Source organism: Dunckerocampus dactyliophorus, chromosome 16 (assembly GCF_027744805.1).
Source record: "Dunckerocampus dactyliophorus isolate RoL2022-P2 chromosome 16, RoL_Ddac_1.1, whole genome shotgun sequence".
Classification (NCBI taxonomy): domain Eukaryota; kingdom Metazoa; phylum Chordata; class Actinopteri; order Syngnathiformes; family Syngnathidae; genus Dunckerocampus; species Dunckerocampus dactyliophorus.
This window is the reverse complement of record NC_072834.1, coordinates 21,831,935-21,976,113: the sequence shown is the minus strand read 5'-3', so window position 1 is coordinate 21,976,113 and position 144,179 is coordinate 21,831,935. Positions and strand designations below refer to the sequence as shown.

At 41.1% G+C, this 144,179-nt stretch overlaps 6 protein-coding genes across 8 annotated transcripts in view; 3 read left to right on the top strand and 3 right to left on the bottom strand.

Moving 5' to 3' along the window:
• Window positions 1-46,083, bottom strand: part of slc8a4a (solute carrier family 8 member 4a) — a 51,964-nt gene extending 5,881 nt beyond the window's left edge. The window contains exons 1-8 of the mRNA XM_054754843.1: window positions 45,576-46,083; window positions 45,357-45,407; window positions 33,332-34,729; window positions 32,730-33,247; window positions 11,759-11,865; window positions 11,558-11,676; window positions 3,308-3,407; window positions 679-951 (exon numbers count right to left, since the gene is read on the bottom strand). Of these exons, the coding sequence (XP_054610818.1) occupies window positions 679-951; window positions 3,308-3,407; window positions 11,558-11,676; window positions 11,759-11,865; window positions 32,730-33,247; window positions 33,332-34,663 (2,449 nt within the window). The 5' untranslated portion in view covers window positions 34,664-34,729; window positions 45,357-45,407; window positions 45,576-46,083. The remainder of the gene's footprint in view (window positions 1-678; window positions 952-3,307; window positions 3,408-11,557; window positions 11,677-11,758; window positions 11,866-32,729; window positions 33,248-33,331; window positions 34,730-45,356; window positions 45,408-45,575) is intronic.
• An 8,041-nt stretch (window positions 46,084-54,124) lies between these two features.
• Window positions 54,125-82,438, top strand: cnih2 (cornichon family AMPA receptor auxiliary protein 2). Its single transcript, XM_054754179.1, has 6 exons — window positions 54,125-54,868; window positions 60,881-60,949; window positions 70,157-70,204; window positions 74,039-74,151; window positions 74,226-74,369; window positions 77,398-82,438. Exons 1-6 carry the CDS (start codon window positions 54,788-54,790, stop codon window positions 77,423-77,425), a joined length of 483 nt encoding a protein of 160 aa, XP_054610154.1. The 5' UTR covers window positions 54,125-54,787; the 3' UTR covers window positions 77,426-82,438.
• Window positions 82,439-82,442: 4 nt separating this feature from the next.
• Window positions 82,443-105,364, bottom strand: tm7sf2 (transmembrane 7 superfamily member 2). Its single transcript, XM_054754178.1, has 11 exons — window positions 105,279-105,364; window positions 103,655-103,738; window positions 103,135-103,331; window positions 101,010-101,064; window positions 100,561-100,755; window positions 99,203-99,306; window positions 92,675-92,794; window positions 92,417-92,585; window positions 92,250-92,330; window positions 92,031-92,153; window positions 82,443-90,187 (listed from the first exon to the last, which is right to left on the bottom strand). The coding sequence occupies exons 2-11, from the start codon at window positions 103,725-103,727 to the stop codon at window positions 90,027-90,029; spliced, it is 1,278 nt and encodes a 425-aa protein (XP_054610153.1). The 5' UTR covers window positions 103,728-103,738; window positions 105,279-105,364; the 3' UTR covers window positions 82,443-90,026.
• A 707-nt stretch (window positions 105,365-106,071) lies between these two features.
• Window positions 106,072-117,058, bottom strand: vps51 (VPS51 subunit of GARP complex). The gene is made up of 11 exons (XM_054755024.1): window positions 116,044-117,058; window positions 115,495-115,624; window positions 115,277-115,423; window positions 114,975-115,194; window positions 112,045-112,954; window positions 110,696-110,911; window positions 110,526-110,609; window positions 109,041-109,175; window positions 108,838-108,959; window positions 106,986-107,073; window positions 106,072-106,917 (listed from the first exon to the last, which is right to left on the bottom strand). The coding sequence occupies exons 1-11, from the start codon at window positions 116,230-116,232 to the stop codon at window positions 106,657-106,659; spliced, it is 2,502 nt and encodes an 833-aa protein (XP_054610999.1). The 5' UTR covers window positions 116,233-117,058; the 3' UTR covers window positions 106,072-106,656.
• Window positions 117,059-118,734: 1,676 nt separating this feature from the next.
• LOC129169417 (phosphatidylinositol-glycan biosynthesis class W protein-like) lies at window positions 118,735-120,677 on the top strand. Its single transcript, XM_054755812.1, has 2 exons — window positions 118,735-118,771; window positions 119,137-120,677. The coding sequence occupies exon 2, from the start codon at window positions 119,140-119,142 to the stop codon at window positions 120,592-120,594; it is 1,455 nt and encodes a 484-aa protein (XP_054611787.1). The 5' UTR covers window positions 118,735-118,771; window positions 119,137-119,139; the 3' UTR covers window positions 120,595-120,677.
• Window positions 120,678-123,939: 3,262 nt separating this feature from the next.
• On the top strand, window positions 123,940-142,234 carry ggnbp2 (gametogenetin binding protein 2). 3 transcript variants are annotated; one of them, XM_054755811.1, is made up of 14 exons: window positions 123,940-124,033; window positions 124,752-124,876; window positions 128,754-128,834; window positions 129,911-130,164; window positions 130,328-130,426; window positions 136,950-137,063; window positions 137,143-137,352; window positions 137,485-137,653; window positions 138,385-138,570; window positions 138,657-138,777; window positions 140,094-140,219; window positions 140,299-140,444; window positions 140,531-140,743; window positions 141,568-142,234. In XM_054755811.1, the coding sequence occupies exons 2-14, from the start codon at window positions 124,784-124,786 to the stop codon at window positions 141,766-141,768; spliced, it is 2,013 nt and encodes a 670-aa protein (XP_054611786.1). In that variant the 5' UTR covers window positions 123,940-124,033; window positions 124,752-124,783; the 3' UTR covers window positions 141,769-142,234. The 3 variants fall into 3 exon arrangements, with proteins under 3 accessions (XP_054611786.1, XP_054611785.1, XP_054611784.1); XM_054755810.1 differs by having other exon boundaries at window positions 123,982-124,053; XM_054755809.1 differs by lacking the exon at window positions 123,940-124,033 and adding an exon at window positions 124,051-124,154.
• Window positions 142,235-144,179: the final 1,945 nt, after the last annotated feature.

Below are 144,179 nucleotides of genomic sequence, written 5' to 3'. Positions count from 1 at the left end.
TTGTTTTCTTTTCCAAAAGAGGAAGGTTTAAGACAACAACAGACAAAGCAAGTGCAGAGAACGAGAGACAGATGGGCGCCCACGTCGAGTTCTGTCCTTTGCAGTGATCGTTACACTGATGACTGTTTCGAAGGAACACCTTAACAAGAAGCAAATGCATTTTGAAAAAGGATGCTATTCCGCCGGTACACAGGAAAAAAATCAAGACAACGAAAAACGACCACTACGTCAAAGTTGGCACAAGAGAGTAGCTCTTTGGTTTGCATGTTGTTTTCACCTCTAAATGAAAAATATGTTGACTGAAAAAATATGTGTTTTTTCAGTCCTGGCTAGTTAATGACTGATTACATCAGTGTTTGTGGCGCCCTCTAGTGGCAAGCAGCCGCTTAGGTGGCATATACGACTTACCCATGACTCAAGGGCCGCAGGTTTAATTCCATCTATCCGCGTGAAAATAAACATCCCACCCAAATCATCACCTAAATGGCTTGAGGGACAATGTGTAATGTGTCTAAGACAGAAAAACTTTGATAATATTTAAGACACTGCAGCTGAGCCAGCACTGTCAGCTGTACAACTTGTCAGGAAAGACAGCGAGGCGAAGGTCACACGGTTCTTCTCAAGCAGCTGCTCCTGCGGTGCCGACAAACATCACACATAACAGCAGCAGACACCCACCTGGGACGGACGTGCCCAGGGCCACGAACACCACGGCGGTGACCGAGTCCTTCAGCCCAACGGTGCACCCGAAATGAGAGGCCAGGTCCCCGGTCACCGCTGTCAGGATGCCAATTAAGGAGATGGAGACGAAGAAGCAGGCCCAGCCGTTCCAGTACTCAGTGGGTGGGACGAAAGCAAATAGCACTTTCCAGAAAACGGTCAGGAAGTGCATGATGTAGTCAAAGCAGGAGGGCAAACGCTCCTCGCCGCTCTCTTCCTCGTCGTCGTCACCTGAAAACACACATCAGATATCACGCATCCGTTAATTCTTCACCATTCTTCATGCCTCTCTTTCTTTTTTCTTTTTTTAAACTATTCTACTGCCTGTCATCAGATTGCTGGTGTAGAACTGTAAATGCTGTATGATTCATTGAGAGGGCCTTGTATAATGGCAGGAAGCGTGCTTTCTATTTATACACAACGTATGTGAACTGGAAAGAGAAAAACAATGAAAAGAGCGTGTTGAAAAGATGACGCATCCGATGTGTGCGTCATCTTTTAGCCCTGATGTTACGTGTACTAGTGCAGGTCTAAAAGGTTCAAAAGTCAAATGAATGGCATAAAAATGAAAAAAAAAGCGCAAACATGGCCATAAATAGTTGATAGCCATTAATTGTGCAGGCGGGGGAGGTCTGGCCGGTTCAGTTTTTAATGATAGAGCACATGCATCTTTAATCAACTGTCTGGCTTGGGGGGGAGAGGGGTGGGGGAATGCAAGAAATAAGCACAAAGCTGCAGAAGTGTTTGCTTGGTGTTTGTCTGCCCACACTGAGCCAAGTGACAGTTTCTGCAGTCTGCTGCACGCGCTCCGACAAGAACGAGGCGACGGTTTCTGCAATCGGCAGCACGTGCTCTGACAAGAACGAGGCGACGGTTTCTGCAATCTGCTGCACGCGCTCCGACAAGAACGAGGCTGTCAATGGCAACAAATGGCCTTTGAAGACACACTCAACCTCACTTAGTGCAGTGTTTCCCATGTATTTGTTTATTTGTGGTGGCCCGCCATAAATACATTTGGCGCTACCTGTTTGGTTTTGCTCATTGACACATTATAATGGCAGCGTCTGTGAATGTAGCTTGTCGTTCCAACTCCGTACAGTAGATGGCGTCGTAACTCTTCTGAACACACCTCATGCACACCTGAGAAGAAGACGACGTAGCAGGAGGGATCGGTTTTGCCAACTTAGTGATATTTACAAATATCTGTTGCTGTTTTTTGGTTGAATACGGACTATTATTAGTAAAAATATACATATTTAGGCAAATTTTACTTATTTTTTGCCTAAATTAAGCATTTTCAAGCATAGAAATGGCTAAATGAAGTAAAATACAAAGGCATTCAGAAAACGCATTCAAAGACGCTATGCGATGATATGTAATATTCTACACTGGTCACTAGGTGTCAGTAATGTTAAATTGATGAGACAATAACCACCGCAGGAAGTACTGTGCAGAACAGGAAGTAAAACAAGACAACAAGGAGCTCTCCCAATGCTAATGTGTGAGTCTATATTATGTGTCTTATTTTCTTTTATGTCTACTATTTTGGGTAATAGGAGTGTAAAGACGACTATCGGGGTGCTGTTTTGTGTCTGGGGGGCTCTAATAATGTTAAAAAAAGGTTAAGAAGGTTGTGAACAGGTTTCTATGCTCTAAGTAGGAAAATATTCCTTTTATAAATGAAGAATCCCACTTTCTTACTTTTCTAAGCTCATTTGTTTTGCTTTTCATGTTTTTTTGTTCCCACTTTTTGTCTCCCACAGCGTCTGTAGAAATGGCATGCACACGCGTCATGGGCAGTTGATGCAAATGAAATGGCAAATTAAGAGAAAATAAAAACAAAATAATAACAACAAAAATTGGTGTGCTGTATTTTTGTTTGTCTGTGTATTAGTTAGCCTCCTATTTAATATTTCATGTTCTTTATGTAGTTAGATAACATAAGATAAGATATGCCTTTAGTAGTCCCACAAGGGGAAAATCCTGTTATTTTATATATTCAATATGAATTATTTCACATTGAATTAAATAGAAGATTGAATATTAATTGTATTTAATATTTTATGTATTTACATTTTTACATTTATATTTCATTTATTAATACAATTATACCATAAATACAACATTAATTAATACAATAATCAATACAATTATTATTATTCATTAATACAATAATGCATAAAATAATTATTACAATATTATTAATTGATTTATTTATGACTTTATTTATTCCATTTAATATTAATTACAAAACAGTATTAATTTAATAGTAAATATTAATTAATATTGTTAAATATAATAATAATAATAATAATAATAGCATGTAATTAGTATTATTTATTATCATTGATAATAATGCCAATAATATAATTTGTTTACTAAATATTGTTAGTAATAATATTAATAAATTGTGAAAAGAGAACATAAATTCCTCTAAATTGCAATGAATGTTTGGGGATTGCTCCCACCCCCAAAAAGGTGGGACTAGTGAGAAGCAGCTGGCAAAGTAGATCAAGCTCGCAGGCGTGACCTTCCACAGGTCACAGCGGAGTGAAGTGATGAGACATTTTAGGATGCGTCAACTCACCTGCACTGACAGTGACGGCACTAACAAACTGTTCTCTCCAGCTGCTGCTCCCCACCACCAGAGCCAGGTTGGTCTTTTTAATCAGCTTGTCAACCGTGCTCTGTGGAGCAACACAAAAACAAAAACATTAAAAAAACAAATTTTTAAAATGGATGTAACCCCCCCCCAAAAAGGTGTTACTAACTCCACCTTCTCCTCACAGTTTGGAGCACAGTGAGTCACCAAAACAGATGCAAGGGAGTACAGAACCAAGTGTCCCTCAGGGGAAAAGCCTCTTTGCCGGCATTATGTCGTCTTTCCACCAGTGCAGAAAATAGAGCTCTTAGTATCTGCACATGAAGTGTTAGTCCAATATGACACACAGAAAGAGGAGAAAATGGCTTCTGTGGCTGGAAAAAGGGGGGGAAATGAACGAAGAATTTGAGATGATTGAGCCTGGAGATTATGCAGCTCTAAAAGAAGGCACAAAAGCAGGGGCTTTTAAAGACACACGTAATAACATTTAATGGCCGTACATTAGAAATAGTGGAGTGAACCTGCATTATTCCCTTTCTTAAAAGCTAATAGTGTGCACCAGATAGTCCATAAACGTGTCTGCTCCATGTTAACCCGTGACAGTTAAAGATACTCTAGTCTGCTTGGCTTGGTTTGGTTCTCACTGCGGGCAACTCGGACAAACAAACTCTTAAATGGAACACTTGTCAGGTGAGGGAAATGATTAGCACGAACCTACATCAGCACACCCTTTCACCTTTCTCTCCCAGTGCCGTGTGTGTGTGTCTTTGTCTCTTGTTTTTCACACAGTTCAGTAATTGATGACATGTTCAATCCGCGCTCCTCTTCTGTGGATTACAGCTGCAACACGCACATTGAAGTCTGCGATGACATTGCCACACATCTCAAGAAGTTCTCCGAATTTCCTGACTGATGTTGTTCTTCAGGGCCTCAGTGGTCTGTGGGTTGTTGCAGTACACTCTCTCCTTCAGGTGTTTCGCACAGAATGTGTGGCAATGTCATCACAAACTTCAATGTGCATGTTGCAGCTGTAATTCACATAACTATAGCCGAAACAACATAATATACTAGTTTAACTAGTTTACTTGCAGCTTGCAATCTGCAGAATAGGGTTTTCTTTTTGGGGGCATTTGTGTTCCGTCTTTCTCAGTTGTCGTTACAAGTCGATGTTTACATTGTACATTTTCAGCGGTACACAAGCGATAAGAGTAGCAGATATAAGCCTAGAGTGTCCTCTCATAGCTGTCAGTGTGAAAAAAAACCATACATACTCCGGAGTATAAGTTGCAGGACCAGCCAAACCATGAAAAAAAGTGAGAGTTATCGTCCGGAAAATACGGTACTTCACCTTCATGTTCTTCTCTGAAATGTATTACATACTCACATTCCTAATACCAGGGGTGTCCAAGTGTGGACTGTTTTTTTTAATTGGCCCGAGGAACATTACTAAAAATATCATTTAACAAGAAAAGTCTAAATATAAAGGGATAACAGTTGCAATCAAATGAGAAAAAGTCAATATTTTACGAGAATAACATCGGAATAGTATGAGATACAAAAAATACTTATTGTTTTAAAGTTGTAACATTATGAGAAACAAACAAAACAACAACAAAAAAGTGGAAAATTTGTTTGCAGAAAAAGTTCTAATCTTAAGAGACTAAAGTCAAAATACCGTATTATCGGAATAAAGTCATAATTACTTACAAGAAGGAAGTTGAAATTGTTGGAAAGTAAAAACAAAAAAATCAAAAGCAGAAATGGAAAAAAAACAGCTGTAATTTCACAAGAATAAAGTCAAAATATGAAGAGAAAAAAGTTTGTGTTCCAACGAGCAAAAAAAAGGTTGCAATTTTACGAGAATAAACTTGTAATATTATGAGGAAAAGTAATGTTGCTTTAGCAGCATAGAGGTGAAATATTCAAGAAAAAATGCACTGTTTTTTAAAGGATGTAAAATCAGAAACAAACAAAACATAATAAACGGGAAAAAGTTATCATAAAACATCACGAAAATAAAATTTCCAAGTATTATTTGGCTCAAGAAAAATGTTCAAGAAATGAACGTGCATCTCTTCAATCGCTTCATCTGAAGCTGCAACAATTAATCAATGAATTGATGACTCATCGATTATCCAATTTTTTGAAAGCTATTTTGGTATTCGATTCGTCATTTTTTTCATTTAAAAATGTAAATATCCTCTGATTTCAGACTCTGAAATGTGAATATTTTTAAATGTCCTTAGTCATCCATGAAAGCAGAGCTATTCTCTTTGACTCTGGTGAACACCGATGAACATTTTAGCCTCTTTTCTGATATGTTTTGCAGACCAAACCACTAACTGTTTGTGTTTGCTTCATATTGATTTGGCCCGTCTAGGGACTCGATGAGTCGAAACGACAGGCTTCAGATTAATCGTTAGTTGCAGCCCTAGTCTGATCCTTAATGGGTGCTGAAATCTCCCCCTGTCCAGTCCCATTGTCAAAGGCCTTTGGACGGAGTCATTCTACTATGTGTTTTTTATTTTAGTTTAATTTATTGATTTATGGCCCCCCAAAAAATTATTTTTTCTCCAAAAATTTGTCGTTTTTTTCTGCAGAAAACACCTTTTATTCACCCAAAGTCGGTAGTAATTGACAAATACGTGATAAAACAGGTACATTGTACAGTATACATGGAGCACTGTTGGAAAAGCCCCCAGTTTCTACGTGATTATGTTTTTATGCTTCACTCATTATGTTTTTTCGTCAAGCGTTGAGATTTTGCACTTTGTTCCACAGCCCTTGAAGGCACCATACTCGCTATGAGATGCAAAAGTGAAACTTATACACAGTGGAACGCTGGTTAGCGCCATTAATCCCCTCCAGACGGTCCGACTCGAACTGAAATGTTCTCTAACTGAGGCCATTTTTCCCATAAGAAATAATGCAAATCCAATTAATCTGTTCCAGAAAGCCAAAAATGTTAACACAAAACACATTTTCATGCGTGCAGAAAACAAGGCTACATACATATAGATCCATACACATGATGAAAGGGATAAATGAACATTTAAGGTTACTTTTACATTCACTGATTGTGGACAAAGACACCATTTGGCAGGGAGATCAACACGAACACCACCTTCCTGTTTTGCCATGAGTATGTTTCTCGAATTCAGTAGTGCTTCTCACATCAAGTCTCTGCTTTTCTTTTGATCACTGCTGCCAAATAACCCAAAATGCAGCCAAAGAACGCTGCAGCGGCCAGCATTTTGGTAAAGATGGTGAGATACGCTATTGCATTCAAGAAATAACTCATAGCAAAACAGGAAAGTGGTGTCTGTGTTGATGTCGATGCCACATCGTGTCTTTGTCAACAATCGCGTCTTCAATGAATGTGAAAGTAACCTTAAATGTTAATTTATCCCTTTCATTGTGTATATGTATCTATTTGTATCTAGCATTGTTTTCTGCCTGCACAAAAACATGTTTTGTGTTAACATTTTTGGCTTTTGGAACAGATTAATTGGAATTACATTATTTCTTACGGGAAAAATGGGCTCAGTTTGAGTACATTTAGAGTCGGACCTTCTGGAAGGTCTTCAACAAAGGTAAAAGTAACCTTAAATGTTCATTTCATTCCTTATTTAAATGCATTTATGATTGTTTTATGCATCTATAATGTGTTTTGAGTTAACATTTTCGAGACTTGTGGTGCAACTGTGTTAGTTAGCAAAGAACGACACTTAGACTTAGACGGATTTTATTGATCCACAAGGGAAATTGCTTGGTTACAGTAGCTCAATTGCAAAAGAAAAAGACACTCTTAAATAAAATGCAATGCTATATGAATAAAATAAAATATAATAAAACAAAAAGAATATAAGATAAACAAGATTTGCGTATTTACAAATAGTGTGTAAAGTAAATACAAAGTAAATACAAGTAAATGTACACTTTATACAAGGGAGGCCAGACAGTACAGCGCAATAATGTTGTGAATGATCTTTTACAGACAGGTAAGGTATTGTTGAGCGGGATGGCGTGTGGAATGAATGAAGTCCTGTAGCGTTCACCGTGGGAACGGAACTGGAGGAGTCTGTTGGAGAATGAGCTCCGCTGCCCCCCTATTGTCCGATGCAGTGGGTGTGTGGGGTTGTCCACGATGGAGACCAGTTTGTCCAGTGTCTTCCTATCTCTCACTGTTACAAACGCCTCCACCTCAGTGCCGATAACTTGTTGGGCTTTCCGGATCAGTTTGTCCATCCGTTTTTTTGCTGGTGCTGCTCCCCCAACAAACCACAGCAAAGTACAGGGCCACAGACTGGTAGAAGATCTCCATCACATTGAAGGACCTCAGGAAGTAGAGTCTGCTCATGCCCTTCTTGTAGACAGCATTGCTGCTGTCCTTCCAGTCTACAGAGTCAACTGGTGATGACATCACCGATGGGCGACGGAGCTGACTTGCGGTTCCTGTTTGCCTGCATTAGCAAGCTAATAGGCTGCTAACAAGGACGTTTTGTGATTTAAAAAAACCTCCATTAAGAACACAGTTGGACTCATGCTAACCGGGAAATGTACGCAAACCAAGGCAAAATTTGAGCTTCTACACCATGACTCCGATTCCATCTGTTCATCGATCACCTTACATTATTAATGTTTGGCCTTTTTACTCATTCCACACCAGACGTATTTATACGTTTTTACAAACCCGAACACCCGATCCCAACAACGTACAGTATTTATACGTCTTTTACATTTTTTTTGCGCGAGAGGCAAAAAGAGGTGATGATGCAACACTCCACTAATGCATTAACACTTCAGGGCACTTATAAGCCATAAAAATGGCCACAAGGTGGCAGAGGTGCATTTGATAAGCGTTTGGCAGGGATCATGTTAGCTGACAAATCACACATGACAGGAAGGAGGAAGTGAGAGAGGTTACAAATTATAGGGAAACTTTAACGCACACGCTCGCAGACGTGTGCACACACACATGCACACACATAGTTCAGTTCCAAATGTGAAAATTGTAAATAGTTCACGGTGTTATGTTTGTAAATAAATTATTTTGATGTTTTGTGTTGTTTCTGTTGGTATACTGTAGTTGTTTAGATATTTGAACTCACAAAAGCAAAAAATATTTGTGTCAAAGTGGAAGTTATGCTTGGAATTTGTCTTTTCACAAAAAGCTGGTTTTCTCCCTGTTTTAGTTGGGAACTGATATTTTCCTGAAACTTACCTATGTTCTGCTGCTGATTACTAAAGAACGGAAAAAGGTAGAAAAAAACTTTTTTCTTCTGATGGAAGATGGGAGTCTAATCTTTCTTTTGGTAGGTTCCATGTTTATATAGCCATACAACACAATATTCTGTGTGCCTTGATAGATTAGTCAAAATCATCCAAAATGGCCGCAACGGAAGGGGTTGTCTTTTGAAAAATGGCTGGGATTGAATGAGTTAATAAGTGTGTGAGGCATACTGACTCTAATCTAATCTTAATCCGAAATCGTAGGGGAACATCAATGTCAAGCTAGCCAGAGAGTCTCAATTATTCTCCGGTGGTCCTGGATCACAAAAGCGGGGATCTGCTGTGTTCGACGTGCGTTTCACATTCAGTCCATGCACGTCCATGGCCTGATTTCCATCATGTGTGTCCTACCAAACGTATTCAAAGCCAGCAGTGCACTCAACTTAATGGAGGCCGGAGACATTGACCCACCCCCCCAATGTTTGTAGCTTTTGTGCCATTTCATTCATTGTCCATGCGGCGCATACCGTGTATTCTACACTGATCTACTCGGTGCATTCAACTCCATAGAACGAGTCACAACAAAAGGCCGAAACGTGCAGCGTTTTCAGCTTGCAACCTGATTAATCACAGATTAATCGATATGAGGATGTGTCAGGCTGTGTAAGGTGAATGGCGGTTAGAGTCGTTATTGACATGCTCTCTGCCCCCCCACCCAACTAAATGCCACATGGGAAGCTTTTTTTCAATACCTCTAGGCCCCCCCCCGGCAATTGTGCAATAATCATCTTCAAGCCTTTTTGTTTGAATACAGCAAATAATTGCACTTAAGTACATTGGTGGAAAACTGGAAGGCTCCGTTCCCCCCCATGTGGTCCTGCACAGAGAAGGCAGCATAGATGAGCTGCGTTGATATTTTTATTAAGTAACCACCACCACCACCCTGTGGTCATTTGAAATCCTGTGAGTTTATTTTTTTTTGCACTCACTAAGTTCTTGTTCAAGTCATGTATCAATCAACTACATCAGGGGTGTCCACGCTTTTCCCAGCGGGGGCCACATACTGAAAAATGAAAGGATGCCACGTTGATATTTTTGTAGATATGCTCAGAAGAAGATATGCTCATTGATTTCAGGAAAAAAAGCTTTGTCATTTAACCTTTTATTAGTATCAACATTCTTTTCGTCCCCCCATTTTTGCTGGTTTTTTTTTAATGTTCCAAATACTTTCATCTCAAATAATGCAATTTTTATATATCTAAATAATAATAATAATATTTTCTTTTTGGGATATTTTTACTTTAAATCCCATAATATTGTAGCTTTTCCCGTTATTTTGGTTTGTGTGTTTGATATTAGAATTTTTAAAAATGCTCTTGGGTTGTTTTTTTTTGTTTTTTTTTTGCATTTTCCAAATATATCAACTTTCTTCTAGTCAATTTTCTTTTCATAATTCTGACTTTATTCCCATAATATTATAAACTTCTTGACCAACCTAATTTTCCAAAAATTACAACATTATTCTGTTTTGTTTCTCATAAATGATGACTTTAAAAAAATGTCTTTAATATTTAAACTTTATGCTACTAAAATGACATTATTTCTCCTCATAATATTACAAATTTATTCTAGTAAAATTTCTTTTTTTTTGTTAGAATATGGCTTTTTTCTCTTAATATTTTGACTTTATTCTCGTAAACTTACAGCTGTTTTTTTTTCATTTCAGCTTTTTTTCCCCAATTTCGGGTCAATTTTCTTCTCATAATTATGGCTTTAAATAAATAATAAATAAATTATAAAATAATCCTTTTATTAGTATCAACTTCGCTCTTTGCTCTTTTGTTTTTGTTTTTTAATATTCCCAATATTTCAACTTTCTTCTTAAATAGTCTTGGTAAAATGTTCTTTATATAACAGATAACTTTATGACTTTATTTCAATAATATTTTGACTTTATTCCCATAATATTAGAACTTTTTCCCCTTTATTTATAAAAAAAATATTTGACCTATATGCTACTAAAATGACATTATTTTTCCTCATAATAAAAGTTTATTCTAGTAAAGCTTTTTTTTTTTTTCTCGTAAGAATATGACTTATTCTCTTGACATTTTGACTGAATTCTCATACAATTACATCTGTTTTTATAATTTTCCATATTCTTGTGAATTTTCTTCTCATAATTACAACTTTATTCCCATAATATTTTGACTTTTTTTCTTAACACTATAACTTTTTCCGCAACCAAATTTGGAAAATTAAAAATATATTTAAAAATATAAATTAAATTAATAAAATATAATTAATACATAATAATTCATCAAATATAATTATTATTAATTTGTTGTTGTGTTTGTTTCTCATAATATTATGACTTTAAATAAATAATAAAACGCCTATTAGTATCAACTTCTTGTTGTTTTGTAATATTCCAATTATTTCAGCTTTCTTCTTAAATAATCTTTGTAAATGTAAATCTTTGTAAATCTTTGTAATGTTCTTTATGTAATATATAATATTATGACTTTATGTCAATAATATTTGGACATTATTCCCATAATATTATAACATTTTCCCCTTAAATAGTGAAATACATAATGAATAAATCGTAAAAAGCCTATTATTAGTATCAACTTCGCTCTTTCCCCCCCATTTTTGTTGTTTTTTTTCAACATTCCAAATATTTCAAGTTTCTTCTTAAATAATCTTCGTAACATTTTCTTCACACAATATACAATTTTATGACTTTTATTATTTTTGTAAATAATATTTTGACTTTATTCCCATACCATTATAACTTTTCCCCTTTATTTTGTTTTGTGTGTTTCCAATATTAGACTTTTAAAAATGTATATTTAAATGAATGCATTTAATGGCACATTAAATATGCGTGAGTATTATTTAATCTAAAACAATACCAATAATACAAATGATAAGATAAGTATGACTATAATGACAATGATGATAAGATGGTAAAAGACTATCAGTGATGTGAGGAACTACCTTAAACTCATAAGACTCCTCAATGACCACCTCCAGGCTGGTATGCTCTCCCAGACACGGGCAGCCCATCTTCGCCACATCCTCGGGCCCAATCGGCGCCTTGTTGTCGTTGGTGTCTCCTGCACGAGAGGACATGGACGGGAGCCGTCGACACGTGTCTACAAAAGTCACAGGAGGTGAACGTCGCGAAGAAGGACTCACCGTGTCTCTGTCCCACTTCCAGCAGAACGGGCTCCTCCAAAATAATGGTGAAGGTCTTGTTCTTCTCGTACTCCTCATCGTCGATGATCTTCACGTTCAGCAGCTTCCTGGAATGGGAAGGTCAAAAGGAGCAAGGGGAGGATGGGAGCACGGAGACGCGGATCGATGAGTGAATAGAATTATTTGGGAAACGGCAAGAAGAAGACAAATGCATCTGTTGGCTCTGTGCCGACAGCGAGCGACTTCTAATGCCAACTTTAAAATCCAAACACAAGCAGAGTAGCCGAAAGGTAGGCGACCCACGCAGTGAATCATGAAGAGCTCTGCTGCACACAATGTGAGGATAGAAGCTCCGCAGTCCAACAGCATGAGACTTGCCAAGGCTGGAAAACAGCATCTATGAACCCCAGAAGATGGGTCACAACCTCAAGGCCGCTAATCTCATTTGCTGAGAATCAATACGTCTCTTGCATGAAAACAAAGCCATTGTCGGAAGCGGCTCAACGTGCGGGTTTGTTCATTGTTTGAGAAGCTGAACGCTTTGAAATGACGGCAAAGTATAAAGTTTCATGGCAAATGGCACAGAAACACGGAAACTCTTTAAACGGGGATGGCGACGGGAAAGAAGGACAAAAATACGCTCGTTTCCCAAGGGCTGACATGTACGGGTAATACTCTTTGTTGAAATGCTGTGTGTTGGTACAGTTACCACACCAAAAGTCTTTTTTTGTGCCATTTTAGAAAGGTGAAGAACGCTTTTAGAAGATTAATGAGCCCAAAGCAGGATGACTGAAGTACTGTGTTTACCAGAGTAAAAGAGGACTGATTTTGGAAAAACATTATGTAAAATAATATAACATACATATAAATCAATCAAAAATAATGAAAATAATACATTCAAATAACGAAAAATTATGAATCAAATTATGAAAAATATATGGAATAAACATTATATCAAAATAATGAAAATATAAATTATATTATAAAAAGAATGAAATAATAAAACTGTATGGACTAAATAATATATAAAATAATGACAATATAATAAATTGTATAAATAAACAAATGAATGAAAAAATACAACTGTATGGAATAAATAATATATTAAAAATATATTAAAATAATGAAAACACATAACAATTTTGAAAAATTATGATTAAAATAATGAAAAATATATGGAATAAATAACAATGAATAACAATACAAAATAATGAAAATATTAACATAAAATAATGAAAACTATATGGAATAAATACATGAAAAAATAATTTTAAAAAATCCCCAAAATTATGAAAATAACATAAAAATTGTGAAAAATTTAGAATAAAATAACTAAATTATAAATAACAATAATACAAAATATAAATAATAAATAACAATAATAATTAAATTGTGAAAATAAATATAATGAGAAATTATGAATATAATAATGAAAAATATATGGAAGAAATAATATAAAAATGAAATAATAAAATAATAAAATAAAACAATAAAAATAATGAAAATAACTAAGAAATTGTGAAAAATTTTGAATAAAATAACAAAATTATAAATAAAATAATAAAAAAATGTATGGAATAAATAACAACAATAATGAAAATAACAAAGAAATATATAATAGTGAAAATAAAAACAATGAGAAATTCTGAATAAAATAATGAAAAATACATGGAATAAATAATATATACAAATATTGAAAAAATAATAATAAAAATGACATGTAAAAATAGGGAAATTCTGAATAAAATAAAAAATATATGGAATAAATAACATAGAATATTAATGAAAAAGAATGAAAGTATAAACATATATATATATAAATAATGAACATAAATAAATGTAATGAAAACTGATGAATACAATAATGAAAGATATATGTATATGGAATATATAATATACAAATATAATGTAAATACATTAAATTATATAAATAATGAAAATGATACATCAAAAAAATGACAAATTACAACTAAAATAATAAAAACTATATGGAATAAATAACATAACAAACATGAAAAATAATGAAATTATAAACAAATATATAAAAATAATGACACGTAAAAATAGTGGAAAATTCTGAATGAAATATGCAAAAGCATATGGAATAAATAACATTGAATAATAATGAAACATAATGAAAATATAAACACTAAAATAATGAACATAAAAATAATGAACATAAACAGCTATAATGAATACAATAACGGGAGATACATGTATATAGAATAAATCACATATAAACATTAAATATCTTAAATTATATGAATAATGAAAAAAAATCACCAAAATAATGATATGAAATATATAATAATAATAATAAATATGGACTAAAAAACAGTAGATGCAGTCAAATAATCACCACTTGCACAATGAAATGAGACGAGTGGTATTAACATAAGAATATGTTTATTATGGTGGTTGTAGTTTGTGCCATGTGGAGGGCTATTGCGTCACAGTGGGAGGAAAAATACTGAAAACTATTCTCAACACGAGGCACTGGTGGAGTCACTAAGACCACAATAATAAACATTTAGTTCTGATATTGTCACTTGAACAGCGTCATTATCTCCTAGCGTTTTATGCTGGAGATCTGCAGTGTTGGATCTCATTCGTCGCATCTAATGAAGTGTCAAGGGAGTGTATATTTCCTTAGCATTCAAGTGGAAACAAATAAAATAGCCCACCCAAAATTCATAATCATTATATTTCTCTGTGGAAATTAAGAAGTGCTTCTCAAGGAAACGACGCAGAAACAAATCCTCCCCAATCCGCAGCTGTCGAAACCCTCCCGCTTCAAACGCGAAGCCGTGCAGTCAAAGTGTGACCGACATATTTCTCTCAAGCCGCCTTCTTCTCCCGCTCTGTCACACCGACTCCTTCTCCCGCTCTCTCCCCGTCTCCCTAATGATATGTGGGCGGCTGTCTATTTCTGTCTGCACATATACGCCCAGGATGCTGCAACGTGCAGGAAGTGCCTTTTTGCTCACAGAAGAAAAGCAGCTTCACTTGAAACAAGGCCGCTGCGTCATCGGGGGAAAGTCATGCCAGTGGGAGCAAAGAGCCCGGAGGCAGCAAAAAACAAGGTCTCAGGTGCATTATGGTCAGGAAGAAGGTGAATTTACTCAGAGGCTCCATGCGAAGACGCTAGAAGGCGATGGACAGTCTCTGAGGGCAGCATCTTTGAGATGCGACACGAACGCCATGTATCTGTTGACTATCATTTCCGTTTCAAAGAATCTCACATACAAGAGATGAATGCCTGACGAAAATGACAGAAATGGGACTTTGAAAGGCTGGAAATGAGTTTAATGGCGATGAGAGGAGGGATGATTTCGCCAAAAAAAAGTCTTAAAAACTTGAATGAGTAGTAAACGTAGCCGGAAAGTGCCATGAGTACCGTAAAAAGAGTACAGTCGTCCCTCCTTTATCACGGTTAATTGGTTCCAGACGCTAAATGCATTTCCGCGAAGTAAGAGTCAATATTAACAAACGGAATATTTTCGTAGTTAGAGCTTAGAAAACCTGTTTACGCGTTTTAACATGATTAGAGCCCTGTAGACATGCAATAACACCCCTATAGTCACCTTTACACTCCATTATTCTTTCTTTACATCACTTTGCGCAGACTACGGGATCACTGCAGGGACATAAGAGACGGCCGCCGCTCACAAACGGAGTGGGGAAGAAAAACAATGCAAGAAGCCAGAAACATACTCCAGTCGTCCCTCGCTGAAGCGACTGACTGGTTCCAGGGGCGACCACGATAAGTGAATTTCCGCGGAGTATGATTCAATATTAATAAACGGAATATTTGAATAGTTAGAGCATAGAAAACCTGTTTATGACTGTCTAAATAAAGGTTTTAACATGATTAGAGCCCTGTACCACCTAAAAACATTGCCAAGATCAAGGGAATAATGTCTCAGCCAGATTTAGAGAAACTAACCCAGGCCTTTGTCTCCAGCAGGCTAGACTACTCTCACCGGGCTCACTAAACGAGCTGTAAAGCAGCTGCAGTACATCCAGAATGCTGCTGCTCAAGTCCTGACTAGAACCTGGAAATAGGACCATATTATTCCAGTGCACAGGTCTCTACACTGGCTTCCTGTCACTCACAGAATAGACTTGAAAACAGTACATCTCTGGCATGTTAGCGCCACATGAACCATCTCCCGCTCTGAGAAGCTCAGGGGGGGGTCTCCTGCGGGTGCCCAGAGTTACAACTAAAGACGGTGAGGCTGTGTTTCAGTTTTATGCTGCCAAAATCTGGAACAGTCTTCCAGAAGATGTGCGACAATCCTCAACTTTGGCAATGTTCAAATCCAAGCTGAAAACTCTTCTATTCAACTGTGCTTTTCACAAATGAAAGTAGTTTATCGGCACTCTTCATTTTTATTTTTTTTGGTTTTATGGAATGATTCATGGAATTTTATAGAATGATTTTAGAATGGCTTTATGTTTTTATGGAATGATTTTGACCCTTCTTTTCTGTAGAGCACTTAATCAGGTGGGACCTTTTATGTATTTTATTTTGTTTTTGTGCTTTTTGGTTGCATTCTGTTCCATTGTGAGTACATAAATAAATCCACATAAATAATAAACATTTTATATTAGAAATTAATTTTACACATATTTTCATAAGAAATCAAATTACGCAACAAAAAAATCTGAGCAGTTGGCTAGCCGAAATGCCAGCTCTTTTTACGGAGTCGGTTCTCTAAAAGAGCCATGCCCTGTACTGCATCATTCTGCGAAATTGCGTGCCCAAAGAAAGCACCCTACGTGTTGCTGACTCATTGTCTGTGCATTTTTTTACTGACTGCGACTGCTAATAACTCACCATGGGGCCAAAAAAGGTTGCGAGTGCCAGCAATCTGATAAAGAAGGTGAGAAACACCATTGAATTCCATCTCACCGGGATTTACGGGAAGTCTGCTTCAACAGTAAGTCCCATTCATTCATCATTTATCATTGTTTCGCATTGTTTTCTGCTTTTTGGGTGTCGTTTTGAACCGATTCATTGGATTTGCATTACTTCCGATGGGAAAAAGTTGTTTTTTGTACGTTTGGGTTCTCTACACATTAGCAAATCCGTCAGGCATTAACAAGAGGTTTGTCGTGGCGGGTTAAAGACCAAATCGAATGAAATTGGTCATAAAACCTCCATTGGTAGATAAAATATGCATACTGTAAATGGTCGCTATGCTTCACAACTGATAAATAATAAACTTCAAATGGTTGCTGCACTTTAGCACTTCTATTTAGGCACCAATGCAATCATCGTTGACCCGTGTGCAGACCATTCAGCTTGCAGCGCCAAGCCTCGGCCTCTAAAAAGGGCACACACATGCACGTTATTGCTTTGACAGACCACCTACATTAGAATGTTATTTTATTGTAAATACATAAAGCCATGGGAGAAAATGAGGGTTGTAACCGCTGCACTCAAAAGGGGTCAGATTTGGCAAAAATGTGCTAAAGGTACTATTTTTGTCACAAATACACACCTTTGCCAGTACGTATCTGTACAATTTGAGCAAGCTTGGTTGAAAAACACGGCTGCTTTTAAGTAAAACGTCTTTTCCAAGGCAAAGGAGGGACTTAGTAACTCATTGGCCGAAAAGGTAATTCATTTAAGACGCCAGTGTTTGCCACATGTTCATTTTTTTGTGGCGCTACAAATAAATCTGGATCTCCACTAACAGACCTGGAGCAGGGGTGTCCAAAGCGCGGGCCGGAGGCCATTTGCGACCCGCGGCTGTTTTTTTATTGGCCTGCGGCACGTTCTAAAAATATAATTTACAGAGAAAGCTAAAAACAACAGCAAAAATGGAAAAAATGAAGTCAAAATAATAACAGCAACAAGGAAAAGTTGTCATTTTAAAACATCAGAAATATTGCGAGGAAAAATAACATCATTTTAGTCGCATAAAGTTGAAATATTAAAGAAAGAAGATGAGAAAGAAACAAAACAACGAATTAAGCTGAAATTTTGGGAAAATCTGGTTGCAGCAAAAGAGTTAGTCACTGTAGTTAGTGAGCGATGAGAATATCCACTTACTGTTTTTCTTTGTCTTTCTGTTTATTCACACCACACATACACACATAATAGAGACGTTATTGAGATTTTCGGAGCACCCCTGAATGCATCTCACAGTCGCACTGCTGTTGACGTGTTCGGGTTATTACAGAGCGGCAGACTCTGTCTGACTGCTGGGAAGCTATTGTGGCAGAGAGATGTGGCTTGACATGATGCGCACTCATTAATGACGATAAAAATGTTAACGTAATTTGTTAAATACATTTGTGGGCTATTTTTCACTGCCCTAATTTCTAAACATATTTGTTTTGCTGTTCATGTTTGTTTTTTGCTCACTCATCCATAAAATGCACATGTGTCACATAGCCACAAATAGATTGCAGCCCTGCGGGAACCACTGCCAGTGAGGTCATGCCAATCAGATCATATATTAGTTATATAACATATATAACAATCTGCAAATGTGAATGTAAACAAATATGTATTATTATTAATATAAGGAGTTAATAATATATAAAAATAATGGGAAAAAAAGGAAAATAACATGAAAATAGTGAAAAATTCTGAATGAAATAACAAAAAATATATGGAATAAACAACACTGAATAATAATGAAAATATAAACACATATATAAAAATAATGAACATAAATAAATATCATGAAACATTATGAATACAATAATGAAAGATACATGTATATGGAATAAATAATATATAAAATCATGAAAAGATATTAACTTATTTAAATAATGAAAATAATACATCAAAATAATGAAAAATTATTAATAAAAAAATACAAAACTATATGGAATAAATAAGAAAAATAATATAAACAAATATAAACAAATATATAAAAATAATTTAAAAATGATGAATAAAATAATGACATATATTTGGATTAAATAATATATGAAAATAATAAACAAATATAAAAATAATGAAAATAACATAAAAAACAGTGAAAAATTCTAAATAAAACAGCAAAAAATATGGAATAAATAACATTCAGTGATAATGAAAAATAATGAAAATATAAACACTAATATAAAAAATAATGAATATAATGACAAATTATGAATACAATAATGAAAGATACCAGTTTATAGAATAAATAATATATAAACATTCGGAAAATATATATTATATTATATAAATAATGAAAATAATACAGCAAAATAATGAATAAAATCATAAAATTATGTGGAATAAATAACATAAAAATAACGAAAATATAAACAAATATATAATAACAATGAAAATAAAAATTATGAAAAATTATGAATAAAATAATGAAAGATACCTGTCTTTAGAATAAATAATATATAATATATAAACAGTCTAAAAATATATTAAATGCTCTAAATAATGAAAATAATACAGCAAAAATAATGACAAATTATGAATAAAATCATGAAATTATGTGGAATAGATAACATAAAAACAATGAAAAAATAAACAAATATTTAATTATAATGACAATAAAAATAATGAAAAATTATGAATAAAACAATAGTGAAAAAATATAAAAATGATGAAAATAACACACCACCACAAATAGATTGCAGCCCAGCAGGAACCACTGCTTTTGAGCTCATGCTAATCATGTCATATAGTCGTTATATAACATTTCAGAAACTACAACACAACGGCGAGTGTATACAATCAACGCTTCTGTGATAATGTCTGCGGTAGTGGATCTGTGTAGGTGTTCCTATTGTGGTGGCCAGTGAGTCCATGCACACATGCATACACAGTGGGTGGCTGATAGGGGAAGTAAAATGCTGGAGCAATTCCTTGAATACTAAAATTGGCGATAAATTCAAGCGGCGTCCGGGGTGTCACTGAGATTTGACACGAGCTTTATGGATGACACCACTCAATTCTACTTCCTGTGTCTCTGCAGGTCACAGTGAACTGTTATTGCTGAGAGTCTAGTCAGGTCCCATCAGCTGGGTGTTACTTTGAACTGGTGCTACTTTGCGGATTTGGCTGCTGGCACTTCTTACTTGTCCAGGAAATAGCACTCGGCTTGCATAGCATCGAACTCTGATGGGCTTTCCCTCCTTTAAATCAAGCAATAAGCTCAACAGTACACGATGATGCTAAAATTAGCACGACTTAATGATTGTCCTGTCCTGAGAAGCCCACCAAAAGGAAGCAGGTAGCGGAAACACAAATGTCCAACATACTTGAAGTGGCCATGAGTGAAGAGGACGCTTCCAATGACTGAAGATGAGCAACACAGTGAATATCTCGGAGGGCTCAGGAGAGTGCGTCAGAGCTGAAAATGAACACTCAAGCGGCACAGAGGCGCCGTGAAGAAATAGGCTTCTCATATCCACCGGCAATATTAGGATCTTGATACATTTGGGATTTAGCCTAGAAATCAATCATCTGCCGAGCTCCCTCCCCAAAAGACTGTGCTCCCCCAACACAAAATCGAAGTAAACCAAATTATTTAACAGTTAACTTTATTGTGGTGTTTACCTGAGTAAAACAGCTTTAAAGTTTTACGCTCATACCCTTCCTTGTATTTAATTCTTTGTTTTAGATGAGTGCTGAGGGAGCTCATTAACGTGTTATTTGTGACTTTCTTTTTATAACTAGACCACGCAAGTCCTTGAACACACCACGGCTGTGGACTGTGTACTTTGTCTCTCGTGCATGCACTCAAGTAAAAAAGCATCAGCAATGCTGTATCGTTTTTTTTTTTGACGATGCGCATCCCCGAGCCGTGGCACATTGACAGCTTAATGTTAATGTAAATGTAGAACTTAACGGTCCGCCCTACAGTAAAACATATTTGCATTCAATTTGAGCGGGCATCACAATGCATGCTGGCAAACTGCCAAACACAAGTCATATTGGAGCAAATCTGCAGAGACGTGAGTGCATATGCACGCTGTATGCATACACATTAGCAGCGTTTCCCACTGGACTGCAGTATATTTGTGGCCACGGGTTTGGGGTGGGGGGGTGACTGTTAAAAAGTGATATTAGAATTAGAATAAAAACACAGTAGTTGCAAAACTCTGCATCGGTCTCAACACCTGGGAGCGTTGGTTCTATAGTGCAGTGGTCCCCAACCTTTTTTGACCCGCGGACAGCCTTTTGTGGGAACAAAAGGGGGGGGGGGGGGGTTCGTACATTATAGCGATCTAATTTATCTTATTTATGATGTATTGTGTAAAAGTAAGACATGAATAACATCAAATTAAAAGCACAAAATGAATGCCGACCCAACATCCACCGGTTCAAGTTCCAGCCAAGTTTTTCCAGAAAGATTATTACATCGCTAGCATGAATTAACTTGAGACAAATGTGCACATTAGCACTCAATAAGCCATCAAAACTTACCTTTATGCATTCCCACATAGTATCAGCATTTGAGACCAAATATGAGGTGAAAGAAAAATGCTAAAAATACACTAGTAGTCTATCTGTGCGGCATGAGAGAAAGTTAGCACACGCACAATGGACATGCGTCAAGTGAGACAGATGTAACAGAGAGAATCACTTTTCAAAATAAAACAAAAAAATTAAATAATGGAAATTATTTTTTTTCTGTGCTTCCCGGTACCAAATGATCCACGGCCCGGTACTGGGCCGCGGCCCAGGGGTTGGGGACCACTGCTATAGTGGAATGAACGGAGTGAGTGAACCCTCCTGTCAGTCATTCAGCCTCTTTGTACCAGTGGGGAGAGGCGGGGCTGCTAGCGAGTGCACCTCATTGTGTACCAAACACATTTTGCAGCATCCAAAACATGTACTTTGACCAAACTCCGACAAAACATGCCACCTCATTAAACGTAAACAGCGTATTACACATATAACGTTGCCAGAAGTGAATCAAGGACGTGTATATGCAAATGAGCTGATGTCATTGACACACAATGTGAACTGATTCAAAACAGATTTATTTTTTCTAATCAATACGCTTTGGGGACCTATTGTTTTACATCATGTTTCCGCGCGCGCTTAATTCATTCAAAAGCTCTCGGCATTCCAATGAAAATGTTAAATAAATTAAGGTTTATTGCTTTGGATATGGTGTACTCACATGATTATGCCACATATTACCATTACATTCATGAAAAGAATGGTCTCAAAATATTGTCGACAATAATATCGTTTATCTACAATAATTTGTAGGACAATTATTGTACAGAAAAATATGTTATGGTGACAGTTTTAACTGACACTGCCAGAGGGGTACAGTGTATGTTTCTTATCCTTGCTGCAGTTTGCAGTGGTGGTCAACTGCACTGCATCATAACATGTTGCCATTGTTATGTTGCTAAATAAGATACATGCAATACTAGAAACGCCGCTTATGTAAGTGAGTTTTTCTTTTCACGTAGCTCCTTTATTGTACTGGATGTAATTAGATTGGAGTTGGTCTGTCAGCGGTCAGTGAGACATTTGGCCTTGAGAGATTGTCACAAATGCTTTTTCTACTTGTGCTTCCTGTGGATGTTATTATTGCTGCACTAGGACAGCCGTGTGCATATGGGAGCCTGCTTTTCATAGACCGTATATGTAATGGACGATGACACTTGGATTCCTCCATTGGGGCATTAGTCTGTAAAGTCCTTGTTCAAGTCCTGCTGCAGACAAAATAATCAGGAAATACAGTAAAGTACAAAAGGAGTGGTTAGCATGCTGGCCACACAGTCAGGAGATCGCGAAGATCTGGGTTTGAATCTCCGTTGGGCATCGCTGTGTGGAGTTTGCGTGTTCTCCCCGTGCGTGTTAGGTGAATTGGCGACTCTAAATTGTCCATAGGTATGAATGTGAGAGTGAATGGTTGTCTATGTGTGCCCTGCGATTAGCTGGCGACCGGTCCAGGGTGTACCCCGCCTCTCGCCCGAAGTCAGCTGGGATAGGCTCCAGCATACCCGCGACCCTAGTGAGGATAAGCGGCATAGAAAATGATTGGATGGATGGTTCAGTTTAGAGATGCACAATATCTTTTTTTTTTCAAACAAATACCGATAACTTTCTGCTTTTCAAGACCGATATGTTACCGATAACTTTTTGTAACTACCTTTTTAAAATTTAGATTTAACTGTAGTTTGTGCACACCTGGAGATAAGAAGGATTCTGACAAATTAGGATTTGACCAACTGTACCTGTTGGTTTGTCCTAATCAAATAGCATGACATTACTACGACCACATCACTACTAGCAGGAGAACCAGAGTATAGAGCGGAAGGAGCCACCTGCTGTGGCCCAGCAAAGTGCACTATATTCGGGCACATGCTCCGAGCAGCCAGTGTGAAGCTATGGAGGTCAGGAGAGCCGGGGTATAGCGTGGCCCGGCAACACAGACACTTTTGCGACACTTTTGTCGCAAAGGACTCCTGACACTTTTCTCAGCCAGTCCACCCTGCCCGCAGGTTGACCCAAAGTACTTAGACTCATCCACCTTCCTCACCTCCACTCCTTGCATCCCCGCACTTCCACCTGATACCCTTTCATTGACACTCATGTAATTCTGTCTTGCTACGCCTGACCTTCATCCCGCCACCTCTCCAGGTTTTCTTCTACCTGCTCTCTGCTCTCACTGCAGGTCACTATGTCATCTGCAAACATCATTGTCCATGGAACCTCCTGTCTGACCTCATCTGTCAATCCGTCCATCACCTTAGCAAACAAGAAGGGGCCCAGGGACGATTTTTGATGCAGTCCAACCTCCACCTGTGACACCTGCAGCACGCCCCAGTGCTGTCCAGCTGCCCCCATACATGTCCTGTAGTTCTCTGCCACCTCAGATTTCTTCATGCTGTACCACCGCTCCTGTCTCAGCACTCGATCTATCGTATGCTTCTTCTAAACTCTAACTCCTTCTATCCATCTCCATCAGTTTGCTTGTTCTTAAAGGGATAGTTCGTTTTTGGTTTTTTTTACATGAAGTTGTATGACGGGCTGCACGGTGGCCTAGTGGTTAGCATGTTGGCCAGTCAGGAGATCGGGAAGATCTGGGTTCGAATCTTTGTTGGGCATCTCCGTGTGGAGTTTTCACGTGCGTGCGTGGGTTTTCTCCGGGTACTCTGGTTTCCTCACAAATTCCAATTGGTTAATTGGCGACTCTAAATTGTCCATAGGTATGAATGTGAGTGTGAATGGTTGTTTGTCTATATGTGCCCTGCGATTGGCTGGCCACCAGTCCAAGGTGTACCCCGCCTCTTGCCCAAAGTCAGCTGGGATAGGCTCCAGCATACCCGCGACCCTAGTGAGGATATGCGGCGTAGAAGATGGATGGATGGAAGTTGTATGACATCCCCATCAGCGGTGACTTACCACCCCCACTTTGTCTGGTTGGATTTCGGTGATGAGGAACGTAGTACTTCCTTTAAAAAGTCAGACCTCACAATCGCTCGCCGTTACTTCCTCTCCCGTCGTACTACTGCGCTCTGTCGCCTGTCGGTTGTTGTGTACGTGTTCCGCAGCCGATGAAGACTTTGTCCGCTCATGTAAACGCTGTGAACCACGGTGTTGTGCTGAACCATCCAAGTTTATTTTGCTGAAAGAGCCACGAGGGTTGAGAAAGTGCGGTCTTTTTCAGGAAATGAGCCAAAGCAATTAAGAAGGATCTCTCCCAAAACTGTTCACTCATGCTTCAAGGCTAATTTCTTTCCCATATAAAGTCAGAGCCACCAAAATGCAAAGATCCTCCTCAATTGCTTTGGCTAATTTTCCTGAAACATTTCCCGGACTTTCGCTTGGTTCTTTTAGCAAAATAAACTTGGGCAGTTCAGCACAACACCTGCAATAGCTCATATCGCTTCCCAAACACTCAAAACTGAATTCTTTTCGTATATAAACTGTCCCTGAATTGTCCCTTATTTTTCATCACAACCCTAAAGATTTGAATCTGTCCAAACGTGTTAGCATTAGCCAACCATGAGCGTGGCGCTCTTGCTTTCATCCACATGCGTCAGGAAGTTCACAATGCTATTGATTGGAAACAAGAAGTTAGGAACGCTGGCTATTGATTTACCTTTCCAGAAGTGTTCCCCTTCCACTCACAGCGGTTTCATCTTGGCTTATGTAACCGCCCCTGTTATCCACTTTAGCCTCAACTGGTGTTGCGGCACACATACTGAGGCGCCAACAAAAACAGATACAAAGGGCGGCTGTGCGCAAGCATCACAGGGTCTGCGCAGGGCTTCAACTAATCCATAAACACAGAATGGAGAACGCTTCTCTGTCAGCTTGTTTATTTTAGCTCAAAGGCTTATGTCTGTGCATCACCATCTATTTGCTGCACTGCAGAATTTAGATGTTGATTTCTTTTTAAATTGAAATGGTTCCTCCCGGCTGCGGGACAAAAGCTTCAAAGTATGTCGTCGTCTTTATGATCCGACACCAATGGGAACAGCGCGGCAGATTTGTAGACAGACACACAGAACCAGTCACACACACAACAGCCGGGAGACCCCTGAAACACTTGGATGGGTGGGAACATCCAGTTGTGCTTGAAGGATGAACATGAGTGGAGCAAGCACGAAAAGGAGGATGTACACTCAACTGGAAGTGTACAAGACAATAGCAGGAGGCTTCAAGATTTGTCACATGCAAGACTATTGAGTGAACGGCTGCCATCCGCGACCGTAATTGCTTTAAGGTCAGGTTTCATCCAGATTGTATTCATTCTGTTCCACGCTAGGAAAATGTAATACTAGCCTACATAATTACAATCTCATCTGGTAAGATAGGAGATATACGCACGTAAACGAATGGTGAATGGAATTTGTCCTGTTACATTTCAATTGCAGCCAAATGGTGAGACTTGCTCTGACATTATAGCTTCTGTGCACACACTCGTTATGTAGCGACTTTTCCACACTTGGACTTTTTATATACAGTAATAGGACTGTCACGCTAACAAATTTTGCCGCTCGATAATTGTGCTACAAATTATCGTCGATAATCGATTTTATCGACAACATTTTTTTTAGACCGTTTTTTTTGTCATGAGAGGTGTAATTCACATTTGAACCACTAGATGGTACTCAAGTATAGTGTACGATGTACCAGTGCGAGACACTAGCTTGACACAGAAGTTGCCTGTATGTATGTTTTTGCAATGTAGGCAGGGACACCGTCTGTGAGCGTGCACCATTTTGCATTGTTTTGTTTATATTTGCAGACCAAACTCGTCAGTAAGCGTTGGCTGTCGGGACGAAGGCTCTGCTGTCCGAGGCACCTACATCGGTATTTTTTTTCTCAGTTGAGAAAACTGTCCGTGTCGGTCGTCTGTGTTGATGCACTCACCGTGTTCGTTCTGTTTAAAACCAAAATGTTCCCACACTGGGGCTGTCGGCTGTGGCATTCGCCCCATAAACCACTGCTTCTACGCCTTCTTCATGTTAGCGTATGCTGCCTCACGAAGCTAACTGCTAAACCCTCTGTACTCCACACACAAGTGGCCCCGCCTCCACAAAGAGGCTGAATGACATGAGGGCCCACATTCTTTGTTCATTCCACGATAGAACCAACGCACACAGACGGATGCAGAGGGAACCCTCTTGTCATCCAGCCTGTGAGGCACAGAGAGACGAGCGGATGAAACACACGCACACATGCCCATGTCAATTTATCGAGGGCGCCATAATTATCGACCTGTTTTTATCTTAGCGTTTGATTAATCAATTTATCGATTATCGTGACAAGCCTATACAGTAAAACTTCACCCGCTTTGCGCTTCGGATTTCACAGCTTCAGTTGATCTCGGTTTATCGAAAATATATTTTGTGGTTGAATGCGGCCTATTTTCAACTTTAAAAAATGCATTTTTATGCAAGTTTTACGTGTTTTTTGTCTAAATTTAAAATGTCCAAGCATAAAAATAGCTACATGAACTAAAATACGAATATAAGGCATTCAGAAGACACACTCAAAGGCATTGTGATGATATGTAGTATTCCACACTGGCCACTAGGTGTCAGTACATTGATGAGACAATAGCCACTGCAGGAACTCTCCCTAACAGTCCTCTATTGAGGTGACTGAGCATCACCTCAATAGGGGACTGGTAGAATGGAATATTTTCCCTCTGCTTTGCGCAATGCATTGTGGGCCGTGGGCATCCAAATTAAGTAAAAGGGATGTTAAATGTTCCGTTGTCCCTTCATTTGTCATTTCTAATTATTTTTGCATCATTTTGTGCATGTAAAACTATAATTATTGTCTATAAAATGTGTTTCGTGTTAAAATTTTTGTGTGTCTGCAACGGATGAGTTTGATTTACATTATATTCTATGGGAAAATTTGCTTTGGTTTGAGTTCGCCCTTCGTTAACCAAGGCACCACTGCATATGCTTTGTCTCACTGTGTCATACTGTGTCTTATAAAACTGTAAATTGACTGATTACCATGTTTTGAGCATTAGCATTTTAGTAACAGCAACATTTTGATGAACGTTTCGTGTTGAATCTCATTACATTTTGTTCCTAATGTTGCGCCTTAAGCACACGAATGCAAGCTGACCCGCTCAGAGACGAAACAGGTCACTCACATAGACAGCAGCCGAAAACTTTCAGTGAAGACACACTATTCCATCTGCATGTTTCAAGAGGACAGACTGCTTGAATAGCTTTGAATTAAAAAAAGATATGATAAAAAATTCAGTCTGGCTCGAGCTTTCGCGTAGCTTGCAGCAGGAACACAATTTGATCTTGTAAAAGATTTAGGCCTCAGTGCAGAACTTTAGCATGCGCTTTGGTAAATACATTTATTTCACCCACGTGTTCTTACAAAGGGTCTAGCAGAGAAAGCTGATGCAAGCTGAGATAAATGTCATATGTTTCTCATTAGAAATGCACAATATCTTTTTTTTCAAACCGATACCGATCACTTTCTGCTTCTCAAGACCGATATGATACCAATAACCAATCAATTTTTTACATTTAGATTTAAGTGTAGTTTGTGCACACCTGGAGGTAAGATGGACTGGAAGAAATTAGGATTTGACCAACTGTACCCGTTGATTCATCCTAATCAAATGTCATGACATTCCTACTACCACATCACTGCTATCAGGAGAACTATCAGGAGTCCAGAGTGGAGGGAGCCACCTGCTGTGGCTCAGCAAAGTGTACTGTATTCAGACACACGCTCCAACCAACCTGTGTGACGCCACGGAGGTCTCTGACAAACCTTTTGCACTTTTCAAATGCTGCGGCACAGCGAGCCCCAAGTGTCGTAGCGATGTGGTTTTTCAGGTGGCTGATAAAGTTTTTTGTGTGCTCAACGTTTTTCTTCTTCCCCTCATCGTAGAGCGTTTGGTACAGCTAGCACGCAAAATGTCTCTGAAAGTGAATGTTTACAAGTGAGCTAAGGGGAAGTTACGACAGGCCATTAACCTCACACACAGGAGAAAAAATGAGTGCTTGTTTTGCTCACCTGCACAGTACTTTTTTTATTATCGGTTATCAGAGATATTTTTAATGTTATTGGATTTATTGGTATGATGCCATGATTCCCTCATATCGGCCCGATAATTATTGTGCACCCATAGTTCAATTCAGAATGGCCTTTACTTGCCACTTTTACAGAGGTACAAGCGTGCAACCACCCTTCCGTACATATACAACACACCGTACGATTTGACAGGACAGGATGACTGGGCGATGAAAGGGGGAGAAGAAAGGGAAGAACAAGAGGAGAGGGGAGGAGAAAAAAAAGCAACTCCAAACTACGCTCCTATGGGGGAGTGCAGTGTGGGACTGGCAACATAGGCACAAATAAGCACACTTTACAACATAAGAACTCAAAGACTTGCACCAGGGGAGGGGCAAACGGGGTGGAGGTGTTCATTACTAAAGTTATATTTTCCTCTGCTGTGCCTCGCCCGAAGTCTTCTGGTGCCTCCCAGGCAAGGACCGCCTCGCCTTTTGAAAACTTTGGCCTACCGTATCTGCCCCAGCCGCTGGAGCTCTCCTGTCCCAAGCTTGGATTAATGGCAGGGAAGGACATCTAAAAAATCGGCCACAACAAGTGACTCACACTGACAGATCAATGCAGAGACTGCAAGCCTACAAGATACAAAACGAGTGAGCAGTGGCCCCTGTTTCGCTAGCCTTGAAATGTGGCATGAAAACCCGTATTAATATTCTAACATTTGTAGGCTGTATCTAGGAGAAAAAAATGTGGATTTACTTACTGCCACTGTGGTACGCTTTGCCACAGTCGCACGTCCTCTGAGTCGTAGAAAGATAGTCGGGACAGCTGATGGTACAGCGCTGCTAATCCACATGCACTCCCAAACGTTCTTTCGCGACACAGTGCCAAAGCGGAATACCAAACAATCTGACGTGTCTTTTGGAAATGTGAACAGGCTTACTCCGTCTGCGTTTGGGCAAACGCCTGCCACATGACGAGTGGGCGTAATATCCAAAACGCATATGATATTATGTATTATATTATAACCAAAAAAATGCACCACAACAATATAGGAACAATGTACTCCACGGGTAGTTCCGGGTGGGAGGGTTTTTGAGGAAACATCACTTCCTCCTTCTTCTCCAGAGACTGGTTTCAATGACGAGGCGGTGTCACCACATGGTACGCAAGATTGGGACTACGAGAATGAGACGAGGTGAGAGTTTAACATTAGTTTTAAGAAAAGTACAATGAAAAATATAAAAAAAATGTATGACAATGTATTGTTACACTCTTAAACGTTACACTCTTCTGCACTGTGTGTGTATGCTAGCGGCCCCGCCCTCCACCCACAGAGACAAAGAGACTGTTTGACTGACAAAAGGGCTCACTCTGTTCATGCTGTTGTTGTACAGAACAAACGCGCCAAGGCGCTGGAACCAGTGCACAGAGCGCCTGTTTGGAGGCGGGAGACGAGGAAAACAGACTCGCATGCACGTGGCAATATATTGCGGCCGGCAAAATGATCCGGTTCATTTTCATTTATTGTGTGATTCATTTATTTATTATCACTCCAGGCCTAGTGCACACAAGACATCTTGTCTTCTTGTCACGTTTTAATCTTGTGAGATCTTGTGACACACCTAGTAAATATGCCAAAGTTGGAGCACACAATTAACATATACTGTATGCCTTTCAATAACAAAATCAATGTGTTTTGGGGACACGAGCACTTTAACATCTTGCTTGTGTTGCTTGTATTTTTTTAGCCTCTCCCTTGAAAGCACAGCACACCAAAGACGACGTACCGTATGGCCATTAATGAGCCACAATCTGACAAACAGTAAGTACCGACTCTCCTTCCCAATGTAGATACAAGCTGCCTGCGACCCTCCAATTTCACTTAGTTGTACACTATTGGCTCATTAACCGCAGTGTGTGTAGCTGTCTGCATTCTGTGGAGATCATTAGGGACTCCGGGAACCTCTCTCAACTTCCTGTAATTGTGCTGGATGCTGGGGAAAACCTTTTTAGTAGCGCTATGGCGTGACATTTTGTTCGAGGCCGGTTTTATACACAGTCACACGTCAAAGGAAAACTGCACTTGTTTTAGGAATTTGGCCCATCATCCACAATCTTTATGTGAGACAACAACACACGTCTTTCCCTTTTCTGTGCATTTTCGATAGCCGCCTTGTGCAGGCAGTTTTTTACTAACAATGCAGGTAATAAGGAAACATCCAAAAACCTCCAGCAACGTTTTAAATACATGCTGTAAGCATGTCGTAACAGGCACAGTCATGACGAGAGTGCACAGCAACTAACGCTACTTCCGTGTGTTACTATCAGTAAACACGGCAGACGTCGTGAGAGCCGCCGCCGACTACTTTGAGACAAATGAGGATCCAGAACCTTATCTTTTAGAACCTGAATATACGGAGTGTGAACTGCAGGTTTTAGAAACTGAGCAGGCAAGAAGAGAGTGAAACATCAGAGCAGAGAAAGTCAGGTCCGGCATACCTCGGTGGGGTAAATGTGGAGCTTTCCGAGCCCTGCCGACAGAAATCGAGTGTTTCTGCCGCACTGAATGGCGCACAGTGTTACCATTAATGGAAAGGCTTTGTGTATCTGGCGAGGCGGACACTGCTCCAAGAGACTGCATCACAACAAAGAACTGTTAACACTAACAAACCCTGCAGCGGTAGAAACTTTTTTCCCACCTACCCAACTGGAATGAACTGGAAAAGACGCCCCAGGTCAGCTGGACCAGACGGACCATTGAGTCACCTTGATATTGATTCTGTAACAATGGAGCATATGGTGCTTGATATTGCAGCTATATACAGTCCATCTATCCCTGTCACGATGCCAGAAAAGAAGTTCCTCTGTGTTAGCTCCTACAATAACAATGTCTGCCTGTTCCCGGTGAATGTTGGCCTCCGCCCTCCGGGTTGGAAGTGAGGTCTTGCCCCTGGAGGAGTTCAAGTATGTCGGGGTCTTGTTCATGAGTGAGGGACGATCGGAGCTTGAGGTCGACAGGCGGATTGGCGCGGCGTCTGCAATAATGTGGTTGCCGTACCGGACCGTTGTGGTGAAGAAAGAGCCGGAAGGCAAAGCTCTCAATTTACCAGTCGATTTGTGTTCTAACCTTCACCTGTGGTCATCAGCTTTGGGTCGTGATACAAAATGAGCTTCCTCCGTAGGGTGGCTGGACTCACCCTACGAGACAGGGTGAGGAGTTCGGTCATCCGGGAGGAGCTCAGAGTAGAGCCGCTGCTCCTTCACCTCGAAAGGAGCCAGTTGAGGCCATCTAGTTCGGATGCCTCCTGGACGCCTCCCTTGTGAGCTGTTCCAGGTATGCTCGGCCGGGGTAGGGCCCGAGGCTGACCTAGGACATGCTGGAGAAATTATGTCTCACAGGTGGCCTGGGAACGCCTTGGTGTCCTCCTGGTGGAAATGGAAGAGGTGGCCGGAGACCAGGAAGCCTGGGCTTCTCTACTGAGACTGCTGCCCTCCGCAGCAGAAAAAGGATGGATGGATAGAATAACAATGTCGATATAGCTTGGTTAATATGCAGGTACTGCGTTTGGCTGGCGACCAGTCCAGGGTGTACCCCGCCTCTCGCCCGAAATCAGCTGGGATAGGCTCCAGCATACCCCCGCGGCCCTAATGAGGATATGCGGCATAGAAGATGGATGGAAGGATGGACTAAGCAGGTAAATAGAGCGTTGTAGGCAGTTTGTGGGATGCTTTTTTAGAAGGCGTCAAGGCAAAATAGGTGAATTCTCATTATCTGCATTCTTAGTGAAAACCTGCCAGCAGGAGGCAGCTATCTAAAATGCACAGAAAAAGGAAAGAGTGTGGTCTTACCTCACATAGGGATTGAGGATGATGGCCAATTTTTTTTTTTTTTTTAAAGTACACTCGTCCTTTAATGAAATGTATGCAAACTGCACGCAAATCGACACAAACAATCACATTTCACCTGCAACGTGAGGCTTGGAGATGTGAATTCTCTCTCTGTGCATTCACCTGCCTTTTTCCCTCCCTCGGCGCGCTCAGCCGACCCACACAATACGCCCACACGCTCACCCTGCAATCCTCCACATTTATTTGACACGTTTTATTCTGTGCTTCTCCTCTTTGTCTAAATGCTACTCACGCTGTCGCTCGCTGCAAATCATTCAGCCGTCACAGAAGAAAGAGTTCTCATCTGTTTTTCTTTTCTTTTGATCAGCTGACATTGTCGTGAATGCGCTGAGTGAAATGATCACACGGACACGTTTTAGTAGCGTCTTTACATGCAGCCTTTTCTGCGTTTGCCCACCATTAGTTTTGTGGAGCCACATTACTGTGAACTCCTGTGTGACCTCAAAAGGGTAAAACCAGCGTTCATTCATAGACATCTTCCTCTTTACACCGGCTATTATCTGCCTCACAATGATATCCTCTCATCCTCCCACATCATCTGAGCTGCTAGAGCCAACATGTCAACATGTGGGCTCTAATATTTGATCAAGACAAATAATAACCAGCACTCACATGGTCTCGTCGTTCTGAAACTCCAGCTTGCCAGACACTTCCTCGTAGTCCTCCCCGGCCTTGGCGGTTCCCTCGACGGTGTGGTAAGGCACCGCGACCTTCCCCCTCGCTCCGGACGTCCGGTGAACCTTGAGCTGCATGTTGCCGATGCTCTCGCTGACCCTGGTGGACTTGCTCTCGAAGGTAAAGATGCCGGCGTGGTCGTCGTCATAGATGGTCACGGTGGCGGTGTGAGCGCTGCCGAGGGCGGCTTTGGGCGGGATGTGGGAGGAGATGCCTACCATGCTGTTGCTGGAGGAGATGGAGCGCGGCTCCAGGATGGACACCTCAGCTCGGTGCACTATTCGGGGGTTGCTGAGGCGCACGTAGAAGTGCTCGTCCTCTTCGAAAATGTCGTCGTCGATGACGCCGACGGTGAACTCTTTTGTGGTCTCGCCAGGCTTGAAGACCAAAGTGCCCTCAGCAAACTCGTAGTCCGAGCCAGCGTTGGCAGTCCCATCTTCTGTGCGGTAGTCCACCTGTTTGAGAGCAAACATAGGAGATGGTTGAACTTTTACTGGCTGGTGTAACAAAATACTAAGTTATTCATGCTTTCTTCTCACCTTCACTGTACAGCCACTCTCTCCTCCATGGCGGCTCACTGAGAGCTTTAAGGAGCCACAGTTTTCAAAGCACTGGTAATGGGAGGGGTCAAACTGCAGGTAGATGGTGTTCGGATCCTCTTCTTGTCCACTGGCCTCGTGGCAGCTCACCACCTTCCTGGCTTGGTCGGCAGCGTGCTTTTTCAGGATGTTTCCAGCTCCAATCATCATGCGTGTGGCCTGGATGCGGTAGAAGGCCCGGCTCTTCTGTTGCTGCACCAGAACTTGGTAGTTGGCCATCTCAATCAGCTGCTCCATGTCCTTCTCTGGATGCCTCTGCTTCAATTCTTTCAGGGTGCGAGCCATCTCCCTCCTGGCTTCCTCCTCCTGGTCTTGTTCCGCACTCGTCCCTCCGCCTTCCTCCACCCCCTCCAGCATACCATCCAGAGCCTCCTTGGGGTGCGTGTGGGAGTTGACCCCCTGGCCGTCCATCTCCAAGTCCATTTTGGTGAACATGGCGTCCCCCTCCGATTCGATGATAATGCCGCGATTCTTGTCGGTGCGGTAGCGTCTGTTGACGTACTTGTAGAAGAGCAGGCGGCGATCTGCGATCCAAGCTTGCAGCACACAGAGTGGGAAGAAGAGGAAGGTGAGGACTGCCTCCCAAACCTCCACCTCCCCAGGGGAGAAGACAGACAGAATGAGGTACAGCCAGATGTAGGCAAAGATGCTCCAGGCGGCAGTGACAAAAAACACCCTCAGGTGCTTTATCTTGCGAGTCTCATTTTCTGGCACCACATAGACACAGAGCGCTATGATGATGAACATGTTGAACGCGGCACTGCCCACGATGGTACTCGGTCCGAGTGCTCCAGATTCAAAATTATGACCGACCACCTCAATGACAGACAACAGGATTTCAGGGGCTGAGGAGCCTAAAGCCATTAAGGTCAGGTTGGACACGGTCTCGTTCCAAATACGCACCGTCGTGGTTGTTGTCTCTCCGTTGGGCTTCTTGATGGTGATCTCTTTTTCCTGGGATGTGATGACCTCAATGGAGGACATGAAGCGGTCCGCAATGATGGACATGCCCAGGAACATGTATATTAGCGCTGCAAAGTAAACAATGGCCCGTGCCACCTTGTCACCCACCACAGGGTTCTGGGGATTCCACATGGGAAGCACCACTCCGTCAGAGCAGTTATCTTCACTGGTGCAGTTCCTTGGTGGGCTGCCAGGACCTTCATGGCTGGAACTGCCTTGGGACACGTGGGTGACTCCCGGGAGCAGGAGCAGCAGGATTGAGATGAACATACAAGGAGTGAAAGATGGAGTCCTCTTGTGGAGTAACATGGCTCAGTGACAATGTTTGCTAGTCTGCTGAGTTCAATCCATGTGGAGGTTTATTGATAGCAACCTCTACAAGAAAATAAGGGAAAAAGGTCAGTTTTTGCACAATGAGATTCAGATACTCCATCAGAGTGTGAATGCTGAGAGAGCGCGCTGCGGAAATTGTATCTTATGATTGCTGAGAGACAGGTGTTCACACTACAGGTGGTCCTCGGGTCGCAAATGAGTTCCATTCCTATGAAAGTCAAAATTTTGTGTGAGTCAGAACTCAAACCTAAATTAACGCTAACTTTCAAGCGTGTTTATTCCGCCCTCTTCCTGCTCCGACCCTGCGAGCCACGGCCCTCGCAAAAACACACACGCACGTGCCTTAGTTGTGTTTGTTGCCAGCTAATAGTAGCGATTTGGTGAAGTTTAGCTTCTCGCGTTATCATAAACACACAGTGACTGCAAATTGTTGATTGTTTTTCTGAGCCTTTTGCTGCGTATGTGCACGTGCGATGGACATGCCCGCGTATACGTGAATGAAAGCCACGAACGTCAGCAATTGTTTTTACAAAGTTTAACTTCAAATCACACAATCTGTTCTTTGACATCCGCTAGCCGGTGGTGTTGTCTTATATAATAGGGTTGAAAAAAGTGGAGGAACAGCAGTGTTACCATTGATGGAAAGGCTTTGTGTATATGGCGCGGAGGACACTGCTCCAAAAGACTGCATCACAACAAACAACTCTCAGCGCTAACAAACTCTGCAGTGGTAGAAACTTTTTCCCACCTGGCCAAAATCAAGCTGGACTATCAAGTAAGTCACCATGATATTGATTCAGATACACACAGCACGTAGTGCTTGATATCCATCCAGCGTATCACTACTGCAGAAAAGTAGTTCCTCTGTGTTAGCTCCTACAATAACAATGTCGATAAACTTGGTTAACATGCTTGGTCACAGCATGTAAATGGATGTTTTTTTAGAGGGCTTTATAGGCGAAATAGGTGAATCATCATTACTTGTTAGTGATTGGCATTGCTGGTGAATAACTGAAGCCTTTAACATGCTTGAGGATACTGTAAGCGACCTGGCAGTAGAAGAGATTTGTGATTTCCGACCGTCTTTTAACGTGACACGAATCCCAGCCGTGTATATGGCTGTGTTGCTGACCGACCGACTTCTCGTCACCGTCCGGGTCGACGTTACAGTACGGCCTTTATCCTTAATGACGGTCGAAATGACAAAGACCACATGTATTGCTGTGAGACAAGCATTTACAATATGCTATATAAATATACTGAGTGTCCAAATTTGCCTTTTGCTTAAACTCTGAGACGTGTTGAAACATTATTGTTTGCTACAAAGAGAAATCAGTCCCACTACTTCTACTGTGCGTGAAAATGTGCAGTGTGTTAGTGCTGAGAGACAAGCATGTACAGTCATGCCATACAAACATTTTGCATCAATACTGTAAGCCAATCCAAGCAAAAGCATTGGAAGAGAATTGCAATTGTAGTTCCGAGTCAGAGTCCGAAAATAAATTTGTATAACAGAAGCACTCATGCTCTTTTATATGCAAATGACGTGGGATCCAATCGCTCGGCAGGTTTGGGCTTCGGAAAGCAGAAATATTGGTACCTACTAATCGTTGAGTCATTGCCGTTGAACCTCTCGGCCCTGTCCCCCTCCCACGCACGCTGTGTAATGCGGTCATTTTGTGTGAAGCGGTGGTGGAAATGTTACCCCTCTGAACTTGCGGCACGAAGAGAAAAAGTGACTCAGTCCGGAATGTAACGTCAAGTTAGATGGGATGCCAAACAGGGCTGCCCCTGACCAAACAGGAGCTCTAAGCAGAATTTTATCTGGAGGCTCCCACCCCCATTCTAAATAGACTGCATTATGTTTTTTGGGCCCCGACTGGGCGGCTGCGGCGGCTACATCTTTAGGACCTAACTGACACATGTCGAGTAACCTGGGAGGGTCACTAAATATTCTTATATTTTATTTTATTATTATATTATGATAGATCGTTTATGCACTTTGTTGTATGGCAGGAAGACTATTGTATTGCATTTTATGGTAGAATAGTAGTTACGAAGAGCTGTGAGTGACACTAAAAAGACACAGATGCTCACCTGAAAGTTTGCAGGTGACAATGAGGTTTTATGAAGGCTGGAAAAGGTTGTGGAAAGTTATGTAAGATGCAAAGTTCAAAAGAGGCCGTGCTCATATTGCATGATCTGATGCTCTCGGGGAGAAGAATAGAGAAAGCAGAAAAAGCAGTCTTAGAAGAGAGAGAAAAACATCTTATCTTCATCGGTCGCTTTATAGAGGAAACAGGAAATGTTAACTCATGTTTGATACATGGAAACATTTGCATTTAACCACTTAAGGGGTCTTTGCAAAATATATGGCAATAGCTCAGCATATTATTTTTACCCTTTTTTGTCCATCCATCCATTTTCTGTGGCGCTTATCCTCAGTAGGGTCGCGGGGGTATGCTGGAGCCTATCCCAGCTGACTTCGTGCGAGAGGCGGGGTACACCCTGGACTGGTCAGCCAATCGCAGGGCACAGATAGACAAGCAATCATTCCTGTGGACCATTTAGAGTCGCCAATTAACCTAACATGCATGTTTTTGGAAAGTGGGAGGAAACCGGAGTACCCGGAGAAAACCCACACACGCACGGGGAGAACATGCAAACTCCACACAGAGATGCCCAACGGAGATGGGAAACCAGGTCTTCCCGATCTCCTGTCTGTGTAGCCAGCATGCTAACCACTCGGCCACCGTGTGGCCTAGCCTTTTTTATGTTAAGAAGATAATTGTGTCATAATTGTATGATTTAACGGAAGTGAAATGAGAAAGTAACCATTGGGGGTGTAACGATTCATTCATACATCAATGCATCGATTTAAATTTGCATAATGTCCCTCACCTTTGGCTGCAAATCCTTTGCATTGCACTATTTAAAGTAAATAATTCATCACGGCAAGCTATACCACCCTCTGTTCATCCTTATTTTGTATTGCGTTTTTAACTCATTTTTTGTACTCGATAATTAATAATTTATACCGGATTCCTTAACAAAACACAACAGGAATCTAGAAAACTTCACCAGCACTGTCCAGTATCCACGTATTTATTTCACAGTTACACTGGTTGAATTTTTGCTAAAAAGTTACTGGATCGTTTCGGATCGTATCGCTCTAAATGAACCAGTATCATCCTTGAATCGAATTGGCAATCACGAATCGAATTATTATTAAAACGAATCGTTACACCCTTAGTAAGAATGTATTTGTATGCTGGACTATATCAAGAAGTCGTCTACATTGCGTGGAAGTTAGACAAATACTCTCCTCTAGACAAACTTGGATTCAAACTTTAACTTCAACGGTGCTGAACTGAGGAAGTGAGGAAGGTCTTAGAGGAAATGGGAGCCAGCCAGATCAGCAGTCCATCTGTCCTCACAAACCAAAAGCAACCCAGAGCCTGGGACTTTACTGGATTAGAGTCGACATTCACCAGAATTAGGATTATCCCCGAGTAGCGAATACTACTTTTTTAACTTTTTCGCCTTTGGTTCTCGATTTTATATCGGGAAAAAATTAAAGGGGACCTATTCTACTAATTTTCGGGCCTTTGTGTTGAGTTCTGGACTCCTATAGCAGCTACACACGATAACCCGCACAGAAAGCTTTTTAGATCTTCCAGACTCTGCACCTCTTCCTGCAGTGTTTCCTGCCTCCCAAACGGTCTATGTAATTTACTCCACCCCCGGCCCTCCTCCAGCTACGCCTCCCGCCGAGCCCACTCTGCTGTGATTGGACACACTCCCAAGCACTCCCGAGGACTTCCGGGCAACTGCCGAACCCCTTTTGTCCGATTACTTATGCAAAATAAACACTGATAAATTGTTACTTACAGCTTGCTCTTCTGACTCTTCAACACGACCAAGTAATGTTGGAAAGGCGTCGGACTTCAGCAACAGCTTTGTATGGGTCCACATTCCCGTGTGAAATGCCGCCGACCGACGAGCATATTTTTCTCTTGCTGGCCGGGAATCAGCAACTCCAACCACTGCCTGATGCTTGCCTCTTTAGGCACACCCAAACAAACATTTCCCGGGAGCCATACGTGCTAATGGTGAACAGAGAAGAGCAAAGCAGAGCGGTGGGAGGGCAGGCCTACAGCGTTTGCCTGGGCATGCCCATATAAGGAAGCCCGGGTTGCATTGACGTCAATGGAACTCGGTGTTAAAAAAAACTCAGCGTGCAGAGCCGTCCAAAACTGTTATCAGGTCTCACTTCCAAATGCGCAAACCTCATTATCTGACGCGTTGGCATCGTTTAACACGAGAATACAACATTGCAACAACATTTATAGGTCAGAAAAGAGGAAAAGCATAACAGGTCCCCTTTAAGGTTTTAGATAAAGACTTTTTAGTGTTTCTTTTCCAAGAACTTTGGACAGAGGACTTGTTCTAAGGTTTTATGTTTCTTTTTGTCCAGATATATGTGAATGGAGCTCAATTTGTATCTATTCGTATCAATCAAATCGTATTTAGATGAGTCAATTATCCCAGGTCAATTCCAAGTGCACTAAATCATAAGAAGAGCAGCGCCTCCCGTATGACATGTCTATGATGTCACACTTACATTAAGAACGTTACACAGGGCGTAGAAAGTCATGGTGTAGAATAAATGTTTCTGCAACATTACATAACTGGCCACATGCCGACTAACAGGAACTGACAGGTGCCATGAGTGCACTCAGACAGTGCGCACTAAGCCAAGAGGATAGGTTTCTGCCCGGTATTTAATCAGGAAATGTGCAAATTCTGTGATTCTTACTTAAGAAAATGATCAAAACGATTGGAAATACAATAAGAATACAGTTCAAATATTAATATTAATATAAATATAAATCATTAAAATACAAGACAAATATGAATATTTGTTTTATGTTATCGTTACGAGTGTCACGAGAGACTCAGTTCATGAGATGAGACGACACACGAGATTGGGTCTTTGAACTTTACTTTTAAAAAAAAGTTCAATGACAAAATATATGACAATATATGGCAAACTACAAATATAGTTTCTACTATGTTACACTCTTCTGCACTCTGTTTGCATGCTAGCGGCCCCGCCTCCACCCACAGAGACAAAGAGACATTATGACTGACAAAAGGGCTCCCTCAGTTCATGCTGTTGTTCTACGGAACAAACGTGCCAAGGTGCTGGAAGCAATGCACAGAGTGAGTCCTCTTCCTACCTGTTTGGAGGCGGCAGACGAGGAAAACAGACACACATGCACGTGGCAATATACTGAGGCCGGCAAAATGATCCGGTTCATTTTCATTTATTGTGTGATGAATTTATTTATTAGCATCCCAGGCCTAGTGCCCCCGAGACTTGTCGTGTTTTAATCTCGTGAGATCTTGTGACACCCCCGGGGGCAATGTCCACACGGAAACATTTTCAAGTCAAAACAGCAAAGTATTTTATCGTTTCAGCCTCTCAACCACACGAAAACGCCGTTCTGCGTGCCCTGGAATAATATATTTTGACAACGGCTTCCAGAGTGGGAAAATCTGAAAACGCCGGCTCGTCGTTGCGGTGTAGATGAGCAATCTGCTTCTTCTTTAAAACGGTGACTTCAGCGACCCATCGCCGTCACGTGACCAGAAGTGAGCTTTGACGACCAGCCACCATAATATCGGAATATTTCGAGTGTCATGACTCACCGCGATCGAAATTCTCCTGGTATCTTTTTGTCTTATCCTCCCAAAGTGACGCACGTATATTCCACTTCGTCATAAGTGTAGCCGAGCCTTGGAAAGCGAAGGACGACGGACGTATGCGCATGTGTTCGTTCTTCTTCTATGGCTTGGTGTGTCACGTGGTTCCGTCTGCGTGTCTGTTCACAGCGTCACACGGTGGCGTGCCTGCTGTATTAATCGTTTTCACTCAGGGATCCGTTCCCATCTACTCCTGCCACTATTTCGTCATCCAACACGGTGAGGACGCACATTTTTTTCATCACGCCAAACAAAAAAGAATACCTCAGGAGCGTTCCCGTATGGACGGGGCCCTGGTTATCACGATTAGGTTTTTTAACATTTTTCATTCTGACAGGTGAGGCTCTGCCTCTGTTGACCCTGTCCGCAGCTGGGATCCAACCCACGCCCTGTGCTTTAAAAGGCAGCAGCGGTACCATTACACCAGCAAGGACTGACAGGCGAGTGTGTGAATTCTGCCATTTTACTCTCTCTCTCGGGCAGACTTGGTGCTCCGTGCCTCACGGCAGCGATGTGCATCCTTTGCGCATTTGCAGAGAATGCACACCCTTGCACAAAACTGATAGCACAGGGAGTATGATGGGGTATGATGCCAAAGATAGAACTGACTGAAAATAAGAACAATGCAGTTGATTGCGAACATCCATTGGCCATTTTCCACAAGGATGAATCCAGCGGAGACTCTTCCTTTCCTTCTTGCTTTCCTTTACATTTATTTAATCGTAAAATGTGTCTATTTACAGACTGACGTTTTTGTCCCTAACCCTACTATTCCAGCTTTTTCATTCATCCCATTCCTTTGACCTAGATGGTTAAAATGTTATCCTTGTTTTCACGTCTCATTGTGCTGTGTGTGTGATTGGGTCGGACAGTAAACGCGAGTGCTGCAGTTTCCCTTGCACGCAGCCCACTTAATCCACTTTTGTCGTATAAAAACGCCACACTCACACACTTGAGGTTGACACAAGAACGCAAGAAAAAAAAGTACCATATTACGTCGTTTAAGCTACATCAGAGGCAAACTTATTCCCGCTGGATTTCTTGGCAGCAAAATGACTGTTTCAACGGCTTGAGTGAATAATTCAGAGTGGAGCGCCAGTGCAACCCAGAGGCTTCACATCGGCGTCAGTCTGAACGGGGAGAGGAACAGCACACCGGGGAAGGTGTAATCTGATGCGCCTGATCAAAATTTTAAGACCGTCTCAAAAATAGGTTGCCTGCCTACAGCTGAGGGGATGTGACAAGGCTTCAGCCACGCCGTGCGCGCTCATTGGCATGCAGCGGGGGAAGCGCTGCAAACGCCACACGCTGACCCGCGAGCGCACGTTTTGGCAGCACCGCCGCGTTTCAAGGTGAAGCGGCGCGGTCGTGCAAATCAAAGACACATGCCTTCTTGTGTGGCGCACGAAGTCGCTATTGTGCCTCAGCTGGTGTGACAAATCAGCACTTGACCTCTCCGAGCTCTACTTTTAGACCATTTAATGCTTCAAAGGCGTTGTGGTGAAGTGTCATGTGGATCTGATATGATTGCAATCATGCACAAATGTTGAGTGGGCGATGTTTCGATGGTAAAGGCAAGCGCACCAACTGCTGGGACTACGCCTGGCATTTGCTCAGTGGCACACATTTCATTTATAGCAACAAGGTAGAGTAAGCGGCTGTTTAATATAATCGGAATAACCACAGGATTTTCAGCCTTTATTGAATGCAACCAAAGAATAATTCACTACCTGGAACTACCTGGAATGCCACAGGGCAACCTCGGTTAGTGTACGCTATGTGTTTTTCGGTTAACGTCCAGAATTTTGCCTCGATTCGTTTTGAGGTTAGCACTTCTTGTCATGTTGTTAAAACACCGTGTGAGTCCAACTGTGTTCTTAACTCTTAACTCATCAATACCAAAGATGTATTTATACTTTTTTATAATCCCGAACGCCCGATCCCAACCACATACTTATACGTCTTTTACATTTTTTGCGCCAGAGGCACAAAGAGGTGATGATGCAACTCTCCACTAATGCATTTCACTTCAGAGCAATTTTAAGCCATGAAAACGGCCACAAGGCGGAAGACGTGCATTTGGGAAGAGCTCGGTGGAGATTATGTGGATGGAAAAATCACACATGACAGGAAGGAGGAAGTGAGAGAGCGTGGAAGAGTGTGGTGTGCAGAATGTTACACATTGTAGGCAAATATTAACGCATGCACACATACTGTAGTTCAGTTCCAAATGTGAAAATTAGTTCATGGTTTTACATTTGTAAATAAACTGGTATTTTGATGTAAAACAACCCATTTTTTGTGTTGTTTATGTTGTTTAGATATTTGAGCTGTCACAAAAGCAAAAAATATTTGTGTCAAAGTGAAAGTTATGCTTTTGGCTTTTCACAAAAAGCTGTTTATCTCCATTTTCTAGTCGGGAAACTTAACTTTTGGTAGGTTCCATGTTTATGTAGCCGTAGAACACAATATTCTGTGTGCCTTGAAAGATCAATCAAAATGGTCTAAAATGGCCGCTACCGAAGGGGTTGTCTTTTGAAAAATGGATGGGATTGAATGAGTTAATGTTTTTTTTTTTTTAAACACAAGACGTTCTTGTTAGCATCCTATGAGCTCGCTAACCCGTGCAAATCAGTGGTTGACTGTGTAGTTCTTTGCTAACAGTTAGTTTAACGGCTATGCCACCATGCTCAAAAATGTTAAAACATGTTTTTATAGTTTTACCATTTTAATTTCACATGCATAAAACAACTGGAAATGCATATTAATGATATGAATACATTTTAATGAACGCAATAAATGAATTTTTACCTTCAAGGAAGACTATGTGATAGTTGCCAAAGACGGCAATGTGGCAGAGAGATCAGCACATGACGCCACCTTCTTGTTTTGCTATGAGTTATTTCTTGAATTTATTAGTGTTTCTCACCGTCTTTATCAAAATGCTGGCATTTGCAACTTTCTCTGGCTCCATTTTAGGTTATTTTGCCGCCGTGATCAAAAGAAAAGCAGAGCCAACACAATGGAATTCAAGAAAAAAAACAGGAAGTTGGTGTCTGTATTGATCTCGCCGCCACATTGTGTCTTTGGGAATCAAACATGTCTTCAATGAAGGTAAAAGTAACCTTAAATGTTCATTCATCTCTTTAGGTCATCATCTATATGTATTTTTATTTTTTTCTGCATTTATAAAACTATAAAAGTGAGTTTTGTGTAACATTTTTGGCTTCCTGGAATGGATTAATTGGATATAGAGTGGAACTTCGGTTAGAATCCTCCCCGGTTATGGTTCAAAATTCACGCCACCGTTTTGCCCGGGTTCTTTCTCGTGCATTCTCCGGTTCGTGTTGCATTTGGACTCATGCAGTGTGTCAACAGCACAATTGTACACTAACTGGAGAACGCACGCAAACCGAGACAAAACGTTAACCAAGGCTTCACTGTAAATGAGGAATGAAAGGAATAAATGAACATCTGAGGTGAATTTTACCATCACTGAAGACGTGATTGTTGCCAAAGACGCTGTGTGGCAGCGGGATCAACCACCACCACCACCTTGCTGTTTTCAGTTTCAGTTGTGTCAACAATCAGGTCTTCACTGAACCTTAAATGTCAATTTATCCCTTTCGTTCATCATTTATATGTATTTTTATGCGTTTTCTGCGTGTCAAACTATAATTGTAGAACTACAAAACTGTGTTTTGTGTTAACATTTAGTGCAGATTAACTGGATTTTTTGACTAGCGGGCCACATTGGGTTAAAAAATGTGGCCGAGGGGCCACAGTGTATTGGCGGTCGTCAAACAACAACATACTCATGGTGCAACGAAACGAAAACACTACGCATCCACAGCAAGTTAACGCATTACATAAATCAACTACTACTACTACCACGTGGGTGATAAACAACAACTAAGCACTGAACATAACACACAACTTAAGATGTTGTTTACAAGTACCCGCAAGGCATGCTGGGTAGCCCAGCAGCAACTATGATATGAACTTTGAACGATAAAACACTGGACATCAAGAGTATGTTTAACGTCCCTCCACGTTTGCTTCCCCGATGACCTCCTCAACACATTTTACAATCAAGCAGTAGTGTGACAAACACAACAAAATGTTGGGAGAGAGCGTAGCACGAGCTACACAGCATGCCTCGTGGAGGGGAAATATGGGTGTCATTTTGGCACGGGTATTGTGTGTACACATTTGTTGGTATGCTCACATGGTGCAGTACGTTGTGTGTGATGTGTGTTGTTTTTTCATGTGCTAGCTACAGATGACATCTGACTATCTCCTGCGCGACTCAATCGTGCCACAATAGCACTGAAAGTCGTGTTGTCGGCTACATCTTAGATGTTAAAAGGTTTGAAAAAAAGGAATTTGGAAACAACGGTGGGGCCTGGATTAAGACGCTTGGCGGGCCCCATGTGGCCCGCGGACCGCAGTTTGCCCATCCCTGGGTTATCATGTTGGCCACACAGTCAGTCGATCTGGAGGATATGGGCACGTATCTCCGTTGGACATCTTTGTGTGTGGGCTTGCACGTTAGACATGCATGTTAGGTTCATTGGAGACTCAAAATTGTCTGAACTGTAGTATGAATGTGAGTGTGAATGGTTTGTTTGACGAGCCTCTCGCCTGAAGTCAGCTGGGATAGGCTCCAGCATTCACTCGCCACCCTGGTGAGGATAAGCGGCATAGAAAATAGACGGATGGATAGTTGGATTTACGTTATTTCTTATAGGAAAACTGGATTTTGGCTGTAGGCTGACCTTCTGGGACGGACTAATGACCAGCGCTCCACTGTATGGATATTCATATCATGCACAACAACAGCCCGTCACTGCGCCCATTCTCTCTTACATTTAATATCCCAAGAGACATTTCTACTCACCTTGCAACAGTTGAGTCCTCAGGAGCGGAACAACACACTTTTCATTTCTCCCTGCAGAAACAGGAGCACATCCTTTGAGATAAAGTTGTATCATCATCAGCACACGTCATTAAAGACACACTCTCAGTGCAACTAAAAAAAAAACATAATTGCAAATGCATCGGCATGCACGAGAGGCTAATTGACGTCTCCTTTTGATGCAGCATCACATGTACTCACAGGAGCCTGCTTTTAGTGCCTCTAGCCTGCAGATGAGCAGATCCACTGATGTTGCCTTGCTTGCGCTTATGTGTTGGAGTCAACCCCCCCACCCCACCACTCTTTTTTTACATCAAACTTAACACATCCGGATTAGTTCATCTTGATAGAAAAATGCCTCTTTTGCTCCACAGCGACAAAAAAAAACCACAATGCATGCATGTGATTTGCATACGCCAATTGTTCGGTGCGTAAAATATGACTCTCCTCTTTGGTCGCCAAATTCCAGCAAAGTGTCCTCTTAGGAAAGCGTTCCCTCAGTGTTTTCATCCGATAAATCTACTGGGAGTGCATAAAAAAATGGGAAATCCCTCTCTTGTGAGCGGAGGAGAAGGCAAAGCGGTGCACATGAGAGAGAGGAGGCGTGGATGGGAGGGTGCTGGTGGACCGACATCTGCACATCATCACATCACAAGGACCAGGACAAGATGGATATGGAGCGTGGGGATGGTGCATGGCAGGCGAGAAAGAGGCGTGTGTGTGTGTGTGTGTGTAAAAAAAAAAAAAAAAAAAAGCATGTCTTACTCTGGCGGTGGGCGGAATTGGCACAAGAGGCGAGGAGCGAGAAGGAGGAGAAGCAGGAACACTGCAGTGGAGGCAAGGGAGGACCTCCTGACTGCGCATCAGAAGTCCACAATGAAGGCTTTTACTCCCGTTTGTTTTACATCATCACTCAGCTGCACCCATCATCACCTGTTGTCATCCATCCAGCACCCCCCCCCCCCCCCCCCCCCCCCCCCCCCCGCTGGACACGGCATTAGGAACACCTGCCCACTCCGATGTCAAACAATATATCGCTTTTAGTCGTCTATTAATTCTCATTTTCAAAGGATTTCATGAGTTTATAAATGTGCTTGTAGTTTCCACTGCTAGATGACTGCATTGCATCATACTGTTGACTGTTTTTATTATTATTTATGCCGAAATATTGGAAACATCTCTCAGTGTGATGCAGTGCAGTTGTTCAGCACTCTAAGCGACAAGCAACATAACGTTCACACGTTTTTATGCGCTCACTAATAAGTGGGGGCACTTTGCAGTCGTTCTGGTAAATCAGCGGTGTGTGTGCCATTTATGGTCCACAGGTCTTTTTTATTGGGCTGTGGCATGATGTAGAAATAAAATTAAACCAAAAAAAAAAAACAGGAAAAATGGGGAAAAATAGAGGAAAGAGGCACAATGCCGAGAGAAAAGGCTGAAATGTTGATACAAGTAATACAGTGGTGCCTTGGTTAACATCATTAATCCGTTCCAGAAGACCCGACTCAAACCAAAACGGACTCTAACCAAAGCACATTTTCCCATGTAAAATAATGCAAATATATTATGAATCAATGAATCTGCTCCAGACACCCAAAAATGTTAACACAAAACACATTTCATAGACAATAATTATAGTTTTACATGCAGAAAATGGTGGGAAAATTCTTTCAAATGACAAATGAATGGTCAGCTGAACATTGAACATCACTTTTACCTAGTTTTGTTGGAACCCCCCCCCTTCCCCCCCCCCATCATCAATTAACAAAATAAGACAAAATAAACACATTATTCTGCTGCAACAACAATTTGCAAACATTTAAAAAACATATCAAACTAAATATCAACCTTCTAGAGCCAATAAGCATGTACCTTGCTGTTTAAGTGATGTTGCGGAAGTGCTCCGGCAAGGATGCCTTATAAGGTGACGTGTGCCACAGGATGCTTACGTGTTGTTGCTGGAGCCAGAAATAAGACACGCAGAAACACCGAGTGACTGCGTGACACACTGTGTGCACCGCAGCAGATGACGGAGCCACTTCCGTCACATTCACATACAGTACCTCTGAAATGACAACAGTCTTCTCTTTAGCTGTAAAATTCGGACGTCTTGCACCCTAAAAAAACAACAACCCTAAAATAGAAATAAAATGTTCAAAAAAGAACTTGCGTAATGAGGAGCTGTGCCATTCTTGTTAATCACCTCAGCATGCTTGCTGTCAGTGTTGGTGTCCAGATCTGGGAGGAGATCCCCCAGGACGCCATCCGTAGTCTCATTAGGAGCATGCCCCCACGTTGTCAGGCATGCGTACAAGCACGTGGGGGCCACACAAACTACTGAGAATCATTTTGAGTTGCTACAATGACATTTTAGCAAAATGGACCAGTGTGCTGCATCATTTTTTCACTTTCATTTTTGGGGTGTCTTTGATTTCCCCCTCTATAGGGTGATCATTTTCATTTCTATCAAATGATGTGGCATCATTTTGTTACTAATACATCACCCACTTATTATCAGGAAACATATTCAACATCATTTTCCCCCCAGTTTAGATCTGACGTGTTTTCCAAGTGTTCCTCTAACAGGGCTATATTTCCATTTCTAGATGACACTTTTACAGCAACATGAGTTTTGTCACTGTTGCTATGGCAATGTTTGTAGCACAGTACAGTACACGCATCGGTAGACGTGGAGGACGTTTTTAAAGCTGGTGTCCAGCTCGGTTATCTGCTTGACACGTGCTGGGTCGTCTCTGTGTTGCATGTAGCTTCAAGGTATGCTGCCTGATTACAACCACACCTTCATGTATGGATTTTTTAATCCGGGGCGGATGTAGCATTATGCAAACGCAGCCAATTGCCTACGGCCCCGAGATTTCCAGGGACCCCCAAACATCTTATAAAGACTCATTATTGTATTTTATTTTTTTATTAAAAGAAAATATTACCGTTCACGGGCTTAAAACTACATCAAAATGCATAATCTATCAAGACTGTTTCGACTGATCCCCCCCCCCACTCTTCTTATGCATGTTGCTGAGCATGTGCAGGTTGATTCAGGAAGACGGTAGACAAAAAAAACTTGATGAGATTTGTAGAAAAATGAAGCGGAGTTACCCCCCGTGGAGCAGAGAAGGCAGTTTTTTTTTATCAAAACTCCCGAAGCTGTCAACCTTTTCCACGGTCACAACGAACGTAGACACACGACAACAGCAGCAGCAGCATCGCTAACGCCCGTGTCAGCCACGGAGAATGTTAATATTTAAATTTGTTTTAAAATAGAACAAAGCTTTTGTCAGGAGGCAGGGCCCCAATGATCGGGTTTGCTTTGGGCCCCCAAATGACCAAATACGCCCCTGATTTTCATACGTTGGAGCTGTTGTGCATGTGTGCCTAATGTTGTGTCCCATTACGAACTGTGAACTAATGAATATGGCTAACGTCTGTGGTATCGCCCCCAGGCCTTCCTTGTTGAAGTACTCAGTGGAACAGCGAGGAACACGTTTACTAGACCCAAAGGGCAGCAGGTCACAAGTTGTTTCATTGATTTTTCTTTGCGCACGGATGATGGCTTTAACCTAATCATTTTCCTCCCTCGGGACACGCCAGTTATTCCTCGCCGCAGTGCCCCACTAAATGCTGCACTCTGTCACTCAACTCGCAGAGCACCACTTCAAGTTCCGCTGAGGCCGCGCGAGTCAGGTTAATTGGTTTTCTGTCTGGCTTTGTGCAGGATCTCTCCATTCAAACTTGCTGCACATTATCGTGATGACTTTTTTAAAAACAATAACCAAAACTGAAGCTGGAGGAACTGGAGGAAATTGAAACTGGCACTTTGTTAATCACACCTAACTTGACCATCTGTTGCTGTCTCCGTCATGTCGCCCTCTTGTGGACGATTTAAAATGTGTCATTCTTCATATTCATGAGAATATTCTAGTCCCTTTGGATTTGGGGTTAAAAAACAAAAATCTAAATTAATTTCAATGTCAATCTTCACTGTTGTGTGTGTGCGTGTAGGATTAAAGTGAGATGAGATGAAAGCCCTCCAGTATATTTCATAGTATATAATAATAATATAGTAGCATATATTAGCATCTTTATTCCATAAAGTATTTTGGGGGTTCTACATTTTATGTCCCCTTGGTGCAGTTAAAGTGTCGAACTACTTTTGCATGGTATATGCTATGGCCAACTATCACCACAAGAGGGCAGACTCAAGCCATCAATGGCGACTCTGCAGCCTTAAATCAAAAGTGATTTGCCAATCGATTATTTTCTGTCCTTAATAAACATCTTAGTTTGCCAAAACTTCACAAACAGCATATGTTTGGATTGTGGACTGCCAATACACTCATTGTTGTACAAGCTATGAATAATATATATGAGCAGTTATCTGTACAGTTCTTTCAGATTAATGGCACAAAAAGCCAAGTACTGTATTACGTTTGTTCTCAAATGCTCTCAACCTGGGACTCACATTTTCCAATGGTCATGAAGTCCCAACCCACTTTTATTTACACATTTTTATTTTTTTTACACATTTATTAAAGTCATTTTTATTTTTTACACTGCAAGTCATTTTTTTTTGCATTTAGTACACTTTTATTCAAGCCATTTTTCACTTTTATTTTTTTGTATTATTTTTATGCTTTTTTTAAAAGCATTATTATTTATTTGGGGTTTTTTCTACTTTTCTTTAAGTCATGTTTATTGCATTTAATTATTTTTCACACTTTGTGATTTGTATTTTTTAAATTATTTTTTACGTTTTTATTTACAGTAAGTCATTTATTAAAATTATTTTTTATTTGTATAAATTTTTTTACATTTTTATGCAAGTCATTTTTGTTTCTTACACTTTTATTTAAGTCATTTTTATTTGTATTTTTTCTAATTATTTTTTTACACTTTAAGTCATTTTAATTTTTAGTTATTTTTCACGATTGTAACTTCTTTTTTATTTTTACATTTGTAAGTCATTTATATTTGTATTTATTTTAACTGTTTTCCAGACTTTTATTTGCGTTATTTTTATTTAATTATTTTTTACACTTTTATACAAAAAATCTTATTATTATAATTTATTTAAAGATGTGTTTTTCGCCTATCATCTTTTGAAACATTAATACACATAATTACATGTCCACAGTGCATTGTGGAAGACTGCATTAAGGCATGATGTCAAGGAAATGAGGAAAATTTGCCGTATTTTGATGTGATTTTCGACCACCTGACTCAGGATGAATCCGCAACCCACTTTTGGGTCCCCACCCAGCAGATGAGAACCCCTGCGTGTAGATAAGTGCATCTGTACTTGGAGACGGGGCAGGGTGAGGGCGGGAGGTGATTCATTTGCTTTCTAATCATAGCCATTACTGCTGAGGGTTATGGGAAGACATGGATCAATAGCGCTTTGGCTCTTTGTCAACCTGTCCACTGCTCAATTAAAGAAGAGTGATAGGCTGCTCTGACATCACAGACCAGCCTTTTGATATATTCCATTGTTGGGTCCGAGCTAAAGCAAGATTAGATGGGCACGGCGCCATTTCCTGTCAAGATCTTGGCTGTAACTCATACATTTGGACCACGGAAGCTTCTCTTTTTCTCCTTTTACTTTTCATATTTCATCCGCAGTGGTCGTCTTGATGTTGCTTCATTCTTCACTGGACATTGCATTGGCCACCTTTCACCTTCTCATACTGTTACTACTGGAGGACACCCACCACACGTCCCCCGGTTGGTGAAGCTGCATGTGTAAATTCTACCATAAAAGCGCTCAATCAAAGGTAAGTTTGGAGTCTATATTACCATACGTCTTGTTTTCTCCTATTATGTCTCCTATATTGGGCAATACAAGTGTAAAGGTGTTAGTTCATGTCTAGAGGGCTCTAATCATGTTAAAAATCGTATTTAGAAGGTCATAAACAGGTTTTCTGTGCTCTAACCATGAAAACAAGTCAGTTATAAAGAGGGAAAAAGAATAACAAATACATTGGAAACTCAAATGGGAGAAGAAAAACATGACAAGAGTAAAGAAAAAAGTCAAAGGTGTTAACAAATGAAGACAAAAAGAAAAATGGTGACGTAAATACTGCGCATGAATAAATGAGGAAATGTTTTTATTAATAATTATTAGAAAATTAACTAAGTTCAAGAAAGCAGCGAGATTATTGATGAATGACTAAATAAGCAAATAATGGAGTAGTAAAAATACAAGACAAACATGTGCAGCAATCCCTCGCCACTTTGCAATTCAAATTTCGGGGCTTCACTCTATCACGGCTTTTCAAAAATCTATGAATTCATACATTGAGCTGTTTCGTGGTTGCGTGCGGTCTAATATTATTCAAAAATATGCCTGTTTAAGCAAATGTTATGTCATTTTTGCCTAAATTAAGCGTTTTCAAGGATAAAAATGAAGTAAAATAGAAATAGAAGGCATTCAGAAGACGCATTCAAAGACGTTGTACTGTTCTACACTGGTCACTAGATGTCAGTAATGTTACCTTGAGATAATAAAAAGAAAAGAAAACAATAAGGAACCTAATCCTAATCCCATGTCTTATTTTCTATTGTTATGTCTTGGAGTGTAAAGGTGACTATAGGGGTGCTATTTCATGACTAGAGGGCTCTAACAATGTTAAAAAACGTATTTAGAAGTTCGCAAACAGGTTTTCTATGCGCTAACTACAAAAATGTTCCATTTATAAACAGGGAAAAAGAATAAAACAGAAAATAATAAAGTGGGTACAGAACAAAAAAGATGTTAAAAAATAAAGCTAAAATAAAAACTAAAAATGTTCAGCACAATAATATGCATAAACAGTAAAGTATGAATGAATCATTTAAAAAAATTAAATACACAGCGCGATTAAAGATGACTGAATAAATAAGTAAATACTGGAGCAATAAAAATATGCCGTTTTTACGTAAAAATGAAAATGAAATGTGAATAAAATAAATGTAAAAAATAAAAATACATAAAAAATAACAAATTAATTTTTTTTAAATAATAATAATATCATAAAAATAAACGTGTAATTCTTCAATAAATGTTGGCTGTAAATGAAGCAATAACCAGTTAATAACCAATGAATGAAGCACTTTGCTAAACATTGTGAAACGTTTTGTTTGACTTTTGAGTGGTTCCACCGTACTTTTAGGGCTTTGGTGGCTTGTGACTGCAGTTGGCATGATCGCAGCCATTATTCCTTTGGGGTACAATACATGTCGTCCTGCTATTGGCCATGCATGCTGAAGGACGTTCTCGGGTGAAAGTCACACACGTCTTTGAAGTGTATCGTGGCATAAAAGGAGACCCTTAGAGAGGAGCGAGGGCCTGCAGCTGGTTCTTGGAAGGCTGTACTGCACTGTGCTGGACCTTTCCCAGCCTTCTCACATCTCCACCCTTTCTCACCACCACATCACAGCAGGAAACTGTTGTCCAGAGGCAATAGAATTTATGTAATGAGGGTGAGAGGTGGACGGAACAAATGGAGCAAAAAAAAAAAAGGGCTGTCAAAAATAGTGCGTTAACGGCGGTAACTGATTTATTTCATTAATTACGTTAATTTTTTTAGCATAATTAACGCATACGCATCATGACAAGCCACGGCTCGTTATGACAACAGACGTCAGCACAGTGTTGTGCCCCACAGAGTCACACGGTGTCTCCGATGCTCTTTTTAATGTTATTCTTCCCTGAACACATCAACAGCAGTGCAATTCCAACACCTTATATTAGGCGTGTAACAATACGTGCATCTGTATCGAACCGTTCAATGACCCCTGTATCGAACAATACCCAGTTTCATATTTGTTTTAGCAGCTTCTGCCGGCGCTCTGTGCTGAAAGCTCAGTGTATCTGTGATCAACTACTCTGGCTTAGGTTGCGTTGTCAAGCACAGAGTCACAGAGCTGCGCCTCCCACATTCAGACCATGCTGAAAATGTTGACAAATGTTGAAAAATGTTGGCAATTTCAATAAAATGAAAAAAGGCAAGGTCCTTTTTGTATCGAAAAAATATCAAACCGTAGCACAAACCTATCGAGCCGAACCGAACCGTGAATTTAGTGTATCGTTGCACCCCTGCCGTTCGTGCATCTCCAACTGAAAACAAACACGTCTCCAGTCCATTTGCCATTGCAACGACACTTCCTCATTGTCACGAGACAGACCGCGAGATGCATTCACGGACACTCGGAACGTCACGACCATGTCTTTAATGCGCGTGTACTGTACGTGCGGCCTAAATCAACACAAATGCAAAGAAAAACAGTGAGCGGATATTCTGACCTCATTTTGTAACTCCTCATGCGCAAGTACGATTCGCTGCATTTAAGTATGCCCGAAATCCCAGGAAATTCACTCAAAATGTGAATTGGACTCAAATGACGTGTTGTCTTTGAACGCAACGCATAAATGCTGCTATTCTTAAAGAAACAGTGTTAATAGATGCAAATGTATGAGATTCTACTTTCTTTGGGCATATTTCAGACATCGTGTGACATAGTGATTAATCATGATTAATTCATTTGAAAGCCGTGATTAATCTGATTTAAAAGTTTAATCATTCGACAGCCCTAAAAAAAAAAAAAAAAAAACATTTTCAGGCTTCCCTGCCCCCCCCACCAGCCTGCAGGGACCAGGTGATTATGGAAACGCTTAAACGGGTGAGAGAGGAAGCGAGAGGGAGGCGAGAGAGGCGGGAGGCAGAGCGAGAGAGAGCAAATAAGAGACGGGGGGGGACGCTATTGGCCGACGCTTCCAATATTGAGCGTGATAGAAACGTTTCTCTTCCAGAGGGAAGAGCAGAGTCAGGCCGCCTTCTTAAAAAGAGACCATTTGGATGGAGATGCTCTGCTTCCGTGCTTTCCTTACGAAGGGAAGCCAGGGTGAGGGATGAGGAAAAGATGCCAGGCAGGCAGCTCTGACACGGTGCCGACCCAAATTGGCCAAGACGAGGGCAGAGTGGACCGTTGCAGGTATTCTCCATCCGTAATATCATCTCCTGTGACTACTTACATGAGTGACGCTGGCTTTGTGTGAAACAATTTAGAGCTGGAATGACTCGGACGTGCGCTTCGACGATGCTCTCGCTCGGAAGCAACAGTTGGACTGAAAGCCTTAAGAAAACATTTGCCGATAATTGTCCGTGTGACATGTGATTACACCACTTAAAGACATTCCAACTGCACTTCCTTCCAGAGACTGAGCTGTAACTTACCCTTATTGATTACAGCCGAGGTTCCACCCACCTGGATGACACAGAGCAGCACCTGAGGGGGTGGGGGGTGGGGGGTAAAGTGAGACAGAGAAACTAAAAGAAGAGTGACGGGGAAGGGGAGCGGGGGGGTCTTCCCTTTCTCTCGCTCCCACCCGTCCCGTCGCCAGGCTGGCAGGCACGGCCATGGCGTTCACCTTTGCGGCCTTCTGCTACATGCTCACCTTGGTGCTGTGCGCCGCCCTCATCTTCTTTGTCATCTGGCAGGTGAGTACAGCGTCCAGCAGCGAAGGTCTGTGCCCCACAAGACACACACACACACACACACACACACATACGTGCGCACACACACACACACACACTTGTGCAACGGAAACACAGCACAGGTACACAGCAGGGATAAATGTGTGCGATTATGTCTCAACGTACGGTTATTGCACATACGGTGGTGTGAAAAAGTGTTCGCCCCCGTCCTGGTTTCTTATTTTTTGCGTGTTTGTCACACTTAAATGTTTCAGATCATCAAACCAATGTAAATATTAGTCAATATTAAGGAATGCAGTTTTTAAATGAAAGTTTTTATTGTTAAGAGAGACAAAAAAATTCCAACCTACATGCCCCCCCCCCCCAAAAAAAAAAAACATAACTTAACTGAGATTAATTGAGATCTATGCTGTCTGGAAAAGGTTACAAAGCCATTTCTAAAGCTTTGGGACTCCAGCCAACCACAGTGAGAGCCATTATCCATAAATGGTGAAAACATGGAACAGTGGTGAACCTTCCCAGGAGTCGCCGGCCAACCAAAATGACCCCAAGAGCGCAGCCACGACTCACCCAAAAAGTCACAAAAGACCCCACAACAACATCCAAAGAAGTGCAGGTCTCACTTGCCTCAGTTAAGGTCAGTGTTCATGACTCCACCATAAGAAAGACACTGGGCAAAAACGGCCTACATGGCAGAGTTCCAAGACCAAAACCACTGCTGAACAAAAAGAACATTAAGGCTCATCTCAATTTTTCCAGAAAACATCTTGATGGTTCTCATGACCTTTGGGAAAATACTCTGTGGTCTGACGAGACAAAAGTTGAACTTTTTGGAAGGTGTGTGTCCCATTACATCTGGTGTAAAAGTAACACCACATTTCAGAAAAAGAACATCATACCAACAGTAAAATATGGTGGTGGTAGTGTGATGGTCTGGGGTTGTTTTGCTGCTTCAGGACCTGGAAGACTTGCTGTGATAGATGAACCATGAATTGTGCTGAAGGAGAATGTCCGGCCATCTGTTGGTGACCTCAAGCTGAAACCAACTTAGGTTCTGCAGCAGGACAATGATCCAAAACACACCAGCAAGTCCACCTCTGAATGGCTGAAGAAAAACCAAATGAAGACTTTGGAGTGGCCTAGTCCAAGTCCTGACCTGAATCCTATTGAGATGCTGTGGCATGACCTTAAAAAGGCGCTTCATGTTGGAAAAGCCTCCAATGCGGCTGAATGACAACAATTCTGCAAAGATGAGTGGGCCAAAATTCCTCCCCAGCGCTGTAAGAGACTCATTGCAAGTTATCACAAACGCTTGATTGCAGTTGTTGCTGCTAAGGGGGGCCCAACCAGTTATTAGGTTTAGGGGACAATCACTTTTTCACACAGGACCACGTAGCTTTGGATTTTTTTCCCTCCCTTAATAAGAAAAAGTTTTCTATAAAAACTGCATTTTGTGTTCAGTTGTGTTGTCGTTGGCTAATGTTTCAATTTGTTTGATGACCTGAAACATTGAAGTGTGAAGAAATCAGGAAAGGGGCAAACACGTTTTCACACCACTGTATGTGTTGCTGCCTGGAGCGTCACATGATGACTTCCACTGTTCTTGTTGGCAGCAAACGCCACACACGGAAGATACACTCACTCCACTTGGAGAAGATTCAACAGCCTGACAATACCGCCGTGTAAACTGAGCAGGACTCTCACACTGTGAACATGATGCAGACGTGTGCTAAAAAGCTGGACTGTAATATGTTACATACTTTACATACCAGAGGTGTCCAAAGTGTGGCCCGGGGGGGCCATTTGCGGACTGTGGCTGATTTTTGAAATTATATTTAAAGAATACAGTTAAACAAAAAAACAAACAAAACCGAGACAAACCAAAAAAGAGCAGTAAGTTTATGAGAATAAAGTAGAATATTCGAATATGGTCATCATGACAAGACAGTGGTGATATCGAAAGTGGAAAAACAAGACTGTGGTAGACTGTGGTCTATTTTTAGTCAAAACATATGGAAACACAAGTGATACTTTATGTAGTATTGTGGTCACTAGGCGGCAGGAATGAGACAAAACGTTGAGACATTAGCTTACATGACATTACCTGAACACTGCATGGAGTCATGAAGGCAGCCATGGCTTGTCCCACATGATAGCGTGAAAATATTATGGGAATAAAGTCATAATTATGAGAAGAAACTTTACAAGAAGAAAGAGTTGGAAAATTGCCAATTAATCATTTTACGAGAATAAAGTCCAAATATTGAGTGTAAACATGTATTTTAACGAGAAAAAAGTCCCAATTTCAGAAGGATAAACTCGTAATATTGTGAGGACAAATTTGGTCATTTTAGTAGCATAGAGTTGAAATATTAAAAAAATATATATTTTTTTAAAAGTCGTCATATTGTCAAAAACAAACAAAACAAGTTGTAATTTTTGGTAAATTAGATTGGGGGGAAAAGTTATCATATCATGGGAATAAAGTCAAAATATTAAGGGAATGAAGTCATAATTATGAGAAGAAACTTTACAAGAAGGAAGTTGAAATACGGTAGTTGAAAATTACTAATTAATAATTTTACAACAATGAAGTCCAAATATTAAGTGCAACATGTAGTTTAACGAGAAAAAAGTCACAATTAAGTCACAATTAAGAATAAACTTGTATAACAACAACAAAAGCAGAAATGGAAGAAAAAAAAACGCTGAAATTTTACAAGAATAAAGTCAAAATATTGAGTGAATAATGTATTTTAACGAGAAAAACGTCGCAATTTTACAAGAATTAACTCTTAATATTATGAGAAAAAATAATGTCACAGTGGTAGCATAGAGTTGAAATCTTAAAGAAAAAACATGTTATTTTTTAAAGCCATAATATTACAAAAAACAAACAAAAGAAGTTGTAATTTTTGCCAAATTAGGTTGGGGGGAAAAGTAATAGTATTATGGGAAAAAAGTCCAAATATTACGGGAATAAAGTCATAAATATGAGCAGAAACTTTACAAGAAGAAAGTTGAAATAGTTGGAAAATTAAAATAACAACAACAAAAGTGGAAATGGAAAAAAAACGCTGTAATTTTACAAGAATAAAGTCAAAATATTGAGTGAAAAATGTATTATTTATTCTTAGCATGGAGTTGAACTAGTAAAGAAAAAATATGTTTAAAAAACATATATTTTTTTAAAGTCATAATGTTATGAGAAACAAACAAAACAAGTTGTAATTTTTGGTAAATTAGGTTGGGGAAAAAAAGTAATAATATTATGGGAATAAAGTCATAATTATGAGAAGAATTAGCTGGAAAATTACTCACGTCATTAATAATTTTAATAAAGTCAAAATATTAAGTGAAACATGTAATTTAAGGAGAAAAAAGTCACAATTATACAAGAATAAACTTGAAAAATAATGTCATTTTAGTAGCATCAAGTTGAAACATTGAAGAAAAAGTTATTTTTAATAAGTAATATTATGAGAAACAAATATAAGAAAATAAAGCTGTCGTTTTTGGTAAATGAGTTTGGGGGAAAAGTTATAATATTATGGGAATAAAGCAATAATATTACGTAAAGAAAATATATTTGAAACATTTTTTTTTAAATAAACAGCAAAAATGGGGGAAAAAAGAGCAATTCATACTAATAATATGCTTTTTCACCGCTATGACAAAGCTGAGATGAAATATGTAGAACTTCTTTGCTATCTACATGTGTTGCTCTACAAAATATCAAAGTCGCATCCTTTCATTTTTCACTGTGGCCCACACTGGAAAAAATGTGGACACCCCTGAGTTAAAAGGATACTTTTTGTACAGAATCTTACCAAAAAAGCTGTTTCTTTCAGCAGAAGAGCTTGCATGTTGACAATAAACAAGGTGCTCAGACTTGGGCAAACTGCATGATGGATTCGGGGAGGCGGCAAAGCACTGGTCTCTTTGCTCGGCTGCTGCAAACCCGCAGCATTTTTCACTGAAATTTGCACAGTCGTCACCAGAGACGCTTGCTGGGACTCGACAAACAAAACAGTCGCTCCTCGCTAGCACAAAATAACAGGAAAAAGAAAGTGACAAATATACTTGTACTGTAAGGCTTGAAATGGCTCACGTAGCGACTGGCTGAAGTGGGCGAGACCACATATGAGTCAGCCGGCGTGTCTGTGAGAAAGCGGGTCGGTTGGTAGCGGACGTCTGGGTTGCCGTTCAACCATGTGATTAAAAAGCTTATCAAAGTATGATCCACCCACCAACCCCCACCCACTGCCAGAGCATCCCCTTTCTACGAGGCCCTCAGCCAATAAGATCACTCCTTCACTGCTATAGTAACCATGGCGCCCAGTGAGGGGTTCGCCATGTTGCTATGGAAACTGTATCTGTTTACAAGTGTGACAACGACGAGGAGACTCACACGGACTCGCAGGAAATAACCCCCGAGCGGGGGGTACAAGCGCAAGCGACCCACTCATCTGCACAAATGTCTGCTTTTAATGATCGCCCGTGACTCACAAACCCACAAAGCGGCTGAGCAGCACAGCAGGAGACCTTTTGCACTCCAGCTTTTTTTGAGAGGTATTCATCACAGAAATGTTTGGAAAAAACTACCACTCACATATTTTCCTCCCAAATATGCATTTTTACCTTCAAAAAACACAATCAAATAACTTCATCTGTTATGGACAACATATACACGTCAGTAGAGCTGCACAATTTACACATTGGGATGCTGGGAAATGCTAACATTTCAACCCTGCAGTTTTTGTGGATGCAACTTTTTAAAATTCCCTTTGTTTTTGTCATTTAAATTTGCTACAATGATCGTTAGGGCCACACTGAAAAAACATAATCTGACTTTTCAAGAAAAACAAGCCGTAAATTTACAAGAAAAAAAGTCGTAATATTACCTTTGCCCAAGGCCAAAGGTCACCTAAGTCCCCCGTTTTCATAACTTTCTCCGTCAATGCCTGTTAGGAGCGAGTATTAAAGTAATCGGCGATTTCGAAAACAAAGTCGTAAATTCACGGATTTAGAATTTAGAATAAAGAATAAAGTTTAGAATAAAGTCGAATATAGTCAAATAAAGCCGGAAAGTCGTAAATGTACGCCTTTAGTCTCAAAATAAAGTCGTAAATTTACGAGAAAAAAAAGTTGTATACTTACGAGAATAAGGTCAAAAATTTACAACAAAAAAGTCGTACATTTACAAGAAAAGAAGTCGTAATATCACGAGAATACATTTTAAAATAAATTTACGACTTTACTCTCATAAATTTACGAGAGAAAAGTCGTATGTTTACGAGAATAAAGTCGTAAATGTGAGGAGAAAAAAGTCGTAAATTTACAAGAAAAACATGTAATATTACGACTTCATTCTTGTAATTTACAACTTTTTTAGTCATAAATTTATTACGTTATTCTCGTAAATTTAGGAGAACAAGGTTGTAAAATTACGAGACCAATCTCATAAATTTACGAGACTAAAGTCGTAAATTACAAGAAGGAAGTCGTAATATTACATGTTTTTCTTGAAAATTTACGACTTTTTTCTCTCACATTTACGACTTTACTCTTAGAAATTTACGACTTTACTCTTGTAAATTTATGACTTCATTCTTGTGATATTCCGACTTCTTTTCTTGTAAATGTACGACTTTTTTCTTGTAAATTTATGACTTTATTCTTGTAAATGTACAACTTTTTTTCTTGTAAATTGAGTTTATTTTGAGACTAAAGGTGTAAATTTCCGACTTTAGTCTCTTATTTGTTATTTAATGCAAAAATGCAAAAAAAATTTGCAATTTCCATTTTTCTGGGTCGCAGAAAAGAGTGCGATGGAGTAGTAGCGCCACATTGAGAAAAAAAACAACGCCAGAGATTTTGAGACTAAAGCCTTAAATTTCTGAGAATAAAGCAATAAATTTACAAGAAAAAAAGTCGGAAATTTATAACAATGCGGTCATAAATTTGAGAGAAGAAGTGGATGAGTGTAAGTGAGTACGTGTGTGCTTTTTGCAGATTATTGCCTTTGATGAGCTGCGCACGGACTTCAAAAACCCCATCGATCAGAGCAATCCCACCAGAGCGGTAAGAGATGGAGACGCCTCATGTGTTGCATGTTCATGCAGGGAAATATACCTTTAAGTGGAAAGAACATTTAAACGTTGTCAGGAAAATATGGGGTCACACTTTACAATCAGGTACACAATAATACAGTAGTTACTGAGGAACTAATGAGGAACTAATAAGGAACTAATGACGAAGGCACATAAATTTAGATTTGTTACTGAGGAACTAACGAGGAACTAATAAGGAACTAATGACTAAGGCACATAAATTTAGACTTGTTACTGAGGACCTAATGAGGAACTAATAAGGAAGTAATGACTAAGGCACATAAATTTAGATTTGTTACTGAGGAACTAATGAGGAACTAATGTCTAAGGCACATAAATTTAGATTTGTTACTGAGGAACTAATGAGGAACTAATGTCTAAGGGACATAAATTTAGATTTGTTACTGAGGAACTAATGAGGAATTAATGACTAAGGCACATAAATTTAGATTTGTTACTGAGGAACTAATGAGAAACTAATGACTACGGCACATAAATTTAGATTTGTTACTGAGGAACTAATGAGGAACTAATGACTAAGGCACATAAATTTAGAGTAGTTACTGAGGAACTAATGAGGAACTAATGACTAAGGCACACCAATTTTGACTAGTTCCTGAGGAACTAATGACTAAAGCACATAAATTTTGACTAGTTACCGAGGAACTAATGAGGAACTAATGACTAAGGCACATACATTTAGAATAGTTACTGTGGAACAAATGAAGAACTAATGAGGAACTAATGAGTAGAGTTGTTACTGAGGAACTAAGGCATATAAATTTAGAGTAGTTACTGAGGAACTAATGAAGAATTAATGAGTAGTGGTTAGGGTTTATATAAGGTCGTACCTTATTAACTACTGTCATTTTGTGTACCTTATTGTAAAGTGTTACCAAATATGGTTTGTTATCACACTTATAAAGTGGTTTGTGTCCATTATTCCATTTGATGTTACTAATATTATATTCTAATTATGCGCTAACTGCTAAAATACACATTAATGTCACGTTGACTTGCTATAGTTAGCTTCTCTCCAACACACGTCCTCCACATGCTTGGGGGGGGGGGACACATTGAGTTATTGAGAGGCTCTGATATGAACTCTAATTGAATCCTGGAAATAAAAATACACACACAAATTTTTGCTACACAAATAATATTGACAGGAAAGTACAGGAAACTTTTGTGTCCACCGCCATCACACGCGTTATTAGCGGGAGAAGCACCCCGAACGCCTTCTGTTTTGCTAGCTGAAAATCAAGAAGCTAGTATTTTCAAATGACTTAATAGAAATGACTCCTTACTTAATTGCTGTCCAACCATCACGATTGTTATCCCTGTTATCCCTTCCATGAGTGCAAGGTTTCACTGCACAGTCATCTTTTCATATGTTTTTTTTTTGAGGACATGGCAGTGATTGAACACTGCAAAAAATAAGTTTTGAGTGCACCTCAACTTTAAATTTTGACTCCTTTGTCAAGTTTTCAGTCAGCTGGTGTCTTACACGAGCAAATTGAGGGTTTAATTCTTGCGACTTTGAGCATTAAATGTTTGTTGCACTAATCCAGGCTTCCAGGTGATTTCACCTGGAGCACAGAGGCACCGAACGCTTGCCTTGAGCGCTCATTGGTATGCAGATTTGACTAATCAACCTATTCAAAGATGCCGGCTTGTTGGCTGGCTGAATTTAAAAGGGCCGCATGCAAATGAGGCTGCTGTTTGCACAATGAAACGCCAACAGCTTGATCTCGCTGTAATAAGAACGAGACAAAATGTTCCCCGGCATTGCTGATTCATACAACACGTATACGTTTCTCCTGACAACATGCATGAGAGGTGAGTGCCGTTATCCATTTAGCAAGTTGATCAGCTGGGAGCTTCTGGGAGCCAACGTTCCAGCAAGCATGCGAAGCTGCAAGGCGAGAGTGGCGAGGAGTGGGAGAGGAAACTGTGAAATCAAACTGTAGGAGTGTGGAGGTGTGCCAGCCGCGCGCAAACACACACACACACACACACACACACACACACACACACACACACACACACACACTTGCAGTCTAATAGGGTGAAAGGAACTCATCCTAGCAGTTTGCTGGTGTGGAAAAGTGAAAAGAAGAAATGCCCACAAAGAAAGGGTGAAGGGCTGCCACACGCTAGCATGAATATACATGGAGTAGTTTATCTCTATTAGACATGGGAACTATCAAAATGATTCCAGTGGTTTCTGAAGCCAGAGACTCCGCGCTTTCTAATGATGCACGGGTCATTACGGTAATCATAGAGACAACGTCTGTGCACAGAGAAGCTCGAGCCCGTGTGACCAAGAGGCTCGGAGAAGCAAGTCTTCTTAGATGTCACGGGTGTTTCGCCGTGTTTTTGCTTGATTTTTCGAGGAGGTCGTCCGGGAAGTAAACAAGAAAGGACGTTCACATGCTATTAATAGTGAATGTTTTATAGTTCACAGTTCATATTGTAAATCCCGCGTCCTCTATTCATATACATTCTGGGTGTTTAATTCAGTAAAAACCTGGAAAGTTCAATTCCGTTTTTTGAGGTTTTCCCAGCCCGATCTAATTATTTAAATGTACCGTATTTTCCGGACTATAAGTCGCACTTTTTTCATGGTTTGGCCGGTGCTGCAACTTGTTCCCTGGAGCGACTTATATATGTTTTTTTTCCACACTGACCACCATGACAGGGCGCTCTAGGCTTGCGTGCCAGTGAGTTATAATTAGTGGGAATTAATCAAAATGTAAGTCATTAATGAACGGTATTTATCTGAGTTATTATGATATTATTACTATTTACTTATTTCTATATTCCTTTTTTTCTATTTTTTATCAGCCATCTGAGGTTTTCCCACGCCTGGTCTATAATCTTTATATTTATCTTAATGTCATTATCATTTTTGTATTTCCATCTATTCATCTAATTATTATTTTATTAATTAACCTTAACTAAATTATTTGGGGTTTTTTTCTCCCGGTCACATTCAGTAAAAACTAAAATTCAATTTCATTTTTTGAGGATTTCCCACTCCTGATCTATAATCTCTTCATTTATTCTGTGTTTTTATGTCATTAGCATTTTTGTATTTCCGTGCATTCGTCGAATTATTATTTTTGTATTATTTGATTAATTAATATAATTAACCGTAAATTGAATTAATTGTATTTATTTATAATGTATTTATGACATTAATGATTACTATTTACACATTTATATATAGTCAGTCATTGCTGAGATACGGAGAAGGTGTAGGATTGAATAAACGCTTCTTCGTACTCCTTTTCGGACATGCAGAACTGTGCAAGGGTAAACATGTGACGAAGCTCCCCGTGTAACTTTTTAAGCATGTTTGAAACAACTAAATCATAACCAGGATGCTACAAAATGAGTTTACAGCAAAGGCAATTGGGTTTGCAGGCATCTTGCTGTATGTTCAGCCATGTACCGTCTATCAAAGGGTGTTGATGGCGTCCACGACGCTGCTGGCCAACCGCATCATCAATTAATGCACAGCCAGGCGAAGACTTTCATAGCGAAGGCCTCAGAAAATAAACAGCAGTGATTTATGTATGATGTTTGCAGAGGCGACACATTCTCAGCTGCTTTTGTTAAAAAAAAAGAAAAAAAAAAAAGCAAGCGGTACATTAGAGAGAGCGGCTCGGGAAGGACAAAATGAAAGAGTGAAAGAGTGACTATTCACAGGAACAGTCTCATAGCGGACCCGGCGCCAAAGCACAAAAATCGGGACTCGTTTGTTCTTGAAAGCTGGACAAGTTGAGGTGGCGACGCTGCTCCTGCGTGTCCGCGTGTGAAATCACAATTTACAATTTCATTTTCATCCCGCAGCATCGATGCGTGCTTTGCAGTGTTATCACCAGCAGCCACGCCAACCAAGCACACTTACGCCGTCTAATTGCGAACGCTGCAGGTGAGCGACAGGTCTAATTTTGGATCCCATGCCAAGTAAGTACAGCGCCAGTAGCGCTACTGCCAATGAAGATCCTTATTTCCAACAAAATAGTCCAATTATTCCCTTTTATTGTTTGAGGACCACAGTGTTCCCTCACCACATCGCAGATTTCGCATGGTTTTTTTTCTTGCAGCGTATGAACGCGCATTGTGTTCTGCGTCCTTGTGGTGTATTGGAGCGATCTATCGGTGCTCTGTTGTATGTGTCTGTTATTGTATTTACTACTGCTACCAGTAGAGGGTGTTGTATGCTCATGTGAGAGTTGAAGACGTGTGCAGCTGCACCTCGTCTCAGACTGTACGAGCACATCAGGAACCCACAGTCGAGCTCCAATAGCCGGCTGAACACAAAGCCACAACAGTCCTGATTGGCTAAGGGAGAACCCGCCAATTGTGTTCTGCTGTGTTCTGATTGGCTGTAGACCATTGTCAATCAATCTCCTTCGTGCAGCCCTGCCCTGTTTCCTGTTGTATGATCACTAGAAAACAACAACCAGTGCGACTCTGATTACTGTACGTTTGTACGTTTCCTGCCTGACAAAACCCACAATGTCGACGAATCGTTCTGCAGAGGACGCCAGCCATCACACAAAACGTTGGACTTCTGGACATGCTAGGGGAAGGTAGAAGTTACGTGGCTGTCGGGCGCCATTACGGAATACTGTAAATGAATCTTCAGTTCATGGAGGAGTAAAATACCACGACAGAAGCGATACGTTTTAACAAGGATGCAACAACGCTACAGCCGAACGGCGCCGGGACGTTACTCATTAGTTCCTCAGTAACTACCCTAAATTTATGTGACTTAGTTCCTCAGTAACTACTGTACTCATTAGTTCCTCCTTAGTTCCTCCTGGCCTGTTTATGTGTTTATGTTTCTTATGTTCTTATTCTTTCTTGTGTTTCCTTTCTTTTCTTGGGAGTATGAACAGAATAAGATTTTCATTGCATGGTATAACTGCTGTTTTACTATGCACATGACAATAAAACTCTTGAATCTTGAATCTCAGTAACTAGTCTAAATGTATGTGCCTCAGTCATTAGTTCCTCAATAGTTCCTCATTAGTTCCTCAGTAACTAGTCTAAATGTATGTGCCTCAGTCATTAGTTCCTCATTAGTTCTTCATTAGTTCCTCAGCAACTACTGTATTTTTGTGTACCTTATTGTAAAGTGTGACCAGAACTACTTTAATCATGAAAACTTTATCTAAATCACACATGGCTCAGTTTACATCGCTCATCGTTTCAACAGACAAACATTACTGAAGTATCGGAAGTATTGATATTTCAATTGGAAATTTGCGGTGATTTCATTGGTGATGATTGATATTTCAGTATCGATCCTCCTGTGTTCAGGACTTATTCCCTCAGTTTGTAAAATATTGAACAATATATAAATATAAATATAAATATAAATATAAATATAAATATAAATATAAATATAAATATGTAATTGAACAAAACAACAAAAACACACAGCTATTTCTGAAAATCAACAGAAAAATATCAATCTCATCACACTGGTATCGATCTGATACTGATAATACACTTGGTATCAATAATATTATACTTTTGTATTATTTTTACTTGGTTTTATATTTATATTTATTATATTATTTGTTATATACATTGATATTTGGATCGATCCGCCAACCTCATAGATATTATTTGGAATTATTACACGGGATGGAAATATATAAGAAGGCCTTTTCAGTATGATTCAGTGAATTTACAATCCGACCACAATAACACACACTGCCCCAGTCGAGCCTGAGCATGATTATCACGGTAAATGCATATTATTGATGATTGACAGCTCTTTAGCGGGGTATGATTACATGTGCTGTAACATCAGGGCTGCGTGTGCGGTGCGTGACAGTCATGCAATGCAACCTATAGCATGTACAAGCACAAATGACCCAAAGCAAGTGCAGGGGGGGATGGCGAAGAGATGGCTGGAGAGTCAAGTTTAGAATCGGGAATCAGGGCAAAGTCCACTTTAAGGTCACCAGGGGAATTTGAATTGATGCTGTCACATTCACAACAAGGTCTGGCTAGCGTGTGGCTCTGGCTAACGGGGAGCGCCGGAGTGCAAACAGGGGCTGTTATAGGTTAAAAAAATGAGAATCACGGGTTTAGACTTGAGGAAGGTCAATCATCGGCATGACCAGTACGATGCAAATGTATTGGACCACCATGAATTTCATTTGTTTGCCTCTTTCACCGGAATCACTTTGCCACAGTAAAACAATTATGGACCCAGCAAGACGCCACTATGTTTTGGTGAGGATCTGGATAACAGGGGCCAATAAAAATTGGATTCCAGTAATCCCTCACCACTTTGAATTTTACGGCTTCACTCTATCACACTTATTCAAAAACATATTAATGAATACATCTGCTTCACGGTTGAATACGGCCTATTATTAGTACACAAAAATATGCATATTTAAGCCAATTTTACATATTTTTTGTGGAGATGCACGATATATTTTTGTCAAACTGATAACCGATCACTTTTTTATATCTACTTTTTAAAATTTAGTTTGAACTGTAGTTTGTGCACACCTAGAGGCTCAAACAAGACTCAAACAAATTAGGATTTGATCATGTGTACCTGTTTATTTGTCCTAATCAAACATCATGACATTACTACTACTACATCAGTGGTCCCCAACCCCCGGGCCGCGGCCCGGTACCGGGCCGTGGGTCATTTGGTACCGGGCAGCACAGAAAGAAAAAATAATTTCCATTATTTCATTTTTTAATGTTTTATTTTTGAAAAGTGGCCGGATTCTCTCTGTTACATCCGTCTCACTTGACGCATGTCCATTGTGCGTATGCTAACTTTCTCTCATGCCGCACAGATAGACTACTGCCGTATTTTTACCATTTTTCTTTCACCTCATCTTTGGTGTCAAATGCTGATACTATGTGGGAATGCATAAAGGTAAGTTTTGATGACTTACTGAGTTCTAATGTGCTCATTTGTTAATTCATGCTAGCGATGTAATAATCTCTCTGGACAAACTTGGCTGGAACTCGAACCGGTGGATGGTGGGTCGGCATTCATTTTGTGCTTTTAATTTGATGTTATTCATGTCTTAGTTTTACACAATTCATAATAAATAAGATAAATTTGATCGCTATAATGTACGGACCCCCCAACCTCCGGTCCGTGGGAGATGGTTGGGGACCACTGGTCTACATCACTACTATCAGGAGAACCAGAGTATACAGCGGAGGAGCCACCTGCCGTGGCCTAGCAAGGTGCACTGTATTCAGGCACTCGCTCCGAGCAGCCGGTGTGGCGCCATGGAGGTCTCTGGCAAACCTTTTTCACGTTTCAAATGTCACGGCGCTGGCGTTTCAGGCTGACTGGCAAGGTTTTTTGTGCGCTCTACAGTATGTTTTTCTTTTTCCCTTAATCGCAATGTAGAACGTCCTTACGTCTTAGAATGTTTGTTGACAAGTGAGGAAGTTACGACAGGCCGTTAACGTCACAGGCAGGAGAAAAAAAGAGCGCTTGGTTTGCTCACATGCACCGCATAGGTAATCTCGCTATTTTGAATTATCGGATTTATCACGCACCCGTAATTTTTTTGCCTAAATCAAGCATTTTCAAGCATAAACATGGCAAAAATAAGCTAAAATACAAATATAAGGCATTCAGAAGACGCAGTCAAGGTCGTTGTAATGATATGTAGTAGTCTACACTGCTCGGCGAGACACACAAGCAACAGATTTGATCGCTGGAGCAACAGGCTTTTACAGGCACAATAATCCCTAACTCATCGGCTACTGTTGCGGCCGTAACCCACGCAAAGCTAAAACTCATCTCTGTACGCCCAACGTCACTTCCTGTCCTCCTGTCCAATAATAAAAGCCCCCATGGGTCAGTGCATTCCAGTGATGAGAAAATAGCCACCGCAGGAAGTACTGTACAGAACAGGAAGTAAAGTACAAGAACTAACAAAACTAACAACTGAGTCTATATAGTCGTCCCTCGTTTATAGCGGTTAATTGGTTCCAGACCAAAACGGTGATAAACGAATTTTCATGATATAGGATTCAATGTTAATAAATGTTAATTATTAATTATTAATTCATAGTTAGACAATAGAAAACCTGTTTATGACTTTCTAAATACAGTTTTTACCATTATTAGAGCCCTGTAGACAAGAAATAACACCCCTGTGGTCAACTTTACACTCCTATTACTCATTATTTATACCACATTGCAACGCTTATGCTGCAGGGACTCGAGGCGGCTGCAAGCTAGCGAGCTAACAAGCTGGCGAGCTAACCAGTTAGCCTCAAAACGTTTTTCGTCTAAACGTAAGATTACCACTTCCACAGGGAATGGGAGGAGAACTGTTTTTTGCTCTATCATTTCGGACAGGCCATGACTTCATGCAGTGTTAATGTCATGTAATCTAAGGTAATGTTTTGTGTCATTACTGCTGCCTGGTGACTACAGAATTACATATCCCTTGTATTTCAATATGTTTTGGCTAATAATAGACCATAGTCTACCAGGAAACAGCCATCATTTATTAATAAATTTCTGAAAAACCGCAATATTGCAAAAGACGGCTGTATTATGTCTTCTTTATGTCTTATTTTCTCTTATTATGTCTACTATATTGGGTAACATGAATGTAAAGGTGACTAAAGGGGTGTTATTTCATGTCTAGATGACTCTAATGATGTTAAAAAAACATATTTATAAGGCTGTAAACAGATGTTCTATGTTCAATCTACCAAAATATTCAATTTATAAATAAGGAATCCTACTTCACGGAAATTCCCTTATCACAGTCGGGTCTGGAATCAATTAACAGTGATAAATGAGGGATGACTGTATTACAGTGTGCGCCAGTACGGTACCATCGGACTGAGCCACCCCCCAGAATCATAATGGCAGCCCCCGTATTTGTCATCATCCATGAAGCAGGAAGTACAGATGGACAAACAAACACACATGCACTCCACAACTGTTTGGGTTTTTACAAACATTTCGGACCACCAAGCCTTGGTGGGGGTCTGCGCTCTACCAAGTGATCGCAGGACCCGCTGAGCGACGAGTGCGTTCATGTTGAGACCAGATTACTTTACAGACATTACATGCTGTAGGTAACAAAAAAAAAATGGGCGAAGGAACCTAAAAAAGACTGTCTTTGTTTCCACTCCACAGAGGGAAAGGATTCTCAATATCGAGCGAATCTGCAACCTTCTTCGCAGAGTGAGTAATATCTGCTTTTCACCTGCAGCTGCTCGATAATGACACCAGAGGGGCTTCATTTGTCTCTGCCTCCGGTGGGAGAGCCGTGACACACACACACACACACACACACACACACACACACTCACACACACACACACACACTCCATTTCACATGGAGTCATCACCACAGGCCACCTTCACTGCATGCTACCCACCCACATGCAAATTCACAACTCCGACTTGCTCATATTGTGATCTCTCTTTGCATTCGACAGGGAAAAATGTCTGCAACATCTGTCCCACACAGAGGAGACCATTTTGATTGTTATAAAACACAATAACAGAGCTTTTGGCAAAGCATATCATGTAATAAATCAGCACCAGATTTCATTGAAATATAAGAATTACCGTTGTAAAATAATTCCAAAAAATGAATACATGATTAAAATACATTCGATACAAGACAGAACAGACAGCAAATAATATGTTGAATTTATAAGAAACCAAGTAAACCAATAAAAAACAACACATTATGGGAGCTCAGTGTAATATTAGTGTAGTTATAGTAAAGCAAATATTTGCAACTTTCAGGATGAGAGAGAAACAAACCCACGGATGCACTTATTGTGGAACCACTGACTATTGTGCTGGCATTTTCAACAATGACGGCAGCTGTTTAGAGCAAAAATAGTCTCTAATAAGCCGACAGAATACCACCTGGCCAACGCAAATGGACAAAAGAAAAAGTCAGCATCCAGACAAACACTTAAATTGGTCCAAATCTGAACAGAGTGACTTTCTATTAAGTGAACTGAAAGTGAATTACGGAGTTGCGGTAATGCGCCTCAATGCTGGTTGCCACTCCACTCTCGCCACCCGCAACACCACCATGCAGACAGGTCTGCAGTGTAAGTTAGTTTCACGTTGTACGTTGGATATTCGGCTCCGTAGCTACAGCGGTAGTTCCCCCTCACTGTGCCCGGACTGCTGTGGCTTAGCTACATGGTGGTCGTGGCCACCCTTGGTCACTCTCCGGCCACCCACTGGCCATCTAGACATTTCAGGTATCAACTTATTGCCCCCACTATGCGAGTAACGGTCTCACTTTGGCCACACCAGTGAAACATTGCCAATGCTCACACGGGAAGTGTTTGTAACCGCTGGTTATTTATACTAGGGACCGTCAATAAATTACTATTGCATACTATTGAAGAGAGTTTGTTAAAAAAAAAAAAAAAGCCCTACATTCTAAATCACACCACAAATTGATCTATAACCACGTCAAATGATTAGTCCTACCCTAAAAGTATTTTGCACACCCATTTTTTCAAATTTGATCTTTTATTGGATAGATGTTTATTGGATCTTTTACTGGATTACAGACCTGACTCACAGAGGTTTGGTACAAAAGCCAAACAATATTGTTGGTCATGCTGTGTAACAAAAAAGTTAATTCAGCGATACTTTGGTTCGGTACCAGATTGGATCAGCAACACTATAGAAAAAAAATCAGATGGGATCGAAAGCCAAAAAATGTGGATCGGGACATCCCTACCTCACACTGAAGAAATAACTGACTGAGACTATCATACATATACAGTATACAGTATAAATACAGTATGTATTATTTAAAACACAAAAGGCGATGGTGCCATCTATCCATGCAGGCCACCATTACGGCGCCTCATTCCTCCTCTTTTCCTGTTTTCCTATTGTTTGTAATGATGTAACTATGCATAAACACCCACGTCTCCTTACAAATGACACTATAGTGTTCCCTCGTTTATCGCGGGGGATAGGTTCCCAAAATAGCCTGCAATAAGTGAAATCTGCAAAGTAGCCAGCTTCATTTTCTTTTACAATGATTATACATGTTTTCAGGCTGTAAATCCCCTCAACATACACTTTACACACTTTTCTCAGACAGGCACGAACATTTTATCACATTAAAACCTTCGTTTGAATGTGATAAAATGGTTTCGGTTTTGTATCCTTGTTAAAACATATTGCTGCAGACGAACCGAAGATTTATTTACAAGCTAGCAAGCAAGCAAGCTAGTGATGACACAGGAGACATGGCAGGACGGCACGAAGAAGGAGATTGATTGACAATTATCTAGAGCCAATCAGGACGCAGAAAACAATGGGCGGTGCAGACAGACGAGAGAGGGAAGAGATAGAGACTCACCTTCCCACAATGCAATTCTTCTTAAAGGGCCAGGCTCAGCCTGTAACAGCGTTCATACGCTGTCGTAAAAAAAAAAATCCACGAAACAGCAAATCTGCGAAAGGTGAACCGCGATAGCAAGAACCCATTCAATGTTTTACATTTTACAACATCCGAATGCAATAATGAACTGGTGTCCAGTCATGGAAACGATATACACTCCTGATCAAAATCCTAAGACCAGTTGGAAAATTGCAGGTATTTACATTTTGCACTGCAGTATTTTAAGGAGGTGCTAGGTAGCACTTCCAAATGCAAAAAGAAGAAATGGGAGTGAGACAAAAAACATTTTGAGTAAGCAATTTATTGCAAACAAGCACTCAAGAGTAATTTAAGACCATAGCTGAAAAAAAAGTGAAACCCCACTAAAATAGAAATAAAATGATCAAAAAAGGACTCAATAATGAGTAGCTGCACCATTTGTGTTACTCACAACAAAAATGGGATTGTGCATGCTTGATGCCAGTGTTTCCAGGAGGCTAGTGCGAATGTTGCTCCAGGTGGTGAAGATGGCTTCACGGAGGGCATCCGCTGTCTGGAACTGATGTCCATTTTTGTAAACTTCCCTCGCCATCCATCCCCAAATGTTCTCATTTGGATTTAGATCAGCAAAAGAGTGATCTTTTTCCTCTGGAAGAAGTCCTTTGTCAGGCGGGCCTGCAGTCATGAGGGATGCCCCCTGCAACATCTCCACGTAGCCAGCTGCCGTTTGACGCCCCTTCACAACCTGAAGCTCCGTTGTTCCATTGAAAGATCATGACGGCGCCCCCTCCACTGTGCCGTGTGAAAAACATCTCAGGTGGGATCTCCTTGTCATGCCAGTAACGCTGGAAGCCATCGGGACCGTCAAGGTTGCATTATTTCTCATCAGAATAGAATTTTCTTCCACCTTTCAATGTCCCATGTTTGGTGCTCTCCTGAAAATTCCAAAACGGGCAATGTTGCGGCGTTGAAGACGTTGTTTTTTACGTTCTTAAAAGCCTTCTCTTGCAGATGCCGTCTGATGATTGATGATTAGACTTCACTCGGCATCAGTAACAACCATCATTTGGGCCGAGGATGGTCCCGTGTCTTGACAGACAGCCATCAGATTGTCCAGCTCAGGGCCGGTGACATTTTTTTGGGTCTACCACTTGAAATTTTTTTCCATATACCTCGGGATGTGTGGAGAAGTTTCAAATGACTGTCTTACTGCGTCCAACCTCAGCAGCAATGGCGCGGTGTGAGAGGCCTTGCTTATGGAGCTCAACAATCCCACCGCGTTCAACGAGAGAAAGCTCTTTTGCCTTCGTCATGAAGAGAACATGACAGAAAATCACACTGAAGCCACATTTTTGCCAAGATTTTTGTTTTTTAAAGGCTGTGGTCTTAAACTTTTGATCAACTGATGGACAGCTTATTTCACGTCCTGCTTGTTTGCGTACTCACAATGTTTTTTGTCTCACTCCCATTTCTTATTTGAAGCTCTACGTAGAACCTCCAACAGTGCAAAATGTGCATTCTTGCAATTTTTAACTGGTCTTAAGATTTTGATCAGGAGTGATTAATGACATCATGATATCACCAAACAACTAGAGCTGATATTTCAAGGTACTTTAACACATTTCTGTGTGTGTTGTGTTTAGCTGGTGGTCCCAGAGTATTCTATCCATGGGCTCTTTTGCCTCATGTTCATGTGCGCTGGAGAGTGGGTCACACTTGGCCTAAATATCCCGCTTCTCTTCTACCATCTGTGGAGGTACGGATCAACCCGCTCCCCTAGCTGATGTCTTCAAACGTTCTTTTGAAATGAGTCTATATCTGTCTTGTTAGGTTTTTCCATCGACCGGCTGATGGGTCAGAGGTTATGTACGATCCCGTGAGTGTGATGAACGCCGACATCCTCAACTACTGTCAGAAGGAGTCCTGGTGTAAGCTGGGTTTTTATCTGCTCTCTTTCTTCTATTATCTCTACAGGTATGTTTAACTCTACGATCTTCTCCATGATCATGTAGACTGCATTTACACTGCAGGTCTTCCAATTACTGACTTTCCCAAGCAGTGTTGGGCAAATTGCTTTTAAAAAAGGTAATTGGTTTTAGGTCTACTGTAAAACTGAACACGAAAAATTAATACATCAACATAAACAAAAGCATTTAAACAAATGCTCTAGCTCGATGCTAATTTGCACTGAAAATCCCATCAAGGCACTACTGATTAGCATTTTACAAGGCGAATGAAATGGATAACTAAGATGCACCTTCCACTTAAGCAACTGATATGTAGTATGCATACGCAAAGATTTTCTAAAGCTCAAAAAGATACAGGTCTGGCACATTCAACATCTTCATGGCAGTGGACTACTAACAGACGTTGCGGGTGTTCTTCTATGACAGCGGGTTTCAAATAGAAGGACAGTGTTGATGCCAAGTATCGGTCTATTATTTAAAAAAACAAAAAAACCCTCCAGAATAACAGTGCAAGATTAAGACCCACTGAAACGAGCTGAGAATCACTGGCTCAGACATGTGATGTTCACACGTTTCTGTACATTAAAGACACTAAAACCCATCCAATGTAGGTCAATACATATAGGCTACGCTCTCTGAACAAAATAGCTTTGTGTAATGGGGGGGATGAGAGGGGGACAAAAAAAAAAGAGAGACAAGAGACAAGGACAACAGCCATCCATTTACTTTCGCTGATCCGGGTCTGAGTTGTAGGGGCAGCAGTCTCAGTAGGGAAGCTAAGACTTCCCAGTCTCTTGCAGTTCCACCAGGAAGACACCAAAGCGTTCCCAGGCCAGCTGTGAGACACGGTCCCTGCAGCATGTCCTAGGTCTGCCCTGGGGCCTCCTCCCAGCTGGGATCAACAGTTCATTTTATTTTTAGATAATACAGAGGGCTGCACTAGCTGATTGGAGCTGTGGCCGTAAAGTGGTTGGCGCCTGTCGTGGCGGTCATCCCAGAACCCGTTGGTGGACACCAGTGGTCAGGGATGCCGTCAAGATGAAGAAGGAGTCTTTTGGCTTTTGGCTTATGGGACTCCGGAAGCAGCTGACAGGTATCGGCAGGCCAAACGGTCTGCGGTTCTGGCAGTCACTAAGGCAAAAACTCGGACATGGGAGGAGTTCGGAGAAGCCATGGAGGACGACTTCCAGACGGCTTCAAAGAGATTCTGGACCACCATTCGGCGTCTCAGGAGAGGGAAGCAGTGCACAGTCAACACCGTGTATGGTGGGGATGGTGTGCTGCTGACCTCGACTTGGGATGTTGTGGATCGGTGGAAAGAATCCTTTGAAGACCTCCTCAATCCCACCGACACGTATTCCGATGAGGAAGCAGAGCCTGGGGACTTCACGGTGGGCTCTCCTATCTCTGGGGCTGAGGTTGCTGAGGTTGTCAAAAAGCTCTTCGGTGGCAAGGCCCCGGGAGCAGATGGGATCTGCCCGGAGTTCCTTAAGGCCATGGATGCTGTAGACATGTCTTGGTTCACATGAGTCTGCAGCATCGCGTGGACATCGGGGGAACCATACTCCTCAGCCTCTCTGGTAAGGTCTATTCAGGGGTTCTGGAGAGGAGGATCCGCTGGAGGGTTGAATCTCGGATTCAGGAGGAGCAGTGTGGTTTTCGTCCTGGTCGTGGAACTGTGGACCAGCTCTACGCTCTCAGCAGGGTCCTTGAGGGTGCATGGGAGTTTGCCCAACCAGTCTACATGTGTTTTGTGGACTTGGAGAAGGCATTCGACCGTGTTCCTCGAGGAATTCTGTGGGAAGTACTCCGGGAGTATGGGGTATCAGACCAGCTAATTCAGGCTGTTCATTCCCTTTGGTTCACATTGCCGGCCATAAGTTGGACCCGTTTCCAGTGAGGGTTGGACTCCGCCAGGGCTGCCCTTTGTCACCAATTCTGTTCATTATTTTTATGGACAGAATTTCTAGGCGCAGCCAGGACGTTGAGGGGTTCCGGTTTGGTGGATGCAGGATTGAGTCTCTGCTTTTTGCAGATGATGTGATCCTGCTGGCTTCATCGAGCCGTGAACTTTAACTTTCACTGGATTGGTTCGCAGCCGAGTGTGAAGCGGCCAGGATGAGAATCAGCACCTCCAAGTCCGAGTCCACGGTTCTCACCCAGAAAAGGGTGGAGTGCCATCTCCGGGTCGGGGATGAGATCCTGCTCCAAATGGAGGAGTTTAGGTACCTCGGTGTCTTGTTCACAAGTGCGAGGGAGGGATGGAACGCGAGATCGACAAGCGAATTGGTGCGGTGTCTGCAGTGATGCGGACTCTACATCGGTCCGTTGTGGTGAAGAGAGAGCTAAGCCGAAAGGCAAAGCTCTCAATTTACTGGTCGATCTACGTTTCTACCCGCACCTGTGGTCATGAGCTTTGGGTACTGACCGAAAGGACAAGATTGCGGGTACAAGCGGCTGAAATGAGTTTTCACCGTAGGGTGGCTGGGCTCTCCCTTAGAGATAAGGTGAGAAGCACTGTCATCCAGGAGTGACTCGGAGTAGAACCGCTGCTCCTCCTCCGCATTGAGAGGAGCCAGATGAGGTGGCTTGGGCATCTGGTCAGAAAGACCCAGGACACGTTGGGGAGAGTATGTCTCCCAACTGTCCTGGGAACGCCTCGGGATCCGCCGGGAGGAGCTGGACGAAGTGGCCGGGGAGATGAAAATCTGGGCCTCCCTGCTTAGGCTGCTGCCCCCTCAGATAAGCGGTAGAAGATGGATGGATGGATGGAAACCCCTGCCTTAAGACTATAGAAGTAGAAGTTCTTCTTCTCAGACATCAGCGCAGAAGATGGTGTCACTTAAGGGTCAAAAAGGCTCAAGTAGAAGTGGACTGGAGAGCCACGTAACAGGTCCCACTCAAGGCCACAAAAAAAAGATAAGAATCAGGTCAACTGAACCATGCAGTGTAAATGCAGCCTTCATTTCAGTTCCAGTGTTATAGCAAAGTGCATGAACTGTCCGTTTGTGTCTATTCATCCGCTGCTGATACAGCATGGTCTACGCCCTGGTGAGCTTCTAACAAACTCACGCTGAGACCGAGGTACAACGTCATCCAAAAGAAAAGAACCTTCCCGTCTGCGGCTTGGGTTTTCCACGGTCTCACCTTGGAATACGACACAAACAACACCCGATATGAGTGTCATTGTGAATGTAAAAGGTGTGGCCTCCGCTCCATTTATATTGCTTTATGTCAAACACCGCAGTGAGACAGAGGGACAAAGGTATGAATGAAGGATGGAAGTGATGCTGACGATGGAAAAGGTGTTTGTGCTGCCTTTTACGCCTCATTACAAAACTTAACAATGACTCTGAAGGGCTGGAGTAATCCCGTGCTGCTCTTACTGATCCAGTCTCTCAACTCACTGTGACCCTCCAAACACTTAACATGGGCTGGAACACGAAACAATATGTCTGTAATCTCTGAAAGTGTGCACATGGCCAGATGTTTGCTATTATTGTGTATATTTCAAATAATAGACACCTCTAATATCCAACCACTGTTTTTCTGTTGAGTTTTAAAAAAAAAAGCACTGAAAATGCAGACAGGAATATAACAGATCGGTGCGTGCACAGACACTTTCAACCAAGATGGAGATAAAGCTTTGACCATCAGGTTCATCAAGAACATTTTCACATTGTAGTAATAATAATAATAATAATAATAGCAAGGTTGAAGTCTCCATGCTGACAATTCATTCACCTTTAAGTGTGTTCTTAGCTGTAAGGACGTATTTTGTGCTAAAGATAGCTAGAGGAGGGCTTTTTGCTCATAGATTCAATGCCAAATGTTCGTATCTGAAAAAAACAACAACATTGTGCCAAAGAACATGAAGCAAGTGAAAACAAAAAGCGGCGAGCTATAAAAAGAAATGCCTGTTGTATATCTGCGTCCAAACGCTAAGGCGCCAGCAGCCGACTGTGTCTCGGTTTTCACTTTCTTCAAGACGTATTTAACCTTGGCGCAATGGTTTGCTTACAAGAAAAGAAAAAAGAAGAAAAAAAAAAGAAAACTAACTATAGTCTGTATTTTTTTGTGTGCAGAAAAGCCTTATTTCCAGTGATGTTTACTCGTTAGCATATATGCTAGCCATTTTAGCGCAGCGACATTTCTCAGATCTGTTGTAAAGCGTACAGCTCTTACGTATGAAAAGCAATTAAATACTCCAAACTAGCAATGTCATAGGTTAGATGAGGTGTCTGCGTTTGTGTATGTATAGTGGAACCTGCTTAAGTTGGTCCCGTTCATATCGACAGCGCGTCAATTCCGATTTTTTGCTTGTTGTACCTAATATTTTCATGTCAGTGTGAACCGTACAATTCCATTTTTCCAAATGAGACCCAGGCCTCTTTCGTTTGTAGATATAAATCCGATATTAATGTTCAGCCAATACGTCTTTGGCTACGTTCACAATGCAGATCAATTCAGATGTTTTTGCTCATACTGTGGTGTTGTTCCATGTTTGTCACACTTAAATGTTTCAGATCATCAAACAATTTTAGTGAGTGACAACACAACTGAACACAAAATCCAATTTTCAGATGAAATTTTTTAATATTAAGAGAGAAAAAAATCCAAACCGATGGCCCTGTGTGAAAAAGTGCCATTTCTAACGGTTTTGGTTTTCCAGCCAACCACACTGAGAGCCATTATCCACAAATGGCGAAAAAATATGGTGGTGGTAGTGTGAGGGTCTGGGGCTGTTTTGCTGCTTCAGGACCTGGAAGACTTGCTGTGATAAATGAACCATGAATTGTGCTGAAAGAGAATGTCCAGCCATCTGTTGGTGACCTCAAGCTGAAACCAACTTGGGTTCTGCAGCAGGACAATGATCCAAAACACACCAGCAAGTCCACCTCTGAATGGCTGAAGAAAAACCAAATGAAGACTTTGGAGTGGCCTAGTCCAAGTCCTGACCTGAATCCTATTGAGATGCTGTGGCATGACCTTAAAAAGGCGCTTCATGCTGGAAAAGCCTCCAGTGTGGCTGAATGACAACAATTCTGCAAAGATGAGTGGGCCAAAATTCCTCCACAGCGCTGTAAGAGACTCATTGCAAATTATCACAAACGCTTGATTGCAGTTGTGTTTTCACTTTTCACACACAGGGCCATGTAGGTTTGGATTTGCTTTTCTCCCTTAATAATAAAAAAACAGCATTTTGTGTTTAGTTGTGTTGTCATCGGCTAATATTTACATTTGTTTGATGATCTGAAACGCAAAAAAAGAAGAAATCAGGAAGGGGGCAAACACTTTTTCACACCACTGTACGAAATTAGTGCGGCCAACGCACGTTCAGAAATTTTGCACGTCCTCCATGCGTGTCAACATCTTACTCCTTCACGGTCACCACAACTATGTTCTCCACGCAGCGGCCAAAAAAAATCGTACACTCGGTTGTGACCTAAGCTTAAGATAAGAGTATAAAATATCACATAATAATAATATGCACAAATGGAAGAAAATCCTTTATTTTCACCAATTTTCCTGATGTCTCTGGGCAAAGTCACAAGCAAATGCGCACCCATGGCTAGTTTCAGTTTGGGTTATGTTTACGTGAGGCAGCCAGTCCGAGACGCGTCGACATGAACGGGTTCCGCTGTAGTAGGTGAGGGGGACAGATAATGACTCGGTGATAACCATTATTTGTAATATGTAAAGAGTCATTTGGATAACACAATCACACACGTGAAATAATTGTTGCTTGACGACCAAGCCTTTGCTCACCTGCTCTTTTTCATTCGTTGGACTTATTTGTAGATAAGCGATGGTTCTATTGTGATTCCAACAGCGGTAGAAATACAGCCATTCAGGGGCCTGATGACAACGTGGTTCATAGCCGGCTCCGCGTGTCGGATGTACGTGTTTGATATCAATACTTAGGAGTAAAAGTGTCAACATCCACACTGTTTTAGAAATCTAACTTTTCCTGTACGTTCAAGTGTATGAAAGTCACTCATTTGTATTAGACAGCAATACCAGGACAAAAGACTGATAGAAATAATGCAAATCAGCAGTGGCTATGTTTACATGGACAATTTCATTCAACTTTATTCGGTTGCCATGATACAGAAGATTTAAAAAAATGTATAACATATGATGATAACATAAACAAAATTATATTTGTCCATTGAAGCGTGCTATAAATGTGTTTTCTGTATGAGTCCAATCATTCCCACGACTTCTTAGCCCTGCTGGCCCTCTGAGTGCACGGAGTCGGATCACGGCGCCTGCCAGTTTCAGTTTGTCAGCATGTCGCCAGTTATATAATGTTGCAGAAACATTTATTATACAACATGAGTTTCTAATGTCTTTCATGTAAGCGGGACATCATTACTCTTACTAATCGGACAATGAAATCAAGAGAAATGTCACACGCGGACACGCTGCAGTACTCGCCTCATCCTGAAGGGGCCAGGGCATCATGCGTGTTACTGCCGTCCTTCCGTGTAGAGGAAAAAACTTTTTTTTTTGTTAGTTTTGATAGCAGCAGCACTATCTGGAGAGCAGTAAGCTGAACAAATGAATGAATTTGACTGCCAAGATGGAGTATTACAGTACTGTATATATCCAAGCTCACCAGAAGGAAAGCAAACTTTTACAACAAAGTACCAGCGTTTTTCCTGCAGAAGGATAGGGTGCTTGTACTTCATGTACAGTACAGATAAAAGGTATGACCATGACCATCATTACATCTGAATGGTTTTCCGTTAGTAACGCCGTCCTTTCTGCCACCTAATATTGGAATATTGACGTTCATGTAAATGTAGCCATTGCGTGCATGGCAAAACAAGATGTCCATCAGTCTATTTGTATACAGTGTAGTTTGTTTTGATTAAATTCACATAAATTCCCTTAAATCTCATTAGAACATTAACAAAGTCTCCGGACGGACCTCATCTAAAAAGTCCTATGGGAGGAAAAAAGGTCAAATTTGTATCTGACCTTTGAGTTGATGGTAATTTGGATGAGTCACTGAAATCCACAACATAACATGAGAGAACGTCCTCAAATTCAACAAAAAAACACCAATCAATCGATCGCAACTGGACTGTTCAGGTTGTCTTAGAAGACCTTTGGCCTCTCGTCCGAGCAGGCTTCATCCGTTCATGCTGAAAGACTACGTGGGATAAACACGAGTCCGACTAAATAGGACAGCTCTAGTCCGAGAACCTGGTACAAAATCCTCTAAAGGAGGAGCCATCTCTGAACGGAGGGGGAGGTCTGCGACACCACCTTCCTCCCACATACATGCTGTGCTTCCATCCCTTCCCAAAAGATTCAAACATTTAGCCTCCAACAAACAAGGCACAACCACCTTGGCGTCAGGTGGGTCCATGACCATCATGACATGGACAATGGAATGCTAATGAGGGCGATACCACCAAAACGACCATCAGTGACGGGCAGGGGCCCCACTACATTTGAATCCTAACTTCCGTCCTTTGACACCTCATAAGAGCGAACGTTCTCAGACTAGAGCTGTCCTACTTAGTCTGACTAGTGTTTGTCCCACCTCGTCATTCAGCATGAACGGATGAAGCCTCACATGAGAGGCCAAACGTCTTCTCAGACAAGCCGAACAGGCCAGTTGCGATCGATTCAACGCCTTGAGAACACAGTGACCTGCATGAATGAGAATATTCACAGGCACAATTAATGAAGCAACATACTGTCCACTCAACAACGCTGGTGACAACATGAGACACCCACAACCAGAGCCATGACAAAGATATTCATGGTCACTTCTGTACCTAATGTTGTGTCCAGGGCGTGGACAAATGCTGAGTCAGGACAATCACCACTGAAGCACACGGACAAACACATTTTGGTTCAACGTCGCCATGTATGTGCTGTTTAATTAAACATTCTAGGAACTGGTAACAGCATTTGTAACAGTCTTTTATACATTTCTGATCATTGTACGCTTCCGACAGTTTGGTGGACAACTTTAGATCTATCAGGTTATACTAACGATGTACAGTTCATATACAGCGATTCATATGTATTCTAATAAAAGAACTACCAAAATCAGCACGTTTCTTACCGCCCGTCTTGGGAGCCGGCACTTTATCTTGCCCATCTGTGCAGCCTTTTGCAGAGCTGACACTGGGCCAAGAGCAGGGATGCACCAGAGGAGGCGAATCCAAGTTAGCTGAGGAGATGAGAAGACGTGGGGCCACATCGGAAGATGTTAGTAATATTTATGCTTACGCACAACAACAATGTCCTGCGTTTACATCCTGTACGATTGCATTGGTGGGTCGCACAACACTCCGGAGTCCTGCGCTTGGAAAGGCATTGGAGGGTGTTTACTTCTGCGAAACAGGACTAGTTGGTCCACACCTTTACAAGAAAAAGGTGTAGGTGAAGAACATTCCATGGATTACACTTTGATTCTTGTAAAGAAATGGTAGACTCTTCTTAAGCCTCGGTCACAAGCGGTCGTAAGGGCTCCTTTTTTAGGTTGCGAGACAAACTTCGTACGTCTTTGGCCAACGAGTGTCTTTTGTACGTTTTGCTGGTGTCAGGTTTGGGTAAAATCTAAGTTTTTGTGTCGTGCGCCACGCGTGAACCCCACATACGCAATTTGTGCGGCCAACGAACATTCAGATGTTTGGTATGTCCTCCTTGCGTGTCGAGTAAGTCAGTCGTGCGTTGGCCGTACGACAGTGCGGATCGATACTGAAATATGAATTCTTCCGACATCAACTCTTCATGCTCTAAAGTCGATTCTCAAATCGAAATATCAATACTTTTGATACTTCAGATACAGTTGTGTTGTAAATGATTCAACCCCGAAAAGATTACCACTCTTAAGAACTCATCAGAGGTTTCAATCAGGGCGCGGTTGTTCGCCGGTCAACCGTGAAATATGGCTTGTTCACGTCGCTACTTACCGTGTGGTTGACATCACTCGTCAGCGCCAATATATCCCACAATTCCTCATTTTGCTGACTTGCGGTTTAGCGGAAAAATTGATAGTGAAACGATTTAACAAATTAAAAAAGAAATTAAACTAAAATATTTTAGTTAAATACATTATTAATTGAAGTAAGCAATATTGAACATAGTTTCTAGCTTTACAGCAAAATGGAGCTCGGGCCCTACATCGGATACCGAAACTACTCAAACAGCCTTCAACACAATTAAATAAAAATGTTTTCGGTTAAAAATATTTTGCTCAGCATAAGCTGAGTTTGGAAAAATACTGACATTCGGCTCGCCTTCAAAGTAAGAGTCTTAGGGTTCAACCTAATATTGGTGCCAAGATGATAATACGCATGCCAGCTATTGATGTATCAAACAGTATCAAAGGTATGTTTCATTTGTTCTTGTTACACAAGTGTACAAACACAGCTTTCCATACATCGCAAAGGCACCGTCAGACACGCTATACCTACACTTCCTCTGGAAAGATTTCAAAATAATGTAACTATCGCCTCAAACTGCGAGTTCATAAAAATACAATCTTGTGACGCCGACAAAGCCTCAAAAAGCTCTAAGTACAATTATGCCATCCAAATAGTTGTTCTCAAACATGACTAAGAAAGAACTTGCAAGCTTCACACGGGTCAGTAAAAGAGTTTCCTTTCAAATCTAGGCAGTTCAAAGCAGGTTTTTCGTTAACGTTAAAGGTTGGTTACGTCTACTTAACCAGTGGTTAAATAAATAACCGAGTTTTGAACAACCAGGCGCGGTCTTTTCAATCAGGTGTGGAAAAGACCTGCAGATGTGGACAGAACCATAACGAGCAACAATCCAGCAGATTTAAAACGACTGAGATGCTCGGCTCCTTCGAGACAGTCAATGATGTCTTTGCAACATGGTGAAGTCCAGGGAATGGTCACAGAAGTCAAGAGAGGAGGTAATGTCTCTTCATAAGCAAGATAGCAAAGGCATTACACATTTCAAAAGACACAACTGGAAGCATAATTAGCCAATTTAAAGCTAAAGGCACAGTGGAAACACTACCTGGGCGGGGCAGAAAGAGGACGCTGTCGGCGACCGCTGTCCGGCAACTGAGGCGAAAGGTGGAGAAAAATCCCCGGGTAAGAGCTGAGGAGCTGTGACAGGACTTGTCAGAGGGTGCTACTCAGGTTTCGGCCAAGACTGTAGAAGATGAAGGCGCACCCCCTGCTGACTCCAAAGCACAAGAAGAGTCGACTCCAGTTCACCAAAAAACATGTGGACAAACCACAGAGGTTTTGGATACTGTTCTTTGGAGCGACGAGACAAAGTTGCAACTCTGGGCCGATGGATCAACCGTATGTCTGGAGGAGGAAGAAGGAGGCCTGCAAAGAAAAGAACACCTTGCCTACCGTGAAGCATGGCGGGTGGTCAGTCACGCTCTGCTGCTGTTTCTCTCCTTCAGGCACAGGGAATCTCCAGCGTGTGCACGGCACCATGAATTCCATCAACCACCAGGAGATCCTGGGTGTAAATGTCACGCAGTCCGTGACAAAACTGAAGAGACGTTTGGGAGACGTCGGACCATCCAACAGGACAATGATCCCAAGCGTACCTCCAAATCTACCAAAGCTTGGTTGCAGACCAAGGCATGGAAGACTCGGAGTGGCCATCACAATCGCCTGACTTAAATCCGAGGCAGCTGCAGCACGCAAACCCAAGAATGCCAACGAACTGGACACAGAGACACAGAGGGCGGTAGAGATGGAGGTATGCTTGTGCACAGTTTTTGCAACCTTCATACAAAGCCCACCTGGAACGCACGGGTAGTACGTTTACTGCAAATTAGACGCACGTCGGTCTTCCAACCTACGTTGGCGGCACGAATGGAGCGACAGCCGTACGTCCGAGCAGCCTGAGATATCGAGCGGGGTATGCAGATTGTACTTCCAGGTTATATGTCGGGTGTTTGTGTTTGTGACCACAATACTACATTTGTCTTTCAATGTTTTTCGAAGCGGTAATTAATTATTTATTGTTTTTTTAAAACCTGCGATACGGTGAGGGGGTGATATCCGAGACACAATATAGCGAGGGACGACTTATTTGAAAAGGCGTCTGTCAGGTTCAAACTCCTGTGCCAGCAAAATTACAGAAGAGACAAGACAACAAGCGTGTCTTTTTACTCGCGAGGAGAACGGAGGAACGTACCAGAGTTGCCTTCCCGCGCCGCCCTGATACGTTCTCTGAGATCTCGCTTTTTATTTGGGCGTTCCGTATCTACAAGGTTGTGCAACTCCAAGGGATGGGGTGAGCAACGCAGCTGCACAAGTGTACTTGGTTTCGTCTATGTGTGTGCGTCTCTGTGGCGGTTATCGGTACTACATGTGTGGTGTGAAGCACATTTCAGCACAGCCTCGAAGGACATCGGTTAGCGTGCGATCCTTGGAATCAGCAGACACGGTGGCGCCATGAGTCGTCACTTTCTCTGAGTGATATATGAGTAATGATTATATTGCTGGTTAATTCATGTCCAGTTCCAACAGCGTCCTGTACAGTTCAGATAAAAATGCACCGACCACCTGTTGTCTTTCAACAACAAAGTACGAAGCTGAACAAATTGCACGAAGTTGTTCTCCTTGAGTGTCTAGTCTGCGCTCCCAAAACGCTGCACTGCATGAATATTTTCATGGCAATCCCTGAGTTACGGTTTGCACAATCTCAAATTTAGGCCACCAAAAATCAACAACACAGCGATTAGCCAGGAATCAAAGCAGCGACAAGGCACCCGGCTGATATTTTTCCTCTCAGTGAAGAGACATATCATTCTCCACTGTCACCATGGAAACAAAATTGGATTCGACATTCCTGTTGACTCACTCAGAGGCGCTCACTCAAAACCCAGAAACATTCCAGCTCATCTGCAGCGTGCATGCCTTGCAGCATTTCCTTGCACATTACATACGTGTTCAGACGATGGAATGTCTGCGCATGCACGTCGCCATGGGAACCGTACGGATGTATAACATTACAACACAGTCTTATCACGCACACGCACGATGCATCTGTTTCTCCCACGACTCGCACGGCTTCACACTCATCAGCCCGGGCTCTTCCTTTTTCTTCGCCCTCCGCACCGCCATAATTGTCTCAACTCCTTTCCCCTCTCTTCCTACGTCTGTGCTCTCGCAGACACGTTGCCATGGAAACTGGCTACAACTGCAGGGCTGGAAACGGTAAGATTGGCATCCACATGGGCGCACACACGCTGAATAGCTAATCAATCATTACACAAGACACTCACTGTAGGTTGCCGCATATTATTTTGGCCGTGCAGACATGAAACATAAGGATGTACTCCTCCTAGACGAGTCAACTTGAGCAATATATCACATTTCATAGCCAAGTTGCGCTCAAATGATGGAAATTAAATATAAATTGACATATTAAATCTGATAAAGGGAGAAAATTGCTGTTTGCTGACCATACTGGCCGTTAAGAACTGAATGAAAAACTCTTCAAGTTAGGAAATGATGAAAAGGTTAAAAAAAAAAGTGAATCCACATTTTTTCCACCATGTAATGCGCTCACATTTCGTTCATCATCCTATTTGTCCTTATGACAAAATACGACATGACACTGTGTAGGCTACCACATCATCCGCATCCGCTATTCTGTACGGGTGTCCGTATCCGAACATGCACAGGTGTGGTGCTTATGGAGCTTTCAGGCTTTGGTGTAGACATGGCGTCTCGGCAGGTTTGTCATGAGCACGCCGCACATGAAAAAGCAAGACAACGTAGCTTGAGTGCGGCGTGGGCGAAGCCAGAGGCAAAGTGTACTTAAGTGGGTTGCATGGAGGTGACAAATGGAGGTGTCCATCAACAGGGTGCACTCTCACCTCTATTTGCACAACGCGCTGCGTGTGACAGAAATAATATTTGCTGTCCGAGTGCAACGCGTAAATCCAATGCAAATGTCGGCTGATAGAATATGGCTTTAAATCAAACAACTGTACCCTCCTGGTGTGACTAACTAATGTGACACAACACAGTGCAATTCATTTGGACTCTAATTACAACACTGCGATAAGTAGAAATACACACAAACTTTCTTCTGACGCTTACTTTTGTGGGGGGGGGGGGTTATGTCACAAGCAAGACAAAGCCACACGTGAGTGCTTTCAGATGGGGGTGGGGCGACGTGCTTTTATGTTCATCTCCAAAAGTGTCTAATAAGACCAGAAAAGTTGTTCGAATCTTGCCGTTTTTCAGAAATATACAAATTAACTCATTCAATACCAAGGATGTATTCATACGTCATTTACGTTTTTTGCACGAGAGGCAAAAAGATGACGCAACTGCACGCTAATGGATGTCACCTTTAGAGCAGCTTTAAGCCATAAAAACGGCCACCAGGTGGCAAAAGTAAGCGCTTGGCATGGATCATTTGCATGTAAAAACAGCAAGGAGGAAGTGGAAGCGCATGGAGGAGTGTAGCGTGCAGAAGGTTACGCACTGTACGGAAATTTTAACGCATGCACATGCACACACATGCACACAGTTTAGTTCCAAATGTGAAAACTGTAAATAGTTCATGGTGTTATATTTGTAAATAAATTGTTATTTTGATGTAAAACAACACTTTTTTTGTGTTATGTTGTGTGTAGTTGTTTAGATATTTGAGCCGACTCAAAGGCAAAAAAAAACGTGTCAAAGTGAAAGTTATACTTGAAATGTATCTTTTCACAAAAAGTTACTTTTTGCCCCGTTTTAGTCGGGAACTGATATTTTCCTGAAACTTAGCTATGTTCTACTGCTGATTACTAAAGAATGGAAAAAGTTGGAAACAAACTCTTTTTTTGTGATGAAAGATGGGAGTCTAATCTCCATGTTTTTGTAGCCATACGACACAATATTCCGTGCGCCTTGAAAGAGCAGTCAAAATCGTCTAAAATGGCCGCTATTGAAGGGGTTGAATTTTCAAAAATGGCTGAGATTGAATGAGTTAATTAATAAATTACGCTGTTTCGTTTTGTGGTTGAATAGGGCTTATTATTAGTATAAAAAAATATGCATATTTAAGCAAATGTTACAATTTCTTTTCCCAAATCAACTATTTTTAAGCATAAAAATGGCTAAATGAACTAAAATGCAAATAAGGTATTCAGAAGACGCGTTCAAAGATGCTGTGATGATATGTTGTATTCTACACCGGTCACTAGGTGTCAGTAATGTTACTGTAATGTTTGGTGAGACACACAAGCACCAGACTTGATGGGTGGAACAACAGGCTTTTATTGCAGGTTTGAACCTCACAACAGGCACAATAATCCCTAACTCATCGGCTACTGTTGCGGCCGTAAACCACGCCAAGCTAAAACTCAACTCTGAACCCCCGACGTCACTTCCTGTCCACCCTCCCACTCAGCTCTCCTAGTCTCATTTATGTTTTAAATGGCTTATTTTTGCTTATTATGTCTGCTATTTTTGGTAATAGCAGTGTAAAGGTGACTATAGGGGTGTTATTTTATGTCTAGAGGGCTCTAATCATGTTAAAACCCGTATTGAGAAGATTGTAAACACTTTTTTATGCTGTAACTACAAAAATATCCCCTCTGGAAATGGAATTATCACGGTCGGGTCTGGAACTGATAAACGAGCGATGGCTGTAATGTATTCATGAGCGAGGGCGAACGGGTAGCGCCCAATCTATTTGTGGCGAGCCACTGCAACATGCCCTTTTTTGTTTGTTTTGTTGTTAGGGTCTTTTTAAAGCCAAGTACATATACAGCCAGACTCGTATGGACACTAGAAAGGGAATCAACTTCAACAGCACAACGATAGCAGCTATTGTATGATAAATGGGTTTTCATGTATTTCTATCATCAGGTTGCTCAAGGATGTACTCATGTTTACACGGGACTCATGAGAAACATTCTTCACATCGATAGCAACCCGATGTAAAGTGGATTAGACTGGACGTTGCTGAAGAAGCAGCTGTATTGAAATGAAACACGCTTTCTATTCAAAGATATTTGCTTATGTGCTTGGCCTCCACTATAATAAAGGTGACCAAAAAATAAAAAAATCAGCCGTGTTGGCGTAGCAAATCCCTCTGTCACTGGAAAGCGATTAAGAAGCTAAAATTATGCTCAAAGCAAACAATAACCTGCTACCTAAAAATGTCATACGATCCTTCTCAACTAGAGAGGATCCCGTATGACCTCGGGGAAACGTGTAACGTCAAACATTTCTACGCGAGAACAACCTTCAGCATTTCAGTATGAAATCACGGAAAGGATTGAGTAAAGAACTCAAACAACGCACTTAAATGTAGCGATTTCAAGAAACAGTACAAGCAGCTGACGTTTACAAGGTACAAGGGAGAAGAGTCCTGAACCGCCGTGTACCTCCAATCACATGTCTCACTACTACCCCACTTCCCTCAACATTGTCCAACGCATCTTAACAAATGTGAACAAATGTATTGCACATGATGTGAAACGGATGGTGGGTAGGATTAACTAAGCTTTGCTTCTTCCTACTCCTTTTTGGACATGTGGAACTGTGACCTGTACTATGTGATGTATTCCAGTGTAACTTATAAATACAAGCATTACCATTACGCTTTACCAAACGTGTGAAAGCGGACTTACAAAGGCATCATTGGACAGTTTGGTCTCCCCCCCGTGGGCTTCTTAATTTACCTTTCAGTAAATATAAGGGAGGATCCTGTAGGGGACACGTCGGCAGTATGTGTCCCACGCAAGCCCGTATTTGGCCCGACACTGTCTCTCGTCACGGGCCTCTCGGTGAATCAGCAAGACGGTGAAATATATCACGTAGAAGTAAGGCAGAAGATGTGAGAAACCTACCCAAGAGAAGCAGATGGGAAAGATGAGCGGGGGACCTTTACTTTTCTAAATAACTGCAAATGTTCTTCCGCAGCTATATAGTGGGTGGGGGTGAGATCATTCCCCACTTTGACTCAATAGGGGGTTTTATTTTCTGTCTTCTCGATCGAACACCCCTTTGAGTTTGTTGGGTTGGAGGGGCTGTCTCATCCACCGCTCACCTTTGTGCTTTTCCAGATTTCTTTCTCTGAAACTTTTGTGCTTCTCGGTTACAAAAGCGGCTAAATAATGAGTCACGTCCTGTTATATGGCGCAGTACGTGTCAGCGGTAACAAAGGACTGACAGCCTCCATTTTAGACAATGCGTGCCAGACAGGAACAATGAGACCAGATCGTCAGTGTGTCACTGCAGCCAAACACATGATCTGATAATAACAGGATGGCGACGGCTGTGGGTTGCAAACATTACCAGACAGAAAGCGATCCGTCACTGACATTTGGAGTAAGTCTTCTTACTATACAGATTTGTCACGCTTGTGGTAGTAGGAGTGCATCACTTCGATTAATTCATGAATTCATCTTTCGTTTTGCATCGCTCCACGCAACGTTCATATCACCAAGTTTGTGTTGTGTAAGAAGCTTTGGAGGAGAAAGGCATTCCGGTATGAAGCAGCAACTTTCCACGTCTTTTACTTTTACGTCTGGATCGGATGCACTGCTTAGAAGACAGCAGCTTTTGTTTTTTTCATGTGAGCAAAAGTATTGGAACATGTGACTGCCAGATGTGTTTTGTTGCCCGGGTGTGTCCTATTGCATTGCTTAGACAATCAATAAACGGCACTTTCAGGTTGGGTAGGATTGGTTTTCATGTTGTTTTCACCTCTAAAACCGCAGAGCTGTGTACGGGCGAAAAACAAGCAATTGTGAATCTGAGAGAAGATCAATCATAATAAATGTACACATTTATTATTATTGATTATGATTATTATTATATTTGTTGTATTTTATGATATAACATATACAGTATATACACATAGTATATACAATGTAAAGTGAATTTCAGCATCTTTGAGTACAGTCGTCCCTCGATACATCGTGGTTCAAACGTCACACAATCACTGTCGCGTTTTTCAAAAATGTATTTCTAAATGATCGCTGTTTTGTAGTTGAATATAGTCCTACATATTTAAGCAAATTATATGTATTCATGGCCTAAATTAAGCATTTCTAAGCATAAAATGGCTAAGGATCCGAAAATACAAAAATAAGGTATTTAAAAGACATGATATGAAGTGTAAAACAAAATCTGTGACTTGTTGTCTGCGCCTTTAAGAAGCGGGGAAGCGACGTTTGTGACGTCAGCTGGCTGGAGTTGACTCTTAGCAGACTGGAGTGCTAGCAGCAGGTTAGCAGTGTAGAGCGTGGCCTACAGCAGCTCCTGTGTGAATGTTCACTGCATGGGTTCTCTGCTTGTTCATCAAGCCATTGAAGTGCATCGTGAGTCTCTCCCTAAACAGCGGCAGTAGGGTAGTATTCTACACAGGTGTCTCAGTGTTAGTAACATCACATTGATGTAACAACAGGCACCAGGAAGTACGCATGCACACACCTGCGTGGCCGCTACTGAAGGGTTGTCTTTCGAAAAATGGCTGGGATTGAATGAGTTAATATTGAAACCTACTTTGCGGAAATTCACTTATCACGGTCGGATCTAGAACCAATTAACCGCGATGAACGAGAGACGACTGTATCTTGACAAGCGCTCTATAAATCCAATTTGTTATTATTACTAAATATTACTCAATAATGTACGATTTACTAACTAGCTTCTGGCATTGTGTCGATTGTGGGAGTTCTTACCACATGGCAGAGACCATGCCAAGGCCATGAGGAGATCGCCCAAGTAATTGGGATGACGAACAAGCCCCCACCAGCCAGACACCAGCAAACGCTTCCCTGTTGCTGTGGCGATGGTCACCAGCCCTGCGAGCAGCCGTGGATGATGCAGAGTAGAATCTTGCAATCACTTCAGCTTACTATCATTTCAGTAAAAAAAATTAAAAAAAAGTGATGACTAACTTGCAACACTTGGATGTTCAGGGTTTCTCCTAAACTGATTCTTCTCTGAGTTGGATTTTCTGAAAATGTAATATCCGATACCTAATAGCAAGGAGAGAAATAGTCCTTTTAAGTATGAAATGCAAGATCTTAGAGGGCATTTTAAAAGGCATTCAGTGTAGGGTTACCATTCAGTGTTATTATTGCTGCTGCTCCCAGGGGACTTAGAGCCTGAGGATGTCCGACCAGAAAGGCCGCCTGCAGGCCGTATGTGAAGGGAACCCAGGCCAGGTCTCCAAAGGCCAGCATGAAGCCAAAACCGTCATGCACAATGTCCATGGTGGTCAGAACTGCCTCCTGTCGGCAGACACGACAAATTAAGCCGAATCGCAGTCGATGAAGCTGAAAGTCATCGGTACTTCAGATGCTGCTAATTGGCGTCTCACCTCATTCCACAGGGCGTCAGCCACATACAACAACTGAAAACTATTGACCAGGATCATGGCCAGCGAGGGGGAACCTCGAAGTTCCGCCTCTTTCATCAGCATGCCAAGGTTTATGACCACCTGAGGGAATGTCAACAGATGCGAGGACTGATGTCATGTCCATGATGTTTTTCATCCTTCAACCATCACTTGGTCAAGCAATGTCGAAACTTGTGTGTCACTTTTAAGAAAATCATGTGCCATAATTAGTAGAGATGCTCGATATTGGCTTTTTACTGATATCTGACATACAGTGACTTCAAAATACAGGAAACCATCTGATTCCATAACGCTTTAGTTTGTTAATTACGATATTCTGAAAACTCACTCAGTACCAAAGACGTATTTATATATATTTTTATAAACCCGAACGCCCGATCCCGAAGATGTATTTATACACCATTTATGTTGTTTTGCACGAGAGCCATGAAAACGGCCACAAGGTGGCAGAAGTGCATTTGGTAAAAGCTCAGCATGGATCTTTTGCATGTAAAAACACACGACAGCAAGGAGGAAGTGGAAGAGCGTGGAGGAGTGTAGTGTACAGACGGTTACGCATTGTAGGGAATTTTTAACGCATGCACACGCACACAGTTGAGTTCCAAATGTGAAAATTGTAAATAGTTAATGTTGTTATTTATGTAAATAAATAGTTATTTTGATGTAAAACAACCCTTTTTTGCATTGTTTCTGTTGTGTTAGTTCTTTAGATATTTGAGCTGTAACAAAAGCAAAGAATTTGTGTCAAAGTGAAACGAACGCCCGATCACAAACGTCTTTTATGTTGTTTTTTTGCGCAAGAGGCAAAAAGGTGAGGACGCAACTGCACACTAATAGATGTCACTTTTACAGCAGTTTTAAGCCATGAAAACGGGCACAATGTGGCAGAAGTGCATTTGATGAAAGCTCGGCATGGATCTTTTGCATGTAAAAACACTCGACAGCAATGAGGAAGTGGAAGAGCATGGCGGAGTGTAGCGTGCAAAAGGCTACAAATTGTATGGGAACTTTTAACGCATGCACACGCACACAGTTGAGTTCCAAATGTGAAAATTGTAAATAGTTCATGGTTATATTTGTAAATAAATAGTTGTTTTTTGTATTGTTTACGTTGTGGTATAGTTGTTTAGATATTTCAGCTGTCACATTGTGTCAAAGTGAAAGTCATGCTTTTCACAAAAAGCTTTTCTCCCTTTTTTAGTCGGGAACTGATATTTTCCTGAAACTTACCTATGTTCCACTGCTGTTTACTAAAGAACGGAAAACGGTAGAAACAAACTGATTTCCTGATGAAAGACGAGAGTCTAATCTTTCTTTTGGTAGGTTCCATGTTTATATAGCCATTGAACACAATATTCTGTGTGCCTTGCAAAATCAGGCAAAATCGTCTAAAATGGTCGGTACTGAAAGAGTTGTCTTTTGAAAAATGCCTGGGATTGAATGAGTTAATAGTCTGAAATGCTTTTGTTAAATCCATAAATATTGTGGCTCCGCACTTTCTGCTGTCTATAGCGTAAGAGTCTTATTTATACCTTAAATGGCTTGTTTTTGTTATTATGTCTACTATATTGTGTAATAGGAGTGTAAAGGTGACTATAGGGCTGTAATTTCATGTCTAGAGGGCTCCAATAAAGGTAAAAATATATATTGAAAAGGTTGTAAACAGGTTTTCTATGTTCTAACTACGAAACCCTTTGTGGAAAATCACTTATCACAGTCGAGTCTGAAACCAATTAACAGTTATTAACGAGGGACGACTGCACTGCAATATGCCGTGGAAGTGATAGAAAAAAGTGCCATGTTTATTTTTAACATTTTGTCCCATCAAAATAGTCATAAAAAAATAACATGTTCTCCTACTAACAACAAGACAGGTTAGTCTTATTCACATTTCAGAATCCAATGAAATAATTCTGGCAAGGATACAAGATGCAAAGCTACAACAACAAAGTCAAGTTCAAAGTAAAAAACTCTGGACTTTTACAATCAGTGTTTATTAATGCATCTGCTGACGCTTATTTTTGTGCTGCAGGTACTGCGTGTGAGTCCGAGTCATTCTTCCTAGGTGTGATGTGAGATTAAACGTATTAAAGGAAGACACCTTACTCCCCCCTCGCAGTGCTTTACGATCATTGCAAATTGCATATTTACATTCCGAAGACGAAATTTGGAAATGATTGCAGACCATGGACGTAGTCAGATATCAAGCTTGTTGCTCTGTGGAGAACGACGTCATCACTCGCACACTGATATCCTTATCAGCAGATCAGGATAGCAAGAATAAGATAAGGAAAATGAAACTGGTATGAACCAATATCTCATTTTTATGCAAATATCGGCCATTATTATCAGTCGGCTGATGTTATTGGACATCCCTAATAAGTAGAACATCTTCTATTGCCTCCTTGGACGATTTCACACTCACTTTTCAGATACAGTACAGGGCAAACATGATATTGTAAGAAAACCAAGACAGTATACAAAAATCGCAGTAAAATGTTTATGAATATTTTCACCAAAAACGATTCATACAAAAACTGGGGCGTATGAAAAACGAGGTTGCTAGAAGCGTCCCAATCCAATACTGATATTGGATATCAGAAGAAAAAGAAAAACAAGTATCGGAGTATATCAGCCTGCATCTAAAACCTTCGTCAGTGCCGGGCATTTTAGACTATTTTGCCTGATTTTTCAAGGCACACAGAATATTGTGTTCTATGGCTATATAAACATGGAACCTGCCAAAAGTAAGATTACACTCCCGTCTTTCATCACAAAAAAAGGTTTGTTTCTACCTTTTTCCGTTCTTTAGTAATCAGCAGTAGAACATAGGTAAGTTTCAGGAAAATATCAGCTCCCAACTAGAAAAGGGAGAAAAACAGCTTTTTGTAAAAAGATACATTTCAAGCATAACTTTCACTTTGACACAAATTGTTTGCTTTTGTGACAGTTGTTTCAAATATCGAAACAACTATACCACAACTATATTTACACAGAAAACGGTTGTTTTACATCAAAATAACAATTTATTTACAAAAATAACACCATGAACTATTTACAATTTTCACATTTAGATGTAAATTGTGTGTGTGCATGCGTTAAAATGTCCCTACATTGTGTAACCTTCTGCACGCTACGCTCCACCACGCTCTTCCACTTCCTCCTTGCTGTCGAGTGTGTTTTTACAGGGAAATGATCCATGCCGAGCTCTCATCAAATGCACTTCTGCCACCTTGTGCCCGTTTTTATGGCTTAAAACTGCTGTAAAAGTGACATCTATTCGTGTGCAGTTGCATCATCACCTCTTTTTGCCTCTCGCTCAAAAAAAATGAAAAAGACTGGGCCGGATTAAGACGCTTGGTGAGCCTGATGCCATCCACGAGCCGCAGTTTGCCCATCCCCGCACCACATGCATAAGAAGAAGTAAATGGGTCTTTTGTCTAACATTCCACACTACAAATTTGTGGAAGTATCGTAACAGTATTGTATTGGAAGTGAAAAAGTTGCAGCGGGACACCCCTATAATTTCTTGCAAGTCGTGTGGAAGAGTGAAAGCATTTTGGGCCACAGAATGACTGGTTAAGTCTCATGCACACAAGCAGAGTATGCGTTATCATTTATTCATCCGTGCCCTCAATTAAAATCACTTATTTTAGAAGCGTCCACAAAGCTCACATTACAGCCTGAACATGAGAGAATGACCTCATGCGAATGTTGCGTCTAGTCTCTCTATCCTTGGTTCCTTTCGAGACGAGACGGAACAAAGCTGCAAACGTTCACTAAGTGGGACAGTGGCGCTTGAGAACACCCCTCGCTGCATTGATTTGCCAAAAGTGCCAATATTGTGGATCTTTCTCATCAGCATAAGTCAGTACGCTGATCTCAGTTGAACCGAGTTTACCCTCCCACTGATTCTTACATGAACTGTCACAGAAAACGGCATCCTGGACAAAACAATATCATATATTGATGTTCCATCTGTTCCATGTCACGCTTGTGTTTGCGGCACGTGCCCAAAAGACTCCAGCACAGGACACGACCATTCATCCTCCAGATGCATTTTAGGAAATGCTTCGAGTCACTTGGTGCACCGATATCTAAGTTTAGGTCAGGTTTCCAAGTGGCAGGAAGGAGGAAGTAGATGAAGAGGCACACATTTGGAGACAAAGAAGGGCTCTCAGGGGTTTTTGTTGGATGCTTTACATCATGTCTGCATGTGATGATGACTCACAGACAATATACTGTAGATCGGGGGTGTCCAAACTTTTTCCACGGAGGGCCACATACCGAAAAATCAAAGTATGCAAGGGCCACTTTGATATTTTCTACACCCACACACACAGACTTACAGATTACAGTCGTCCCTCGCTATATCACGGTTTGAATATCACTCCCTCATTATACCGCGTTTGTTTTTGTCTTTATTATTAATTAATAACTGATGGTTGTTCCGTGGTTAATATTAGAGCATATTAGAGCAAAAAAATATTGAAAGACAAGTTCTATGTAGTATTGTGGTCACCAGGCATCAGTAATGCTGAGACATGACGTTAGATTACATTACCTTTCACACTGCATGGAGACTGGCTACTGAGCCAGGAGAGCCCAGCCGACATGACATGGCTGAGATCGAGTGGGGGGGGAAAAAAAGGTTCTCCTCTCATTCCGTGTGGAAGTGGTAAGTGTTTGACTTCTTTGTCCTTCTTCCCCACTCCGTTTGAAACGTTTTCTTGAGTTTAGAATAGGTCAACTGGAGCGGCTAACTAGTTAGCTCGCTAGCTTGCTATGCTAGCTGCGGCTGTCTGTTTTGTCCCTGCAGTGATCCCGTAGCGTGCGCAATGTGATCAAAGAATAATAGGAGTGTAAAGGTGACTATAGGGCTGTTATTTCATGTCCAGAGGGCTCTAATAATGTTAAAACAGGTTTTCTAAACTGTAACTATGACAATATTCTGTTTAATAATACTGAATCCTACTTCGAAGAAATTCACTTATCGCGTTCGGGACCGAAACCAATTAACCGCGATTAACGAGGGCCGACTGTATTTCTGTATTTCTTTCTTCTTAAATAATTTCGTACATTTACTTTTTGTAATATTATGACTTTGTTCTTATATTTAACTTTTTCCCCCAACTTAATTTTCCAAAAATCACAACTTTTTTGATTTTGTTTGTTTCTCACATTACGACTTTTAAAAAACAATATACTTTTCTTTCATGTTTCAACACTATTTTTCCTCATATGTTTTTATTCTTGTAAAGTTAAAACTTTTTTTTGTTTTGTTTATCACATTACGACTTTTAAAAATAATATACTTTTCTTATTTTAACATATATTTTTATTTCAACAATATATACATGCAGTATATTTCAACACTAAGCTACTTAAATCCGCCAAGTATGTTTTTGTTCTTATAAAATGTATTTTAAAAACTTTTTTTCTATCATTAGAATACAACTTCTTTGTCTTTACATTTCGATTTATTTTCGGAAAATTACAGCTGTTTCTTCCTTTTCTGCTGTTGTTTTTTTCCCCCAATATTTCAACTTTATACATTTTCTTCTCGTAATTATGACTTTATTGCCATAATATTTTGACTTTATTCTCGTAACATTATAACTTTTTCCGCAACCTCATTTCCAAACAACTTTATTCGTTGTTTTGGTTGTTTCTCATATTACAATGTTATTTTTTTCAGTTAAGACTCATTTTCCTCTTAATATTTTGACTTTATTGTTTATCGATTTTTTTCCGTATTTGTTTTTTTTTGTGGTAAATTATATTTTTCGAATGTGCCGCTGGTTGCAGCTTGGACACCCCTGCTGTAGATGGTCTTAAGATTAATACGTTACATAGTCTGTGAGAAGTAGTTGGCAATGGCAAGCAAGTCATTCTGAGATGCTGTCAAAAATTCAACCAAAATCTCCCACACACTCGGTTAGTGGGAGGTTTTTGTGCTCTCTCCTACACACTTGACTTTAAAACGATCGGATGTACAAAGCCTTTGCTGTGAGATGAGGAGGATAGATGCTCACCTAATAAAGGATTCACTACGGCTAGATTTATAGAACAATTGTTTTGTGTTCAAACAAATACTGATTCTTTTTTTTTACCAGGCTTTTAGTAATTTGCAGTGTGAAATTTAAACCTTGAAACAGTGTAACGAGTCCCACGCAGACGGCTATTGCAGCTATGTCCCCGATTAAATACCTCAGGTCAACGTGTCACTTCAACAGGAAAACATTTTGTGATTCTAAGGCGTGAGAATTGAAATGATGTCTTGAGTGGAATAATACCGCCACCTGCTGGCAGCATTGGGTTCTCATCTCTACACTTTAGTACATGTTTGTTTTAGGGATACTTTGAATTTAAGACACACATTTAAGAAAATTACTAAAACGCTGAAAAATAAAATACAAATAACTATAAAATATGTTAAGTATAAATACTAAATAATCAAAAATAAAAATGACAACTCGGTCAACTCACCCAGCCAATCAGACCTGGTCTGAGCTCGCAGAAATATTTCAGGTCAAAATGACCAATCCGTGGATTTAGCTCCCGTCCGATGAAGAAGTCATAGAGAGGATTTCCTACACAAAACAGAGGGACAGATCCAATGTAACAGCATGTCATCTCAGTATCACACAATGTGCTTTATGGTGGTTTAAAAGAACAGATTGATAAAGTAAATGTCTATATTTGTCCCATTTCAAAGTTAAACATTGCAAAAATGACAGAATAAAATGCCTGCGACTCACAATTTGGAGTCATTGCGTGGTTATGATAGGCTACAGTATAACAAAGTGTCCAAAGCGCCACTTGCTGTTTTCAGGTTGTTTTTTTATTGACCCGCGGTGCAATGTAGAAATAAAATTCAACTCAGCAAAAAGGCAAAATGTAAAGAGAAAAAGTTGAATGTTAATACTAATAACTAATAATAAAACAAAGACTTCGCCTCTCATTCCGTGTGGAAGTGGTAAGTTTTTGGCTTCTTTGTCCTTCTTCCTCACTCCGTTTGAAACACTTTCTGAAGTTTAGAATAAGTAAATTGGAGAGGCTAACTAGTTAGCTCGCTAGATTGCTATGCTAGCGGCAACCGCCTGTTATGTCCCAGCAGTGATCCCGTAGTCTGCGCAATGGGATGGAAACAAAGAATAACAGGAGTGTAAAGGTGACTATAGGGGTGTTAATTCATGTCTACAGGGCTCTAATAATGTTTGGATGGATAAGATAGATAAGTACTTATTCATTTCCAGGAGAAATTCACATCCAACATGTCATAAACAGGTTTTCTATGCTTTAACTCTGAAAATATTCCGTTTATTAATACTGAATCCTACTTGGTGGAAATTCACTTATCACGGCCGGGTATGCAAGCAATTAACCGCGACAAAGGAGGGACGACTGCAATCCATTTTAGTTTTATTTTCCCCATTTTTGTTTGTTTTGTTTTCCCTTTATTTGATTCATTGTTTTTCCAGTATATAACCCACTTTTCATTTAGTGACACATCTGGCGACAACGCAGAGCCCTCCCTTCCTCTTGTACACCCTTGTCATTTGTTCTATGTGTTGTGTTCTATGACCTAACTTCTGCAAATATGCACTTTATTTATCCATCACTGCTGTAAGTACACACGCAATGTTTGCAAAATAAAAAATGACAATAATCCTATTGTTATACTAACAATACTATACGCCTGAAAGCTGCTGGAAAGCTGTTACGTCACAAGAACATGTTTCAGCTTCGTTCTCTTCCACCACTCACCTTCTGAAACCTTCAGCAAACGTCGGTAGGACCTTTCCACCACCTCTGTCTTTTTATTATTAAACCTTCTTTCTCACCTGTGGTGCCCCCCAATGCCAGAGCATGAGGAGGAGCCAAAAAGGAGCGCAGGTAGAGGTAGATGGACAGCACGGAGGAGACTCCTACTGCACACACAGCCAGAGGCAACATCAGCTCGTACAGACGCCCCAGAGGAGCCTGGAGCATCAGAAGCAACATCAGCAACGCGCCGCTGATGCACAAGCTGTGGAAACCTGAGGGAGAGAAACACACATGCACTAAACGTTGCTCACCTCGGGTGGGGATGTGTGCATTGGATTGTTGAGAAATGTAAAGGTTGTAAGTAAATGTAAGGACTGTAAATAAAGCTGAAGGTTCTGGCATGGAGACAGTGCTCATATTACATCACACTGATGCACATAGCTGTTAAATAGTTCAACGAGCGCTAAAGACAATCAACATGTAAATGCTAAATCCCCAAAACTCCCTTCCAAAAAGCCAACTGTACCGTTTATTGGATACTTGAGGCGTGTCCCATCCCGCAGCACTAATCCCTCAGAGACCTAAGGGAACACGTCGTTATTTACATTCTTACAACGTGCACACAACCAAACATGATTATTAATACCTCTTTTAGCAACATTATCTTTGCAAAGGTTTTCACTACAGACATAACATAACTACAGTGCAGTGATCCCTCGCTTGTAATCCCTCAGAGCACTTTTAAGCCATAAAAACGGCCACAAGGCGGCAGAAGTGCATTTGATAAGAGCTCGGCAGGGATCATGTGAACGGAAACATCACACATGACAGGAGGGAGAAAGAGGGAGAGCATGGAGGAGTGTAAGCGTGCAGAAGGTTACGCATTGTGGGGAAATTTTTAACACATGCACACGCGCGCACACGCGTGCACACACATAGTTCAGTTCCAAATGTGAACATTGTGAACAGCTCATGGTGTTATATTTGTAAATAAATTATTTGGATGTAAAACCCCTTTTTGTGTTGTTTATGTTGGTCTAGTTGTTTAGATATTTGAACTCACAAAAGCAAAAAATATTTGCGTCCAAGTGAAAGTTATGCCTGAAATGTATCTTTTCACAAAAAGCTAGTTTTCTCCCTTTTTTAGTCGGGAACTGATATTTTCCTGAAACTTACCTATGTTCTACTGCTGATTACTAAAGAACGGAAAAAGGTAGAAACAAACTTTTTTTCTGATGAAAGACGGGAGTCTAATCTTTCTTTTGGTAGGTTCCATGTTTATATAACCATACAACACAATAATCTGTGTGCCCTGAAAGATCAGTCAAAATTGTCTAAAATGGCCGCTACTGAATGGTTGGGATTGAATGAGTTAATTAATAAATCATTGCTGTTCTGTAGTTAAACAGGACCTACTATAAAATTTGTAAAAAAAAAAAAAATGCAAATTTTCCTTTTTTTTTTTTTTACCAAAATCAAGCATTTTCAAGCATAAAAATGGCTAAATGAAGTAAAATCCTCATTGAAAGACGTTGTGATGATGTGTAGTATTCTACACTGGTCACTAGGTGTCAGTAACCTTACATTGATGAGACGTTACTTTGCATGCATGACGGAAGCATGACGCTTTTAACTGTTGAGCCGTTATTCCCGTAAAATGACAGATGTTCTATTTCTGCCGTGATTTAAAAAATAGTATTTTTTCATGGATTTAAATACGTATCACGTCTTTGAATGCATCTTGTGAATGCCTTGTATTTGTATTTTAGTTCATTTAGCCATTTTTAGGCTTGAAAATGCTTAATTTAGGCCAGTAAAATTTGCTGAAATATGCATATTTTTTCACTAATGATTGGCTGTAGTCAACCAAGAAACAGTGTTGATTTATTCATTCATATAATTTGAAAAACCACGACAGAGGGAAGACGCAAAATTAGAAGCGCACAGCGGTGAAGGACGACTGTAGCAAAATACATTTTTTACATTTTATTATTTTCTTTTCTAACTGTTTAAAAAACTTAACATTATCACTGAACCACATTTTAAATAATCTGTCAGCATAATGTTTTATAATAATAAATACTTATATATAGTAGCGCAGCGCAATGCGCAAGCGCAGCGTGGATGTTAACGTTTTTGCCGGCGTTTATGTGTTTGTTTGTGTTCAGAATAACTTGAAGAGTTCTGAATGGATTTGGATGAAATTTTCAGGAATTGTCAGAAATGGGACATGGAAGAACTGATAACATTTTGGGGGTGATCCGGATCACCGTCTGGATCCAGGAATTTTTTTTAAAGGATTCTTTAACATTGCAAGACAGGACCATTTTCGGCATTTGTGCTTATAACGCCACAAAAAATGCTCAGAGCACTTGGAAAAAAAACACAGGACAAGTTTCCGATAGGTTCTACAAAATATCAAAGACTGATACAAACAATGTAGGATTATTATTTTGGGGTGAATCACAATGTGAGGAGGAACTACGACGCTTGGCGGAGGTCTGCGCTTTCCGAGTGCTTCTCTAGTTGTGACTTTTTTCATTATTGCTCACAAATAATTGTTTACCCCTTTTTAAAAAAAAAATCATCATTTGCTCGACTCCAGCAAGCTCGTCTCTATTGTATGAGGTGTGATGTGCGACTTGTTATACCTTTCCTAATGGCAACAAATAGATGACAGCATGCAGAAATATCCAGCCCAGCAAGAGAAGGGGAGCCAGAGGGTCCCACAGCTGGTCCATGGAGGGGAAAGGCGGGGGCCACTGGAGCACAGCTGCCTCGGGAGATCGACTCACACAGATCAGGAACAGCACCGTCAGCGGCAGAAAGATGGGAATGCAAACAGCCCCTTGGGAAGCGACACGGAAGTGAAACATTGGAAATAATTCAAGCGTCTCAAATTGGGAGTTCAGTCATTCTGAAGCCTGTGAAGCTTGCTTGCTGTCACATGCAAAGTACGTTATTATTGTCCGTAGACTGGAGATGATAACTCTCTGAAACAAACGCTTCTGTTGGTGATGATCAGGGGTTTGCTTGTCTTTTTCAATATAAGAACTATCTCCAGTTAAAATGTATAGCAAACATTTGGCAGATTGATTGTAGTATTTATGAAAAATGTTAATTTTAAAATGTATGATGTGTGTAATACGTCAAATCATATTAGTGACTCACCCAGGGCTCCTCCAAATTCTCTTGGTGTGTTATGGGAAGCCTTGCCATTGGCTGCTTGATTCTTTGGCGTCATTATTAAGTTTCCTGTAAAATAAAAATAAAAACAAAAAACAAAAACAAAAAATTACAACATATAATTTGGGGCTGGAGTTTGCATGTCCTGTTCTATGCATTGGTTTTTGTACCACTCCACATCCCAGGGCCATGCAGTATACTGAAAAATGAAAGGATGCAAATGTCAATTTGACATTTATAAAGCATATGCTCAAAGTTTTATATATATCTCTATATATATATATAGAGATATATATCAAGAAAAAAACAGCATCTCAGCGTTGTCATATAGTGTAGGTGAAAAAGCCTATTATTAATATCAGTTTCGCTCTTTGCTCCTTTTTTCCCCATTTTTGATGTTTTTCTTTTTCAATTTTCCAAATACTTCAACTTTCTTCTTAAATACTCTTTGCAAATTTTCTGTTCGTAGTGCTACGACTTTATTACCATAATATTTTGATTTTATTCCCATCATATTCTGACTTTTTTCCCAACCTAATCTTTTAAAACTGACTTTATTTTGTTTTCTTTCTTTCTCATAATATCACGACTTCTTAAAAAATAACATTTTTATTCAATATTTCAACTTTATGCTAGTAAAATGACATCATTTTTCATATTATGATGTTATTCTCAGATGTTAGATGTTATTTTACGACTGTTCTCGTTAGAATACAAAATTTTTTCTTAATAGTTGGACTTTATTCTGGTAAAATGGCAGCTCTTTTTTCCATTTGTGCTGCTGATATGTTTTCTTCTTCTTGTAATTATGACTTTATTCCCATAACATTTTGACCATATCCTCATAACATTATAATTTTTCCTGCAACTTAAGTTTATTCTTTTTTTTTGTCAACCATATTACGACTTTTATCAACTTTATGCTACTAAAATATTATTTTTCCTCACAATATTACGATGTTAATCTCGTAAAACAATTTTCGTTAGAATACAACTTTTTTCTCTTAATATTTTGACTTTATTCTTGCTAAATTATTGCAGATTATTTTTTTATTTTAAATTTTTTAGAATGTGCCATGGGCCAGTAAAAAAAACAGCCAAGGGCTACAAATGGCTCCGGGGCCGCACTTTGGACACCCCTGCTCTAAATCGTTCATTAGTGTGAATGTGAATAAATTGCATGAGTTGTAATGCACTACAATAATATTGCCTTAACAAAATAATATGTTGACTCACACTGTCAGGGAAGTATTACTTAACCAGTATGTTTATTATTATTGTGGTTATAGTTAGTTTTGGGCTGGATCTAATGAGATTGTGCAAGTGTACTTAATGATGTGGCCGGACAGTGGATGTTCTGTAGCTATAACACTACAATAATCCGATTTACTATGCAAAAATACAATAAAGCAAGAATTACATGTATTTTACTCTGAAGCTGACCTAAACAGACCACTGACAAGGGTTAGTTTTGATGTAATCATAGAAATACAGTACAGGTATTGGCGTTCGCTTTACTAGGTAAAACTGCTGCCGTATATTCGAGACTTTTCCACTCAAATAGTTCGAATATGTGGTTTTCATTACAAAGCAAAGCGTGGTAACTTACCAGTGCGAAGTACGTTGGGTGATATCCAACAGAAGGCGTGTGCATCAGTCACCAAAAAGCCTTCACGAGGAACCGCCCCCTCACAGTTTCTTAGCGCCGAATACTACCACAGCCAATCCTATCTCCTAATGGGAATCAGAAGAGGGCGGAGACAAGAGGCTTTGTCCAATCAGATTGGCTTCTCGGGTGGCGTCAGCAATATCCGCACGGTTCAGATGTTGTGAAACACCTGAATGTCAGCAAAAGCATACTTCATATCAGGGGTCACCAACGTTTATTTTAACATTTATTTTCAGAGTTATTTTAAACCCAAACAAAGCAAATATGCTTGTTTTACCAGAACATGAACAAAATGCTGGTGTCCACAACTCACATTTTGTATTTCAGAATGCATTTCTTTCTACTGTTCTTTCATTATTAACTGAAAACCTGAATGAAAAGCAGCCTTGCGGGCACCTCATGTGGTCGTGGCGGGCTACCTGGTGCCCGCGGGCACCGCTTTTGTGACCCCTGCTTTATATCATAGTAGCAATCCGTAGGACAGTTTCTCCAACGAAATGAACTGCACAAACATCAAATAAAACAACTTAAAAACAACTTTAGTTCGAAAGTTGGCGGAATTGCTCAGGTTCTGTGTTTTTGTGGTAGAATGTAGCCGCTTGTTGCTCGGCAGAATTGTTGGGGGCACTGTGTGCGTGCCACAAGACGGGGGAGAGGCAGTAGGAACAGAGTGGCACAAGTCTGACAGTGAAATAATGGTAAGGAAATTACTTTCAAACAGGACTATGCTGATTTGGAGGCACATTTATTTTGACATTTTATACTCATTTTACAATTCCATCACTCATCAGTATTACATATAAATTACGTGGTGGGATGTGTCCCACTACAACAAGGCATGTGAACACTAGAGATCAATTGTCATCGTTGTTAAATAAACAAAATGTATGATTTGTAGTTAATCGCTACACTTAGATAAATGATTCCACAAAACATCTGTAGGCTATGTTTTTATCCTTCATTCATCACATTTGTGGGAGTAACCTTACGTGTTGAGAATATATTAAACACCCGCACATACTCACACACAGAAAATGCTATTTTTGTCAATTTCTCTAAAGTTTTTGTAAAAATAATAATTAAGTATCACTTAAAGATATGAAAACAGCTTACTTATAGTGATAGCTTACTTATTTTTTTTTAGTGTCTGAAGCATTCAAAACAATTATAAATTATACCTGTTTAAAAGGGGTGTTAAACAGGTGTTTTGACCGTTTCAATGGGCATTTATCAGTAATAAATAACCAACAGAACTCCAGTATTTGACAATATCCAGTAATGCGTTCTTGCGTGACCAGTCAGTGTTGCACTTTGAGCTTTAACCTCTTTCACAGATCACTTCAATGACGCTCTGCTCCATCGGGGCCGGATCCAGGCAGCGGTGGGCGGAGCTCCCCACAATCTCATCCAGCAGGAAATGCACGAGGTTCTCGTCAGACACGAAGCGCCACAGGTACATCTGCAGGTAGTGACAGTCGACTTGGATTTGCTGCAGCCCGTAGCGGCCAAAGGTGCGCAGGCGGACGCACTCCAGGAACGTCTTTAAGCCGATTTTGATGATCCCTGTCATCACAGACACCTGCGACAGACGAGTGAGCGAGTGTGTCAGTGACGACACGTGAGGACATGATAAAGAAGTGCACTCACCTTGTTGAACTCCACCGAGCTGAAGATGTCAATCCGCTCAGAAAACAGCTTGTGAATGTTGCTTAGTAGGTTGGTGTCCATGGGAGCGCTGCAGAGTCAAAATGAAAACAATACAACCAAAATTTGCATAAGAGTCAGCATGTGTATCACTTGTTTTATTGTTTTGCAGGAAGCACTGTACAGAACAGGAAGTAAACAAGAACAACGATGAACTCTCCCAATGCTAACATGTGTGAGTCTATGTTATGTGCTACAAACAAGCAGCAGACTTGATTGCCGCAACAACAGGCTTTTATTGCAGGTTTAAATAAACAAGCTATTGTGGCTGAAACCAACGCCAAGCTAAAAAAAATTCCTGTCTGCCCCCCACTCGGTTCCCCAAGCAACACACCCAAGCACGGGTCTTATTTATGCCTTATTTTCTCTTATTATGTCTACTATATTGGGTAATATGATAACAGTGACTATAAAAGGTGTTATTTTATGTCTGGACAGCGCTAATAATGTTAAAAAACGCATTTAGAAGATCCTAAACAGGTTTTCTATATTCAATTTGTAAATTAGGAATCCTACTTGGGGGAAATTCACCAATTAGAGTCAAGTCTGGAACTGATTAACCGCGATACATGAGAGATTACTATATGTATTAGGGATGCTCCGATCAGGGTTTTATGCTGCTGATTCCGATTCTCTCTTTTCGATGTTGCTCTTCATTGTCGCGGGGCAAATGAGACATTTAGCTTGAGCAATCCTCTTCATTCAGTCCAGCTTTTTGAAAACCGTTGGTGATAGTGGACTGCTGGCTATCCGAGCAGTCTAAACAGAAGCTGTAGTACTTCTACACTTGATCAAGCTTAATTAAGATGTGTCAGAGATCTCTGCATACGACTTCAAAACATGACATTAGCTTCCACTTCACTCGTCCACATCACTACTTCCTGAAGCTGCACTCTAGGCATCATGGGAATTGCAGTTTTTAGCCGTAAATTAGTCGCATCACTGTACAAGCCGCAGAGTTCAGTTCAGAGCATGAGAAAAAAGTAGCAGCTTACACACCGGAAACTACAGTACATTTTCGAAAGCGCAATTAATGCTCTCGTGTCCCGTGGTTTGGAGAAAAAGGAAGCGATGCAGTCGGCAATGTGTGCAAGATGCTGACACACACCTCCTTAGTTGGTCAGACATAGCTCCAAATCCCGCCCTTTTTCTTATAATTTAGTTAGTCGCTGTGAACTGAGTTGCCACCACAGTACGTTGTGCTCATCATTTCATTGTACAGTTGTCCCTCGCAATATTGCAGTTCGCCGCTGCCTCACTATAACACGTTTTTTCAGAAATTAATGAATGATCGCTGTTGACTATGGTCTATTTTTAGTCAAAACGAATTGAAATGAGTGGAAAAAAGGTTCTCCTCCCATCCTGTGTGGAAGTGGTAAGTTTGCGGCTTCTTACTTTGTCCTTTCCCCCCGCCCCAACTTTTGAAACCCTTTATCTTTAGAAGAAATAAATTCGAGGCTAACTGGTAGAGCTCGCTAGCTTGCAAGCTTCAAGTCCTCGAGTAATAGTTGTGCAATCGGGTGTAAACAATAAATAATAGGAGTGTAAAGGTAACTATAGGGGTGTTATTTATTGTCTACAGGGCTGGCAGGCTTTGCTGTAACTAGGAAAATATTACATTTATTAACAATGAATTCTTGCAAAAACTCATTTATCGCTGTCTGGTCTGGAACCAATTAACCGCTATAAATGAGGGCACAGTGTACTGCAATTTATCTTATGTGATGCATTATTGTCATTGTGCGTTCATCATGTCATCATGGCCGGGGCACTCCTGTCCAAATGACCAAAGTACCTTGGTGTGTAGCTTGCAGCGTAGCGCGCTTGCTGCCTCGAGCTGCTGTAGACAGAGAAGGTCCTTTTACTGGAGTCGCTGCTGTGTGCTTTCCTCACGCCTTCCTCGTACAGAAGACCAACCTGTAGCGACACATAAAGCCACCGTAAGGCGTCCTGCTCAAATGAAAGCGTGAAGAGATGCCCTCGAAGGCCAGATGTCACCTGCACGTCAATGGAGGTGGTGTCTTCGACCACCCTCTTCATCACCGCGCGGACATTTCGCGGCTCGATGGTGTTGACCCAGTCTCGTGTTTCAACGCTCTTTCGAAGCATCTGAGAAATAATGAGGCCTTGAACCTGCAAACATGGACACAGACACATCTACTTGATTTATCTCGTAATTAGAGATGCACGATATCTTTTTTCAGACAGAAAACGATAACCTTCTGCTTCTCAAGACCGATATGGTACCGACAACCGAACTTTTTTTATATCTACCTTTTTTTAAATTTCGATTTAAGTGTAGTTTGTGCACACCTGGAGGTAAGAAGGACTTGAACAAATTTGGATTTGACCAGATGTACCTGTTGATTTGTCCTAATCAAATATCATGACATTACTACTACCACATCACTACTACCAGGAGAACCAGAGTATAGAGCAGGAGGAGCCACCTGGCCTGGTCCAGCAAGGTGCACTGTATTCAGGCACACGCTCCGAGCAGGATGTGTGACGCCACGGAGGTCTCTGGCAAACCTTTTCTCACTTTTCAAACGCCGTGGAGCTGGCGTTTCAGGTGGCTGATAAGGTTTTTTGCGTGCTGATGTTGTTTTTTTTTTTCCCTCATTGCCGAGCATTTGGTACAATGTCCTTCCTCTTACAGGGACAGTTCGGATTTTTTGACATGAAGTTGTCTGACATCCCCATCAGCAATGTAGTCAACAGCGACATACCACCCACTTGGTCTCATAAGTCCAGTTCTGGTCAGATTTCGGTGGTGAAGATCGTAGTTCCACGTAATTGCTGGGGTTTGACCAGTAAGGAGTTTAGCTTCTCAAAACAATATGCATTCCACAGAGTAATACATTTGCATCACAAAAATGCCTACTCAAAAAAAAATCAGACCTCAGAAATTGCTCGGTGCTGTATTTGTCTCCCACCGTATCCCTGCACAATGTCGCCCGTCCATTCTTGTGTATGTGACGAAGTAATACGGCAGGAGACAAACATAACGCAGAGTGATTTGTGAGGTCTTGATTTTTCCGAGTGGGCATTTTTGTGATGCAAATGTATTACTCTTTTGAAAGTATATTGTTCTGAGAAGCCATACTCCTTACTTGTGTAACCCCAGCGACGACCTGGAACTATGTTCTTCATCACCGAAATCCGACCGGAACTGGACTCAGGAGACCAAGTGGGGGGTAAGTCGCTGTTAATGGACTACACTGCTGATGTGGATGTCATACAACTCCATGTACCAAAATCCAAACTATCCCTTTAAAGTGAATGTTTGTTCACAAGTGAGCTCAGGGGACGTTCCGACAGGCCTTTGACGCCACAGGCAGGAGAAAAAAAGAGTGCTCGATCTGCTCACCTGCACAGTACGGGTAATCTCGCCTCATAATGTGGTTTAAAGACAAATATGACACTGCCCAGGTTCTCCAACCACAATGATCAAGGACTTGCATGGCAAGGAAGAGTAACTACCTTGACATAATGGTTCAGTAGTTTCTGTGCTGCCTCCCTGGCTTCTGCACAGAGAGCGGTCACGGGTGTCACTGGACTGTGGTGCTGCCAACATATTAATAAGGTTACAGTTAGCAAGAACTAGATTCAATGATACTAAATGCCATTACATGGTGAAAGGTTGTGACTACCTGTGCCAGGAACTGTTCATCTGTAAGAGTGAGTATGTAAGAGATGGCGGAGGTTTCATAGTCCAAGCAGAGCCGAGAAAGCAGCAGCAGGAGGGCCGGAGGGGTAGACCCTCCCTTGTCTCCAGCGCTCTCACAAAACTGGCGAGAGGACTGACACACAAACTTTATAAAGCTCACAACCAGGCTCTCGCGAACACCCCGGCAGCAGAATTCACCCTGCACGAACAAACAAAAAGTGTGCATGCATTAAAGATGAAGTCACATTACACAGCTGCATTGTTACACACTGCAAGGACACGCCACCAGTGTAGACGGTCAACATACACGTGCCCTGCACATTGATTATTACTGTCATTAAGATGCATGCAAAGAAAAGTGGACGTGTACATGAAAAATTGTAAATAAACGAAGACTGTCACTCATTTGGCTCAGCATCCAATTGTACACCTTTAGAAATACAGTGGAACCTTGGTCAGCATCATTAATACGTTCCAGAAGGCCCGGCTCACATCAAAACGAACTCTAACCAATTAATAAATTTTTCCCACAAGAAAAAATATAATGTATAATAAAAATGTGTATAAATATGTATATTATGTATAATTATAAATAAAATCCAATTAACTCATTCAATACCAAAGACGTATTTATGGCTTTTTTTAAACTCGAACGCCCGCTCCCAAAGACGTATTTAAGCGTCTTTTAAGTTTTTTTGCGCGAGAGGCAAAATAAGGTGATGACGCAAGTGCACAATAAAAGAGTTGACTTTTCAAGCAGTTTTAAGCCATAAAAATGGCCACAAGGTGGCAGAAGTCCATTTGATAAGAGCTCGGCATGATCTTTTGTATGTAGTAAAGCTCCACGGCAAGGAGGAAGTGAGAGAGCGTGGAGGAGTGCAGAAGGTTACGCATTGTAGGGAAATTCTAACGCATGCACACGCACACACGCGGTTTAGTCTACCTTTTCACGTCAGTCCTATTTTATAGTTTATTTATCTATGACAGCAGTATGACAAAGATGTTTTATTAAGTGAGTGCTTTCATTTTATTACCATTTATTATCTTGTCATGAGCACGACGTTTGTGACGAAACTAATGTTAAATATTCATTTTCCCTTGAATTTGTCATTTATATGTATTTCGCTTTTTTTTCTGCATTGGATTTATATTATTTCTTATGGGAAAAACTGATTCCTTTTTGGAATGGATCAGTGATGAAAACAAGAGGTTCCACTGTCCCCACTTTGTCATTAAGATCCATAAATTTTGCATTGAGAAGTGAAATCCTCCCCTAAAGGGATGCCCTAAAAGAGATATACTAGCAATAAAACGAGCACACTGAGTATCCACCTTGAAGTACGGCTTGTTGGAGAAAGTGATGTCCTTGGCTGTGAAGAGGTGCACCGATGCCAATACTGACTTGATTTGGTTTAGGATAGACGCTGACAGGGAGGAGAGCAGCTCTGGGAGGCTGCTCGGAGCATCTCTGCTGGAGGCTGTACCGCCCAAATGAGCCCCACCCCCTGGACCAGCCATGGATAGGCGAGGCGTCGCAAGGGCCTGCCTGACGTCCGTCAAACTGTCCATGTAGAAGCTCTGGAGAGCGGTGAGGTACTGCTTGACTCGTTCGTTTGCGGCACGGATTACGATCTCGGTGCCTTGGTTTGGCACCGAGGAGCCCGGCAACAGCTTGGCCACGGCCTGGAGTCTGCGGTGGAAGCGATCCAGGGCGCGGACCAAGAGGGAGTTATCCGCCACGCTCTTTTCCTCTTGGATCCTCCGCTCCACAAGCGAGAAATAACGAACTGCGAGGTCACCCACGAAGGCGTGCAGCTTGCTGTTTGCCATCTGAGGAATATTCTTGGACGCGAGCTCGCCTGTCTGAGCGTGGTTGATGAAAAGTTCTTGATAAGAAGTAATTACTAAACATAAGCTGCTGACAAATTCATTGCAGCCTCTGTCGATGAACTCCAGGATATCTGTGTTTGAGGCGGGAGAGGGGAGAGTTCTCATTTTGGGGGCACCGTCAGGCGGCGACTCGGCAGCGGCGGCGCCAGGGGAAGGCCTGCGTGCAGGAGCATCTTTCACAGCGGAAGCAGGCGGGCTCGACCTTATCTCAACCTCCAGGCCCTGCAAGTCCACTTCCAGGCGAGAGCGCGCGTGGCTAAGAAACTTCTCGCAGAGCTCCTCCGCTGGCTCGTCCAACTGCAGCAGCAGCTCCACGCACTCGGATAAATCCTTAGCGCTTGATCCACCATCCCTGTGAGCAACACAAGAAATATTACACACAAAAAAATTACATCATCTCATCTTCTATTTTGCATAATTGGCCATGACACATGCGCTTGTAGTTTTTTTAAAAGGCAAAAGAAAAAAAAAGTGAAACAGTTATTAGTATCAACAATTCAGCTTTTTCTTGTTACATTGCTACCTTTTTGCTGTATTTTTTTCCATTTTTGCCGCACTTTGGATACTTTCATGTATTTCACCGGGAAGGGCGAAGTGTTACCAAAGACGGAAGAGTGTTTCATGACTCCTGCTGGTCAAAGGCTGGGCTGCACGCTTGTAGGAGGTGTTCAGCACGCTCCCATGCCTCGCCTTTCACGTCAAGACATACGCGATATTGGCTTTCAATGGATACAGTAAACCCTCGCCACTTTGCAGTTCGAATTTCGTGGATTCAGTCTATCATGGTTATTCGCAAATATATTAATAAATCATCACTGGTTCACGTGAAACAGATGCCAGCCAGAGCGGCTGCACCACCTGCTCAAGTGTACGTTGGTAAAACCTCACTCCCTCGGCCTTAAGAGCTGCGCTGAACGCTGGGTCGACAGTCCGGGCTTTTGGCCCAACCGTCAGTTCTCTCGTCTCCCATTTCAAAGGTCCTGTGTTCGAGCCTCGGTGCGGGCTGTGTGACGCAGGCGGGTTAAACAGCGTTTAATTGATTTTATTATGAGTCAAAAAAATATGCATATTGAAGCAAATTTTCCATATTGTTTTCAAACATAAAAATGGCTAAATTAACTAAAATACAAATATAAGGCATTCAGAAGATACATTCAAAAACGTTATGATGTGACTGGTCACTGTGTTTCAGTGATGTTACATTGATGAGACAAAAGCCACTTTAGGAAGTGCCGTACAGACACCAGAAGAAGATACAAGGAAATCTCAAGGAACTCAATGCTAACATGTGTGAGTCTATGTTATGTCTTATTTATGTCTCATTTTATCTTATTACGTCTGCTAAATTGGGTATCAGGAGTGTAAAGGTGACTATAGGGGTGTTATTTCATGTCTAGACCACTCTAATAATGGTGAAAACTGTATTTAGAAGGTTGTAAACAGGTATTCTATGCTCTAACTATGAAAATATCCCATTTATAAATATGGAATTCTACTGCACCGAAAGTTCACATATCACGGTTTGGTCTGGAACCAATTAACCGCAATAAACTGTGACCAGTGATCATTTATCAATGAATACATTTTTGAAAAACCTCGACACTGAGGGAGCGATGTTCGAACTGCGATGTAGTGAGGGACAACTGTACTGCAATATGCAATTTAAGTTATAGAAAAAGTGGCTTTTTTTTTCTTTTTTTTGCCTCCACAGAATAAATTTAAACATTCATGACCAATAGTCAAATACAATATGTTCTAGGACAGATTAGACTAAATACATTCACAAGTAAGAATCCAATTAAATAATGCTGGCAACGATACAATTTGGAAAGCTGTAACAAGATACAGTATGGAATTCTGGACTAATAAACCGGGCTCATCAACAAACACGTCTCTGGTCGCTTGTTACTGAGCTGCCGGTATGCTTGCTGCGTGTGAGCCTGAGTGATTCTTCCAGAGCTGTGATCTTAGAAGTATTAAAGGAAGACCTGTAACTCCCCCCTCGCAGTGCTTTACAATCATTGCAAATTGTTAATAATAGAAAGGCGGACATGCTGCGCTAGCAAGCTTGTTGCTATGTGGAGCACAACGCCATCGCTTGCGTGCCGGTACAATACCGATATGAACTGACATCTCATTTTTATGCCAATATCCCGACAGCCCTACAAGAAACACTTCCTATCTTTCGCTTTTAATTCATTTGTGGCATCTGTTATCCAATATTTTAGTCCAGAAAGTAAAATGCATTAAGACTGTAATGAAATGCATTCATTTATGTTTGCCCATTTGCAAAATATGGAGTTTTTCTTTCCCCTTATTGCGTCATTACAAAGACAGATGACAGAGACGTCACGTTGAAAAAACAATCTGACCTGAACTTCTGCCGAAGCTCCTGCGCCAGTTTCTCCATGATGTCCAGGCAGTCATCCTGGATGCCCTTGAAGGAGGGCAGGTGGCTGTACTGCTGCAGCACACAGCGAGCACGGCGGTGAGCGCTCACCGCCTGAGCGTAGGCCTGCAGCTCCAAGCATTTGTTTAATCTGGCAGGTAGTTCAAACAGGAACTGCAGCTTCCTTAACAAAGTATGCACCCCTAAGGAATGGAAGAGGATCATCAATGGCCATGAAGCATTCCGCAACCAGCTCAGCAAAACTAACGGGTTTCAGAGCCTCACCGGAGAGTTTTGTAATCTGAGCGTGCTGGTCTTCGAGGGTACCACTGATGCGAGCGCTAAAATCTGTGATGGCCGCCATGTTAGCCGAGAGACAGTCCATTTCGTCTTCCATCTTTTTGAAATCATTTTTCATCTTTCTTATAGTGTCTGGAGGAAGACAGGAAGAGAGATGGTGGGATAATTTGATCGGACAACACTTTGGACGGCAAATCCCTCACCTGTCGCAGATATGAATTTGTTGTAGTTTTCATACACCAGCGTCTGCATGTCACTGTCCAAAGAACGGATCTGCTTGACCATGCAGGTCTCCTGGTCCATCAGCTCTGCTAGAGAGCATTCCCTTCGGAGCTGCATCAGGTCAGAAAGGAAACGCACACGCAGTGGTCACAATTTCACCACATTTATAAGTCATTGAGCACATGTTTGGTCAGTTAGAGCAAGTCAAAAGTTGCTAGAAATGACAACCGTCTGAAAGAAAGCACTTTGAGATGACATCTACACTAAAGAGCAATGACGTTCATAATATTCTATGGAATCTAACGGCATCTAAACTCTTTTATAAAGATAATAAAACTTACACTGTCAGTAACAATGTGCTTATTTTTCTAGTTTTTGTTTGCAGTGTTGCAGAAAAATCTGTACACCACTTCCAAGTACAACCACAATAATGAACATATTGTTAGATTAGTGGATCTGCTGTTCAGCCCTATATTAAGCTGTACCCAATGTGTAATGACTGTGTATAATTGACATTAATGGTCACTTACCTTGTTTAGGTAGTGCTCCGGGTCAAAATGCGGCCCGTTGATGTCACAGGGATCCAGGGACTCTGGCTTCTCTCCGGTCTTTCCTTCTTCGTTGAGCCCGTAGTAGAGCTTCAACATACCGTGCACCCTGCGCCTCCTCCCGGGGTCCTCGGAGCTCGCCACCGGACCGTCTGCTTCCATTGCGTCCATAGCAAACAAACGGCAACCGGCTGATTGAAGTGTCAAAAATGGCTAAAAGCCTACGAGTCAGACGAGGAGCGTCCAGCTAGCATAAAATAATTTGCGGTGGGTTTCAGACCGTAAGAGGAATCGGGGTGCAGAGCAGCTGCTTGTTATTACGTAAATGTAAAGCCGATTTCAGCAAAAGAAATGAGAAAATGCAACATAACTGTAATTCAGTATACCACTTCCGGATGTGTGGAACGCCCAGCGTCGCGTTGCGTGCAGTGTTGCCAGGTCTCGCGAGAGAAAACAACAGGGAGCATGGGAATTTGCAAGCGCCTTGACAATAAACACAAACTAAATGTCGCGTAGAATTCGCGGACCTGGCAATAACTATTACCTGTTGTCAATAGTTAAGCTACCCAATACATATATAGACGCCGTATCGAACGCTGAGCCGTACGCTATATTGGCTGGGTCAAGTCTGCGCTGTAAATTAATACAAGTAACTTACTTACTTTCATAAAGCGCCTTTCTACAAAGAAATTTAAGTTAATTCCTCTCCTTTATACATTCACACACAAAGTAATATACGTGAGAAACAGTTAGGCACCAAAAACAATGTATTTGATGTTCTCAAATTTACGGCGCAGCTTTGACATATCCAATATGGAGGTGACGTTGACATATCGCCGCAGTGGACAAACCCACTCGATGCGGCGTCTATCTACAGTATGTCTATGTGTTTGTCTACGGCTGCGATACGTCAACGTCGCCGCGGACCTGGCAATAACTATTACCTGTTGTCAATAGTTATGCTACCCAATACATATATATATAGACGCAGTATCGAACGCTGAGCCGTACGTCAACGTCGCCGCCATATTGGCTGGGTCAAGGCTGCGCTGTAAATGAATACAAGTAAATGTACTTACTTTCATAAAGCGCCTTTCTATAAAGAAATTTCAAGTTAAAGCCTCTCGTTTATATATTCACATATTCTCTAACATACTTAGGAAACAGGCACCAAAAATTTGAGAGATCAAATACATTGTTTCTGGTGCCTAACTGTTTCCCAAGTATATTAGTGCGTAATTATGAGATAAAAAGTCAAAATTATGAGATAAAAAATGGAAATTATGAGATAAAATCGAAATTATGAGAATATATATAGTATATATAATACAAGTCTAAGTCTAGGTTACATTGTGTAAAAATAAAGTGCTGTAATTTGCTATGATATGTTATGAAAATATACATTAAAGTTGGTAAATGGCCAGTATTTGTATGACAAAGTATTAGGGCCACGTTGAGAAAAAAAAAATACTCTGACATTTCGAGAATAAATTTACAAAAATAACGTCATAAATTTATGAGAAAAAAAACTCTTAATATTATGAGAATAAAGTCGCTAATTTACGAGAATGAAGTTGTAAATTTACGAGAAAAAACGCTCAATATTACGAAAATAAAGTTGTACATTTACAAGAAAAAACTTGTAATATTACAAGAATAAAGTTGCAAATTTATGAGAAAAAACACATACCTTCATGTTCCTGAGACAGCGATGAAAAGGGGGGACTTATGTGACCTTTAGCCTTGGGCATGTGGAGGGTGCGGGTAAGGAAGATGGAAGTGTGAGCACCACATCCTGGAGAAGGGCTGGATATGCTAATCTGTTTGTGCTCAACTGTTCTGTTTTGCTGCCACGTTATAAATAAAAGCTTGTCTGAAGCAAGAGGAAAATTTCCATCCATCTTCCATGCCACTTATCCTCACTAGGGTCGCGCGTATGCTGGAGCCTATCCCAGCTGAGAAAACCCACGCACACAAGGGGAGAACATGCAAACTCCACACAGAGATGTCTAGCGGAGATTCTGAATTATTCTCGTAATAGTGCGAGTTTTGTCTTGTAAATTTAAGAATTTATTCACGTAAATGTACGACTTTATTCTCGTAATATGAGTTTTTTCTCATGAATTTTATTCTCGTAATATAAAACATTTTTTTCTGGTAAATTTACTTTATTTTTCTCGAAATCTCAGATTATTATTTTTTTCTCAATGTGGCCCTAATACTCCGTTGTAGTAATTGCCAATTGCCAATTTTTTTATTATAGGCATCTGTATGTTAAAAATGCCCAAAAAGTGGTATCGGTATCTATGTTCGCCCATCGCGTCTTTTAATCCATGTGATTGGTATCGGTGACAGCCGATCTCACTCATGGATGACCGGTAGCGGAATCCAAACCCTGATGGGAGCGTCTCTAGTTTTTTTTTTTTTTTTGCTACAGTAATTGTTTGTCATACTGTTTTTATTGTCATTAAAAACAAATCTGACACGATCAGTATTTTAATAGTGCTATATCTATCCTAAAATCGTAATTACATTAGCACCACTAATTCATGATTTTTACTATTTGTTTCAACGCCCGAGAATGTGGCGCTCACAAATCCGAGCCCCCCTGAATGCGACGTCCTGAAGTAGGCAGGCCGGTGACGTTAAGACACATATATTTGCCGTGGCTAACGTAGTTTTGGTCTTCTGCGTTGCAGATGAACCCGTGGTAAGTACTGCTAACACGATAAACGACTTATACATACACACAAACAGTTATTTCTGATGTGCATTTTACGATTTATCCTCATTTTGCATAGTTAAGGTTCAAACTGAAAGTACTTTTAGACCGAATGTTTACAAAATGATGCTTCAAAAGAGATCCTTCTAGCTGATAACTCATCAAATTAGATTTTTAAAAAGCACGGATAGGAAATGAGAAGTTAACAACAGCCACAGCCACAATAACAAATTCAAACAGACAAAGGTTTTCTAACTGTGGCAGTTTGATGCATCAACACTATCTAGGGTGAGAAAAATGTTTAATCAATTCCGAGGGTCCATCACTCATTAAATGTTATTTCATGTTTGCAGGACATGTCTGAGAAAGAGCTGAAAGAAGCATTTGTCAGTAATCTCAACGGAACCACTTTACAGGAAGTGGTGGTGGGCTCATTTCTCACCCCTCTGTGCATCCTCAATCGAGCGCTCATTCTCATCCTCCACCATCAAGCCAAGGGGAGTCTCCCTCTGCCGTTTCCACAGATTTCTCACCTGCTTCTCGATTTCTCGGCGCTGGTCCTCCCCCTCGTGCTGTCCTGCACCATCCTGAGCGATGTTCTTCTTCAGGTGGTCCTGAGCTTCACCTTTGTGCTGTCATGTGCGCTTTGCCGCATCTGCCGCACCGAGCGCCAGACCACTCTCGGCGCCTTCCTCGGCGGGACCGCTCACTTCAGACAGGTTCCCTTTGTGACCGTCTTTCGAGTGATGGTGAACGTGCAAACAGCCATCAGTATTCTCGCTGTGGACTTTAGAGTCTTCCCAAGGCGATACGCTAAAACGGAAACGTACGGAACTGGCGTTATGGACTTCGGGGTTGGCGCATTCATCCTCGCCAATGGTCTGGTCTGCCCAGAAGCACGTGGGAGGAACGTGTCGGGATCCAGGATGAAACATATCTCCAAGCAGCTCCGGTCTGTGTGGCCCCTGGTTCTCCTCGGTGTGGCGCGACTTGTCTTTGTCAAAATGAGGAACTACCAAGAACATGTGACCGAGTATGGCGTCCACTGGAACTTTTTCTTCACACTGGCCGTTGTCAGAGTTGTGACAAAAATGGTTTTGGTTGTTGTTTCGGCACGAAAGTCGTGGGTTTTGTGTCTTGTCATCTGTGGAGTTTATCAGTGTGCTTTGGAGACAACAGGCCTGAAGGCTTTCATCATGCACAACCATGACAGAGGAAAGGACTTCCTGCATGCTAACAAGGAGGGGATATTCTCTATAGCAGGTTTTGTTGCCATTTACATGGCGGGAGTTCAGATTGGATGCTATGTGATGCAGCCCAGATCCCACGTTAGAGACTGGCTCAAAGCCATTTTTACCCTCCTCACGGCAACTCTGCTATTATTTGCTGCTTTGTGCGCGTGTCAGGCTTTTGTGGAGCCGGTGTCTCGCCGCTTGGCTAATTTACCCTTCTGCCTCTGGAGCGTCGCTCAGTCGCTGCTTTTCCTGTCCTGCATCGCTTTAGCCGACGTGATTTTACTCTTTTCCCAGACAGCTTCCGGCTGCCACTTTGTGCCGTCGTCGTGGAATTCAAATTCAGACTCCTGGAAGAAGAAAGACGAGATGGAAGGCTTGTGTCTTGTTCAGGCTGTCGACAAGAATCAGATGTTGTTTTTCTTGCTTGCAAACCTCTTGACAATATTCACCAACATCTCGCTGGACACGCTTGGCTGCAGCAGCTTCTTTTCGGTGTGTTTTTTGTTGTCATACATGTTCGTGAATTGCTTGGGAATATATGCTTTACACCTTTTTGGAATAACAGTTAGATTCTAAAGTCTTTCTCCCAACAGTTTGAAGTGAAAGTTTACTGCTGTGTTTTTATTTGAAAGCGGAAGACGTTTTCTCATGTACATGAAGCACAGGCTTTTTTTGAAATACCAATATACTATGACGTTTTGGCATCCTGTGTTGTGTTTCATTTACTGTTCACTATCCATGACATGAACACACATTGCTTTTTTTCTGTGCGTTCTAAAGAGAGAAAAACAGTTAGCACAAGGGAGCTAACCATGCACGTCATGGGAGACACCTATTTCGACGATAAGGCTCTCCCAAAAAGCTTTATTGTTTTATATCCATGCTGTGAACATGCAGTAACAGGTACATTCATGATAACATGTGACACTTACAGTATTTTGCCGTATTTTCATCATTTTAAACATTACCGGAACTCCTTTCCTGGGCGCATTGATTTCACAGAGCCCATAGACAGGAACTAGCAGTACGTCTGTCAACAACAGCAGCAAAGAAAGCGCGTGTCTCTAATCATGGCAGACTTCGTGAGAGCTGCTGACGACTTTTGGACAAATGAGGCTACAGAAACTTGTGTTTTTGAGCCTGAATGTACGGAGGATGAGTTACAGGTTTTAGAAGCTAAGCGGGCAAGAAGAGAGACTGAAGCGTCGGAGCAGACAGTCCGGACCGGCATGATTTGTTGGTGTAAATGTGGACCTTGCCGAGCCATGCCTATCGAAATTGTGTGTTTCTGCTGGCCTGAATGGCATTCAGTGTTACCATGGCAAGGAGGACACTGCTCCAAGTGACTGCATCATAACGAGCAAAGAATTGTTAGCGCTAACAAACCCTGCAGGGATAGAAACTTTTTTTCCACCTACCCTAAATCAACTGGAACACGCCCAGGCCAGCTTAACCAGCTGGTCAACTGACTATGGAGTAAGTCACCATGATATTGATCGTGATACATGGAGCACATAGCACATGGTATCGCAACACAGTCCATCTAGCCGTGTAGAAACAAAACATGGAATACTTTACACATCATTTGGTTGTCTATTCCTAGTTCCTCATATGCTTGTTCTTGTTTCCCAGTCAGTACACATCAGTGTCCTATCGCGTTGTTTTGGAGTGGGCCGGTTACCTCTCGGTAGTGACGTGAGGCGCTGCGTCACATTTCTGATGTTGTTTCGTTTTACTATTTACCTCTTACAGCTGCCTCTTGAAAAATAACGTCATTTTTCTTTAAAATGGCATTATTTTCCTCACGATATTACGAGTTTATTCTAGACTTTTTTTTCCTCATTAAAATATGATTTTTTTTCTTAGTAGTTTGACTTTATTTCTGCTGTTTTTTTTTCAATAATTTTACAGTAACTTTACATCATATTTTGACTTTATAAAAGTTAATATAACATGATCACCAACCAAATTTTTCAAAAATTACAACTTCATTCTTTGTTTTGTTTAAAAAAAAATTACGTTATTATTATGATTTATTTAATCCTCTTTTTTTCTTTAATATTTCAACTCTATGCTACTAAAATGTAATTTTTTTGTCTTAATATTTTGACTTTGTTCTTGGAAAATGACTGCTAATTTTTCCATTGTTCCTGTTGTTTTTTTAAGAAGTTTTCTTCTTAAAATATATTTTGGAATGTGCCACGGGCCAATAAAAAAAGTCGCAGGCTGCAGGAGACCCATGTATCATGAGAAACGGCTGTAATTTTGCAAGAATACAGTCAAAACATTAAGACAGAAAAAGCTGTAACCGAATGAGGGAAAACAAGTAACAATTTTACAACAAACTGGTGATATTCTGGCCAAAAATAATGTAATTTTAGTAGCATTTGAAATATATACTCCATAACTTCTTAGTATAGCTACACATGTTCTTAACAAAATATTAAAGTGGCAAAGTTGCATCCTTTCGTCTTTCACTATGTAGCCCTTGCCGGAAAAGGTTTGGACACCCCTGGACTAGAAGTCTCCTTGTAACAGCGCATGGAATCCATGACCCCTCTAGCATTCAGTAACCTTTATCCTTAAAGATGGTCGCGACAGTCAGGCTGGGAGCAAAAAGAGAGACCAATATTGGTGAGCGTTTGTCATCTTTCATCGCTTTTTATGATGTTCACGCTCACTTCCATGGCGATGGCTTTCCTTTTCTTTGGCGCACTGCGGCTTGGGAGACATGATGACGTGTAAAAAGCTCATAAGCGGTGGCGTTCTTCTTCAGTGTGGCTGAGCAGGCACACCATGTTCTTCCATCAGCCACACGCTGGAAATAGTTTTGGAGGGAGTTTCGTGTTTACAGGCCAAAATTAAGTTTTTAATTCATTCTTGGGTATGTGTGCCTATGTACAGTACCGGGTACCAAGGGTGGGTGATAGACCTACAGCAAATTTTGGTATTGATATTGATACATAGATACAGAACCAGTATTGCTGATACAGATACTTTTTACTTACATTTTCGAGACTGTTGAATGACTTTGTGATTTTGTCTTCATTAGGCAAACAAATATTTTTTTCTACGTGAATAATTTAACAATATGTATAAAAAAGAAACCAAATAATACAATTATTCCATTTTATTACACACAATTGTTCGGACTAAATCTGCGATTGGCTGGCGACCAGTCCAGGGTGTACCCCGCCTATCGCCCGAAGTCAGGTGGGATAAGCTCGAGCATACCCCCGTGACCCTAATGAGGAGAAGCGGCATAGAAAATGGATGAATGGATGGATGTTCGAACTAAATATAGTGTAAAATACACTTACCTGTATGGCTTTCATTCACATCTTTTTTTGCCCCCAAAGCCCTCCTGTGTCCACTTATTCGCAGTATCAACAATATGAGCGACACACACACAAAAACACATATTTGCTCAAATCAAACTAGAAGAGGGATAAATAACATCAATCTAATCGCGCTAGTATCGATATCAATCATTTTGATGGATCCGCCCACCCCTACTATGGGCAAGCTCGCGTCCAAATACACCCCATCAAATGTGCACGTGCAGTCAGCGTCAAATACATCAACGTACTTCTGGAAGGACTCGTCAAAATATCCCAAAGAAGACACGTAACGTCACAAAAAAAAACAAACTTACATGTGGACACGGTTGTATATTCCAAATGAGTGGACGGGTGGAAACAAATAAACGTCACACACCATTTCGAGATAGCAATATGTTCATATCGTGCTTACGGGTAATTATGCAAACATCATAGGAGTAACTCTGATGCAGTTTTGGTGAAGCAACAATTTATGACAGACAAAGTGGGGAAAATAAACCCGTTTCAGCTTTAAGTTTTGTTGACACGTCTGGTGGCCATTTTGAAAATTACAGCCAGGCGCTCGAGGGGCGGGGCGTTCCATTTATGTTTCCCGACTGAAACCTCTGAAATCCCGACTTCCGAAAGTCACTGGAACGCAGCACCAACTCAGCCGCACTTATTTATTTTCTGCTGTAAGTAACTTTGCGAGCGGGTGAGTTCAAACTGTTACTTGGCCTCGACAAATGTCCATATATCCACAAAGGCGGACAACTGATCTCACGCAAAATGCTAAAAAAAGGAAGATGACTGAAGGTTTGCCAGTCTTACTGCCGAATATAGGCTATAGTCGAGCTTGCTAACGCTAGCGGTGTAATAGGCAGCGATGCTAACAAGTGGGTTGTCAGGTTTGCTAGAATCTACCGGGTACGAACAGCAACAACACAAATTACACAACACTCTATTTAAAACAGACCACTTATCTGAGTATAGTTAACTCATATAAAGCGCGTTACCTCAATTTTACCTGTGTGTATGTCATGTTTCCCACAAGTTAGCTAACGACTAGTCGCCGGTTGATGGTTTTCCTGGCCAGACGATTAACGTTAGCATGACGTCGCCCATTACCTACTACCGCGACACAAACGATCGTGGCAAACAACACGGGCCGTTAAATAACCCACACATGAGTGGGTTATATATATTATCGAGCTTCTTTGCACTAAATCTAGGTCACACCCAAAGGGTGTTCATATGCAGGAGTTGACTGCACCGGCAGCGCGACGAAGTTAATCATTTGTGCTGCAGCCATGTTATCTACTAGAAAACCTTATTTTAGCTACAGTTCGACTGTGCCGTTGTAGATGTGATTGAGTTGCAATGTGTTTACCGGGACTCCTGTGAAACCTGCAGGTGAGCCGCATTTGGAGGTGGAGAAGAACATCATGGCACGTCTGGTAGCTGTTTGCAGGGAAAATGAGGAGGACTACCCTTTTCTTGCCAGACAGATCCCCCTGTATATCGATGACGTTTGGACGGTAGGTCAGCATTGATATGGATGTAACTGCCAAAAAAGAATTATTTAGTTAGTTAGCCAGTGGCTTGGGCCTAGTTATCATACAACCAGAGAAACTGGAAGCCTTGGCCAAAGAATTATATTTTTCATTGTTCGCTATGAATCCTTAGACTAGTGGAATTTAGAACAAGTTTTACTACTTGCCCACCGTGTCAACATTTTGTATTCAACCGATCTCATTGTGCCATTTTAAGACATCAGTCAGTTGTGGCTGTTGTTTGTAACTCATTGCCGGTATCACATATCAGCAGCTTTAAAATAAAATATGAGAAGATACACGAGTTCCACATCTAAAAAAATAAAATAAAATTAAGATCATAAATTAATTCGTACTGCGTGAAATAAGTATTTCTTCCCCCAAGCAAACCGGGACTTATTACTTTGTGGAGACACTCTTGTTGCTGAGCATAGAACGCAGACATTTCTTGAAGTAAATAGGCCACTCCCCGTGCGGATATGCGCCAAGTCTTGAAGATTTCGAGGACATCACTTGGCAACTCGTACATTTTAGATCCCGCCACAGATTTTCTGTGGGATTAAGGGTCCAGACACTGGCTAGCCCTCCATCCATCCATTTTCTGTACCGCTTATCCCCACTAGGGGCGTGGGGGTATGCTGGAGCCTATCTCAGCTGACTTCAGCCAAGAGGCGGGGTACACCCCGGCCTACTGGTTAGCCCATTCCAAGATATTAATGTACAGTAATTCCTTGTTTATTGCCATTGCTGTATTTTCCGGACCATAAGTTGCTCCGGAGTACAAGTCGCACCAGTCGAATATGCACAATGAAGAAGAAAATAACACATAAGTCGCACTAGGCTATGCCTTATCGCATTTTTGGGGGGGAATTTATTTGATCAAATCAGAGATCAAGAACAGATATTTCATCTTGAAAGGCAAGTTATAGTAATAAGAATAAAGGCCATCAGACTTCTCAACGAAGCACTCACACGCCGCACGCAACACACGCACACACTCATAGCACTTTTATTTATTTACTTATTTATTCATTTATTAGTATTATTTATCTGTATTAATGTCTCTTCTGTTGTTGTTGCTTAATTTATTGGTATTAATGTTTCTTATGTTCTTATTCTTTCTTGTGTTTTCTTTCTTTTCTTGGGAGAATGAACAGGATAAGAATTTCATTGCATAGTATAACTGCCTATTTTACTATGCATATGACAATAAAACTCTTGAAAATGGAGAACGACAGGCTAAATAGGCGTCTGATAATGTAACGTGAATAGGTGGTACGTTAACGTGGCATATTAACGGTTATTCAGATAACTACAGCCTAAACAACGTAACATAGCTAGTTTACTTACAGCTTGTAATCTGCACAATATGATTTTCATTTTGGGGGCATTTGTCTTTCTCAGTTGTCTAGTTGATGTTTACATTGTACATTTTCAGTGGTACAGCAGTGATGGCAGTAGCAGATACTGGCACACAAGCCTAGAGCACCCTCTCATGGCTGTCAGTGTGGGGGGGGAGAACCCAAACATATATATAATAGGGAAGTCCCGATCCGATCTTTAGGATCGGGATCGGGTATTTCGAAGATCGGATAATATCGGCTTCCGCCACGAGATCGTGCCGATCCGGTTGCCGTATGCTAGATGCGGTAATGCGCCTCAAAGCTGATCGCCACTTGACTCCCGCCACTGGTAAGAAGAAGAAAACGCAACATCACCATGCAGATATGTCTGCGGTGTACCGTAGTGAAGTTAACTTCACGTTGGATGTTCGATATTCGACTCCGATGCTACAGCAGTCGTTCCCCCTCACTGTGCCATTGTGGGGGGGAGCTCACACGGTGGCGGAGCTACGTGGTGGCCGTGGCCACCCTTGGTCACTCTCCGGCCATTTTTTCCAATTTTATCTTTTACTGGATTAGGGACCTGACTTAGAGGTTTGTTACAAAAGCCAAACAATATTGTTGGTCATGCTGTGTAACAAAAAAAGTACATTCAGCAATACTTTGTTTGCATTATTTTTAATGCTTAGGAGAGCTATTTTCATAACCATATTCAATTCCACAAATTCATGTTTGTAACAAAGCTTATTAGAAAAAGCAAAAGGATCGGTACCAGAGCGGATTGACAAGACTATAAAAAAAATCGGATCAGAAGTTAAAAAATGTGGATCGGGACATCCCTAATATATAAGTCGCTCCGGAGTATAAGTCGCAGGACCAGCCAAACCCTGAAAAAGTGTGTCCGGAAAATACGGTAATTGGTTCCAGACCCAACCACGATAAGAGAACTTGGTAGGATTCAATGTTAATAAACAGAATTTTAAACAAAAACAGAAAACCTGTTTATTACTTGCTTTAGTCCATTAAATACAAATCGAGGAAAAGGCTTCTTGAGACGTCATCTGTACTTCTGTGTAGAAGGTGTCGGACGTTTCGCTCCTCATCCAAAGAGCTTCGTCAGCAAACTAATAAGTGCTGGTAGCTTAGGCCTTAAATACAGTAAGAGTGGGCGAAATTGGTGTGCCAACACCCTCCTCCTATTGGTTCGTTACACTAAGCCTGGGCGGAGCAGTGGTATAATCCTATCCTGTTATTCACACCTACGATAAAAGGGAAGTGTCGCTCCCTGAATTGGGTATGAACGACTCTGATACTGGCTTGTTAGCATCTATTGTTCTGGCTCGGCCCTGCCTTCACCTCATTTGCAAGACTAAGAGCTGTGGGTTTTGGTCTCAGTAACCTGCTGAACACAGGGTCCAAATTAAACCTCAAACCACCATTCCGATTCAATGATGGGTTCTGTTGTTTGACAAAAATAGCTTCCTTTACTCCTCTTTCAAACCATCTGTTTTCTTTGGCCAAAATCTTTACCTCGCTGTCCTGAAAAGAGTGATTGGTAGCTTTAAGGTGTAGATGTACTGCTGATTGAGGACCACTAGCAGAAACAGAGCAATGTGGTCTATTCCATCCACTGTAAAGATGAGGAATGCAAAGAGCACTACATTGGGGAAACTAAGCAAATGCTCCAAAAAAGGCTTTATCAACATCGCAGGGACAATGCTAGTGGTCCTCAATCAGCAGTACATCTACACCTTAAAGCTACCAATCACTCTTTTCAGGACAGCGAGGTAAAGATTTTGGCCAAAGAAAACAGATGGTTTGAAAGAGGAGTAAAGGAAGCTATTTTTGTCAAACAACAGAACCCATCATTGAATCGGAATGGTGGTTTGAGGTTTAATTTGGACCCTGTGTTCAGCAGGTTACTGAGACCAAAACCCACAGCTCTTAGTCTTGCAAATGAGGTGAAGGCAGGGCCGAGCCAGAACAATAGATGCTAACAAGCCAGTATCAGAGTCGTTCATACCCAATTCAGGGAGCGACACTTCCCTTTTATCGTAGGTGTGAATAACAGGATAGGATTATACCACTGCTCCGCCCAGGCTTAGTGTAACGAACCAATAGGAGGAGGGTGTTGGCACACCAATTTCGCCCACTCTTACTGTATTTAAGGCCTAAGCTACCAGCACTTATTAGTTTGCTGACGAAGCTCTTCGGATGAGGAGCGAAACGTCCGACACCTTCTACACAGAAGTACAGATGACGTCTCAAGAAGCCTTTTCCTCGATGGACAACTCCTGTACGACTGAGAGCCTACACAGACGCATTAAATACAAATGAATGTCTGAAATAAAATAAATAATGAATAAACCTACCCAACAATGTTTGACTTTTTATGTGAGGGCATAACCTTATGAAATCAACAGGATGAAGTATTTTCCCCACTGTACATGACGTCCAAACTCAAATTTGAAAGATGCAAAGCTGTGTATGTCACGTTCATACATATTTGTTGTTTGCAGATGGTGATGGAGTTTCCTGAGAGTGGCATGGATGTGGACAGACATGTAATTAGTACTTCCCATTGGAAACAATTTGCAGAGGTTGGTACACTGTGGATCTGAAATTGACTTCCATCGTAACACTAAATATTAACTCATTCAATGCCAAAGACTTATTTATAAATGTTTTTGAATTAAAACCCGAACGCTCACTCCCAAAGATGTATTTATACATCCTTTTTTTTTTTTTTCACGAGAGGAAAAAAGAGGTGATGACGCAAGTGCACAATAAAAGAGATGACTTTTCAAGCAGTTTCAAGCCATAAAAACAGCCAGAAGGTGGCAGAAGCGCATTTGATAAGAGCTCGGCATGATCTTTTGCATGTATTAACACACTCGACAGCAAGGAGGAACTGAGAGAACGTGGAGGAGTGTAGCGTGCAGAAGGTTACGCATTGCAGGGAAACTTTTAACGCATACACGCGTGCGTGCACGCGCACAGTTTAGTTCCGAATGTGAAAGTTGTAAATGGTTCATGGTGTTATATTTGTAAAGAAATTGTTATTTTAACGTAAAACAACCCTTTTTTGTGTTGTTTATGTTGGTATAGTTTTAGATATTTGAGCTGTCACAAAAGAAAAAGTATTGTCAAAGTGAAAGCTATGTTTGAAATATGTTTTCAGAAAAAGCTGTTTTTCTCCCTTTTTTGTTGGGATTTTTTTGTTTCCTGAAACTTAGCTATGATCTACTGCTGATTACTAAAGAACTGAAAAGGTGGAAACAAACTTTTTTTTTCTTTTCCCCTGATGAAAGACGAGAGTCTAATCTTTCTTTTGTTTATATACTGTAGCCATAGAACACAATATTCTGTGTGCCATGAAAAATCAGTCAAAATTGTCTAAATTGGGGGGTGCTGAAGGGGGTTGAATTTTGAAGAATGTCTGGGATTGAATGAGTTAAGTTTGCAGGCAATGCACTTTGGGCAGGTGAACTGTTGGAAATGTGCTATATACAGTAAATAAATTTGACCTTCACTGTAAGTATTTTTTTTTTTTTATCATTCTTAACTATTGCACAAGTGTAAACAAAGGTTAGCCGATGTGTGATTAAAACAATCTATCGTGTACTTTCAACGACTGCGATATATTAACACACAATTACGAACCCTTGGCCTTTAGGGTCACCACAAGTTGACGCAGCAGGACCTGACGATGGCCCTGACGGTGCCATCAAGGGACTTGTACAGAGCATTATCCCAGATGGTGCCGTGCGTGGGTTGCAGACGCAGTGTGGAGCGCCTCTTCTCCCATTTAGTGGAGTCGGGGACCCCGGCCTTAGAGCCGCTCACAGTGAAGCCCACAGGAATGCTGTCTGTCACCAGGGCTTGTTTAGCAGATATCAAGAAGCTATACAGCCTCTTCTACATCCAAGGGTAAGATGTACTGTATGTTTATTTGCACACAGTCTACATTGCAGTTTCACTTGCGAAATTCAGATGTCTTTGTATTTATGCATATTTTTTTAAATCTTTTTCAGTGTCAGTCAGATGCCAACACTTGTTGTATTTTACGTCCGTCCTCTTATTTTTTTGACAGGTCAAAGTTGAACGATGTGATTAACGCCATTCCCAAAAGTAAAAAGAGCAACCGATGTCAGTTGCACTCCTTGGACACAAACAAACTCAGACCTTTGGGGTAAGGACATTCTCATCTCCGTTCCTCATAAAAATCTTGTATGATGCAACCGAAGTACTGAATCTTGAGTCAGCATCAAAACCACTTCCACTGTTGAATTTGGTACGGTGCGGTGGTTCACTCGAGGTGAAATGTGAACGCTACACGCAGAGGACACAGCGACTTTATAATTGCGTGCCGTCTCTCCCTCTGTGTGGCCTAGAGCTCGCTTTGGAAGTATATTTTGGAAGTTAAATGGCTTATTTTCTCAGATTATATCGACTATATTGGGTAATAGGAGAGTAAATGTGACTATGGGGGTGTTATTTCATGTCTACAGGGCTCTAATAATGTTAAGAAGGTTGTAAACAGGTTTTCTATGCTCTAACTATGAACAATTAGTTTGGTCGTATTAAACGTCCCCGGTTCTGTGCCACTACGAGAAACACGCAGCGTCTTTTTACTGCCATACGGCTGACAACTCTTGTCCCTTGCTACTTTGGGCCGGAGACAGGAATCGATTGCTGGAGTGCCAATAGTGCCAAAGATTTGAGCTGCACGCTGTTATAATCTATTATTTATTTATTTTTTTGTAATACAGTCAAACTTGTCTATCGCGGCCACTAAAGGGAGTCTGCAAAAGTGGCCGCTATAGACAGGTTGCCGTCCAGTTTGAATGTTGACCAGTAGAGGAAAAAAAAGGGGGGAAAAAAATAATAATAATAATAATGTTGACCAGCAGAGGGCACTGCGGACTGCGGATAAAAGTTGTACAGCACTACTAGGCTTGTTGTTATCATGGTTCATGGTTTTAATCCTGAACATGCATGAGTCAAACAGTAGCACATCACATAGTACAATTCACAATTTTGCATGTCCAAAAAGGAGTAGGAAGAAGCAAAGCTTATTTAATCCTACCCCTCATCAGTTTCACATCAGTTGCAATACATTTATTCACCTCTTGTTCTTCCAAGTGTACTTTGTAGGTCTACATGACAATGTAGTGCAATCATAGCCAAGGTTTTTACTTACTAAAAGGAAGCTAGAGGCTTAATAATAACTGATAGTATATATCCACCACCCACAGAACAAAGCTGTGCTAGTAATGTCTTACGCTTGTTTTTAATATTTTACTTTTTATACGGCAGAGTGTCATTATAGCTTTAGTTCATCAGGAAGTGACGGGAAGTGACAGGAAGTGACGGTGGGCGTCCCGAGCAGGAGAGCTAGGCTCAGTGCTAGCTGTGAGTTTCGAGAGAGTTGGGAAGTGTGTTTATGTTGGCGTGGATGTAAAGTCCTGCAGTGTTCTCCGCTGTTAATAAAGCCATTAAAGTGCATCGGCGACGTGAGTCTCTCCTTCCCCACAACAAGCGGCATTACAGTATTGACCAGTGCACACCAGGAAATAAACGGTGTCATTTCTTACAGGCATTGGCTGGACAGCTATGTAGTGGGGCTTGTTTAACCTTTGCCTTGTGGGCAAGCAGGAAGGAGAGACGATGCTGAGAGATGTGTGTGTGTTCTGAGCTGCTGTCTGGTGGCCCCGTTCAGTAAATAAAGTTGGCAGAAGCAACAGGAGAAGTTTTCCTTGCTTCGGAGCTGAATAACACTGACAAGTTAACAGACTAGTAGCGAACGAAAAAGAAGACGGCTTTGTTTGTGTCGAATACAGAAGATGAGGACTTTGATGGATTTGTGGATGAGGATTGATGAAAAATAATGTGAGTACATTCTAAAATACTTCAATTAAGTACAACCAAACTCAGTTTTGCTCTCGCTGCCACATGCATGCTAGCGTATGTTTATTTTTTTTATTGTAGCGTTGCTGGGAGCACGTCCTGTTCCCAGCCTAATTAGCGGTAATGTTTAGGTGCAAATGCTCTTAAAGTCACATGTTTGACCAGGAAATAGCAAGCTCAAAAGAAGACGGCTTTTTTACGTGGAACAACTGACAGTTTGTGTGGATCTTGTGAATGATTTTGACTGAGCTAGGACTCAGTAATTAAAGTCTACACTTGACAGCTTCATTGATTGAAAAACGAAACTTTTTCGTGCATGAAGCTTCTACTTGAGTTGGTAATTTGGCCACTATATGCAGTCGGATATTGACCAAGGGAGACAAAATGGGTGGCTGCTGGCCGCGTTGGACAGGTGACTGCTATACACAGGGTCTATAACATGTAAATTTGCTGGGGGGGATTTTTCAGTGGCTGCTATAGGCAGGTGGCCGTTCTATAAAGGTGGCCGTTAAGACAGATTTGACTGTATCTGCCCAATATCGGATTAGGACATCCCTGCTTTTTAACTGTTCAAGCATGTCTTGAAGTACTTTTATTGATTTTTGCATGTTTAATAAACAAAAAGAGGAAGAATATCAAAGTGGTCGCCTACATGCTTCCATTTTCTCCATGGAAAAAGTTTGGGCACCCCTACAACAACAATAACCGCAACCACAATTACAAGCTATTTCTGAAGCCTCCTTATCCCCTAAAAAATACCTCCAGTTCTAACCAAATTGTGTCGCCTCATTATTATCCACGATAGAAGCATGACAAAACCTTGCAGACAAGAATTGAGGAACTGAGAAAGTTGTACTGCTATGAGAAAGAGTTGAAATGTCAACCACAGTGGCACTTCCCGTGGTTGCAGTATGACAGAAGAACACCTCAAGCTAATGTGAACTTCTAACCTGCACTGTTGAAGCCTCAAACTGCGGTGTCCACAGCATCATAGAAACTCCTAGCCTGTAGAGACAGTCTATACACTGGCAACGTAACATTGATGCGATGATGCACAGCATAACATTGCATGCGTTAGCAGCGGCGCAGTCTTGTATGTTTTCATCTGTGCGACGATTTCTTTTTTTTCTGTGCAAATTGTACTTAGTTCAGTTGCTTCAGTCCTGTCAAATCATATCCAGTTGTAAGACAATGTGTCTGCATTGTCCAACTTTTTATGTTCGATTTAAACAGCGTGTTTTTCAGTAAATGTATCTTTATTCTCTTCTGACACAGAATTGTTGTAAAAAACCTAATCTTGGCTATTATAGCACGGCTGTCCAAAGTTTGGCCTGGGGACCATTTGCAGCCCACGGCTTTTTATTCATTGGTCTGTGGCGCGCACAAAATACAAATCAATAAAATGAAAAAATCAACAGCAAAAATGGGAAAAACAGCAGTAAGTTTGAGAATAAAGTTGAAATATTAGGAGAATGAAGTCATAGTGCGAGGGGTAATTTTACGAGAATTATGTCGTAATATTATGAGGAAAAACATAATTATTGAACTTAAAATTAAATAAATCAATACAATAAAAATAAGATTAAAGTTGTCATATCGTTATGTAAAACAAAGAATAAAGTTGCAATTCTGACAAAATTTGATTTATAACACGATGATCCTCCGCCATCCCTCTCTTGCCCACCTCCTCCACCTGTTCCAGAGGACATCCCAGGACAGAGTTGTCCTTCTTAATCAGTTTGTCCAGCCTCTTCCTGGCAGCTGCTGTGAAGCTGCTCCCCCAGCAGACCATGCTATAGAAGATGGTAGAGGCCACAACAGTCATACAACCCCTGGCAAAAATTATGGAATGACCAGTCTCGGAGGATGTTCATTCAGTTGTTTAAATTTGTAGAAAAAAAGCAGATCAGACATGACACAAAACTAAAGTCATTTCAAATGGCAACTTTCTGGCTTTAAGAAACACTAAAAGAAATCAAGAAAAAAAGATGTGGTAGTCAGTAACAGTTACTTTTTTAGACCAATCAGAGGGAAAAAATTACGGAATCACTCAATTCTGAGGAAAAAATTATGGAATCACCCTGTAAATTTCCATTCCCAAAACTAACACCTGCATCAGATTAGATCTGCTCGTTAGTCTGCAGTTAAACAGGAGTGATCACACCTTGGAGAGCTGTTGCACCAAGTAGACTGACATGAATCATGGCTCCAACACAAGAGATGTCAATTGAAACAAAGGAGAGGATTATCAAACTTCTTAAAGAAGGTAAATCTTCACGCAATGTTGCAAAAGATGTTGGTTGTTCACAGTCAGCTGTGTCTAAAATCTGGACCAAGTACAAACAACATGGGAAGGTTGTTAAAGGCAAGCATACTGGTAGATCAAGGAAGACATCAAAGCGTCAAGACAGAAAACAAAGCAATATGTCTTGAAAACAGAAAATGCACAGCAAAACAAATGAGGAACAAATGGGAGGAAACTGGAGTCAACGTCTGTGACCGAACTGTAAGAAACCGCTTAAAGGAAATGGGATTTACATACAGGAAAGCTAAACGAAAGCCATCATTAACACCTAAACAGAAAAAAACAAGGTTACAATGGGCTAAGGAAAAGCAATCGTGGACTGTGGATGACTGGATGAAAGTCATATTCAGTGATGAATCGCGAATCTGCATTGGGCAAGGTGATGATGCTGGAACTTTTGTTTGGTGCCATTCCAATGAGATTTATGAAGACGACTGCCTGAAGAAAACATGCAAATTTCCACAGTCATTGATGATATGGGGCTGCATGTCAGGTAAAGGCACTGGGGAGATGGCTGTCATTACATCTTCAATAAATGCACAAGTTTACGTTGACATTTTGGACACTTTTCTTATCCCATCAATTGAAAGGGCGTTTGGGGATGATGAAATCATTTTTCAGGATGATAATGCATCTTGCCATAGAGCAAAAACCGTGAAAACATTCCTTGAAGAAAGACACATAAGGTCAATGTCATGGCCTGCAAATAGTCCGGATCTCAATCCAATTGAAAATCTGTGGTGGAAGTTGAAGAAAATGGTCCAACCTGCAAAGCTGATCTGGCAAAAGCAATCAGAGAAAGTTGGAGCCAGATTGATGAAGAGTACTGTTTGTCACTCATTAAGTCCATGCCTCTGAGACTGCGAGCTGTTATAAAAGCCAGAGGTGGTGCAACAAAGTACTAGTGGTGTGTTTGAAGTATTATTTTGTTGTTGTTTTTTTCATGATTCCATAATTTTTTCCTCATAATTGAGTGATTCCATAATTTTTTCCCTCTGATTGGTCTAAAAAAGTAACTTACTGACTACCATATCTTTTTTTCTTGATTTCTTTTAGTGTTTCTTAAAGCCAGAAAGTTGCCATTTGAAATGACTTTAGTTTTGTGTCATGTCTGTGATCTGCTTTTTTTCTACAAAATTAAACAACTGAATGAACATCCTCCGAGACTGGTGATTCCATAATTTTTGCCAGGGGTTGTAGAAGGTTTTCAGGAGTGCCCCCTGCCTCCCAAAGGACCTCAGCCTCCTGAGCAGATGGTCTGCTCTGACATTTTTTGTAACGTGCCGTTGTGTTGTCAGTCCAGTCCAGCTTATAGTTCGGATGAACACCCAGATACTTCCCGGTGTGGGGGCGCCAATGAATGTCCACAACCAGTTCCCTGAGCTGCTGGCATTTAATGAAATAGAGCATAAAAATGCATGTACACCCTTTCAATTGTAATACACTTCTAGTTTTTTTTACCATAGTGTTTGGAATCTCTGTGTATTACATCACACTACTGTTTGGTAGACTATAACATCAGTGTGAAAACAGCGCCATCGTGTGGTTTGAAAGTATGAACTGCCTCAGTAACTGTATGACATCAGACACATAGCAGGGGCTCGTCTTCATCATACTCTTTGTAGATAACGGATTTATTAAAATCTGATTTGTGGACCTGCTTATTAACACATCAAAGCGAGAGCCCACATAGTACAGAACAACGCAAATCTGTTTGTAAATTATCATCGGCCATCTGTCTAGTATCCATGGTTCCGATTTGGGCTCATTTAGTCAACATCTGTGGGGTGAGTTGGTCAGAATACGAAAGCTGGTCTGCGGCCGGTTCTAACTCAAATTGCCGGCCTCCTGTGCGTTTTAGAACATGGGCTGCGCTAACTTTTTTTGTTCATCCCGTCACAGACAGACCTGCTCCACCAGATTTAAACAGGCAACAGGCTTTTATTGCAGGCTTGAATAATTTCACAACAGGCACAATCATCCCTAACACAGGCTACTGTTGCGGCCGTAACCCACACCAAGCTAAAACTCAGCTCAGAACCCACGGTGTCACTTCCTGTCTCCTAGCAACAGAAGGAACACATTTACAGCAGCACACACCAGCATGTGTCTTATGTCTCAAATGGCTTATTGTCTCTTGTTATGTCAACTATATTGGCTAATAGTAGTGTAAAGTTGACAATAGAGGTGTTCTTTCATGTGTTTTCCGGAATTTTCCGGAAATTTATCATGGTCTGGTCTGGAACCAATTAACCGCGATAAAGGAGCGTCCTTGGGTTATGAAACTGTTCCTTTTCTAGTCTGTGATGTAAGTTGAGTTCTAAGTTTTTAATGAATTTATGGGAGCGCATCCATAACGACCAAAAGTCGCAACACTGAACATCACAAACAGAGGTCCACCTGTAGCCATTCGGTCATTGATTTTACAGGTGGCAAATGTTGAACCCTTTTCCCTTTTGAGTGCTCTTGTTTATTAAGATAATGCTGTATTTACTTCCAGGGGGAGCTGGATCGACGTGTGGGAGCGAATGTCTCAGGAGTGCCGGGATGAGGTGGTCCTTGTCGACAGTGCCTGTCTTTTGGAGACACTGGAGACGCACTTGCAAAAACACATGTAATGTGTGCGTAAAGTGTGATGGCTCTTTAAAAAGAAAGGTTTCTTCATTTTACCGCTTCCCCCCCCCCCACCTCAGGTTTTGCACTGACTGTAAGAATAAAGTGCTGAGGGCATACAACATCCTGGTTGGGGAGGTGGAAAGTAGTGAAGAGAAGGACTACTGCGCTGCGTTGTATGAGGGACTGTGCTGCTGCCCTCGCGAGCACCACATCCACGTGTGCTATGAGACTGACTTCATCGCTCATCTCCTCGGTCGAGCTGAGTCGGAGTTTGCCGGAGGCTACGAGTATGTAAACATTCTTAAAGCAGATGTAGACTCGCTATTTTTTTTCTCCAATGTAAACATTCTTAAATCAGATGTGGACTCACAATTTTTTTTTTTTTTTTTTTTTAAACCCATTTTTTGTTTTCATTTTAGGGAGAGACATGCCAAGACCATTGACATTGCACAAGAAGAAGTCCTGACTTGTTTGGGCATTCATCTCTATGAGCGACTGCACAGAATCTGGCAGAAACTACGAGCAGAAGAGCAGACGTGGCAGATATTGTACCATCTGGGCGTTGATGAACTGCGCAAAAGCTTTGAGGTACAGTAATCCCTCGTTTATCATGGTTAATTGGTTCCTGACACGACCGTGAGGAGTTTCCTAGTTATAAATGGAATATTTTTGGCGTTGGAGCATAGAAAACCTGTCTACGACCTTCTAAATACGGGTTTTAACATTATTCAAGCCCTCTCGACATGTAATAACACCCCTATAGTCACCTTTACACTCGTAGTACGCAATATAGGAGACACATTTAAGACATAAAAGACTTGTAGCCATGCGTGTTACTGTAAATATGTTCTGGTGCTAGGTGAGCTAAGTAGGGGCGGACAAGGAAGTGATGTTGGGGGTTCAGAGTTGAGTTTTAGCTTGGCATGGTTTACTGCCGCAACAGTAGCCCGTGTTTGCAGTAAAAGCCTGGTGTTTGTCTCACTGACACCTAGTGACCAGTGTAGAATACTACATATTGTCAGGTCTTTGTATATTAGTATTTTGACATTTTTATGCTTGTGTTTAATTTAAGGCAAAAGTATATCAAATGTGCATACAGTATTTTTTTGACGCAATATTCAACCACAAAAAAGCATGATTTACTAATGAATATATGTTTGGAAAAAGAGTGAATCCAGTGTGAAGTGGCGAGGGATTATTGTGCTCACCCTGAAACCCAGTGTGGGTTTTAATTCTTCTTCATCTTCTTCTTATTCTTAGTCTTAATCCTAATCTTAATCTTAATCTTATTAAAATATTCCTGAATTGTTATGTCCTAGATGGCAGTGGAGAAGATTCAGGGGTTCAGTCGACTTGAGCAATTTGTGGAGGAGCAGTCTGAGAAGGAGCGAGCCAGACAGCTCAAGCAGGAGAAGAAGAGACAAAAACGGAAAATTCGACGCAAAAACAGGTGCGGCTTTGACATCCAGGAGGAAGAGCTCAAGGAAGAGAAGAATCACAAGGAGGTGAGGAGACTGGAACACCTGCTGGAAATACACGTTCATGTGAAAGCATGTACCCTCACATCCGCACATGCTTTCTTGTGTGGAAGGGTTCTCTCGAGGCTGAGGAGCGTCGTTGCAGCGCATGTGGGAGCCATGGTGAGGGGGAGTCTGTCTGTGAGAACAGTTCTGCTAATACAAGCGCATCCTCCAGCTGTCCAGGTAAACAAGGTAAGGATTTACACAGACAACTGCCAGTCATCTTGACTGGTGGTGCTCGGGTTCTGAACAAGTTCCATTCTTAGGCTGTGCTATAACATGGAACTTATACCTAAATCACTCACACTGTACACAGAAAAGCACGGTAATAACGTGAACTTAAATGAAACTCCTCCTTGTAGCAGCGCACGGAATCCATGACCCCTTTAGCCTTTTATTAGCATTCACTAATCTTTACCATTAATCATTGTTGCGACAGTCGAGTGGTTGGGGAACCAATATTGGTGGGCGTGTCTCCTCTCTTTGAGGTTTTTATGGTGTTCCTTTCACTTCCATAGTGATGGCTTTCCTATTCTTTGGCGTACTGCCGCTTGGGAGACATAATGTACTGCAAAACGTTCACTAATAAAGTAGGGATGCTCCTATCGATCGGCCACTGAAGAATATCGTCCGATTTCCATTAAATATGTGATCAGCATATGCCTTTCAAAGCTGATCACAAAAACCGGTTGGCGTGCGGCGGTGAACTGTACATGTGTGCTGTGTCACGTAGGGTTGCCAACACCCGGATTGAGCCGACAAGGGACTCCCTTTGACCCGTATTGCCGCGAGAATCAAAACTCGTCTGTAAAACCTCAATGGCTTCAGTTAGACACAGGCTACACCAATCCATGCCAGCGTGTTTGATCACTCCCTTGTCAAACCTATGGCCGTTCGATTTTTCTTGCATCTTTGTTTACACGCTTTGCGTAGCTGTCACTACCGGTTACTAAATTTTAGCACAATTATCGACCAGAAAATTTGTTATCGTGACAGGCCTACCTGTGAGAAAATGCATGTCATAAACGACAATTTCACAAGTTTACAGAGTGAAAGATGACATTTTAAAAGCAAATATTGCATTATTATGATTATTATATATCATTATTTTTATTATTATTATTATTATTATATATTATCATAACATTAGTGGTTTATTTGGTCTAAAAAAAAATGCAGTCAGTCATATCCCTTTAGTGTCAATTTGGGGGACAAACATTTCAAAACACAGCTGTTTTGTGACTCATTTAAATTTTAAAAAAATCATGTTTTCATTATACTATTCTAAAAATGTAATGTTAACACCTCCTCTCGTTCTCGTGGACCCTTTCTTGTGCATCATCTCGTCTGGTGACACCCTTAATCTCCACGCAAATAGGGCCCTTTTACCCTGATTTGACCACCAAAATGAAGGTTTTAATTCATGTGCACACGTTCGTAACCCACGAAATGTCACAAACCAGCAAACCACCTATATTTGGTAAAATAGTTTTCCTTCCTTTCTCCAGATTTGACTTCCCACAGCACTGGTAGCGATTGTGGCTACTCCTCAAGCATTGAGGGCAGTGAGAACGGGTCACGAGAAGGTTCCGACATCGCCTGCTCCGAGGGACTCTGCAACCATGATGAAAGAGGTCTGATGTGGACATCTCTGCAATGAAACGCATGGTGCTGTGTCTTTTTAAACCCTGTTTTAACCTCACTTCTCCAAAGGTGAGTCAAACGAACATGACTACGCCGAAGACAGAGAAGAGGAGGCCACAGACAGCTGTGTTGACTGCTGGCCACAGGCTGAGGAAAAGCCACAATGCAAGAGTAAAAAGAAGAAAAGAAAGGGGAATACCTTATGTAGGAATCAGGTAAAAGTATTCACTGATAGGTTCTGAAGGTCCAGGCACTGCATTTGTGTACCAATCCAAGTGCTGCATGTAAAATGTGTCTACAGAGATATAAACATGAAGGCTGTGCATCAGGGGGAAAGATGAGTCACAGTGCGCCATCATCTCAAGCATGCCAAACCAAAGATCTTAACTCCTCCTTATGCTGTGATAAGACAGAAGATAGTTTTCCACTAGACTTACCATGGATGGAACATGGGAGGAACCTCAGCCTTAATGCAAAACACCCAGAGGCCAACATGAGTCTAATGGACCTCCTGGTGAGTGAGACGTACAGTGTGATGTCGTAGGCCCTGTCCACACGGGAACGTTACCGAGATTTGTTTAATTTTTTGTTTTATTGACGGGTTGGAAAAAAAAATGGCGTCCACACTGTGCCGGATTAGTAAACGGTTGCATCCACGGTGAAAACGACGTAACACACAAGGCACACCTGCATCAGCCACACACACGGAACCATGTGACACAGCAAACCATAGAAGTAGTTCATGTAAAAAGTACATATCAAATGTTTTTTATTGAAATGAATTTGGTTAAATCCTCACCAAAGACCCATCTCAATAGACAAGGTCAAATCTCACCATGCAAATGTCTAACTAAACACAACATCAACAAAATAAGGTAACAGTTGTCTTTACTGAAGATTCGCATTCAAAAACTCCTTTTTCTGTCACTCATGTTTGTCCGTACACTTTCCTAGCGCGTGTGTCTTCTTCCTTCCTGTTTGTGTGCTGCTCTGTTGCGCTCTGTGTTTAACACCGCCCCTCCCCCTGCTCGGTGTGGACACGGAGACGCCACCACACATCTTGGCCAATGACATTTGCTTTTAACAGGGAAAAAACTAAATCGGCTCCCAACGACGTGAGCGATTCGTCGGCGACCTAACACATCAGTACCGTCTACACGAAAACGATAAGCCGGCGTTTTCTGATTTTCCCACTCTGGAAAGCGTTTTTCAAAAACAGGCAACCAGAACGCCGTTTGCGATACTTTGCTGTTTTGACCTGAAAATGTTTCCGTGTGGACGTAGCCCCTCAGACCTTTTGAAAAGTTGTCCGTGCTCAAGCTTGCGCTCTTCTGGCAGGATGACTCTGAAGTGACTTCAGATGAGGAGAGCTGTCTCACCCAGGATGAAATTCAGGCATTTCTAGAAAGACATCAGTTGTTCTACAACAACCGCCACAAGTACCGACAGCACCTTAAGGACAAGTTCACCAGATACTGCTGCGCCACTGAGAGAAAGACCGTCTGCGGCAACTGGTTTGCCACCACCGGCGTGAATTAAGTACACTCATGACATCTCCAGGAAAACCCTCACGACCACTGCTGCAACAAATACAGAAGATTCTTATCTTTGGTGTTTGATTTTCTCATTTGTCTTTTTATCAAATGTGATTTGTCGCATCTCAGGTTTGCACTCGTAAGATCCGACTCCTAATTTCCAACTTCCATGGTGTTGATTCTCATTGACCGAGCCTGGAAACTCAGTGGTGGTTGTGGGTTTTCGGACTCAAAAGCACATTGGAACGGCACATCAAGCTTTGTAATCTGGGACGACTTGTTCATGTTTTAGTCTACGGGAGGGTTCTCTTTGTTTCACATTCTCTTTGGTGATGGCTGCACTCTTAAGTGTGTACAGAAATTCTAAATAGGTTTTAAGAGATTAACATCCACTTACAATGAGCATTTGGGTGTGACATGAAGAGCAGAATGTGAAAATTGATTAAATAAAGGATATTTATTAATCTGCATTCATTTGTCGCTTTTTTTTAAATAAATTGATGGGGAATTTTTGTGTTTACCTTTTTTAAACTACAACCAATTCAATGTAAATATTAAAGAAAAATGTACACGTTACATAGGTGACAATGGGGGTACTTGAGAAGTGAGTTTAGTGGGTTAAAGCAGCTATATCGTCATGGTAATTTAGGATAAAAACAGCCTGGTCAGGACCAGGTTACGTCCAGGCTTTCAGCTTAAAATCAGCTACGAAAGTGCCACTGTTTCATTTCACCATTTATTTAAAACCTACGAGGGGAAATTAAATTTTTTTTAAAAGGTTATTCCCTGATATCATCTATCTATAAATGGGATAGATTTTCAGCCGAGGAAGTACGTTAGGTATGCTCACACGAGCATCAGAAATAAAATTAAATATAAAATAATGTTAACAGATGTAAATGTCACAGTAGTCCTTGCATGAGTACTGAGCCTGTTAGTCTTCTTATATTACAATATATACTGGAGGAATAAACACATCAATCAGCTGCTTTAAAGCACTTGTTTTGTTATAAAAAGGAAACAAATTAGAAAACAAAACACGTCACACGCAAAACAGTGCCATCTCGTGGTCACAAAGAGATGCAGCCGATTGTAATATTTCATGAACTTATAACATCAAAAACAAAAGTTGTTGCTCCAATGTATTTATTTTTTAAATGGATAAGTTTTAATATGTGAAAGTTGTGCAATGTTGAGCGTTGATAATGTAATAATTCGGTACTCATTTTTTGTCAAATACACTGGCCGGGATCGCTTCACTTTTCAGTGGAAGTAGAATGATGACGTCAAACGCACAAAGCCGAAAACCGGACTTGACAAAGTAAATCGATAACCACCGTCTGATTGCGGATGTTAGGTTTTGTCGAGCCCTGCGATTGGCTGGCCCAGTCCAGGGTGTACCCCGCCTGTCGCCCGAAGTCAGCTGGGATAGGCTTCAGTATGCCCCGCGACCCTAAAGAGGAGAAGCGGTATAGAGGATGGATGGATGGAGGTTTTGTCGAGTTGCATCTTGACCACAAAGCCTGGGTTTGTGGAGCCACTTTCGTTGTATACCCCCAATGTCTATTATTAGCATCAGCAGTTAAACTCTCTCACGTTATGCACTGAATGCATTTTGTTTTTTTAATTTCCAATGAAATTAATATTCTAATATTACTATTCTAAAAACACAATTCATATACTGTGTAATAATATGCATATATTTTTAAGCAAGTCAATGGAGAGATTAATAAAGTGTTTACAACGTCACGGTAACACGACATACAGGTATGTGTCTCAGTTCTCACACTTTCGTATTTACACAAACCATTTTGAGTGCACTTAAAGGAAGACTGCACTTTTTGGGAGGAATTTTGCCCATCCACAGTCCCTATGTGAGACATGAACACGTCTTTCTCGTTTGTGTGCGTTCTAAAGATATAAAAAATGCTAAAAAGAGGGACCTAACACCTATTCTGCCTAAAAAGCGCCAACAACGCTCCATTTACATAATGTGACATGCATATTAACCAAGCTACAGCGACGTTGTTATTCTTGTTATTAACATCGTTACGTCCAAGAACTACAGTACTTTACCGGCTAGCTACTAGCTGGCTCGCGACTAGCTTTGCCACACACTCGCTCACAATTCCTCAGGCCCCTACCGACAGGTAATGCTACACATTGGAGCTCCCGCCATTGCTTCTGTGTTTTTGTTTTTGCGTTTGGAAACGTTAACGCTAGGTTTAGCGTTCCTTTCTATGTTGCTATGTGAAATCAATGCGCCCAGGAAGGAAGTTCCGCTAATGCTTAAAATGACCAAAATACGGCAGTATTACATGTTATCATGAATGTACCTGTTACTATGTGGTTCAAGCACGTTTATAAAACCATAACACCTTGTTGGAGGTTTCTGGAGATGTTTTAATAGCGGCT

Bases quoted from the DNA above. Each gene is read 5' to 3' on its own strand.
- ggnbp2 (XM_054755809.1), top strand. From the start codon at position 124,085: ATGTCCATATATCCACAAAGGCGGACAACTGATCTCACGCAAAATGCT. The intron at 128,835-129,910 runs GTTGGTACACTG...CTTGGCCTTTAG, and splicing joins ATTGGAAACAATTTGCAGAG to GGTCACCACAAGTTGACGCA. The intron at 130,427-136,949 runs GTAAGGACATTC...ATTTACTTCCAG, and splicing joins AACAAACTCAGACCTTTGGG to GGGGAGCTGGATCGACGTGT.
- vps51 (XM_054755024.1), bottom strand. From the start codon at position 116,232: ATGGACGCAATGGAAGCAGACGGTCCGGTGGCGAGCTCCGAGGACCCC. The intron at 110,610-110,695 runs GTAGTCACAACC...ATATGTTGGCAG, and splicing joins ATGAACAGTTCCTGGCACAG to CACCACAGTCCAGTGACACC. The intron at 109,176-110,525 runs GTAGTTACTCTT...CCATGTTTGCAG, and splicing joins TACTGAACCATTATGTCAAG to GTTCAAGGCCTCATTATTTC.
- tm7sf2 (XM_054754178.1), bottom strand. From the start codon at position 103,727: ATGACGCCAAAGAATCAAGCAGCCAATGGCAAGGCTTCCCATAACACA. The intron at 101,065-103,134 runs GTATAACAAGTC...GTGTTCCCTTAG, and splicing joins ATTTGTTGCCATTAGGAAAG to GTCTCTGAGGGATTAGTGCT. The intron at 92,154-92,249 runs GTTAGTCATCAC...GGCTGCTCGCAG, and splicing joins TGAACATCCAAGTGTTGCAA to GGCTGGTGACCATCGCCACA.
- cnih2 (XM_054754179.1), top strand. From the start codon at position 54,788: ATGGCGTTCACCTTTGCGGCCTTCTGCTACATGCTCACCTTGGTGCTG. The intron at 54,869-60,880 runs GTGAGTACAGCG...TGCTTTTTGCAG, and splicing joins TCTTCTTTGTCATCTGGCAG to ATTATTGCCTTTGATGAGCT. The intron at 74,152-74,225 runs GTACGGATCAAC...CTGTCTTGTTAG, and splicing joins CTCTTCTACCATCTGTGGAG to GTTTTTCCATCGACCGGCTG.
- LOC129169417 (XM_054755812.1), top strand. From the start codon at position 119,140: ATGTCTGAGAAAGAGCTGAAAGAAGCATTTGTCAGTAATCTCAACGGA.